The sequence below is a fragment of the Pithys albifrons genome, chromosome Z, assembly GCF_047495875.1.
Source record: "Pithys albifrons albifrons isolate INPA30051 chromosome Z, PitAlb_v1, whole genome shotgun sequence".
NCBI lineage: Eukaryota > Metazoa > Chordata > Aves > Passeriformes > Thamnophilidae > Pithys > Pithys albifrons.
The window spans coordinates 79,119,787-79,247,509 of NC_092497.1; the positions used below are offsets into that span (position 1 = coordinate 79,119,787).

General features: G+C 40.2%; 1 protein-coding gene across 1 annotated transcript; it reads right to left on the reverse strand.

The window, feature by feature from the left end:
• Nucleotides 1-3,842: 3,842 nt before the first annotated feature.
• On the reverse strand, nucleotides 3,843-95,725 carry LRRC2 (leucine rich repeat containing 2). The gene is made up of 9 exons (XM_071580885.1): nucleotides 95,683-95,725; nucleotides 75,158-75,303; nucleotides 62,790-63,000; nucleotides 50,581-50,737; nucleotides 36,057-36,193; nucleotides 9,402-9,547; nucleotides 7,213-7,368; nucleotides 5,362-5,498; nucleotides 3,843-3,944 (listed from the first exon to the last, which is right to left on the reverse strand). The coding sequence occupies exons 2-9, from the start codon at nucleotides 75,280-75,282 to the stop codon at nucleotides 3,895-3,897; spliced, it is 1,119 nt and encodes a 372-aa protein (XP_071436986.1). The 5' UTR covers nucleotides 75,283-75,303; nucleotides 95,683-95,725; the 3' UTR covers nucleotides 3,843-3,894.
• Nucleotides 95,726-127,723: the final 31,998 nt, after the last annotated feature.

The following is a 127,723-nucleotide window of genomic DNA, read 5'->3' on the forward strand; positions in this document are numbered from 1 at the left end:
TGGCTGGAGAGCAGCCAGGCAGAAAAGGACCTTGGAGTACTAATTGACAGGAAGCTCAACATGAGTCAACAGTGTGCCCAGGTGGCCAAGAAGGCCAATGGGATCCTGTCCTGTATCAAAAATAGCGTGGCTAGCAGGACCAGGGAAGTGATCCTTCCCCTGTACTCTGCATTGGTGAGGCCACACCTTGAGTACTGTGTTCAGTTCTGGGCCCCTCAGTCCAGGAAGGATATTGAGGTGCTGGAGTGGGTCCAGAGAAGAGCGATGAGGCTGGTAGAGGCACTGGAGCAAATGTCCTGTGGGGAGAGGCTGAGGGAGCTGGAATTGTTCAACCTGGAGGTGAGGAGGCTCAGGGGTGTCCTCATCATTCTCTACAACTATCTGAAAGGGGGTTGTTCTCTTCTGCCAGACAACCAGCAGCAGAACAAGAGGGCATGGGCTTAAGCTGTGCCATGGAGGTTTAGGTAGGATATTACAAAGAAATTTTTTATGGAGAGAGTAATCAGGAATTGGAATAGGCTGCCCAGGGAGGTGGTGGATTCACCATCCCTGGAAGATGTGGCACTTAGTGCCATGGTCTAGTAAGCACAATGGTTGGATCAATGGTTGGAGTTGGTGATCTCAAAGGTCTTTTCCAATGTGGTTAATTCTATGATTCTATGGCATACAGATTTTTTTACTGCAATGGATGACACTAATAAAGTTGTGTTGAAAATCATGTGCTAAGTATGTTCTTATTGTATTTTTACTGTAAAGGAAATAGGAGAACTCAAATGCAGGTATGTTGCAGGTAGGACTTTAATAGCTGTCATTACCCACTGGTTGTCTTACTCATAATGGAGACAGTTCATCTTCCCCTTAAACAGAAGTATTTAACAAATTCTGTGATAAAAAATAATCCTTTCTTTCTGTAGATAAGATTTGAGGAAGTAATGTTCTACAAGAGCTAGGAATAAAAGCTCTCAGCCCTATGGAGAAGGACTTTGAAATACTAACAGACAAAAAATAGGACATGAGCTGGCCTATAGGTGTTCTTGCAGCCCAGAAAGTAAGCCCTATTCTGTACCAAAGGAACATGGCTAGCAGGTTGAAGGAGGTGCTTCTCTTCCTCTGCTCTGCTCTCCTGAGACTCTCCCTGTAGTACTGCATCATTCCTAGCAGAAGAAAGATATGGCCCTGTTAGAGTACGGCCAGAGGACGGCCACAAAAATGATCAGAGAGCTGGAACACTTTTCCTTTGAAGAAAGGCTGTGAGAATTGAGGTTGTTCAGATTGGAGGAGTCATGACTTATTGCAGTTATTCAATATAAATAGGTGTATGAGAAAGATGGAGAAAGATTTTTTTATGAGGGCTTGTAGTGATAGGACAAAGGGTAACAGTTTGAAACTGAAATAGGGTAGACTTAGTTTTAGATTGGATCTAAGGAAGAAGTTCTTTACAGCAAGTTTGGTGAGCTGTGGATTCCTCATCATGGAAAGTATTCATGAACAGCTTGGACTGGACTTTGAAACACCTGATCTAGTGACAGGTGTTCCTGCCTGTGACAGAGTGGCTGGGGTAGATCTTTGAATGTCTCTTCAAACTGAAAACAAACTGTGATTCCATGAAAATTAGATTCACAGATGTCCAAAGTCAAGCTGGAGAACACCAGCTGGATCTCCTCTGTGTACCATGGCCTTGCATTTTACATGACTTAAGTAATACAAGATTTCTTTTAAGTCAAGTGCTAACTTGAACTTAAAGATTGCTACTGACTGAGAATCTATGAGTCTTTTCTAAGTTGCCTCATGCTAACTTTTAATGAAAAACAGACCTTTGTTTCTAGTTCAGATATGTGAGTTCGTGCTAGCCTTCTACTTATGTTTGCCACTGCGTTTAAAAATCTTGGATCTAGACTGGGATTTTGCAATGATAAATATTGACAAGCAAATAGACTTGTGAACTACACTGTCCAATGAACTTAAAAATGCATGGGTTTTATTTATGCTATTTGTTTTTTTCTAACTCTCCCACATTTTATTGTGCCACACCTACCTGTGAAGAGCAAAAATCTCTTGAGTAAGATTAGCCACAATGCTAAATAAGTACTAAGACAATTTCTCTATTCTAGTACTTTCCAATTAAATAGACAGCAATTCTGATAGCAGAATTTGCACTAGAATTTTTGATTTGTTAACTAAGTTTGTAACCCTAGTTTTTTGTAAAGTTAAAACTCCAATAATGGCCATATGAATTCTATAAATACAGACCTTATGATTTCCATTGCTGTAATTTTCAGTGGATATTAGACTATGACAGAATTCTAGAAATAGAATTTCAAGCAATGTCAAAACGGATGTCTTACAGAAGTTTATTATACCTATATCGATACTTAATCAACTAAATTTATAATTTCAGTAACAGAAATTTGTAGGGAAGTTTCACATAGTCTGATTTCTCTAAGCACACTTTTATCCTATTTCAATATTTAATGATAATTTAAAAATTGTCTTCCATTATTCAGATAAATGTCACTTATTCCTTAGATTATTTTTAACCTTCCCTTTAATCAGAACATGCTTAAGATCTTCATTAACACCTAGAGATCAGCTGGAGTGAGTGGAGTGTGTTTCATTTTGATAGCAATATAGTTGCAGAAGCTTGTAATTGCAATAAAAAATACACTTATTTTTTAAAAAATTCTCTTCTTTTAAAAGATTAAATGTTAGAATGTTAAAAAGAAAACATCAAAAGCAGAATTTTTTTTCTGTATGGAAGTCTCAGAAGCATATCTTTCATTGCTTTGCTTTTTAAATACGATGGACTTAAGTGGCAGTCTACTGCACAAAACTGAAAATAGTTCATCTATAACAAAAAATCAATGTGCAAATATCATCTCAGTTAACTGCACTCATAAGTTTAGGACCACTAAAATTCTGTAATTTGACTCTTATTAGAGTTTAAATTCTCAAAAGCTAAATATTTTCAGATTAAAAATTATTAATTTAATAAACAAAAAGTGCATGTAAAACAATGTTTCTGAATCTCTACACTATATACCCTTAGATAATTACATATAAATAAATTATTAAATAGCAAGCAACATAACTTTTTTCCAGCAAACTTATACAACCATTAATAGAAGACTTTTATCATCACTTTGCTGGCAGCATTAGCTCACACTGTTAGTACTTAAAATCTTATTTAATACACTACTATATTATAAGACTGCTTAGCACAGAAGTTTCAATCACATTGGCACTTGAATTTGCAAACAGGTAAAAGCTTATAATATGCTGGGGAAAAGGCAGGAAAACCGCTACAACCCTCTATATAGAAAGTTGCTGAAACTTTAAAAAAATAAACTGAAAATCCCAAGGAGAACAATTTTCTCGCAGAACAGAAAGTAAATGAAAATAACTATGAGTGTGTTCTAACTCTGAATACTGTAAATAACTAAATGTGTTATTTGGTCTTAAGAAAATAGCAGGTTCCATGTATTTTCTAAATTAGTTTATCCCCTCCTATAAAATAAAATAAAATCTCTCTTTAAGATCATGCTTTAAGTTCCACTCTTTCGACTACAACATACAATGTCTTCATCCTTCATCTATGCCTGTATATAATTTATTGCAGTGAATATTTACATTTAGCAGGTCTATATGAAAATTAGTGTTTATTGTTGTGAACTTCAAAATACATATGGTGACTTAAAAGGTGAAAAAGTATCTTATGAAGGCTCTACTGCTCCTTGTTTTTATGTGTAGTTACTGGCAACAACTGCGGTATTAAATAAATAATTCATTGTGGTTTTGATGTGATTCTGGCCGTCTGTGGTTTTCAGTGTTTACTATTCAGGTGGACAAAAAGAGAGTTATTCAGATATTCACTGGTGATTTTGAGGTTTTTGATCTTTAGAGCTGAAGACTGAGTAATACTTTCGTCGTATAGGAAGGAGTCAATTCTGTGAAAAAAGAAAGAAGAAATACATCTCACTTTTTATCTATGTAACCCAAAACAGCTAAGTGGAACTTTTTGATAGAAATAGCTGGGTTTGGTTTTATTTCAAAGGTACTCTATAAATAATGTCTGTGCTGTCTTCCTGAAAATCTGATGGTTTGTATTTTACAGAAGCTATTCCTTCTACGGTCTGTTTTTCAAAAGCAGGTATTGGCATAACCTATAGCAGAAAATTTCAGAAGCATGAAACACAAGAGTGATTCATGATCCAAACTGATCATAAAAAGCATAGAGGCAGGTTTTGTCTTGGAAGGCAGAGAAGGGTATCCTTGAGCTTCTTTGCCCTAAAGGAGCATAAAGCTGCTGTATTCTCTACAGGGACAAAAGAAAGTTTCAGGCAACCTGGCAGACTCCAAATTTCATAAGCATATAGATACAACTCCATCATTACACATTTTATTATTATATATGAAGCCAAATCATGACCTCAGTTTTTCATGCATTCCTTTCTTCTCTCCATTTTAATCACCATTGTAACCATTATTAGAATCTGGTATTTTTATAGCAGATTTCACATTAGAAATAGACAGCATGAATACTCAAGTACTCAGATTGTGGGTATTAAGGAACAGAAGTCCAGTATCTGAACATGAAAACTATTCTGAAGCCACATCCTTCCTTACATTTTTCTTTTACCAGGTCTTGTAGGACCACTACATAGATCTCTTAAATTAAATGCAAGGAATGAAAATATACCAAAAGATTCATTCCACCAGAAGTCATTTCTACATACAAACTTTCAAAGAGTCTATAGGGTATTACAGACCCTATAGGATATTCTGGCTAACAGGAAAATTTTCCTGTTTTCTAGCATTTTCCTAAAGTCTCAAGAGATCACCTATTGCTTATTAATGGTAAATATAAGACAGAGTTGCAAAATAAAGTAATACGTAAAGCCTCGGGTGTTATGTAATGAAGACAAAAGCAAAGATTTTACTACAACTGTACAGTTAATACCTTGATACAGATAATATTGTTGAAGAGTGTTCTACGAGTACAGAGAGCCTTTCACATACACACTGTGTTTCTTTTTGAGCAGCATAAGCACTTCAGGAATTCAAAATCACTAATGTTAATACCAAGAGAGGTAAGTAAATCTGGAGAATGAAAATAGTCTTTGTACACATTATTAATGATTAAGGTTAATGCATGTACAAACACACAATTAACTTTGTATACATTTGTTCAATATCAGGTGTCCTAGTTAGAGCCTAAAATACATTTTACATTTTCTCAATTAGTCTTATTCAATACCATAAAGTTTAAGGGTATCTTACGGTACTCTTAAAAATCAGTGTTCCCAAGGTATCTCTGTATTTATATCTGAGACAGGAGGATGCTTACAGCAAGTTAATACATACCCCTTTCCCTTAGGTCTTCAATGTATCCCTTCATAAACTCTTTCTCAACTTGTTCACGTTCACGTTCACTTTCTATAATTTCTTCAGTGTCTTCACATACAATAGTTTCAACTGGACTGTTCTTGAGACTTATGAATCTAGACAGGGATTAACATAAGAATATATGCTACAGGCTGCTGATCATCACTGGCCAATATGAACAACATTGTTGAAATTGCTAGACCCAGAAGGAGAAATGGAAAGAACTACATAAGTTCAATTTTGTATTATGGCATTGTTAGGATACATCTCTGATTAGAGATAAAGATTTCAAATGGCACATTCTCTATACTACACTTTCCATAAAGATATGATCACATTTATCTCTTTCTGTCTATCTACATAAACCATTCTTTGTAACAATAGGTATATTTCTTTGTTATGGAACTTCTGACAGACTGCAATGTAATTTCCCAGCTGTTAATAACCAATATGAACTCCATCGTAACAACATTGCCTAGCAATCTGAAATTTCACCAGTGTCACTTAGGTGTCAAAAAATACCTCAATTTTTTGGCAGTTACTACATTACTCCTCTTTTACAATGAATGACTAAACTTGCATTCCATTGCATTAGCAAGTTTCCTAAAGCTGTACGTTGTAAGTGAAAAACTAGGTGGTCACATTAAAAACTTGCATAAATGTGCAAATTAAATACACAGAATTCTGAAAATTCCTGATTTTCACTCCAAGAAAGAAAAGAAAAAATAACAATAAAATTGTTACTTTCAAAAGAATAAATGTTTCAAGAAACCATATGGCTTTCTAAAATCTCTTTAATTGCTGTAAGTCTGTGACCAGTTGACTTTTGCTGGCCAGGTGTCCATCAAGCGGCTCTCGCTCTCCCACCCCTCAGCAAGACAAGGGGAAAAGAGCAGATGTAAAAATTATAGGTTGAGACAGCTTAATGAGGAAAGTGAAATCCATACATAGAAGCAAAGCAAAGCAAAGCAAAACAAAGCAAAAAACATTCTTTACTTCTCAACAGGTGGTATCTATCCAGTTCCTGGGAAGCAGAGACTCAGTACATGTTGCTGGTTTCTTTGGAAGACAAAAGTCTTAATAACAAATGGTCCACTTCCCTTCTTCTTTCTCTTAGCTTTATATGCTGAGCATGAGACCATATATGAAACATCCCTTTGATCAATTGAGTCAACTGTTCCAGCTGTGTCCCCTTCCAAGCTCATGCTGAACCTCAGCTTAGAGTGCTTTGTAGGGGTGGGTTGGAGAGGCTGCCTTGATATTGTGTCAGCACAACTCAGCAGTAGCCAAAACCACTGGTGTGTTATCAACAACTTTCTAGCAAAGAACAGCACTATGAGGACAGGTATGGCAAAAGTTAACTCCCAAACCAGACCCCATATAGGGTCTAAAATGATTCTTTAATCAAAGACCTGGACATTCCTTGCAGAATACAGCAATGAGGTGGTGTTTCACAGCAAGGAACTACTAAAATTAATTGATATTATTTAGCCTTTTACTAGCCATATGTCTGCCTCCCAGAAAGATGCTTTTAGCAGCACTGCTAGGCTACTGGTCCTGCTCTGAGGTGTGGCTTTGCTACTCCAAAGTTAAAGCTGCTATGACCAAGTCTACCCACGAATAGCAGGAACACAACGTGGGTAACCGGCACAGAAAAATCAGAAAGCTGCAAATCCTTTGTAATTTCCAGTTTTTGTAATGCCTCCCTTATTGCTCTGATATAAACTGGGTCAGAATTTGCAGAAACTAGTGCTTGTGAGAGTATTTCTCTTGGTTACCCCTATCTTATCTTCTCAAGAACATTATCCTTTGTCTCTCACTTTTACTTACTTTAAGCCTGTGGTTGACTCACAGATGGCTGTCGGTACCTCAACTAGGTCATCACCACTGACAACTAGCAAACTGAGCTTTGGCATATTGATGAGAGCTCGTGGAAGGTAAGTCAACTTGTTTTTCTGTAATAGAAGCGTCTGCAACTGATCCAACCTGTAAAGATATAAAAGACAAAGAAGACTTTAAATACTTATTTCAGACGGGAACATCTATCCAAAACAGCAATGCTGACTTAATCTTCTATATAATAGGATCAATTACATGCAAGTTCAAAAAATCACTCTAACCTCATTTGCACAAATTTTCATCAACTTTAATGGAAATCTCCAGTCATGGTTCAATATTATAGATAATAATAGCATACCTCTGACAAGTAATCAAAAGCATGCTCAAGATAAAAGGTTACAAAATTTACTGTACTTCCTTACAGTAGATGTTGTCAGAAAATGATATAAAGCCTCCTCATGTGCATCCTGGAACACCTTTGCCCATATGCTGGTTTCTGTGAACAAGGTATGTCTGTTCTAGGCAATATGTCCCCATCTATTGTTTTTCACTAGTAATTAGTACTGTGGGGAGCAAAAGATCAGCTTCTAGTCATAAGACTCTTGCGAGCTGTCCCACTGAAATCAATTTAATAACAGTGTTTTGTGGAGGAACTTTTGCCTTATTTCTCCTGTCTTTTCCTAATGCAATAGAAATTTGTGGCTGTGCACTTATTCCTTGGAGTAGATAGAAGATAAAAAGCATGGCATATTGATGAAACAAGTTTGTCCTTTATGACTAGAATAGTTCATTCCTAAAATACTGTTTCAGGCTATTGCTTATCCAATCCATGTGGTCTGTTTGCATTCAGGGGAAGATGTCACACAAGGTGTCATCCTTAGAAATCACAGACCGTATTGTAATTCACTGAGATTCTTTGACAATACAGGCATTGAAGTCATAAGTCTGAATAAGAATATCAGTTTACTGGAACAGGGATTATCATGACATTTTGTAGTCTTCAGAATGCACATAAGCCCAAGGAATCTCAAAAATCAAAATCAGAACACAAACAAAGAAAATATTTTTTTGATGTCTGATTATGATATTTTCATATCAAGTCTAGGTACTCAGGGAAAAAATTATCCTTAGATTGAGTGGGTATCCTTCATAACACAAAAATACTCTCTTAGTTGGTCTTTGAAGTTAATCAAATCCCTGGTCAGTTCCCCTGGGAAAAAAAATGGCAGATTTATTTTTTTTTGTAGCTAACACATGTGAATTACTGACAAAATTAAGACTTCAATCCTGCTGTCAAAATAATCTGAGATTACACCATGTCCCTGAAAAGTCCTTTTGCCCAGCCACAAAGGCCTTGAGAAAGTTAAGACTGATATTTCTGTGAAGTTTCTTCTGCCTCAAGGATTTCTAGTCCTAGATCAATAAAAAGCCCAGAATATTTTGTTTTAATAAATTATAATTTATACATTTTTTGCTTTACTTATGGCTATGTAAAGTTTTGTGAACCAAGTCACCACAGGACTCAAGAGTGATTAAGTAGACCCAGGAATAAGAAGAGTGCTTTCTCAGGCTAACAAGACTCTTTAAAAGGATCAGCATGATTTTTTTAAAAAACTAGTTCTAGTGGGTATGTAAACTGGAAAAGTGAGTATATGTGTGCACAGGCACACATATCAGAACAGAAAGGGAGGCTTGTCAGTGGTTATTTTAATCTAACCAATATTTTTCTGCTTTACTAGCAACATTTGTCAGGTTCTTTCAGTACCTTCAATGTGCTTTAGTTCATCTTTTCCTCCTCCACATCTAGCCCCAGTTACTGCTGGCAGCTCCATATGGTGAGGAATTCCCTTTGCTGGAACTGGGACAGAGTATACCCTCTGGACTTCCCAAAAACCAATGCCCAGATATAATGACAAGTTATCATGAAAGCAGCAGAGAATGTATTTAGCTGACTAAATTGAGTTGACTTCCATCAATGAGCTAAAAAATATAGTTTCTGTTCTTCAACCTAGTCTATCAATAATAATGGGTATGTTTATAGCAGAAATATCTGATATATTTCAAAAAGTGGGTTTTTTTCATGTGATTTTTTTTCAATAATAGCATTCCCTGGAAGGTTGTAACTTTCTAAATTGATTTAATAGTTCATAAACCTGTCAAGGAATTAAAACATAAACTACCTGTCTATGTCTTCCGGGAGATCTTTCAGTTTGTTGCTGCTAATATCCAACCACTGCAAATTAGACATCCGGAGTACACAAATTGGAATAGAATGGAACTTGTTTGCTGACACATCCACAACTGTGACTTGTTTCAGGTTACTTAGCTAAGGAGAAGTAGTGCTTTATTTTAGTTACATTTTGCAAATACATGAAGACATTTTATTCATCAACAATTTTTATTCCCCTCAAATCACTTAAGAAGATAAGAATTTTTTTTTACTCAACTTTTTGGCAGCCTTATCGCTTACTCATCATTTTATAGTAAAAAGTAATTCAGAAATAGCTACTTACTGAACTGTTTATCACCTTCCTGACATCAGCAGGGGATTGGATGAAACCTTCATTCTTTAAAACCTTACAGTTTCAGATTAAAAGTCTGGAACTCAGAAAATTACTTGGTTCTGAACTAGCAAAACACAATTAGTATAACTAACAGATACCAGGCTGCCATTCTCAAAATCAGAGATTTGATACATCCTACCAAAATTACATAGATTCCCTATGCTATAACTCTATTATGCAGAGAGTGCATTGCTAGGACAGCATTAGAAGATGAAACTATCAATTTAAGCCAAGAGAAAATTTGGTCCAATACATTTTCAAAGATATTTAAAAATAAAACTTCCATACCACAAACTAAACATATAATAAGGAACATTAGAAGCTTTCATTTGAATATTTTTCAAAGGAATTACATTTTTAAGTAGTAAGCCTTGAGTGCAATAAAGGTTAACTCCAAATATAAAATATACCTGTTAAAGAAATTAATGTTTTAAATGAAGCTCTCTCTGTATTGAATCAATTATTCACATCACCAGTGTTCATAAAACCATGCAGACAGCTAAAGTGAATGTCAAAGGAGTATAAATGTTAACAGAAAAAAAAGTAGTTTAGAATGGAAATTATATTTCTGAACCTCTGATCATATGTCACCATCACAATCTAGCTCTACGTGTCCTGACACAGTAAAAACTGTAGCAAAAATATAAATCCTTGGCCTTTGCTGAAGATATTTTAGAATGTAAAAAATAAGTAGGAACAAAAACCCCACACCAAATACATTTTCCACTTCTAAGGTAAGCAGAATGCATGCAATGGCATAAATTATGAAAAAAATACAAAGTAATAAAACACATCCTGAATAATTGAGAATTATTTTTTATAAATATTTATTAAAAATTGAGAGTTGGGCTTTATATTTTTTGTTCATACTCCTTCTTACTGTAATATTGCTAGACTTTCCTCTTAATTTGAACCTTGCTATTTAAAATGTTCACATTCACAGCTTGTGTTGTGATACTTTGGGGTGGGCAGGGGTGGGGAGGGGGAAAAGGGAGGGGTTTGTGTTATGTAAGTTATTTGATTGATTAGGTTTCTCTGGGCCTTATTTGCTTATTTGTTTTAATCTCATATAGCTGTAAAATCCTAACATTTGGAGAAATATTTTCAGGGACATTTACTGAAGCTGTTCTATTACAAGTGACTACAGAATTAAGTTTATCTTTTGCAAACTGTTATGGGTTCACCCAGGTGGGCCTAGATTTGGGCTCTGAAGTGTGGACTAGGCCGAAGCTGTCAGCTGACTTGAGCTGGGCTGAGCTAACAGCTGACCTCTTCTAGCCAGTAATTTTGTATTCCATACCACATTATGACATCATCTCCAGGGAAGTAGGAACCAGTGTGGGAGTGGTTAAGGCAGTCGCTTCTCAGCCCTCCTCTTGGGAGGACGCACGATGCTGTCCCAGGGGGGATGGAGAGGACCAGGCCCACCACTGGCTCACAGGGTACCTCAGGAAAGTAAAATGTGTTGTTCTGGGTCTCTCCTTTCTGCTTGGGTTTGTCTCCCTGGGGAATAAGCTTCTTCTTAAGTAATGTGTAGTTAGGACAGTAGAATTTGTGTGTTCGTTAAGAAGTTGAGGTGGGGAACTTGTTGCTGCAGACTTGTGTGAGTGTATATTTGTACTCTCTTCTAATTGTCTCTTTCTTTCTGTGAAAAATATATGTAGATTTAGTATAAATGCAGTTTGAAGTGTTTTTTTTTCTTTCTCCTCTCTTTTCCTCACTTTCCCTGGTGTTAGGAGGGAGGCTTTTCTCTCTGTGCTTGGGGAGGTTGGCAGTTGCTTATCTCAAACCAAGACACAAACATAATAGACATTCAGTGTTTCTCAAGTCAGCTAAAGTTTCAAGATCTCCCCCCACTGTCTTAAAACAGCCTTAGTGAGGCATTACTGTGAACATGTCTCACTACAGATTCAGAGCAGGCACTCTTCTCACTTCCAAACCATTTTGTCATTTTAAAGTCTGACTACTAGCAAGGTACACTTACTCCTATACAGTAAATCTTCCAGATACTGACTCTTTCCAACAAAACAAAACCTCCTTTTGAACAAGGACATCACAGTGACCATTCTAGACCATAGCAGTGAGAGAACTTCGAAAATAACTGGCACTGTCTTTATACTGCATTTACTTTATGATTTCAAATTATCATCATAATTTCAAATTCCAAGCAAATATTTGAAGTTTTTCTGAACAATTTGAACTCAGAACAATTTGCTAAAACTGCTGATGCATTTCTTTCAACAAACTCTTCACACAAAAAATTTTGCAGGCACAGAAATAAAGCAATATCCTAGAGGATTAAATTCCAAAATGTTCTCAAGCATTCCCAAAGAAGAAAAGCCACAGTCTCCAGACACAAAGCAACAGATATACATTAAAATAAACTGACATTACTGATCACTCAAGTCCTAAACACCTTGTTTCCACCTGCAGTCTCCTCTCATGCTGAAACTACTCAATAACATTAACACAGGATGGTAAAATCATATTTCTTTAGCAGCAGTAAATAGTCTTATATGTTCTCCTGAAAGTGCTTTATTGAATTAAATATTATAAGAAATATTTTCATAGCAGTATTATTTTTTAAAGAAAATAAATTATTTTTTCCCTATTTCATACAATATGGATAATCAATCATTTTAATCATTTCTTACTTGATTAGATTAGAGCATATATTTTTCAGGAGCTTTTATTCCCATAAAAATGTTCTCACAAAATATAAGGCCATGGACTCTATTGATACAACTTTTGGTCCAACATGCCACAGAAGATATGGAGCCATGATTATGTTGTGTATGCTCAACCACTTGTTCTTTTAGGGTAATGTTTAATATAAAACCTGTCTGTCTTTTAGAGTATGTCAAAATCTAAGAGAGTTCTTAATTTAATCTGTTTCTAATATGCTACCAGCAAATGCCTATGCGAGACGATGCGCTGGAAATCATGGCAGCTGTGTATTACATTTTCTAAAGAAAACCCTGTGTACTCTGTGTGTTCTTGAAGAACTGATGGATTTTTGAACCTTTTATAGCATTTCATTTTCAAACAAGGATAGCTCCCTTATCATTTTTATGTTATCATTTATTTTTGCTTGATGTTGATTTTTGCTATTTTCCTCTATTATATGACTTTGAATCAATCAGCACATAGGCTTTAAGTACTTTCCATTTTTTAAAAAAAGCTATACTTAAAAGTCTACCTACCTGGGCACATTTATTGTTGTACTTATGTTTAATCATTTTTGTCAATTTTACCTGACAAATTGCCCAGTTTTACCTATCTATATAATTTTGTATATAGAAATAATCCAGATAAGTTGTAGAGCTCCACTGCTTTTCTTTTCCTCCAGCAGTTAAACTTTCAGTTAAAAGAAAAGGACACAATGTTGTGCGTTAAACAATTATTTGATTAATGGGTGTGGTTTTATTTTTGTTCTGCTGTGAAAGGGATTTACTGATAACATTGCATGTAAATTTCTCATGAGTTGCCAACTACTTAGCACCAGCAAATTAAAAGGTATAAACTTGTGTCAAAGTACCATATTTTCAGTTACACTTAATTATTCTGTAACAAAACCATCAATCCATCAAAGTAAATATATGACAAGATATACAAAGGATTAACCCAGAAATGTCTATCCATGCATTAGAAATGCACTTTTGCCCAGAAATTTCAGACTCCATGAAGTCAAAGAAAATTTGTAGCACTTCAGTAGTATAGGTTATCACATATGTTGCCTCACAAAACACATAGATTGGCTCTCAGCATCTCATTAACTTACCAAACGCAGTGGGGCATATACAACAATGGAACACCCTAGGAGTAAAGTGCACAGTTGCCCACTCAGGTCTCATACATTCAAACCAAATTCCTAGCTTTTCTTTCATTAATTTGTAGGTGTAACTTCCTCTATAATCTTCCTGCCATTCATAGAGAAAAGCACCAATTACAGAAACAGAGTACAAGGACCTTTAGAGGCAGAAGACACCTTTCATGAAGATACTTTTATAGCCCAGCCCACCCTCAGACTTCCAAACTGGACTCTTAAACTTGATGAAAAATGTCATTTGACAATAAACCCCATACCATAAAAACAAGGTACTAATTCATGTATTTTATGACAAAATACTCTGAAGGCCAAAAATACATGATATCAAACAGCACTTCATTTAGTGATATCTTGGTACACTAAATCCAAGAAATATAAGTGGAAGAAAGCATTCAACCAAATGACATCATACTAATTTTGCAATGCTAAAATTCTAAATCTTCTGTAGAGTTAATCCACAAACAGGAGCTGTTATTCTTATGCCAGACTGTTTACTGGGAAGCTTAACATTGCCCCCTTTCACTATTCATTATTTCATCATTCAAATATTTTCTGTCATGTTAATGTTTAATGTCTAATAGAGTAATTACAGCTATGATGATGTAAGCATAAGAAGTTCATAGAAAGTGGACTTTCCTTATTATTAAAGCAGGTTTTTTTGTACACACAAACCTTTCATCAGGTCTACAAGAATGAGAAAACTGGCTTCACTCAATATTCGCAACATGCAATACATGTCACATGTGCAATATTCACAAAAGTGTCAGGTATTCATCACTCACAGGTAGGTGAAGGTGACCACACACAACGTGATCCCAGATGATCACATGGCAGTAAGAGCAGGACTATTGTTATGTAGATAAAATCCCTAAAAATGTGGATCGCAGCTTTAAGTACAGGAGCTGCTCCAAGCCAATAGATAAGGCATGTGCATGAAGTTAAGTACCCAATTAATGATTTCCTGGGCTGAAGCCAAAACAAGTCTGCTGTATCAAAAAATAAATTTATGTTGATTAGTTGCATTAAATTTTCATAGCATTACTGCTGCAGCTACACACAGTCTGCATGTTATTGCACTTTGCCATCATAAAGTCATCTCATCTTCAAATCTCCAAAACTTGTAAATTAAGGACACATATTAGAAGGGTAAACTAGGCTCCAACAGAAGTCAGTTACAGATTTCTCATCCATGTAAATAGGTCCAGTAGCTCACTTTGGGAATATATTCTTCATATGTTTTAATTAAAACCACTAGACGAGGAAGAGCAACAATGTCAGTAGCATATGGGCACTAACTGACTTCTCCAGCATGTCTGGAGACAAACTGCCCTAAAATCTATCACAAAACCCTTTGAAGATATACTCTATTCCTTCATCAGTTCTCCAGGGACACCCCCTTGTAGTGGGGGAGAAGCTTGCGTGCCCTCATGAGGTTGAGAGCTATGCTGGCGGTGGTTTGTGCCACTGGTAGGGTCTCCCATGCCAGACAGGTCTCCGCTGAAGTGTCAGACAAAGTGTGTCCAGGGGCAGGATGGGCTCGCTAGCCGTCTGGCAACCACCCTAGGAGAAAGACAACTCTAACTCCAAACCCAGGCAGATGGAGCTCACTTAGCCCTGTAAGGCTATCCATCAAAGAAAAGGATACTCTAACCAAACCTACATCCTGAGGTATTCGCTGTCACCGTCCAAGCTCGCTAGGCCGTGGCAGATGAACGTCAGGAGTAAAGGGTGGGGCCAGTTCCGTGCACGCTGTGCCTCACCTAAAAAATCCATTGCACAGGCTTGAAGGGTTCACCCACATTGCAAAGCCCTGTAGCGACAGGTGAGGGTCGAAAACAGCAGGTGATAGGAAGCAGCTGGAAGCCGCAGACCCAACCCTGCATGCAGGCGGTTCAGGATATGGGTCATTAGAGACTTGACCCCGGAGATGACAGTCTCTTGCGGCAGCATCCTGAATGACCAAGCAGCCTTTTCTAGGGACAGCACTGCTTGCTCCACACGGAGAGGGGCCTAGCAGAGGTGGCCTAAACAAAGCTCATCTCCACACCCGGTTGGATAACCGCAGCCAACCGGCATCTTCTGATGCAGTCAAACAAGAACAAAGAGTTTTCAAAGGCATACACCTGCCTGCAAAGGTGTGCTCAAACTAACACTCGCATCTTGGAACATCAGAACCATGCTTGATACTGTGGATAGTGGACATCCTGAATGTCATTATCCGCTAATTGCCCATGAACTGTCACAACTCAACATTGACATTGCTGCTCTCAGTGAAGTTCGTCTTCATGAGGAAGGCAGCCTTAAAGAACATGGTGCTGTCTACACACTCTACTGGTCAGGCACACTCAAAACTAAAAGACACCTTTCAGGAGTTGGCTTCATGATTAAAAACTCCATTGCCTTCAAACTTGACCTGCCAACAGGTCATTCCGATCGCATTATGTCCTTACGCCTCCCACTACACAACAAGCAACATGTTGTTCTTTTTAGCGTATATGCCCCAATGTCTTGGTTTGATGGGAAAAAACCAAAATGTTTACCCACAAGCGAGGAAGGGGGCCTTCTCCACAATAATCATGCCACTCTTTATCAAATTTAAGACAAGGAATTTTAATACAAGAAGGATAACTGTTCCTAACTGCTATAAATATATATATATGTATGTATGTATAGGTATAACTATAAACAGACCAGAGTAAACCACTTCCCCAACACCACAGAGAAAAAACAAACAAAACAACAACCCCCACAACAACAAGTTTCCTTTGGGAGAAGAGTTATACTTATGGCAGTATCAGTGTCACAGCCCGGCTGGCAGCAGGGTGAGTTCCCAGATGAACTCTGTGTCTCTTATCCCAAATGAAGAAAAGGAAGTTGAAAGTGGGGAACCGCCACGTGTCCTGGAAAGTAGCTGCAAACCTCTCTCTCCCGGGTCACTGCCCCAGCTGGGGCGGGCAGGCCATGACGCTGCAGGCGGTGGTGAGACTGGAGCAGAGGCCCAGACCCCAGATGCAGGAACCAGGAGAACAACCGTGGTGAGGAGAAAAGCAGCAGCTCAGCAAGAAGCCCCAGCAGTAGCCAGCAGCAGGAGCAGGAGAAAAAAAAAAACAGCCTCCCTCCTCAGCAGCACACACCCCGCTCCTGAGTGCCACCGAGCTAAGAATGGAAAAATGTCCCCAAAAACAAAAGAGACAACCTGCCCCCACCCAAGCGAACAGCAGTTAACTATTTCTTTTTGTTAACTGCTGGCATGGGCAGTTAGTGGCAGGGGAGAGAATTTACATAATAATTTCAAACTACAACACCCAACTATCCAAGCTGACCCAGTGAAAAAAGACAAATTCTACACAGACCTCCACTGCCTCACCCAAAAGATTCCTGCAGATGACAAGATCATAATCCTTGGTGCCAGAGTAGGAAAGAATTCTGAAGCCTGGAAAGGAGTCCTGGGCAAGCATGGTGTTGGAAACTGCAATGACAAAGGACGTCTCCTGCTAGAGTTTTGTGCAGAACAGCAGCTCACCACCACCAACACTGTCTTTCAACAGAAAGACACCCTGAAGACAACCTGGATGCATCCTCGATCCAAGCACTGGCACCTCATTGACTATGTCTTAGTGCAACAGAGAATTGTTGGTGATGTCCATCATATCCAAGTGATGCTGAGTGCAGAACGTCAAACACACCACCGCCTTCTACATTGCAAACTTAACCTCCACTTCAAGCCCAAACCAAAGAGAGACGGCATTCCAAGGAGGAGGCTCCAAGTTAACAATCTTCAAACAGCTACAGTGAGAGACAGCTTTCATGTAAAGCTTCAAACTAGACTTGAAGATAATCCCTTAGATCCCTCTCCTAAAGCATTTTGGCAACATATTTAAAATTGCTTCCTGCAGTCCTCTGAAGAGTCCTTAGGGTTCTCCTCTGAGAAAAACAAAGACTGATTTGATGAAAATAATCAAGAGATCCAGGAAGTGTTGAAGAAGAAAACTGCTCACCAAGCACACCTTGCTCAGCCATCTTGCCATATAAGAAAATCTGCCTTTTGTCTGGCAGGCAGTGAGCTCCAACAGAAACTTCAGGACATCCAGAACAAATGGTGGCTCAACCTAGCAGAGAAGACACAACTATGCCCAAATTTGGGCGACCAAAGAAGATTCTATGAGGCCCTGAAAGCAGTGTACGGACCCACACACCAGGTTCGAAGCCCCCTACTCAGTGCAGATGGCCAAATGCTTCTAACAGATAAAACCTCCATCCTGAACCAATGGTCTGAACATTTTCAGACTCTCTTCAGTGCCAACCATGTAGTCCAAGGCTCAGCAATTCATCACATTACACAACAACTGGTGAAACATGAATTGGATGCAGCCCCTACTATGGGAGAGATACTCAAGGCCATACAACAGGTGAAAACTGGCAAGGCAGCTGAGGTTGATGGAATTCCACTTGAAATCTGGAAGCATGGAGGTCAAGCTCTCCATGCCAAATTTCACGAGCTTGTTGTGCATTGCTCGGAAAAAGGCAACAATCAGATCTCTGTGACGCAGTCATCATCACTCTGTACAAGAAGACAGGAATAAAATCAGACTGCTCAAATTACTGAGGTATTACTTTGCTCTCCATTGCTGGTAAAATCCTTGCAAGAATACTTCTGAACAGATTAGTACCCACTATTGCAGAAGAACTACTACCTAAAAGCCAGTGTGGTTTCAGAGCCAATAGGAGCACCACAGATATGGTGTTTGTTCTCAGACAACTGCAAGAAAAGTGTAGGGAACAGAACAAAGGACTCTACGTAACTTTCATTGACCTCACCAAAGCTTTTGACACTGTGAACAGAAAAGGCCTGTGGCAGATCTTGGAACATTTCGGATGTCCCCCCAAGTTCCTCAAAATGATCATCCTGCTACGTGAGGATCAGCTTGGACAAGTCAGATATGGCGATGCACTCTCTGAGCCCTTTCCAGTAACCAATGGTGTGAAACAAGGTTGCGTTCTTGCACCAACTCCATTCACAATCTTCTTCAGCATGATGCTCCAAAGAGCCATGGCAGACCTCGATGAAGAAAATGGCATCTACATCCGATATCGTACCGATGGAAGCCTATTCAACCTAAGGCGACTGAAGGCCCACACCAAGACCCTGAATCACCTTGTCCGTGAGCTGCTTTTTGCTGATGATGCCGCCCTCGTTGCTCACACAGAAGCAGCTCTGCAGCGCTTCACATCCTGCTTTGCAGAGGCTGCTGAGCTTTTTGGGCTGGAAGTCAGCCTGAAGAAGACAGAAGTTCTCTACCAACCTGCACCTCAAGAAGTCTTCCATCATCCTCACATCACCATAGGCAATTCAGAGCTTAAGTCAGTCCAGCAGTTCACCTATCTGGGAAGTATCATTTCCTCAGATGGTAAGATCGACAAAGAGATAGACAACAGGCTGGCAAAGGCATACAGAGCCTTCGGAAAACTCCATAAAAGAGTCTGGTCCAGTAAACACCTGAAGAAAAGTACAACGATCAGTGTCTACACAGCCATTGTACTGTCTACCCTTTTACATGGGTCTCAATCACGGGTCATCTATCGCCACCACCTGCGACTCCTCGAACGCTTCCATCAGCGCTGCCTCCATTCAATCCTAAATATCCACTGGTCTGATTATGTGACCAATGTGTCTGCTTTTGAACAGGCAGGGATCACCAGTATGGAGGCCACGCTGATGAGAATGCGCTGGGCAGGGCACGTCTCCAGGATGGAGGATCACCGCCTTCCAAAGATTGTGCTCTATGGTGAACTCGCCACCGGCTGCCGCAAGAGAGGAGCCCCGAAGAAGAGATACAAGGACTCCCTGAAACAACACCTCAGCCTTGGCCATATTGACTGCCACCACTGATCCACTCTGGCCTCCAATCGGGATTCATGGAGACACACCATTCACGATGCTGCTGCTTCCTTTGAGAACGCACGCAGAGTCAGTCTCAAGGAAAAAAGACAACGGAGATAGAACCGTTCTTCACCACTATTGCCAAAGGAGACTTTTTGCTGTGCCTTTTGTGACTGGACTTCACCCATTCTGTATTGGCCTTTTTAGCCACCAGCACACTTGCAGCAAGCGTGGGTAGAGCCCTTCCCAAATCTTCGTTTGTGAAGCCTAGCCATGATGATGATTCCTTCACCAAAAGATGAACAAGAAAGCTTGGATGAGAAAGCTGAAGAATGACAGATATAAACTTCTGGCTACTTTCTAAGATCCTGTTGGTACAATTAAGAGCATAAGGTTATGAATTCCTACCATTTTTAGTGGGTTTTTGCCATTTTTCACTACTCTATCTGGTCTGTGACCATTAAGCCATTAAATTATTGTTGTTCTTATTATGCCTGCTAATAAAAATATAACTGAAGACTTATTCATGCACCTACTTTAGAAAGCTTGCAATGAAGCTGGGCTTCCAAGACACATTTTAAAGGAAGAATTTCCTTACCATGAAATTTACAGAGATCTGGCACAGGCTCTGGACACATTGCAGCCCTCTAGTAATACCACCCAGCTGTGTGATCTCTGGTACTCCGCCACGGATAAGAATACACCAAGCCTACAAATGTCATTTGGATTTTTCTTGGAAAGTCCCCAGATTTTCTTTTTCTCTGGTTTTTTTGTGGTTTTTTTTTTGTTTTGGTGTTTTTTGGTTTTTTGTTTTGTTTTGTTTTTTTTTTGTTGTTCTTTGGCTGTTTTTTCCCCCTCTGTATACTAATGAAGCACTTGCTGAAATGGTCTTTTTAAGAAAACAATGAAAAACGCCTGCATAGAAAATATCTAGCCAGGTCTTCAGTGTAACCAAGAGGCTCTAATATTTCCGGGAAGCTTCTAGGTTTAAATTTATCAGGAGATCTTCCATCAACTCAGATTACTCAAGGAAGAGGTAGGCTCAGATTTCCATAACGCTCCTTGGAATGCTAATTGTTGTCTGGTGTCTCTTAAATAACAAGAAAAAGAAGTCTAACAAAAACAGTCATCTGGACTGTCCCTTCTCAGATGATAAATTGTGTAGAATCAGGTTTCATGATACTGAAATAGTATAAGCTCAGACACTTTTACCTCTATGCCCTGTATTAAAATAAACAGATTACAAAGAGCTGTTTTGCTATTCAATTCCCTTCAGATTGCATCCAAGTAACTTATATTTCCTTGCCTGTATACTGCTGCTGGAGATGTATGTTGCCATAGTAATATTTTAATAGTAAATACAAAACTTCTGCATATTTGTGTACATCATGTGCAATGTCAGGCAATAATTTCTGTGACTGTGTTATTTTACAAATACCTATGTAATGTGTTGAGCATATAAAAACATGAATATGACAAAGAAAAATATGACTACTGAACAAATACAGAGAAGGAGTAACAAAAATTATTATTAACAGCATGCATCTATAACTGTGAAGATTTTCATAACTACAAATAAAACTTAATACGGAGAAGTACAAGCTAATACAAGAACAGTCAACTACATGCATTTCTTAAACTGATTGAAACCTGGGAAAAGATGGAAAGATGAAACAAGTAATTCCATGAAGTCTTGTGTTCAGGAAGTCTTGTGTTCAGGATGCACTAATGATTAAAAAAGCAAATAAATAGTTCTATAAATGTGATATATAATAATTAGTCCAAATTACTTGGTGCTAAATAAAACAATTGCTCACTACATATAAAACACCATACTTGTCAATTTTTCTCAAGGTAAATCCTAACAGTACATGGGATTCAGACATACGCAATAGAAAATAACATAGTGGAAAGACTTCATTATTTTTGTTATGAGTTTGTTTGGCTTTGGTTTTGTTGGGGTTTTTTTCCCAGTACTTCTGAAAGACCTAAATCAAGATTAAGAAAAAATGGACAGATTAACAGCTTATCAAGAAATGGTAAATTCATGATGCAGTCTTCCTTCACAATGTTGTTCACAAAAGCAACATAACCAAAAAGCACTGTACCTCTTCATACAGCAAAACTTCTACACAATTAGACTACAGAATCTGCAACAACAATATGTTTTTTCAGTTTAAGAATTTTGAAGAATTCTGAGGGAACTGACATTTACACAAATAATGAAAATCTTTCTTTCTATGTCCCAAGTCAAACAAGCAGAGCTGAAAATTTTTCAACCAAGAATATGGCCTAAACACCCCATTGGCGTTCTAGTAGAATAATACTGAACATTATGTTCAGCTTGCTTGTTGATATTTCAGATGTGAAAACTTCTAAAAGTCAAAATTTTTATAAAGGAGATCTGCAATTTATCAGTGTGTTACTGTACTAACATCATCTAACCAGAGCACATAGTGTTGAAACAAACCTCTGTGATGCTATGCTGTAAGAAACCCATTAAGAGAGTTCTGCTGTGCAGTTTCAATACCATTATAGTCATCACAAGCAAATGGGAGAAACTGAACAGAAAACAGTGGCAGGAAATCACCTACTAAGGTGAATATGTATGTCCGAGAAAGTATAACAAAGGTTACCTGATTTCTAGTTGTGAGAGATGCTGGGGACCATCTGTATTATAACAAGTTTATCAAGACTTAAGTTATGGCAACAAAATTAGTGGAGATTTAAGATTGCCTATATTTTTATAACCTCCTGATTTTTTTTATTTTTTTTTTAAATATACTTCAGCATTCTACAATTCTGAAGCATCACATTAGGTCTTCAAGCCTAACCAACTTTTTTTGCCTTTAACTAGCATTTCAAAGAGTACTTTTGTATCAGTAACCTGCAGACTTATACCCAGTTTATGATAATGAAAAATATTTCAACTATACTAAAACCAGTTTGGAGTAGCCTGGCCTCTTCTTACTCATATCCCTGCACTGCAAGGAATGCATTCAAAGCAAAATCATAAAGGCAGAAAAGAACAGCGAAACACAAAATGGTGACGCCCACATGTCATGCAGACATGTATCATCTAATTCATTGCATCCCCTCTGCTACCAGAGTTCAGACATAACTTTTAATAGACCAACTCTCTATTTCAGGATGAGACAAAATAACTGCCTCAAGACAGCACGGCAGCCAGCATATATCCCCTCACATGACTGAAGCTGGGAGTCAGAGCTCTCAGTAGTAGGCTATCATTCATACACTTCTTCATCATGCAGCCTTGTATGCATACATCACATAACCAGACACAGTCATACCCATTCTTCACACAAACTCTACACAAAGGCAAGCATTGGCCACATATACCCAACATCCACACTGCACCAGTAAACTGATGCATGGAGTCTCAAATTTTGAGTCTCAGATTCTGGCAGACCAGGATTAATGGTATCACCTCAGGCTAGTCCAGAAAGCAATGGACTGATGTGGTTAGAGTAATGCAGATGATGGAGAATCAAATAAAACATAGCCTAACTAAAAATGGATAGGAAGAAAAAGACCAGGATCAATTTTGAATAGTAAAAGATAAGGCAAATCTGGAAATCTTATTCTTGCAAATTTGTGTTTACACCATAAAACATGAAGTTACTTTAACCTTTCCATAACCTTTGTAGATTTTGTTTTTATTACTGTTTATTGTATAATTACACATCTCCTTCTAAACTCCATCAGTAGTAAACAACTCTAAGGCAAGTCATAGTAGTGAATTAGGTAACTAGTCTCTTTTTATTTGTTCTGTTTTCCAGGCATTGACTTCTTAATCTGCAACTCATCATGCTTTGTATTGAAGTTTAGAGGAATGACAGAGGTACAGATCTGTGAGCTGGCATCTCTTCAATAGGAAAAGCAGGAACTACTGGGATATATCCTTCTTTGAATTCCCTTGTATCCTCAACATCACTTCCACATCACATTGGGTATAATTCTATGCTTTTTTGCCCAGTACTAGTAAGGCAGAGAACTTAGCTGAGTTCTATGTGAGACAAAAAAATGGGATGATGTCTGCTTTCAACTGATAGGTCTGTCTCTTGTCTTTATGTCTTTTCCACCAATCAGTGATGAGGAATAAAAATCACAGCCAGCCTTACCAAGGGTTTTTTACAGCAAGGAAGAGTTCATCAATCATGTAACTAACTATAATGAGTTAATAACTGATAGGAATATGTTCAGTAATAAATTAAATGCATTAACTTCAATTATAGTCTCCAACTTGATTCTTCTTACAGAACAAATAATACCTCTCGCTATCTGCAATTTATGAAAAAAACAAATAACATGCCTTTCCCTTCACCTACAACCCCCTTTTGACACTCAATGTACGTTGGTACCAGTGACATTTTTCTACAAAATAAAGCAGGCAAATGTGGTAGTGCTATATATTCGTTCTCCTCTCTGCTTCTATTCAGTAGTTACATAAAATCTGACTCAGATTATCTTGTTGATGGAGGATGTATAAACAGAATTATGAAAGCCTCCTTCACTATTAAACTTAGAGAGATTTCTAACTGCTTTGAGAAAAAGCAGGGATGGAACAGTACCAAATACTCTTTCCTACCACTGAATTACAAATTAGAGTCATGCTTTTTGAAACAACACAGCCATGTTGTAGTGTTCATTTTATGCCTCTTTGGTCATTGTTAAGCCTTTCCTTGTGCCATAAAACTGCTTCTCTGTCATTTCCTATTATGAAAAAAACCCAGATTGTGAAAGCTGATATTTCTTTTATTGAACTAATGTGGAAAGTAAATGAAAGGTCACTGGTACCACAGTGCAGAGGTAGCATGGGTCAGATCTCCAGTCAAGCAGACTGTTATTATTAGTTGCTGACTTGTTCTGGTAGTGAAGAGGTTTTGAAATGATGCTATATTAATTAGTAAGCTTTGGAAGCACAGTGTCAAAAGCAGGATCAACTGACACACTTTCCTGTGCCTAACTGCATAATCCTGTTTCCAACATGGATCTATGTCCTTCTTTAGCCCCTTGTCTATTAAAACATTTATGAGAGCTCCTGCAGCAGTAAGGCCTCCATGAATCTCCTCTGACACCTAACATCTTTGCACCTGCTGTTTTGGGTTTCACACTTCTCCTGCTAATGCTTGATGTTATATCTTATGCCAATTCCATAAAGCAGCTGTTGCTTAGCATGGATTGACATTTTGGCTGGCTGGATCGGAAAGAAACTCATCATGAGTGTTAAGCATATTCAAAGAGAATACAAAACCTGAGCAAAGAAAGGCAAGATGAAGCCTTGTCTAATGGAGATGCAACCAAGCCAAGCTATTGGAAAACCCCTTCTGAGCCTGAAAAAATGTATTCACAGAAATATTGGTCTAATTAAAATGAGCTGGACTTTTCCCAGTGATTTAAAATGAAAAATTTCACCAGACGTTTGTTTAATGCTCTTCACTTCCCAGTACCAGCTTAAGCCCTTTATTACACCACTCCTCTCTGCTTCGTGGTCCTGAAAAATGCCCAAAAAATAAAATTCCATTTTTGACAAATCTGATACATGACTCTGTTGCAACTTACAAAAACTACAGAAGTAAAGATTTTTACAGATTCTTTGCAGTCCCATTGAACAAGATAGGGCGGAGCTAAGGGCGAGTTCTTCCAGTACCTGACTGGATAGTGAAACCCTTGGGAAATTAATGTCCCTGTACATGCTCTTCATTGTATTTTTCATTTTGTAATTGTCACACACATTAAAAAAAATTGTAAGGGAGAGAAAGAGGATTAATGTGCTGACAAAACAACTTGCTATTTTACATTTCTGTTGAGACTGCTGGTGTTCTGCCTACCAGATAATGGCTTTTGAACATCATGGTCATGGGTCACAAAGACAAGAAGTTACATGAAAATGCCCAGTGGGGATTTACTTGAAGTCTCCCTACACATGCATAGAGCTTGTGTGTCTGTTTTCCCTGCTAAATATTTTGCTTTAATGAATAGGATAGGACAGAGAAACAGAAACAAAACAAAAGAGCATGGGAATTTTACAGCTGTTAAACCTCAGTATTAAAATATCTGTTGAGATTGTATTAATGTATAAAAAGTTATTTATGTATATGTGGGATTCTGCTGTGTTTGAAAACACAGGAGACTAATGTTAGTGCTTAATGAATCTCTAATCATATCCACTCTTTTTTAGGGCCACAGCTGATAGCATTATTGAAAGATTTTAGAGACAAACACTTACTTATATTTTTCAGGTAAACAAGACAGAGAAATAGCACCATCTCATGTGACCCTAGAAAGCCTTTCCAGAGAGGACACATTCCTGGATCTGTTGGTCATCAATGCAAGTAAAGTAATTCGTTACATAAAGATTAGAGACAGCCTGGTCTTCAGCAATCCCACTGGAATTCACAACCCTGAGGCATAAAGGTCAGTTGAAGAGTAAAGTCAGGATCCTTAACTTTAGGAAACCAAGCTTCCATCTCTTCAAGGAGTTATTGAAGATCTGGGAAACTGACCTCAAGGACAAGAGAGTAAAACAGAGCTGGCAGATTTTTAAGGATGCCTTCTGCAGAGTATAAGAGCTATGTAACCAGGTGTTAGTGACCAGACAAGGAAGGTAAGGGACTAGCATGATTCAATAGGGAACTGCTATCAACCTAAAGGGAAAAAAAGCAAATGCACAGGCAGTGGAAGCAGGGACAGGTAACCTGGAGAAAGTGTATGAACACAGTGCAGTTGTAGAGGGATGAAGTGAGGAAGGCCAAGGTGAAGCTGGAGCTGAAGTTAGCAAGGAATACAAAGAATAACACGAAAGGTTTCTGTAGGTATTTCAGCTAGAAAAGAAAGGGCAAAGAAAGCATGTACCCCAATGAAGAGGAAGGCTGGCAAACTGGTAACAGTGGATGAGAAGATGGTTGAGGTACTCCACAACTTTTTTGCCTCAGTCTTCAATGATGACCTCTCTTCCCACACCTCTCAAGTGAATGGAACTCAAGGCAGGGACTGGGGAAGCAAAGTCCCTCCCACTGCAAGTAAAGGTCCAGTTCATGATCACCTGAGTAATCCAAATACAGTTATGTCTATGGGACCCAGTGAGATGCACCCCAAAGTCCTGAGGGAACTGACTGATGTAATTGCCAAGTCACTCTCCATGATATTCAAAAAGTCATGGCAGTTAGGGGAAGTCCCAGGTGAATTGAAGAAAGGAAATATTGCACCTATTTTTAAGCAAGGTAGAAAGGAAGACCCTGGGTTTTTCTGAGCTGTCAGCCTCATTTCGCTGTCTGGGAAGTTAATGAAACTGCTCCTTCCAGGAGCTATGTGTAGTGGGTTAACCCTGGCTGCATGCCAGGCACTCATCAAAGCTGTTCTATCAATCCCCTGTGCAACTAGGCAGGGGAGAGGAAAATAAATAGAGGGTTCATAAGTTGGTATAAGGACAGGGAGAGATCATTCACCAATTATTGTCATGTGAAAAACAGACTCGCTTTAGGGATATTAACTGCGTTTATTACTAACTCAGTCAGAACAGAAAAATGAGAAGTAAAATAAATCTTAAAAACACCTTATCCCCATCCCTCCCTCCTTCTCAAACTCTACCTTCTCCCTCCCAGTGGTGTAGGGAGACAGAGGATAGAGGTTAGTCAGTTCATCAGACTTGTTCCTGACACTGCTCAGGAATAAGAGTCCTTCCACTGCTGCAATGTGGGGTCCATGCCATGGGATACAGTCTTCCAAGAAATTCTCCAATGTGAGTCCATTCCATGGGCAACAGTTTTCCATGAACTGTGCTCCAATATGAGTCACTGTTCTACAGGGTGGAGTCCTGCAGGCACAGTCTGCTCCAGTATCTGTCCCTCCCAGATGACAAGTCCTACCAGGAAACCTGCTGCCACATGGGCTTCTCTCTGCGTGGGTATACAGGTCCCCGTTACAGCACAGGTTTCCCAGAGGTTCACATTCCTGTTTCAGGCATTCACCTGTTCCAGTATGAGTCTTCTCCACAGGTTGCAGGAGTATCTCTACATCCCTGAGGTCCATGGGGTGCAGGGAGACAGCTGCTTCACAGGAACAGTTTCACCATGGTCTGCACCATAAGCTGCAGGGCAATTTCAGCTTCAGTGCCTAGAGCATCTTCTCCCTCTCCTTCTTCACTGGCTTCAGTGTCTGCAAAGTTTTTCGTCTCACATATTCTCACTCCACTCTTCTCTGGCCAAAATGACATCTGCACAAAAACTTTTTTCCTTCTTAAATATGTTATTACAGAGGCATTACCACCATTTCCAATTGGCTCAGCCTCGGCCAGCGATGGATCTCTCCTGGAGCCAGCTGGCATGGCTCTGCCAGACATAGAGGAAGCTTATGACAACTTCCACAGAAGCCACCCCACGGCCTCCCCACTACCAATTTCCCACAAACACAAAATGTTATGCTAATGCACATGGACGACAGGGAGGTGATTTGAGATAGCCAGCACAGCTTCACCACAGGCAAGTACTGCCTGAAAAACTTAGTGACCTTCTACAATGAATTGACTACATCAGTGAACAAGGGAAGTGCTACCCATGTCATCTATTTGGACTTCTGTAAGGCCATTGACATGACCCCCCACAACTTCCTTCTTGCTAAAGTTGAGAGACATGGATTGATGATTGGAGTTTTCAGTGGATGAGGAATTGGGTGGATGGTCTTATCCAGAGAGTACTGGTCAGCAACTCAGTTCCTGGGTGAACACTGGTGAGAAGTGCTGTCCCTTAGGGGCTCATGTTGGGACCACTGTTATTCCATGTCTGCTTCATCAGTGATGCAGACAGTAGGATCGAGTGGTGTGCACCCTCAGCACCTTTGCAGATGACACCAAGCTGAGTGTTGATGTGTCTGATGCAATGCCATCCAGAGGAACCTGAACAAGCTCAGGAATCAGGCCCACATGAATCTTCCGAGGTTTAACAAGACCAAGTGCAAGGTGTTGTACTTGGGGAGAGAGCAAATTCAGGTATCAGTGCAGCCTGGGGGATGAATGGATGGAGAGCAGCACTGCTGAGAAGGACTTGTGGATGCTGCTGGATGAGAGGCTGGACATGAGCTGGCAGTGTGCACTTGCAGGCTAGAAAGGCCAGGCTTGCCATGAGCTGCATCTAAAGCACTATGGCCAGCAGGCTGAGGGAGGAGACTCTCTCCCTCTACTCTGTTGAGACACAACTTGGAATACTGAGTCCATGTGCTAGTTACAGCAGCCAGGACCAGATTATGACTATGCGGGTGTAATGGTTTTGATCCATGGCTTCCTCAGTAACTAGGTGTAACTAAGGAAGCAGACGTCACAAGTATTCCACACGTGTTTTCCATGTAACAGAGGAGGAGTTTAGTTTTCCTTCTTCCGGGGAGCTGGGTGTGGGAGAAGCCTGGATGGTCTGTTCTGTTCTTGCGGTGTTCCTGGCCCGGGACATGGGTGAGATCGTTTCATGCCTGTTCTCCTTTAATTGCATTTGTCTGTTTCATGTGTTTTGGTTTGGTTTTGTTTCTTCCTCTTTTCTGGTTAACAAGTGTTTGATTTTTTCCCCTTTTTTCCCTTTTCCCTTTCCCCTGGGGGTGGGGCCTTACGTAGTGTGTACACATTTCATATATGTGGTTGCAAATGTCAGGAAAAATAGAATGTCTTTTAATTCAGTTCAGTTTCTTTTGAGTTCTCTTTTCAGTTTTTTTTCAGGTTTTTTTTTCCCTTTGCCGGGAGGACTCAGGGGGGAGGGAGAGGGCAGTCCAGGGTTGGTAAGAAGCTAGGCCAAACCTGAGACAGTGCGTGCAACCAAAATTGTGTATTCTACACCCTCTGAGTAACTTCTGATAATAACGGTTGGTTTGCAGCAGCTGCCCAGGGCACACTTGACACCTCAGGCTACAAGATGGATGTTTAAGAACTCTGTTTATAGGGTAGTGTTCCTGTCTTCACACCAACGACTGAGCCCTGATAACTCCCCACCAGGGAGTCAATAGCACCTTCACACTCAGCCTGAGGTAGTGTCTGCTAATGGGCCATCAAGGATTCCAAAAATATCCCATGACTCACAGAGTTAAGTCACCTGCTGTGAAATACCTCACCCTGGGGGAGGTACTGGGCATTCACACCTAAACCTGAGCATATATAATCTTGGGGTTTGGGGGCTTCTGGTACCACTCGTTGGTTCCACAAGGGGACCAGAACTCTTGACAAGACTGTGATTATCATTCTCATCAACAGGTTTTCCTTTCCTTTTACTCTGCACTCAAGGGGATCACGTGGTGCTCAGCGCCGGGGCCAATGAACACCATTTTGTTCATGCCCCAGGATGCTGGATTATACCTCTGGTTTTCGTGGGTTAAAACCAATTTTTTTTTCTATCATTGTATTTATTGTAATCTTTTTAGTAAATTGTGACTCTGACTTGTAATCTCCCTTGAGTCAGGTTCATTTCTCCTGCTGGTTTGCCTTGAAATGAGCACATCTTTTAGCACCCAAGGCACGGTATGAGAAAAGTCAGAATTACAATTTCATTTTAACTATTTGTGTATTTGGATATAGAAACTCCCTGATCACTATGTTGCTTGATGCATTCACATGGATGTTGTATCTGAGCCTCTACGTATTACCACATATGGGGAAATATTTGCCTATTTTGATGCTCTCTTTAAGACCAGGGAGAGGGATCAAAATTGATTTGTTAATATACTAAGTTTATGTCATCATAACATCAAAAGCAGTGAATTTCATTGTGAATGTATATTAAGCCTGGTTTCCTATCCTGGTTTGGGTTTCTACCTCTTGAGCCTCATTAAAAATCGCACCTAGCCTGTAGCCGCCCCTGTCCAGAAAAGAAAATGCAACAATAAGTTAGTTCATAGAGTGAATGATGAGGAAGAAGCAGGATCTTCCCATCCAGCAGAAGAAATGGAGCCAAAAATAATCACTCAGTCCCTATCCCTGGGACAGCTGCTTGAGCTGAGGAGAGAATTCACACAATAGGCAAATGAGTCCATCTTGACCTAGCTGCTCTGCATCTGGGATGCTGTGGCCAATGATACAATTGTAGATGGGAGTGAGGCAAGGCAGCTGGGGTTCCTGTCTCAAGATGTGGTCATTGATCAGGGGATTGGAAAGAGGCAGAAAACTCTCAGTATCTGGTGGCAACTGTTGTCAAGTGTGAGGCAGAGATATCTTTGTAAGGAGTACCTCCATGTACAATAAGGACAGTGGAACACGATGGAACAAGGTATCTGGTGTTTAAAGGAATCAGCCATTCTGGAGATAATCTTTTCAGAGCACAAAAGATTCCCTAAAAGTCCAGCCAGTGTACAGTGCACATCTCAGATGTGATTAAATTTTACATGGATCAGGCCAGAAATGTATTCCCACTACCTAGCAATATAGCAATGGAGAGAGGGAGAGGACAAGGTGGGAACACTGGTTAGCAAACTCAGGATTTATATGAAGACACTGTCACTGTCCCATTACAAGCCCACATCTCATCTGTGGAAATAAAATGGGATGAACATGTCCAAAGCCTGGAAGTGAAGATTAAAGAGGCCACCAGAAGCTAAGAGAGGAAATTAAGGAAGGAATGTTCTATATTTCACCAGGACAAATGAGAGTGTCTGCCATCAGTAGCAGGTGTCCTCCAGCTAAGGAGAAAGGGTAGTCTCCACAGGACAATCTATGGTTTTACCTCCAGGAGCATGGAGAAGATATGAGGAAGTGGGATGGAAAACCCACCTCTTCCTTAGCACCATAGGTACGTGAATTGAAAAAAGGCACAACTATGACAAGAAACTCTTCAAGGTTAAATGCTGCTTCAGCCTGTAGTGGACACGACTCCAGATGGTATAGAAATGATGATGTCATGTCCGATCCTCTTGAAGGGACCTCCAGGTCATATTTACAAGAAGAGCACAGTGAGTACCATGATCAGAACTAGGGGGTCCATGCCTCTAGCCAGACAGAAGAGAGGGACCATCGAGTCTATTGGACTGTGTGGATTCAGTGGCCTGGCACATCAGACCCACAAAGATACAAGGCTCTAGTTGACACTGGCACACAATGTACTTTGATGCCATCGAGGTACATAGGGGCAGCATTCATCTCTACTTCTGGAGTGACAGGAAGATGACTGTACTGGAATCTGAAGTGAGCCTGACCAGGAAGACATGGCATAGACACCCCATCATGGCTGGTCCAGAGGCCCCGTGTATCCTTGGCATAGATTACTTGAGGAGTGGGTATTTCAAAGACCCAAAAGGACTTTATTGGACTTTTGGCATGGTCATTGTGGAGACAGAGGCAATCAGACAGTTGCCTGACTGTTGCACTTAGGGGAACCGCATGGCATTCAGCATCGGAGCTAACAAACACCATCTTGTTTGTGCCCCAGGATGCTGGATTACACCTCTGGGTTTTGTGGGTTAAAACCAATTTTTCTTTCTGTCATTGTATTCATTGTAGTAAATTGTAACACTGACTTGTAATCTTTCTTAAGTTGGGATCAAGTCTCCCGCTGGTTTACCTTTAAGCCAGCACAGTCCAGCTCTGGAGTTCTCAGCACAGGAAAGAGAAGAACATGTTAGAGTGAATCCAGAAGAGCGCCACAGATATTACCAGAGTAATGGAACACTTCTGCTGGGAGGACAGGCTGAGAGACTTGGGGTTGTTTAATCTGGAGAAAAGAAGACTCCAGGAGAGGTCTCATTGTGGCCATTCATTACTTAAATCAGGCTTACAATAAAGATGGAGACACTTTTTAGTGCAGCCCTTTGTGATGGGATGAGGGCTAATGTTTTTAAACTAATAGAGGATAGATTTAGACTTGTTATAAGGAAGACATTTTTTATAATGAGGGTAGTGAAACACTGGTGCAAGTTGCCCAGAAAAGTGATGGATTCCCCACCCCTAAAAATGCTCCAGGTCAGATTGCACAGGGCTCTCAGCAATCTGATCTAGTTGAAGATGTCCCTGCCCATGGCAGGGAGGTTGTACTACATGATCTTTACAGATCCTTTCCAACCCAAAGCATTCTATGATTCTATGATTTTGAAAGGTCCTCAACTCTGTAGTTCCTTATATCAGGACCTGGCTGAAACTTTCTATGCATCAGAAACACAAAACAAGATTTAATTTGATATTTTGGAAACAGAGTGTTCTAAAACAGCCAGAAAGCATAACCTTGTAATTTCTCTGAACTTCAAAGATCAGTTTATACAGGATTGATGTGAGAATGCATGTATATATACTTTAACAAAGTATTCATATGTTGTAACAGTCTGTAATTCCTTCACTTTAAACTACTCAGACCTCAAAAATTATATAGAAAACATTCAGATCACTTACTGAGATGGCTCAGATATAGTATTGAACACTATTCAAAGGGGAATAACTCCAAAAAAAACCATTTTAATTTATTTTCTGTATCAGAACCTCTACTGTAAGCATTTCTGTCTTGTTGCTGGTACTCTAGAATGACTTGTCTGTCCTGACTGACAGCATGTGCCACACCAGATGGTACAGATGGAAGAAATGAAAACTACTTTATCTTCCCTCTCTTCTCATTCAGGTTCCTTTGGGTCAGTCACATCTATAGATACTCTTGGCTGCAGCAACAGTATTGCTAGATTAAAAATAAAAAAAAAAAAAACAGAGCAAAACTGTCTCTTTGAAACGTTATGCACAGGAAAATTTAATTGGGTGATTCAGCAAATAACTGTACAAAGTAATACTTTCTAAAGAAAGCACACCTAAAAAGCACAGACCAAGGAGAACTCCCACACTGGAGAAGAGCAAAAGTATGAGGAGGAAGGGGCAACATCTAGAAACAACTGTGTACGGGCTGTAGCTTCCCCTGCCTCCCAGCATTGCTCAAGAATGGGAGAGGAATCTCAAGTGGAATGGAGCTGACCTTGACAGAAAGGGAAGGAAAGATGTGTTTTTAGTGTATTTGTTTCTCACTATTCAAATATGTATTGACAAATATTAAATTAATGTTCCAAAAGTACAGTCTGTTTTGCCTACAAATGTAAATGACAAACAATTTCCCTTTATTTTATCTCAAACCACAAGCTTCCTTAACCTGTTTTCTTCCAATACCATACAGAGAATGGAGTGAGCTTAGTGGGCGTTTGGTTATTAGCCAAAGTTAGCCTACCATTGTCTTTCTGTTTTCCCTCTTTAGACTGTTCAAACTAATTACATATTTTAATTCATTAAATAGTTCCTTGCCAATTACTACAACAATTTGTCCCTCTGAGATTCAAACATCAGACATCTATTACATTAGCAAGGATACTGAGGCAATTGTTCGGGATAACATAGGCCAGCCATATTGAGTACACTCAAGGCCAAACACTGTGCAGCATTTTAAATCATTTGACAAGTGTTCCTTTAATTGCATGTTCAGCTTCCAAAGCTGCCCTTGCAATGCTGATTCTGGGAAACTAATTTTATAAACTGAATCAGAAGAGCTTGTGTAGCCTACTTCCCAGATCACTGCAAATATAAACTGAGTTTCAGAGAAACATGGAAACACAATAGATAATGCCAAGGTTTTTCTTCTTGACTTTTTATACTATGCTAACATGACATTGCTTCCAGTATGTGCTGTTATACAAAGTTATTTGCACAACTCCAAATGTTTTCCACAGGTTTTAAGTGAACCATTACCCAGTAACCTACACTCAATTTCAGTTACTTTCAATCTCTTTGAACAGCAGATAGAAATGAACAAAATTTTTGAGCTTCCCAAAAGAAACACTGGTTTCGTAGGACTAAGCCCTGGAAAGACCTATATGTGCAGTTAAGTTTACATGCAAACGTTAGCCATGATGCATAAACATGGGTAAATCTTTGCACTACAAGACCTGTAAAGGCAACTGGAAAAATACTCATTGATTTTAACATGCCAGTGGCTGGGGGTAAATTCATTGTTCTAATCCACAGGTGTGAATATGCCCACTTTTCCAAGATAATTTTATCTAATTCCTTTGCCTGCTCAGGACATAAGTTTTTTCTGATTCTGGTTTCTTTTTACCAGTTAAGTTCTATCTCTTTTGTTCCTTGTTTTTGTTATCCAAGGAAGGAGGAGAGAAAGGAACTCTATACTGCTTATTCTATTACTAGCATTTCCATGCCATGTTCACTTCTGATGTAAAGTTTAGTTTCAGTCTTTGTTTCTGTTTTGTTCTCATGATTTTTTAACAACACTTTTCAGATAAACTACCTAACAATAAAAGTCAGAGGAGAAAGTTAATTACTATTTGCATTTCCTCAGAAGAGAATATAAGCATGCCTAAATCAGATCTCACATGAGTTTAATCCACCCCACTTCTCTGTGAACAGTAAGTCTCAGACCAGCTGTGGCAGAAAGCAGTTACGCAGTCAACACAAAAATTAATGTTTGTGCATGTCTGGAAGTCCTTTTCTTGATCTTTTTTATATTTTCATGTGTGCTGGTTTAAAGGTGAACCAGCAGGGGAAATGAACTCACCACGAGAGAGATTATAAGTCAGAGCTAAAATTTAATAATAATATTACAATAACAACACTGACACAAAAGGGAAATTGCTTTCAACTCACAATACCCCAGCAGTATAACCCAGTGTCCTGGGGCACAAACCCAAGGGGGTTTGTTTGCCCTTGTGCTGAGACCCCTGTGGTTCCCCAAGTCCAGAGCAAAAGGAAAAGAAAAACCTGTTGGTGCAGGCAAGGGCTGTGGTCTGGGCGAGAGCGGTGATCTCCTCCTGTCGAGGTCCTGCTGCTCCTCTGGATCCGACGAGAAGTTACCAAAGTCTTCTTAACCACCACTTATGTACCCTCAGGGAGCACCCAGTCCCTCCCCCTGGGCGGGGACTCACACAATGGGTGATTAACTCTGGAGCCAGGGGGTGTTGAGCTGTTGATGGCCCATTAGCAGCTCCGCCCCCCTCAGGCTGGGTGTGAAGGTGATAATGGCTCCCTGGGCAGCTGCTGCTAATGGCCCATTGTCCTTGGGGAATGAATAGAGGGGGTAGAATACACAGCTTTGATCACCCCCACACAGGGTTAGCTGGTCCCGCCTGCTGAACTAGGACATCATGTCACACCTCATATGTAATATCTTTTCAGACAGACATTTGTGCTCATAGCAACTGCAGTGCTTTTTATGGAACTCTCCATAATGTTTTTAAAAAGAGAACAGACACTGGCAACAAGCTAAGTTTGGTATGTGAATTTGACTGTCAAGATGCACTTCGCTTTACAGAAAATTTTCAGCCTTCTGCTTATTCCACTAGGCAAATCCTCTTTAGGATCATGTCCTCCTTCATATATCAGAACACATAGAAGCAAAATTTAGTCACTTGAAAGCCAAAACAAAGTAGCATGGTTTCATTTAACTGCTGCTAAGGCATTTTCAGTGATATTAGCACTAAAACATACAGCTAAACACTGCAGGAGATGTGATTTAATCTGTCAAGAATAGTTTTGAGGACTGTAAAAAAATACCTTGTAACCCAAACAAAAAAGATGGAAAAAAACCATAGATTGTTATCTTACTTCAAATGGGAGCTCTGTTATTTCCATATTTCCAGACAAATCCAGTTTTTCTAGATTCTCACAATCACCCAATTCTGGAGGGACAGACTTCAAATTATTGAAACTCACATTGAGCACTTTGAGGTTTTTTAAGCAGCCTGTGAGGGTAAGATAATTCAAATCAGTGCATTAAAAAGAAAAGAAATCACACCAAACCCAAACCAAACTGAAACAAAACAAAAACAAACAACAAACCCATGTAGTTTAGCTAAGAAAAAAATTATTATTGTGATGATGAGTAAGATTAATAAGTATTTTCTGCAGTGATCTCTTAGTTGTTGCTAACAACGGTGCCTCTTAATCAGCAAAGGTTTCAGAGAGAGATTGAAAGGCAGCAGCAAAGTCTGCAAAGATCTTGATTCTTCCAATAATGAGATGGCTATTAACCTCCATTGAAACTATAGAAGTTGGCTTTTGCTTTGGCCACTGTGGAAAACATGTCTGCTAACTGAAAAATATCTTAGCAATTTTTATAGAACTTGTTCATTAAGAACAACCACTCCTACTAAACTTCCTATATGAAGAATTGTGTCTTTTGTATCCAGCATTGCATACTTTTGATTTTAAAAGATTAAGGATGTGTGCATTTGTTTAACTATTCCCTTTATTGCTATTTATCATCCCTGTTGGCTCAATTTTAAGGCCATGATGATATTCTAGGCTACATTTAGTCACAAAGTACTTTGTTTCTTCAAATGATAGCATTACACAATCTTCAGTAAAAATAGGCTTAGAAAAAGCAATAAAATGCAAAACGTATTATCCTGAAAAAATGCAAATTATACGGTGATAGAATCAAAAGGGAGGGAATTTGAGTGTATCAAATAGCTGATGTGTTAGAAAAGGAACCATGAATTACATAACAAAATTATAACATTTTATGGAAAGACCTGCTGTTCTATTACAAGGATGTTCACAGAACTGCAGAATCACAAAATGGTTTCAGTTGGAAGGAGGCTTCAAAGGTCATCTAGTCCATCTAGTCCAAAGCCCCTGACTTTGAACACTTCCCATGATGAATCATCCACAATTTGTATGGGCATACTATTCCACTCTCTCACCACCTTCATCATAAAAAACTTACGTCCAGTCTACATCTACTCTCTTTCAGTTTAAAACCATTGTTCTTTGTCCTGTCACTACAGGCCCTGGGAGAAAGCCTCTCTCCATTTTTCTCCAAAGCCTGCTCCGTATATTGAAAGGTGACAATAAGGTTCCAACAGAACTTTCTCTTCTCCAGTCTAAACAATACCAACTGTCTCAGCCTTTTCTCACAGGAGAAGTGTTCCAAATATTTGCCAAATTTCATGGCCTTCCACTGAAGCCGCTCCAACAGGTCTACATCTTTCTTGTGTTGGAGACCCTAACACTGGATAAAGTATTCCAAGTGGAGACTCATAAGTGTGGAGTATAGGGGGAATACCCATCCCTTGAACCTGCTGGTCACATTTCTTTTGTTGCAGCTCAGGATACTGTTGGCTTTCTGGACTGCAAATGCACTTTGATATATCCAGTTTCTCATCCAAAAGTACCCTCAAGTCCTTCTCTATGGAGCTGCTCTTAATCCATTCATCTCCCAATCTGCACTGATATTGGGAATTGTCCTAGCCCATATGCAGGATCTTGCACTTGTCCTTGTCAGCACTCATGAAGTTCTGATGAACCCACATCTCAAGCCTGTCAAGGTTTTCCTTGATGGCCTCCCTTCCTGTAAGGATGTCAACTGTATATACTCAGTTTGTTATCTGCAACATCACCCTTTGGTCAATTATATTCCCATGGTATTCCCTTCTACTTAATGTTAGAGCACAGTTCTCAGGAGGAGAAGCAAAAGTAAGAAATATAAATGCAATTCAGCAGTTGGAAACTGGGAGAGAACAGCATCACATGTCAAGAGGTTCTCAAAGAAGACTAGATGCTTGTAAACCAAGACTAGACATACAAGATTCACAATCTTATATTATACCAAAGTCCTGGGTCTGGCCAGGACAGGGTTAATTTTTGCAGTAGCCAGGAGGGGCATGGGCAGGATCCAGAGGTTATTCTACATCAACTCACAGCCTTGTCAGAAATTAGGGAAAGGGAGTTTCTTCCAGGGAGAAGGGGTTCTCATACAGTTAAATAAACATGGTAGAGAGAGACATCTGATACTGTCTATTATTGGGGTGGGTTTTGCTCATAAATCATTTCTTTTCTTGTACTCTCTGTCATTAGTATTGTTGCTTCTACTATTCAGTTTTTTATCTTGTTGCTGTTTCCACAAAATCATTCTTCTCTCAACCAATTTTCGTCATGTGCCTCCAGTTCTGCTCTCCATGCTGCTCTAGGGAGGGGAAGGAGGAAAGCTGGGGAGCAAGTTAGAGCAGCATGTGGTTCAGAGAGTCTTGGTGGAGCCACTTAATTGGGAAGTACCATCTCTAAACCACAACAATCAGTCTTCTATTTATAATCCATTTTTTTTTAAATAATTTGGTGTTTCATGGGACTTGAATGATATTGGAGAGGTCTCTCTACAACACAGGTCCTCAGGCCAGTGTCATAATAGTGAGATTATCCTTGAGACACTAACGCTTAGTTAAACTCCTTCCAAAGCAAAAGCTAGTTTATAGTTGCTCACCTTTTGCAATGTGTGGAAATCCTAACCAGAGGCTACAGGATATTTCCATGGAAAAGGATAGAGAAGAAATATAAGGAACTGAAAACTCCACATTTTTCCCCAAGAAATTGCAGTTGTCAAAGTCAGAGGCATGCAGTTCAATGGCCAAAACTAGCAGCCACCAGACCACACAGAGTTTTACATAAACCCCATATTTTGCCTAGAACATAACATTGTCTTCAAATGATGGCTGGACCACACAAATCTTCTCACATGTGACAGACAAGGTATATATTATGAGAACTCAGTAGTATTAATATCTACAGGCTACAACAGAGAAAAATGTAGAGTCTTCCATCTAGCTGCCTCCCAGTTTTACCTCTGCCAGAAACAGAAACTGAGGTGTATTTCAAAGTTTAGCTCTCGTTTTAGGAAAATAACCTTGTCTGTCCTATTCACTTTTAACTGTTGTTTTAGTTCAAATAGTAGAAGCAAAAATGTCCGGCAGACCACAACAGACATTGTTTTACCAGCACACTCCTGTCTGACAAGGGTTGTTGGAGCAGGTGCAAGAGACTAATAAAGCTAACTTAATGCTATCAATGTGTGAACTGCCTTATTTCTATATTTTTAAGCACCTAAAAATAAGAGAAGTTTAGCCTAACCATGAGGAAGCCTCACCAGGTTTAGTATCATGATGTAGATAAAGGTATTCTAGCACATGTTAAGTGTCATAACCATCAATTTACCATCTCATTGCAACAAAATAATCACTGAAAAAGAAACGCCTTGAAATATAATAGAGAATTAGTGAATTGGAATTTATCTCCTCAATTAATCCCTTGCTAATTGAGAGCAAATCCCATCGGAATGAAAATTAGACTATTTATTCAGTACCACTGGAAAGTTTTGTCTTTTAGCACTGGGGTATTGTACTGTTTCTATCTGGAATGGAGTGAATGTTTTTCAAAGCAACTTGAATGGTGCTAAGTTTTGAATTTGAGAGCAAACAACATTAATAAGCAGGGCTTACACAGCATAAAGATCATCTTTTGTTTCTCACTCTGCTGCACCAATGAGTCAGCCAGGTGTGGGCTAGAAGTTGACAGGGGACAGAGCTGACACACTGAATGCAAATTAACCTATATACTATAGCATATAACATCACATTCAGCAGTAAATGTTGAGGAAGGAGAAGGATTGGAAGGGAGATTTCCAAGGTGCCTACTGCTCAGGGTCTGGCTGAACATGGATCAGCTGGTGGTGAATGAGTGGTTTTGCATCAGTGGTTTGTTTTCTTGTTTATTTTTCTTCACTTATCAAACTGTCTTTATCCTGATGTATGAGTTTTCTCACTTCTGCCTTTCCATTTCTCTCCCCTTCCTGCTGTGGGAGACTGAATTGCAGGGGGCTGTGCAAGCTCCATAAGGCTTAGCTGCCTGAGAGTTAACCCTCATGATATGTTGCTAACTTCTTGCTTACTGAAATTTCTACTTTTCTAGTAGCTGGAGAACTAATGTAGGCAAGGCACCTAATGTTACCAACATACTAGTCATCCTCTTGTCTAATTCTGCTCAGATGGTGTATCTCTGATGCATAAGAAACATGGAGTAGAACCACTTAAGGAAAAAAATCACAAAAATGTAGCAGACTTCCTGGGCAGCCTGATGGAAACAAGCACAGTTTCTCTGAGTTTCACAGTGTCTAACCTGTATGTCATTGTTCACAGTATAGTTTATCTCAACTTGCAGGTATAAGAAAACAAGTAGAAAATGCAACACATTTTTTCTTGTGATATGTAATCTCTCTCTGACTTGATAGAAGTTCACTATGGAACCTACAGTCAGTTTACACTTTACCCCTGTTCCCCATTCTTGTCTTGCTGGCGGAGTGTGTTAAACAACAGAAACTGGTGTGCCACAGTGTTTTTATCTTTACTGTTGGCTGTGTGGTCCAGGGGGAGGGGGAAGCCTTTCCACCATCTCATCTTTGCCCTCAGGGAGACACATGGCACGCAGGATAAGGACAGGAGCCATTTTGTTTTGTTTGTCCTACTAGTGGAGGGCCTTTGTTGTTCAAACTGTTTTCCTCTGTATCATTGTAGTTATTGCTATTTCCTTTGGTAAAATGTTATTTTTATTTATATTCCTCCATATTGCCCCTTCATTACTGGAGAAGGCAGAGGGAGGAAAAAAGGGGAGTCACTTATTGGAGTTCTAGTTCTCTGGTGGTTGTCCAAATCATCACAACTTATCTAATGTTTTCATAGGTTATAGATATACCAGATTTATTTTACTAGCCTGAAAAAGCCATTTCTTCTCATCTCTCCTCTCAAATTAAAAATGTCCATCCTTCTATTGTCCTAAAAGATTTCTTTTGCATCTGTTCTCATCTAAAATTAATGGATAGTTCTCCCGTGACTGTTAGAGTTGCAATTTCATTTCATCTGTTACTTGCATTTAGTGATCTCTGACTTGCTGGAGAAAATCTACTGAATACATGACTTCAAACTCTGCAATTCTGAATTTTCTCTCTGTTTTTTGAAAGCCTATCTGCTTGACAGGCTTTCCATATTTCTACCTGTCTTGAAGTGACAAAAACAGCCAAACTGTGTCAGCTAAAAAATGTCAGTAGCCCAGTACTTCAAAACAATCACGAAATATAGTCAAGTTTGACCCCTGAGAAACTCCAAAAATTATCTTCCTCATGGCCACTACCTTCTCTTTTCAAATAAGTGATTTCTTGCCTCTGGTTTAACAAAACTTTTGCTCATTTTTACAATTATTGCATCAAAGTCCATTTCCTTAGATTCTAACATTCATTTTCCATAGTTCTCTTTATCAAATACTTTACACACAAGATCTACTACTTGAAACTAAATCATCTCAAAAGGAAGATGGAAACCAAATGAGTTTGGAACAGCTTTCTTTTCCCTTATATTTTTTTTTATTTTAACATAATTTCCATTCAGCACCACATCTTTAATTACTCCTTCCTGTAAATAACTCTTTAAAATTCTTACAAGCAACAATCTACACAGGAGTAGAATTAGGCTGTATGGGCTGCCAGAAGGGTTATCCAGGTTACAGACTGAGATCTGTTAATTTCTCATACAAAAGGAGTATGGCTGTCTATCTCCTTTCCCCCTAAACCTGTCTTCAAGGTTAATTTTGTCAGAGAAAGAGCAAAAATGTATCACTGTAAGACAGCATTCATGAAAACTGAAGATTATCTAATCTCAATAAAGTGCTTTGATTGCAGGAGTGAAAAACTGGGGATCAATGAATCCTGAAATACTCTTCAAATGCCACAGACATTGTCAGTGGGAGGAGGAGAGATAAGAAGGGTGGAAAGGCACAATGTATGACTTTCACAACCCTGAAATCTGTATTTAGGGGTTTATTTATATCTTCTTAGTGCAGGATTTCTCTACTGTCTTCAGTTTGCAGCCCAGTCACCACCAGGCATAATGAGCATGTAATACAGCAATTGAGGCAGCTCTAGGAAGTGACAGAAGAGGTGAGACCCACTCCATGATTGCACAAATGTAGAGTAGGATTTGAAGCCCCCACCCACTACATACACATTCAAAGAATATTCAATCACAGCTTCTCAATTGAAAGTAATAATAGTAAAATCACTGCTACCACCGTAGTGTTGTTAACTATACTTAATGACTCTGAATTTTCATTTCTATAAAATATGCAAATTCAGGAGTGAAACAGCTAACATCACTGTGTTTTCCATGGAGAGGCAGTAAAAGCCATAATGAATTGCATGGCTTCTCTGGCAGATTCACAATTTTTTTTTTTTTTTAACAATGGGCACTGTAATGCTTTAGTTGTTGCCTAAGATTGCATCTATTCAAAATTTAAAGTTTTAATCTCTTTAGAAAAACTAAACTAGTAATTAAATGCTGTAATTTCTTACAGCAATGCAGCATAGTAGTAATGGTAATACAACTTCACCTTTTACAAAAGCCTACATTAGTGATCCTAACAAGCCTAGACGAAATACAGATTATATAAAATGCCTTTATTATCTAAGAGTACAATTCAATGCAAATGCAGATCTACTTCTGTAAGCTAGAGTAAAACACTAGGCAAATTTTTACATTGATCTTCACTCATAGAATCATTGAATTATGGAATGGTTTGGGTTGGAAAGGCCTTTAAAGACCATTCAGTTCCAACACCCCTGCCATGGGCAAGGACACCTTTCATTTAGACCAGGTTGCTTAAAGTCCCATCCAACCTAGCCTTGAACAATTCCAGGGAGGGGCATCTACATATTCTCTGGGCAACCTGTTCCAGTGCCTCACCACACTTATAGTGAAGAATTTCTACCTAATATCTAACCTAGACCTACCCTCCTTATGTTTTTGGCCACTTGTCTTGTTACTATACACACTTGTAAGAAGTTCCTCCCTAGCTTTCTTACAGGTCCCCTTCAGGTACTGAAAGGCCACAATAAGGTTACCTCAGAGCCTTCTTTGTTACAAGGTGAACAATTCCATTTCGCTCCACCTGTCCTCACAGGGGAGATGTTCCATCCCTCTAATTGTCCTTGTGTCTCTCCTCTGGACTTGCTCCACGAGGTCATCACCTTTCATATGCTGGGGGCCCCAGTGCTGGATGCAGCATTCTAGGAGGTGTCTCACAAGAGCAGTGGGGCAGAATCACTTCTCTCAGCCTGCTGGCCATAGTGCTTTAGATGCAGCTCATGGCAAGGCTGGCCTTTCTGGGCTGCAAGTGCACACTGCCAGCTCATGTCCAGCCTCTCATCCAGCAGCATCCACAAGTCCTTCTCAGCATTGCTGCTCTCCATCCATTCATCCCCCAGGCTGCACTGATACCTGAATTTGCTCTCTCCCCAAGTACAACACCTTGCACTTGGTCTTGTTAAACCTCGGAAGATTCATGTGGGCCTGATTCCTGAGCTTGTTCAGGTTCCTCTGGATGGCATTGCATCAGACAGATCAACACTCAGCTTGGTGTCATCTGCAAAGGTGCTGAGGGTGCACACCACTCGATCCTACTGTCTGCATCACTGATGAAGCAGACATGGAATAACAGTGGTCCCAACATGAGCCCCTAAGGGACAGCACTTCTCACCGGTGTTCACCCAGGAACTGAGTTGCTGACCATTACTCTCTGGGTAAGACCATCCACCCAATTCCTCATCCACTGAAAACTCTGACCATGTCTCTCAACTTTAGCAAGAAGGATGTTGTGGGGGTCATGTCAATGGCCTCACAGAAGTCCAGATAGATGACACAGGTAGCCCTTCCCATGTTCACTGATGTAGTCAATTCATTGTAGAAGGTCACTAAGTTTTTCAGGCAGGACTTGCCTGTGGTGAAGCTGTGCTGGCTATCTCAAATCACCTCCCTGTTGTCCATGTGCATTAGCATAGCTTGTAGAAGGATGTGTTCCCAGGCACAAAGGTAAGGCTGACAGTTTGGTAACTCCCAGGGTAAGGCTGACATTTTGGTAATTCCCAGGGTACTCCTTTCTACCTTGTTTCAAAAAAGGTATAATATTTCTCTTCTTCCAGTCACCTGGGACTTCATCTGACTGCCATGACTTTTTGAATATCATGGAGAGTGACTTGGCAATTACATCAGTAAGTTCCCTCAGGAGTCTCAGATGCATGTCATCAGGTCCCATACATGTACCTATATTCACGTTCCTCAAGTGCATATCAACCTGATCTTTACTTACAGTAGGAGGGACTTTTCTCCCCCAGTCCCTGCCTCCAGTTTCAGCCACTTGAGAGGTGTGAGAAGAGAGGTTACTGTTAAAGACTGAGTCAAAAAAGTCCACATAAAAAGGGTGTGTACAACACCAGTGTTTAATACTGCCTCTTCAAATGTGGGATATAAACAAAATTTTCCTCAGTTGTATACAAGACTGAGCTGTTGGACAAATAACATTTAATACTGGAAAAATGGCAAAGATTTGCAATTCCTCAGAATTAGACTGCATTTAGACTAAGAATACATATTTTCTTCTAAGAAACTCACACATTAGAACATTGGGAATCTTAATAATGGAAAAAGTTATTTTAGGTATCTAGAAGTCATTTAGTAGTTTTCCCTGCTGAGTTGTTGAAAATTGGATTAATGAAATTTTACACTGTAAGGTAGGGAGGAGGCAAAAAAATCCCTGTGATTTCTTACTAAATCATGTCTCAGAAGCAAAATTGTTTTTAATCTTAAATATTTGGCAAAACAAAAATGTGAGAGAACATAATGAGGTACAAATATTTTATTAACGGCTCTTTGAGATGTTTCATGAATATTTTGTAGGACAAAAAAAAATCCTGGTATAGCCTCATAACTCCATTCCAGCACAAAAGCTTTGGGGCTACATGAAAATGCAGTTCACTACTTCCTGTGTGAATATGAGAACATATTCTGTTGGATATTTGCACTTATAGCAATTACTAATGTACTGGCACTAATTTAGATACAGCAACTGCACTGCAGACATGCAGTCAGAGTCAGAACTGCAATCTCACAGAAGAAAAAGTAAATTTCCTGGCTACACCCCTGTTCATGACTTTTTTCTGTTTTTCCTGTGTAAAAAAGACCTTGACCATTTTAATACAATCAGCTACACTCTGCTGTTTCCTCCATTTCTTTTTTTTAATGCTTCCAATTGAAATAATTGGTATTACACAGAAAGAATGAGATCAAAAGTATTCTTATCTCTCTTTTGATACAAATTTAGTCTGTTCAAGTACATAACTGACTCTAACTGTCACTGTGATTTGAAAAATCTGAGAAGGGATTTGTGTCTTTTTTCTCCCTGATTCAGAATGGAGCATTGTGTAAATCTAGTAAAACAGGAACATGAACTTCAGTTCCTGCAGACATTTTTATCCAGAGACTGCTATTGCAACAATACTTTTTTTCAGGAAAAATATTCTGGACCCTCTGGAGAGAATCAAAAGTAGGCCTAACATGGCTCACCAGGTTAGCCTCTGCTGGGTGATTTATCAAGCTAAATTTGGCTTCAATTCTGTCTGAAGATTAAAGAACCAACAAGATCCGTGTCACTGCCAACATCAATTATCTGTCATTACTCTCAAATACATTTTAACTCTGATATTTATCTACTTGCTGCTGTTTTGTAAAAAGAACACATAATCATGAATACCTTAGCACTTAACCTTTCCAGACACCTTACCTTTTGATTTAGCATCAAGTCTTCAGTACTTGTTCAGGTAGAGTTCCCAAATCAAACCCACATCAATTATTTTCCTTCTGCTAATTTAGTAGCTAAGTTGACTGAAGTATGAAGGGTTTCATTTTGAAGCAGTATCCAAAAGCTTCAAACTACCCAAGGCCTTTCATAATAATGTCTTACAAAAATAATTAGCATTTCCAACACACATTAGAGTCAGTCTCTATATGCATTTAAAATACTTGAAATAAAAGAATAGACATTTGCAAGAATATCCTCTTACATGGCTACAAACAGAGCATTACCCAAATTGAGAGAAAACCTCTCTGTAATTTATGCTATAACAACAACGGCAGTTCCACTGCATTGCCAATAGGTGGTCTATCTATCAACACAGGACATTCAGTAAGACTGAAAATCATTAGTGCCTTTTTTGTATTATTTGGTTTTAAACTACATCAGTGAATATGTGTCTTTGTTGGGATAGGTTAGAATCACTGCTATGATGTATTACTGTATAAATAGCACCTACAACTTAGAAAATTTGTTAATTTGGTTATGCAGTGTCTAATCTTCAAATCTATATTTGTACAGATGGGTGCTTGGATTTCATTAATTCTGAAAAAAAAAATCTGAATTCATATTCACAGCTGTAGAAAACTGATAACGAGAAAAAATGCTACAAAAAATGCTCTGCCATTGTGTCTGGTTTTGTTATCCCTTTGAACACCTGAAGGCTACATGCAAAATGAATGATAGCAAAAAGGTCTTGAACTCTGTATGAAGTGAAGCAAAAACTATGCAAAACCAAGAGAAGAGGGAAGGAGAGGCATCCTATCTGCAAGTCTCTCTGCCTGGGAAGGTTGGAGCTGGCCAGTCTTACCCCTGCACTTCTCCTCACCATCAGCTGCAAAGCCTACGACTGGGAGCTGAGATCTTGCCAGCCTAGGGAGAACAGAAACTAATCATATTACATGCGTGACTTCTGAAAAACCCTGTTCCTGCATCCCTACCATATTCCTGACAAGACGGGAACTGTGACTTTGCTCTGCTTAGCAGCTGCCCAACTGAAACACAGCTAAGACATGAGCAGCAGGGACCACACATCATGGCTGCATTCCAGAAGGCTGAAATCTAACAAGCTGCCAGCCCCTCTGGGCCAGAAGATAACCATTACAAGTGGCAGAAGAAAGGTAGAAATTGCTTCGTTCTCCCCATCTCAGCAGAAAGGTAGAAAGTGGTGGTAAAACTGTCCTAGCCTTTTAAACTAACCTTGTCTTTTCCCAGCTTTTCTCTATTTTTCCTTTCCTTTCTCACTTTTACAATTAATAAAATTAAAATATCAGGTTTTGGTATCAAAATATAACTTTGAGTCTTATCTCATTTGGGGGAATATTCAAACTCAAAGTTCTTTCTGCACTCTACAGAGAGCTCTCTTTGTTCCTCTGTGATTATCAGACTGTGGCAACAGTTTAGAGGAGGATGGTGAATACTATAATGCTGTGTCTGAGGAAGAACTTAGAGCAAACAGTTTTCTAACATTCTCTGCCTCTTCCAGGAGAGCACTTATATTTAAAAAAAAAAAAAGAAAAAAAGAAGGAACAAAAACATTGAAAGGAAGAAAGCAACATCCTGGGTATAAGCTAACAGGATAAGCATGTTGTAGGGAAATTGAATAAATGGGAATAACATAAAAGCTACTGATAAGCAGAAATCACACTTTAATGCAATTGAAAGAATAGTGCTTGCTACTAGAAACTCTGAAATTTTCTTCCTTGTTTCCCGACAAAGGTCTGATACAGCCTCTACATTACCCTCTATGGTGAATTGGTCATGCTAGAACAATATTCTTGACCACCAGTGGGGTTCCTCAGGGTTCAGTGTTGGAGCCAGTTCTGTTTAAAATCTTTATTGTTGATGTGGATGAGGGGATGGAGTGCACCCTCAGTCAGTTTGTAGATGACACTAAGTTGGGTGGGAGTGTTGATCTGCCAAAGGGAAGGAAGAATATTCAGAGGGATCTGAACAATCTGGATCAATGAGCTGAGGTTTATTGTATGAGGTTTAATAACATGAAGAGACAGGTCCTGCTCTTGGGTCACAACAGCCCCATGAAGCACTGCAGCCATGAGGAAGACTGGACAGAAAGCTGCCCAGAAGAAAGGGGCATGGGGGTGCTGAACACGAATCAGCAGTGTGTCCAGGTGGCCAAGAAGGCAAATGGCATTCTGGCCTATATCAGCAATAGTGTGATCAGGGACCAGGGAAGTGATTGTCCCCCTCTACCTGGTGAGGCACTGGTGAGACCACAGCTCAAATCTTGTGTCCAGTTCTGGGCCCTTGTCCTGGTTCTGGACAGAAGAATGTTCATTTTTGCAGTACCCAGGAGGGGCCATGGCTAGGACCCAGGTCACATTTCAAGGATAGCAAACATGGTGTGAAGTGAGTGGTTTGGTAGCACCAGTCTCCTCTGTTACTGATATTGTAGCTGTTTCCAGTAAACTGTACTTTTAAAGGTAAAGCTCAACTTGTCATCTTTACTTTTTGTGCCTTCAATTCCCCTCTCCATCTGCCCAGAGGTAGTGGGGAAAGAGGAGTGGGGGAGTGAGTGAGCAGTGCATGGTTTGGAGTGCTTCAGTGGGATCACTAAATTGGGGAATATCATTCCTAAACCACAGCAGCTCCTCTTAACAAGAAAGACATTGAGGCCCCTGAGGGAGCTGGGATTGTTCAGCCTGGAGAAAAGGAATCTCAGGGGTGACCTTTATCACTCTCTACAACTTTATGAATCAAGGTTGTATTCAGGTCAGGGTTGATCTCTTCTCCCAGTTAACAAGTAACATAGTGAAAGGAAACAACCTCAAGTTGTGCAAGAGGAGATCTAGATTAGATATCAGCAAAAAATTCTTCACTGAACAGTTGGTCAGGCACTGGGACAGGCTGCCCAAGAAAATGATGGAATTACCATCCCTGAAATTTTAAAAAAGTTCTGTATGTGACAGGGACATGGTTTAGAGATGAACTCAGTGGGGCTACAGGTCAATGGTTGCACTTGATCTTAGACATTTTTCCTAATCTTAACAATTCTATGATTCTGTGATCTGTGGTTTAGCCTTTATTGTGAAAATAGACTTTAATAGGATCATTTTTTTTTCTTGGGGATCATTTTCATTAACAGCGCATAATATTGCAAGAAGAAAGAAAAAACTTTGCCTCTAACTGCCTCAATGAGGGTTAAGGGCAGCCTCTGGCAGGAAACTAGTATCCTTTCTCCTTTCTTCCATACTATATCCACTTTCTTCCAAACTACCTCTTAGAAGGTATTTGTTCACTATAACCCCTGGCCTATCTATCCAAGTTCCATAGTCAAAGCACTGACAAAACGGTGCTCATTTTATGTGCATTATGTCCTGTTTGTGACTTGTTCATGACCCTTTAGTGTGTTCAGATGCCAAGCTGAAACCGTAAAATCTACTTCAATGCCTGTATAGAATTCTCTTTCTAAAATATAGTGTGAGTAAATAAATCAAAATCACAAGCACTACTGTAATAGAGTAGAAAAAGAGTAGAAAAGAGTAGAAAATTCTAGAACTGATTTCTGTGTTCCGGGATGCTCTCCCTCTTCTAGTTTTTCTCAGTTAAAACTGATAACAAGGGAGGTGGAGGGTTTAGTCCTTAAGTTGTTATCTCTTAGTGTACATAAGGAATGCCAATCATGGGAAAAGCCCAGGACTTCAGCAAATGTTGAGGTATTAGTACACTTGGGTCATGGGCTCAACAATGGTGAACTCATAGTGGAACCAGTTTCTTCAACTCCACCCGTTACAATAACATTTTTTCTAGTAGGAGCTGAAAATCTCTTTCAATACCAACACAATCTGTCAAATAACTTTATATATTGTCAGATCCAAAAACCACAGGAGGGCCAAACATTACAACTCTTGTATGTAGCTTAAAATAGCAAACGCCAAAGTGTGTAAGCAATAGGAATTTGTTTCTCTAAAATATCTGATACCATGTTGGGTAGATTTAGATTAGATTCAACAAGGAAATTCTTCACTGTAAGGCTGGTGAGCCACTGGAACAGATTGCAGAGATTTGTGGATACCCCATTCCTGGAAGTGTTCAAGGCTAGATTGGATGGGGCTTTGAGCAACCTGACCTATGAAAGGTGTCCTGGTCCATGGCAGAGTGGTTGGAACTAGATGATTTTTAAAGTGCCTCCCAATCCAAATTATTCTATGATTAGATCACTCTATGACATATTACTTTATTAAATGAAGATGATCACTGAAGTCTTTAAAAGACAGATTTTATATGTTTTATTCTGTTTTACCACAGTCTTATGTTACAATTCATCTTGTTTGAGGCTTACAGCTCTGTAATAATTCTATTTTTCTTAACCTGTAAGGAACATAAAACACCACCAGTTCTCAGGAAGAAATCTTCATCTACTTGAATACATGCAATAACTACCTTATAGTGTGATAACAAAAATGTGTTAGCTTTTTCCTGTGTTTGAACAATTTGGCAAGTATAATTAAAGCCAGAGAGCTGTAAAATTGTAGAAGGGACTGTTAACTCTAAACAAGGAAGACAATTATCAGTACATTAATAAGAATATCCACAGATTCTCATTTCCTTACAGTGGAGCTAAATGATGTGAATATAAATATCTGAATATCTTGAACCAACTTACCAATCTCTACTGGGAGATGGGTGATTTGATTTTTTGACAATTCCAATACTCTCAGATCTTGAAATAATGCAATGTAGGCTGGAATGGTTTGAATCAATGTATTGTACACATGCCATTCTTTCAGATAGATCTGATCTTTCAGAGAATCCGGGAGTTCCTGTAAGTGAAATAAGGACAAATAAATAGAAAGTATGAAATTTGAATTTTGTTCTATCATGTTTCTAAATATAGAGGGCAAAATGCTACAGCCCAACCTCAACACTTTGCCTTAATTATCTTGATATAGAACAGCAGTTTGCCAAAGCCTCACAGGAGCTGTCTGCTTTTGAAGAGCATTGCAGCTGTCTTCACCACATATTCATTTTAGAACTCCTAATGCAATCATTTGCTCTAAAACAGAAACCTATCCAAAGCACTCAATCTGTTTGGTGTCTCACACATTATCTCTTTTTTCCAGATGGAGGATTTTTTTTAAAAACACTTTTCAGTACTTTAATTCACACATCAAGATGTAGTAAAACCAAACACAGAACAGAAAAGTGAGTGTATAGGAAATATTTAAATAGGGTTTGCCAGCAGGGGAAAAAAAAGCAACAACAACAAAAAGGTGTGACTATGTTCTGACTACTTGTCAATGTTTCAAAATTTGTTTGCCAAGATGCAACAGAACCATCTCAGCCAAGATACATGTATATCAACTTTTGAAAGTCTTAACCTCTTGTTACAGCAATGTTCAAAAAAATGTATTAGATTTCTTTAGAGATAATAGAAAGACTTTATCTTTCAAATCAGTCCACAATTGCAAGTAATTCTTGATTTAGTAACACAGAATCCTTTGCTTTCAGAATTCCAGTATTTTCCAAATACGCAGGAAAAACTTGTTTCTGAGTAATTTTCAGGCTATTCTATTTGTCAAAAATCTTCAATGTATAACTGAAACTAAAAGTCATAAAGCCTTTAATGCTTACAAAATTGTTTTAGTTAATTGGTATTCACTCCAGATGTACACATATTTGTTTAAATTATGTTGCCAAAATCCTTGAACTTGAAACAGACAAAAATCAATTCCTAAACTTGAAGGTCAGATCATTTAAACTCCACTTCCTTAAGCACCATATAATTTACCAGTCTGTCCCGGGTTTTATGACACTGTGCACTGGTAACATCTGTAACAATCTAGAAGAGGTTCTACCATTAACTTTGTTTAATAAGAAGAGATGTAAGAGTTTCAGCCTTTGATTTCTTTATGACTTCCAGGTTTGTTTCCTGTCCATGAAAAACATGACACAGTAGGAATTACTGGTTTTTATACAAAGGATATTGCCCTCTCTCTTTTTTTCTTCTAGACTTCATAGATCCCCCAAGACATTAACATGAGTGATGCATTTTAATGGATTCTTTATTAATGCTGAACTTCTGAGCTAGGAATAGTGCCAATTAACTCTTATGTAAATTCAAATATCCAGTCATAATTAAAGGTATACCAGACTGTTCATCAGAAGGTGTTCTTTGGTGGTTGCTGCCTCTCTTTTCAGTTCTTTCTAAATTTACACATGCAGACCCTTACCCTATGTTAATGTAGTTCTGTCTTGCTACCTGCCCCTCCACATTTGATACATATAATTTCATTTTTTGCTTCGTTTTCCAATTAAGTGTATATTGCATTGTGATCCATATTCTATATTTGTCAGTTTATGGCAATTAAAAAATAAAATGCCTGAAATGCTCCAGGACTGACAATGAGAAATCTCTCAAACTTTCTAGACTTAGTTTCCATTTCTCCACTTCCATTGCTGGACATTTTTCTGCAGCAAAATGAAATAAAGATACCAACTGCAAATTTAATTAGTTTAATTAATTTATTGTTAGTCCCACCTGTAAAGAATGGAAAATTTAGCTTATGGGGAATTTAGCTGGAGTGTCATAGATGTCTCTGTGGGGAAGAACTCTGATTTGGAGAGAAAGCAGAATAATCATACTGGAGAGAAAAAGATATCTGTGTTAACAGTCTTTTTTTCCCCACTTGGTTTCTTCACAATATAGGTCTTCTTGTCGTTTTACTGACCTACTGGTTTTTTGCACCTTATTGTCACAGCACACCATCTCCAGCTCCTTGTTGGCAAATACAGCAGGGATCAAAGGGGAACGTTTTTCCCTGTGAATCAGCAATGCTGTTCTTCCAGGGGAGAACTCCATCACCTTCTCCTTCATAGCTTTGAAAACAGTGTAGCTCACAAGGTTCTCTCTCAGATGAAGATCAAGCTCATTCATCTCAGAGAAATTAAGCCAAAATATGAAAAAAGTTCTTTATTATTACTATATAAAAAAATTTATAACATTTATGTCTGCAGTAAGGGTTGTTTAAAGCACCAAGATATTCCAGTACAGCAACTGCAGTACATTTAGACACAATTTTGAAAGAATGGAAGGAGATTCCATTCTTCTACCAACTGCCAACTTACTTTTCACTCTTGAGATTATTTATTTCTATTCTATGATCATATTTACAATTTGCAAATGCAAGCAAGCAAATACTTTGCTATTATATGGTTTTTAACATTTTCCATTTTACAAGACATTTATATTTCTTTGCTGAAACATAAATTGATGTGATATTTTGCTTCATTTACAAACTAGATAGGGCTGGGAACAGAAATTTGCACATGCTTTACGTTTGCTTTACTCTCTGATTCCCTTGTGGTTTTTTTTTAATCTTCTGCTGCCACGCTAAAGCTGGCAGCCTGCTGATAAATTGCAGCATGAAGACTGACACTTGGAGGATAGCCAGTCTTTTGCCTTTAACAGCAAAACAAGACTCTCAAACTTGTTTGATTTTTCCTAGAGGAAATAAAAGGTTTAAAGAGAAATAAATAGCAAACCTACAACAATTTCTGATTATAATATTTCTAATTAGGAGAGAATTTACAGGAGCCTGAAATAAAACTGTGATCAAAGTTCTTAGAAGTTTCAATTCTCTTTCTTTTCTAGCTCTGTAGTTTTATCTGTCATGGTTTGCATCAAAATCTCCCACATCTTTAACAAAGTTTGACACTCATTCCAGGAGCTCTCTGCTTCAGGCCCCCAGCAGGGCACTGGCATGTCTCTCCTGTTCTCTCAAAATAGGTTCTTTCATCCAGTGTGCAAGAGGCTGATCCACACAGAGGCCAATCAAATAACATAAAGTTATTTGATTTTTTACAGTTCTGCATTGAAGGGGACCCTAGGGGGCAAGCCTCAAACATTCACATTGCAACTCTATCAACAAGTAATTTATCCTCCTAACATGCGGACATCACCTCTACATCACTGGCTGCCCACAGTGACAGTAGCCCAAGCTCCAGAATGCAGACAGGGCTGAGCTCTGCAGGGACCACAGGTGATGGGACCATGCAGAAAGTGACAGCTTGGGCCAGCTGGGGCCTCTGTCAGGGACTGTCTCTTGCTGGGCGTTACTGGTACTAACTGGTTCCATCCAATTTCGGCTGGTTCTGCACACACCCCCCACTATTATACTGGTGCCAGGGCATGGCGCATTGTCACCTTTGTGATGCAGGGGCATCATGGTGTCCAGAGGCCACAGTGACATGTGGCCCTGTCCTGACTGCTAGGTTATTTATTTATTTATTAAGAGCGCTGAGCCCTGAGGTGCCCAGTCCCAGGAGAGCACCTCCCTCAGGAAACAGTATCTCTCCTGGCTGCCTCAGCAGAAGAGAATGCCAAACAAACCTACTGGCAGAGGTGCCTAGACTGCCTCCTCCTCTTCCTTCTCCTCCTTCTCCAGCACGAAGCTGGACCACAGGCAGCTGGAGACAGCATCACAGGATGAGGAGCACTGCACATCTCTTGCTGCCAAGGCACAAGAGGTGGCAAAGGCAACAGCTTCTCCTGCCTTCAACAAGCAGGTGACAGCAGCAGGGTCAGAAAGCCAGGGAGCTGCCTGGCACAGCCCCTGCTGCCCACTCAGCCCCTCGCCTGGCTAGCTGAAAGCACACACCCTCAGTGGGCCCTGGGCAGGGGCAGCAGTAGGGACAGTCCTGGAAGTGCCAGAGACCAACACAGGACCTTGTCTGAGGAGGGCGAACACTGGGAAGCTGACAATCCCCAAGAGCTATTCCAAAAGGAACACAATGACAACCAAAGCTGGAGTACTAGACAAGAGAGGCTCCCCATGCCGTTCACACGACAGGTATGAGTAGAGCACTGGAATCTACAACTACATGTACACTCACACCACAGCCCACATCTAAAGCATCACAGGAAAGGCTTCTGTTGTACAGATGTGCACGATGGCAGGCAGCACGACAGGGCCCGGGTCAAATTGAAACAGCGCAAGACCCAAAACCTGAAGAGTTACCCCCCACAAAGAAGTATGGCTAGCATGATTAAGTTAGGGAAACATTTAACATTTAGACAGGCCAGAAACATAAATGTATAGCTAGTATAATTAAGTTACAGGAGCATGGAGCATTTAACATTCACAAGGCAAGAGGAATCGTCCAAGGGGATAGGGAAGCTTGCTCAAGAACAAAGTAAAAATGTGCACACCTAGGCAACGTAGACATGAAGCGGAACAAACTGACCTGGAGGGGTGAGACAAGAAGTCCCAGGTGCAACCTTTGGCAGAATCAACCCTAGAAGCCAGCCAAAAACTGCAGGAGTTGAAAAGTTCACCGAGGAAGAGGAGCTAGATACGACTACCACCAGATGAAGTAACAGGATCTCCCACCATAATATTCCTCAAATAGACAACTCCACCCATGACGCTGCCTAGACCCTGCCTGCTATGAATATTATAATCAAGTGTTGCAATCATATGAATATTTATGCATGTATATTGTAATCACTTATTGGCAATGTATAAATACTGCAGCTTTACACTGATGATTTTGGAACTCTATTGTCCGACACTAGTCGGAGAGTTCCCCAATGTTGTACCAATAAATACCTTGACTGTTTTCTGACTAAAATTATGTCTCTAAACAGTTTTATTTTGCCTTTTTGGGCTTCAAAATCATGGATGTGGCAGTGGCAACAACATCCACAGCAGCAGGGGCAGACAGACAGGCACCTGTCTCCTACACCCCCTGCTACCTGCCCCTGTGCCTCCTGCCCCCCAACCCTTCATCAAGTCAGCCAGTAGCTGCTGCCCTGGCTGGAGCTCCTGAGAAAGACGAGGGTCACATGACTTGCCACCAAGACACAAGAGCTGGCAAAGGCATTACCTTCTCCTGTCCTCAGCAAGCCGTGGTGCAAGGGTGAAGAACTCTGAGACCTCCGTGCCTCAGAGACCTGGCCCCAGAATAAAACAAAGACCAAAGTTGGCATACTGGGAAAGAGTGTCTCCCTGTGCCTTGCCTGCACTAAACCTGGGCAGAGCACTTGAACCCTCAAACCACACACACCCACAGCTGATGAACTGGCTCTCAGGGGCAGTCCAGAACAAGTTTCTTGATTACTTGAACCTGCTGGTGTTTTATTTGGGCACAGGCATGGAGTCAGAGTAATAATGTTTCTACCAAATTGGAGAAGATGTGGAAAGGGAAATTAGGGAAGTGGAGGCTTTCGCAAATGCCATTTGCTGGGAGGACAACTTGCTGACATGGGACAGGAAATTGTTTGAGTCCTCACCTACAGCAGTCTCTGTGAAAAGGTTCTGCCTCTTCAGGAGCAGGCTCAGGGTTCCAGACAGGGTGTTCAAATGCCCCTGCATCATGGGACAACCAGAGAGGTGGTGCACTGCTGCCAGCACCAGGTGGGTCCCTGGAGAAGGCAGCTGGCCCTAAGCTTGCATAGTGTCCCTGTAGAATCCCAGAAGATAAGGGACTGATGTTGTTAACTGGATTTATTTTCTTAAAGATTGGAATGGCAATTGTTTGATGCAGGATTTCTCACATCATCTCTTCTGCTTTGCTCCTCCTTTCTCCCTCTGTTCACGTATGTGCACATCACGATCATGGATGAAGACAACAATTTCGTGTAATGACCACAGATCAATGTTTAAGTCTTGGAGTGGTGTAAAGAAAGAGTTAATAACATTTGCAGCATAAATATTAAGCAAGTGCTCAGTGGTGAGTATCTTCTGCTTGCACTATCTCTCTCCTTCCCTCTCTCTCTCCTCCTCACTCTCTTTTCCCTATACACTTATTCTATAAATAAAGTCGGTTCTGTTGAATTGACATTTGGTCTCATTTGCACCTTAATGTGGGCAGAGGACTTTAACATTGAAGTGTAACAGTAATGTACTAATAAAGCATTGTGACTTTAATGGTTCCTTCTAACCACAAGCATTTATGAATCTTGGGGTGCTTCCTTCCCCATAAGGGTAGGATGTCAGTCCTCAGGCAGGGACATGGGGTGGCTTTCTTGTGGACACCTTAATAAAACAGGATGATTTTTAACTGTGCTCACCTGTGCCTGGTCCTTCTTGGGTGAAAGAAAGGTGTGGTTCAGGCAAAGCCTGTACCAGCAGACAGAGAGGGAGAGCCCCCATATCCCTTGCTTTGGCCTCTCCCATGCCTCTGGTGCTCCAGCACCTGACCACCTGGGTCCCAGCAGCACAGAAGAACCCCTTCCCTGTGCTGCCACCAGGATAAACAACCCTCAGACACCTAGGGTCATGGTTTACTGTGGACTTGACAGTGTTAACAGCTGGAGTCAGTGATCTTAGAGGTCTTTTTCAACCTAAATGATTCTATGATTCTGTGAAATGTATTTAGTAATAAAGGTAGTCCTGACTGGGTCAGGAATTTTATACTTTTTTGAGGAGAAAAAAATCTCTGGAAGTTATATAAGCACCAGAGAGATTTTCTCTGTCCATTCAGTGTACCAATCCTACTTGACCCTCTGTAGGAAATAAGTATGTCACTGTCACAAACAGTTAGAAATAACAGATGGAAATTCTGTTCTCTGTGAAAATACATATTATCTCAGAAAATAAAACTGGGAGAATAAATACAAATATAGTAATTTACTGCTTTTTTCTCTGAAGAAATGACATGCCAGAAGACCATGATTTGTGAAAAAAGAATTTTACCATTCCTCCCTTACTTGTGCACATTTGACATTAAAATTCTTTAAAGTAGGTAGGTATCCAGATTCTACTTAGGGAAAGCCATTCAGCCATGAACAGTCCTGCTCTCTATTTGAGGAGCATCATGAGTTTTCCTCTGCCAATATTGATATCACACATTAAAAAACCTGTTTATCCTAAATATTTTTGGAAAAACATTTAAAATTCACTGATTCACTAGAGAATAAACATTCATTAGTTACTAGCAGAAAGTAAATATTCAGAGGGGAAAAACAGAGGCAAAGTGATTTAATTTAAAAATTCATATGAATATTCATGGTATTATTTTGCCTCAGTTTCTAATGCTAATAGCAGTGCTGTTTCTCTGAAGAACTAATTTAATTGATTAGACATGTTTACGTGTACAAAGGTTCTCAATTAAGTGTTTCATCATTCTCTCTGAGGCATCTGATTTGAAAACACAATTCAAAGGTCCATAGCCCTTCTACAGCTTTTTCACAGTGGATTTGCCTGGAAAACTCTCAAATAAATAATTTTTTTTCAGAAATATACCTTGGAAACATGAAATTATTTATGGCATGTTACACCACTCTCATGCTGTCAAATCCCAAGTGTTTTGCAAACACAGGAGGATTTAGAGTCCCTACGGGGGCACTACAACTGAGTTCCGACCACTTTTTATAAAAAGAGACACAGAAAAGAAAAGCCTGCCTGATTTCATTCACAATACCAGAATTCTAAGATTATAAGACTAGCCTATTTGTTATTTTATACCCTTTTCTTTTCTAACTGCAGGTATTAATTCATTACTGTTCCCAGCTGACAGAAATGCACCCCCCAGGGAAGCACACACTTCAGTCATAAATATTTGTCTGATAGGTAAAAGGGAGGCAAGGACCCCTGAACCTTAGGGATGTTGTCACACAGCACTATCCTGATGGAGCTCTGGCAGACAAAGGTAAGGCTAAGTTAGCAACCATTCCCACAGGCAGAAGCTAAACACACAGATGGTCATGGTTAAACCAGTATCCAAGTTACAGAAGGACTTTTCAGATTCAGAGGGACTTGTTGAGTACTAGTTCTTCAAGCACAAGTGCTTGATACTAATTCTACATACAGTGCTCTTGATCTATAATATGGATATGCATAAACAGAATACAATTCCTCAGAATTCATATACTGTAAAATTAAGCCCCAGTCTCTTTAGATACTACCCTGTGCCTATTTGTCTAGCCTCATATTTATTGCATGAGCTTTGAACTTTTGTGTGAACTACACAGAACATTTTAGTGTATAGTTCATTGTTGCAATCAAACATTTTATCCTTTTTCTTTTCTGGATCAAGATCATTTTAACTTCCATATTCATCACTTCCAAGATGTGCTCAGTGCTAACTATATCTTGTTTAAGACTGTTATTAACTTCTAAGACAACCTGATTTGTACTTGCTTCTTCTTATTTCCAGTCTCTTTTCACTGATCTCCCTGCCACTGTAGCTCTTTTAAAAGCCCAAACTAACTGGTCCTTGCCTCCTTCAACATGGTGCCATAATTCCTAGGGTTTTAATCCTTAAATCATTCCCTATTCATCCTTATCACTTTTACACATACCTCTAAGGAGGGCTATAATGACTAACAAATCTATACACTTAAAAATAAAATGCCTACCAAAAAGTGTTTAAGGCTAATAATTATGAAATTATTACCCTTTCTTTCCCCCACTATTTTATTTCTCATGAAGAGCTTTATTTTTCCTCAGGTATGTTAAAATAATTACTTTACAAGTACAAGGAACAGTGAGTCCCACCTAACAAAAATACATTATCATTTCAATGACATTTGAAAGATGGTGAAAAAGCGGCATGAAGTCTTGAAGGAAGAAATTTCTACTAGGAATTCAAAATACTTGATCTGCTATGATTTTCTCCCTTATAAATGTTCTCAGAAGGAGGCCTTAGAGGACAATATTTTCAAAAGTGCATTATCTTGATTATTTTTAAAATATTTCTCAAAGCTATCCCAAGCTGTTTCAGTTGACTGAACATTGTAACCTGCTCACAACTGCTCTGGCCATGCAAGATATCCTCTGAGACAGAAAGACCATGTTCTCTATATGCCAGCGAGCCACACAGTTCTTCTGCTGAGGCATGCCCAAAGGCAGTGTACATCCCTCAGCTGCTAGGTTGATGGTTAGTGTCAATGAACTTAAAGGTCTTTTCTAGCCTAAAAGGTCCTATGATTCTATCATGGAGTGTGTTACAAGACCCTTTTTTAACCTAATCAGTGCAGAAACAGCGAGCCAGATGCACTGCTATGCTATATGGACATGGACTATGAAGCAGTAGCTTACTACTACATTTTTACCATCTGGACAGCCCAGGCACTCTCACATGGAGACCTGTGGGACGAATGTGGTAAAGCCACTTACTTTGATCTTTAAAAAGGCCTCTGCTGGGAATTTCTCCTCTGTGAGACTTAGCTTCACCGCACCCCAAAAAAAGAAATTGTATAGTCTACAAACAAGCCTAGTTCTCAAAATTAAATCTGTAAGTCATACCATCAATTTAATCAGACTAAACTATCCAGCTATTAACTGTCTAGAGGCTGTATTACGGCTTCCTGGACAAGAGGAAAGGAGTAACATAATAGAAATACCAGTGCAAAACAAGGTAGAGGATTCAGCAGCTAGTCCCCAAATGGACACTTTACATGGCTCTGCTGTTGCTGCTGCTAAAGGTAAGTGACCAGTCAAAAGCAAATTCAGCTGGTCATGTGCCCCTAAATTTGCACAAGCTATCCCAATTCTGATTTCCCCCAGTCTCTGAATGCTTAATCACCCAGCCTTTCAACTCATAGATGTATTTGTGTGCAAAACACATCAAAAAACTAAACCCCAAATGACCCCACAGCTACCACCTACATAACATACAGACTTCTCTGAGGAATCTGTCATATGTCCATAGATTTTTTTTTCACATGTAGATCACCAGCACTGGTTTTATAATCCAAAAAGTCATTTTGCCAAAATGTACATTTTTGTGAGAAAGTAATAGGGGAAAAGGGACTAATGTCTCAGTCTGTCTTTGGTTTAGAAGTAGCAGTTGAGATTTTAAAAAGCAAAGTAAGTGCTATGGTTTGTATAACAGATATAAATTTTACCAAATTTCTGCAATAAGGGGACATATACTTCTTTCAGACCTTTTTCAAGTGAATTTTCACAATTTTTAAATCATTTTCTACTGTTACAGAGTTGACATTGTTCTTTGATTTGAAGGAACATTGATCTCTAAATAAAGCAGCTTTGATTTTATCTTTGTCTACAGACACTTGAACTATGACACAGTATCTTGTTCAAACAGAAAACACACATTAACAAGGCTAGAACTGGATAATGAGATGTGATGACTCCCTGATCTGGCCACATTGAGCATATCAAAGTGTACTGCTCGAGATGACATAATGTACATAACAGTACACCAGTTTTCTTAAATGTCATTTTTCAGAATGTCAAATTAAAACTAAATGCTTTGGAAAACAGAACAAAATACATATGTTTGATTTTGCTTCCTAAAGTAAAACCTTGTTTATGGTGACAAAGCAAAATTTTAATTGGTTGCCAAAAGTGAATAAACAACAGAAAATTTTAGCTATACAGCTCTCTGCTCCCTGATGCATGGAAAATATTTGCAGTTGCTACTATATCAGTGTCTAAGGAGCTATAAGCTCTCTACTTTTTCTCCTAAGATTTACAACACATGAAAGTGTGCAATATTAGACCACACACCTTTAATATCATTTTGAAAGTCCAAAGTTCTTGAATGAAGAGATGTGATAGCTTTCAAGCCACCAGTCCTACCATGTCAATGGTGGGCATCAGCTGAAGAGAAAGTCTCTGTACTAGACCTGAATGGAACCCAAGGTTTTCACAGAATAATAGAATATGCTAGACTGGAGGGACCCAAAAGAATCATCAAGTCCAACTCCTCACCCTGCACAGGACCATCCCCAAGAGTCACACCATGTGCCCGAGAGTATCATCCAAACACTTCTTGAACCCTGTCAGGCTTACTGCTGTGACCACTTCACAGGGGGAGCCTGTTCAATTGTTCAACCATCCTCCTGGTGAAGAACCTCTTCCTAATATCCAACTTAAACCTTCCCTGACACAACTTCAGGCCATTTGCTTGGGTGCTGTTACTGGTCACCACACAGAAGAGATCAGTGCCTGGCCCTCCTTTTTCCCTCACGAGAAAGTTGCAGACTGTGATGACGTCTCTCCTCAGTCTCCTCCTCTCCTTTTCTATATTTGAGAAATTTCAAGTATTCTGTTTATTCAAAAGGAAATTTAAGCCCCCCTTAAAACAATGAAAACACTTTTATATTCAAGATCAAGTCTAGGATAAAGTTACTTTTCAGGTCAATCAAAAAAATATATAGTTCTAGTAAAATGTAGTCATTTTATCTATTAACTCTTTAACTTACATATTTTGTAATGAAAATTTCAAAATTAAATTTCAAAAGTATAAACTACACAAAAGTCAAAACTATAATTGAACTTTATTATCAATACAGTAGTTTTCCTCCAAATTACATTTCAACTGAAGTTTTTACAACTCTAGAAATCTTCAGACCAACTCTAATACACCATTTGTTCAATTTCAAACTAGCACTAATTCAGAGCTTTTTTGTGAATATCTAGTTCACATCAAACAAAACTGCAAGTAAAAACTGCTTTTTTCAGCAAGACCACTGTGGACTGATGCCAATATTGGTTTTGAATTGAGCAGAGCTTGAGAAAATGTTATCACAGCATTAGAGCAAGAATACAGAACTCTGATCAGTAGAAGACATCAACAAGCCCACAAAACTGAATATTATTTTCATCTCTTTCCACCCACTTGGGAATTTCAGAGAAAGAGACCTTAATGCTATATGATTGCTCATACTAAAATTTTTTGGAGGGATAAATAACATGCATCAGTAGGGAACTTGAAATACACATATCTGAAAACTAAAGCACTAGTTCAGGCTAAGATAGGAAATGCTTTTGTCACTGCTAACACTGTGAAAAAGTATCAACTTCATATGCTTTGACAAAAAAATATGGGGTGGTTTAAAAGATACGGTGCTAAGCTACCCAAATTCTTTAACAATAGAAACATATTTTCCATTATATTTACCATCCACTGCTCTCCAGAAAGATGAAAAATAAACTTGTTTCTCTCCTTCTTTCCTTCATCTAACAAAGTGTGCCTCTTCTGGAGCTGAAAATTCTCTCCATAAGTGCCCAGGTTGTTCTCACTGGTGTCTACAAAGCCATTTTTGAGGTATTTTGATTGAGGAATACCTTTCTTACGGCACTCAAGTATCAAATTCCATTCCTGTTTTATCCTGAAATAGACCCAAAAAGGATTTATGTGAATTCACTGAAAAAATAAGACAGATAAGTGTTAAAGCCTGATCTTCATTTGCACAAGTACTTAACAAAATATACTTATTCCACTAAAACATTGACCATTTTAAAACATAAATAAATAAAAAGCGGTATATTTCTGTCTACATTTTGTAGACAAACACATAGATTTTAAATGAAGGATTCAATTCACTGACTATAAAACTGTGAGACCTAGAGAATAACAGAAAAGTGGAGACTGAGTACACTGCCATGGAAAAGAACATGAATCATGCCCTTTATTTTGATAGGATAGGAAATATATTCTCATGGAACAAGTTATATACATAAACAAAATCAAACATCTGGTGATGTACGGAAAAATTTTATTGGGGAAAAAATAGTCCTTTCAGAAAGTAAGATATGCCTTTTTCCCTGCCCTTTTTTGTTCAAGTATAATGATTTATTTTCATTTTTACACCAACATCTTCTTAGAAGGTAAATTTCAATGTTATCACATAGCAACTAATTTCAGATTAACTTCCAGTATGACTCAAAGGCAAACTTTTTTCTCATATAACTGTACATGCAAATTCAATTTGACATAATTAAGCACTGTCAAAAGCACCTGCTTTTAGTTAGGAGACATTTATTTCAGCTTAGTCAATTAAAGAACATGTTGATTAACTGAAGTAAACCTTCCCTACACCCAAATAAGACTCTGCAGAGCCTCTTGCATCATTAACCTCTCTCACACTCTAAATGATAGATCCTTGCGGTACATGAGACTCTCATGTGATCTCCACCTTCTGGCAGAAATTTTAAGCTAAAGAATTGAAGAAAACTGACTTTTGGAGAAGGACATAAAGTTCAGGATTAAGTGCTCTGAAATAAGGTAAAAAATGACAAGTCCTGGAAAGAGAATCACGTGCAAGTTTGTAAAGTTAAAATAGGAAATAACAAAAATTGTGTACATATTCCCAGCTAATCATGAGATTTTTTGCAGCCATGCTGTTAAAAAATATCACATGAAACAGAATGGTTTGGGTTGCTGTTATGAGGTCTCTGCGGAACTTTCTCTCCTCCTGGCTGAACCATACCAACTTTCTCAGTCTTTTTTCATAGAAGAGGTGTTCCAGTCCTCTTATCAACTTTGTAGCCTCCTCTGGACTTGTTCCAATAGTTCTATGTTATTTTTATGTTGGGGTACCAGAGCTGAATACAGTACTTCAGGTGGGGTCTCACAAGAGCAGAGCAGAGGAGCAGAATAACCTCCCTTGACCTGCCAATAACGCTGCTTTTGATGTAGCCCAGGATGCAGTTGCCTTTCTGGGCACTGAGCACACACTGCCAGGTCATGTTGAGCTTTTCATCAACCAACACCCCTAGGCCTTTCACCACAGTGCTACTTTCAATCACTTCTCTACCCAACCTGTTGGTATGCCTGGGATTTCCCTGGTCCAGATGTAGGACCTTGCTATTTGCTCTGTTTAACTATGAACTGAGGTTCATGCAGGCCCATCTCTCAAGCGTTCGAAGGTCCCTCTGCGTGGCATCCCTTTCCTCCAAGGTGTTGGCTGCATCACACAGTTTGGTGTCATCAGTAAATTTGCTGAGGATGCACTCAATCTCATTGACCATGCCACTGACAAAGATGTTGAACAGTATTGGCCACAACACCAACCCTCGAGAGACATCACTCATCACCAGTCTCCACTTTGATATTGAGCCATTGACCACAACCCTTTGCACACAAGCATCCAGCCAATTCTTTTTTCCACTGGGTGGTTCATCCATCAAATCCATGACCACTATTTAGAGACAAGGTTGTTTTACAGAAGAGTGTTGTCTTGGTTTGAGATAAGCAACTGCCAACCCCCCCCAAGCACAGAGAGAAAAGCCTCCCTCCTAACACCAGGGAAAGGGAGGAAAAGAGAGGGGAAAGAAAAAACCACTTCAAACTGCATTTATACTAAATCTACATATATTTTTCACAGAAAGAAAGAGACAATTAGAAGAGAGTACAAATATACACTCACACAAGTCTGCAACAACAACAAAGTCCAGTTTCCCACCTCAACTTCTGAACGAACACACAAATTCTACTATCTTAACTACACATTACTTAAGAAGAAGCTTATTCCCCAGGGAGACAAACCCAAGCAAAAAGGAGAGACCCAGAACAACACATTTTACTTTCCTGAGGTGCCCTGTGAGCCAGTGGTGGGCCTGGTCCTCTCCATCCCCCCTGGGACAGCATCGTGAGTCCTCCCAAGAGGAGGGCTGAGAAGCGACTGCCTTAACCACTCCCACACTGGTTCCTACTTCCCTGGAGATGATGTCATAATGTGGTATGGAATACAAAGTTACTGGCTAGAAGAGGTCAGCTGTTAGCTCAGCCCAGCTCAAGTCAGCTGACAGCTTCGGACTAGTCCACACTTCAGAGCCCAAATCTAGGCCCACCTGGGTGAACCCATAACAAGTGTTCAATGCTTTGCACATGTCCAGGTCAATTGCTTTTCCCCTGTCCACCAATGCTGTAGACCCATCACCAAATTTTTCAGGCCTGAAACCAAAATGGCTGGTTTTAAGTCAGATACAAGAAATCAGTTACAAACAGGTACAAGAACCATCTCCAAAACTTTTGTGGAAATAATTTTTAAACACTTATAACAAGGAATGAGATAGAAACTGCACAGCAGAGCATACATACAGGATAGCATGGATTAAAAGTCATATTTGTCTCAGTCCTATAAAAAAAATCTTATGAGATCAAAACTTCATGCCTAAATAGGAAAGGTGTTACTGAGACAGTTTTATACATTGTGGCACGTAGAGAAACCTCAGGGAATGATAGGCAGACTTGAAAGCAGAGAGCACAGCAACAGCAGAGAAATACACACAGCACAGGGATATATTGCAGACACTTTGTGCAGTTTTGGAAAATACATATGACGATTTGTCAGAGAAATGAGCTTGAGAGACCACTGAAGGACAGTTTCAAGAAGCAACACACTACACATGAGACATCAGAGAGCTGCAAAAAACCCCTTCAGTAGTAATGACTGCAATGTATTCCCAAATGACACCTTTATAAAGAGAAAATACAGAAAAGCACCTTTTACAAATATTTCAGAAGGTGAATTAACAGTGAGTTAAAAGTGTAGCTTACTGGATAAAATCCTGGCAGACTAAATGAGAACAGCACAAATTCAAAGTACATTCTAATGAAGAGACAGTAAGGATCTCTTACTCTCCTAATTGCAATCAATCAATCAATCAATCAATCAATGGATAAGTGGCTAGATAGAGAAATAAATAAAACAAATAAACAAGAAAACAAACAAACAAACAAATAAATAAAAGGTATTTGTTTTCAAATGAAGAAATTAGAAGGCAGTATTAAGCTCTGATAAACACACACACAAAAAGGCAAGTGAAGTTACTCTGCTGCAGGTATACAAACAAATAAAAAAGTATTTCTAGCATATCAAAAGCAGGAATCCTCTCAGAGAGATTATGGGAATAATCTATCAAAGTATGAAAGGAGCTGTGAAGGAACAGTTAGAGGAGTTATTGAGAGCTGCAGAATTGGCTTCAGTTTTCAATAGAGAGATGAGACTGAACTCCCCTCCAGTTGCAGTCTATAAGTGCTCAGATGACGCAATTTTTGATATCAGCAGACGTGAAATTTCAAACATCTCTTTCAGATGCTTTGACATATGAGCCAATTCAGTTTTTAGTGTTGATCTTGTCTATTCAATCTGTCATTCAAACGACATAAACCACAACCACAGAAGAGGGCAGATATTGTACAAGCCAGATATCACTAGAAAACACTACAAAATAACACGTTCATATACTATAAGAAAAAAAAACAGTTCTAAAACACCTACTCATATTTTTTTCCAAGAGTTGCCTACCAGTGAGGATAGCTAAGTAGCCATAAAAGCTCTGTATTGCTGCATGGGAGGTGAACTGGCACAGGGGCACGTTAATTGAATCTCAAGGAAGAGAACAACAAAATTACCTGAACAATTAAGAGGCAGAAGTCAAGAGGACCACAGGACCTTCGAATTCTTTTTTTCCTAGAGTGTTCTAAGTAATCTTCATTTTACCTACCACCACTGTACTGCTGTTGCTGTTATTGTCTTCCTGTACTCCACATACAGCTTTTCTGTCTCTCTGTGAAAAAAAGCTTAATTCTGTATTACTATTATCTCATTTCCTTGGCATTCCTTCATTTTCTATCAGAGCAATAAAAATTTGATTGCAGTGCACAGCTTAATGCACTGAAAAAACCTGCCCACAAAATGCTGGGGTTTTTTTATTCACTGCTCTTCACTAAAGAAAAAAAATGGCTGACTCATTCCTGGTAGTATAAATTCTAAGAATGTGAAAAATTTTTAAAATCTGACCAACTAAAAAAAGCATCCAGAAAACAACAACAACAAACAGATAAAAGAGGTCAAAAGGTCTACTTCAATAAAAGGTAAGGCACTGAGCTGCACTACACCTCTCTTCAGTGCCAACTGTGTAGTCCAAGGCTCAGCAATTCAGCACATTACACAACAACTGGTGAAAAACCGATTGGATACAGCCCCTACTGTGGGAGAGACACTTAAAGGCCATTCAGCAGGTGAAAATTCGCAAAGCAGCTGGGGTTGATGGAATTCCACCCAAAATCTGGAAGCATGGAGGTCAAACACTCTATTCTAAATTTTACAAGCTCATTGTGTGTTGCTGGGAACAAGGGGAACTACCACCCACCAGATCTCCATGATGAAGTCAACATCACCCTGTACAAGACAGGAGAAAAATCAGCTTGCCCAAATTACCAAGGTATTATTTTGCTCTCCATTGCTGGTAAAATCCTTGCAAGAATACTTCTGAACAGATTAGTACCCGCTATCACAGAAGAACTTCTACCTGAAAGCCAGTGTGGTTTCAGAGCCAACAGGAGCACCACAGACATGGTGTTTGTTCTCAGACGACTGCAAGAGAAGTGCAGGGAACAGAACACAGGACTCTACGTAACTTTCATTGACCTCACCAAAGCTTTTGATGCTGTGAACAGAAAAGACAGATCATGGAACATTTAGGATGTCCCCCCAGGTTCCTCAAAATGATCATCCTGCTACATGAGGATCAGCGTGGACAAGTCAGATATGGCGATGCACTCTCTGAGCTCTTTCCAATAACCACTGGTGTGAAACAAGGTTGTGTTCTTGCACCAACTCTATTCACAGTCTTCTTCAGCATGATGCTCCAAAGAGCCACAGCAGACCTCAATGAAGGAAACAGCATCTACATCCGATATCGTACCGATGGAAGCCTATTCAACCTATGGTGATTGAAGGACCACACTAAGACCCTGCCACCAATGGTCCACTCTGGCCTCCAATTGGGATTCATGGACACACCATTCACAATGCTGCTGCTTCCTTTGAGAATGCATGCAGAGTCAGTCTTGAGGAGAAAAGACAACGCAGAAAGAACCGTTCCTCGCCAATATCACCAAAGGAGACTTTCTATTATGCCTTTTGCAACTGGACTTGCCTATCCCGCATCGGCCCTTTTAGGCATCGGCATCCTTGCAGCAAGTGTGGTTAGTGCCCTTCTCAAATCTTCATTTGTGAAGACTATCCATGATGATGATGATGATATTGCAGAAACACATTTTCACGTAACACAAATGAGTTGGTTACAAAATTACAGGGCTCCTACAGTTTATGTCTTTTAATACTATTAAACAGTAATAAATGTTGGTCTCCCTTTAGAACTTGATCAAACATTTGCAGTCAGATTAAAGAAGCAACAAGTATTTTCACTATTTAAAAAGTTGGAGTCAGTCAAGCATAATTTAAGTGGGAGTATGAATATAGAAAAATAATTTTTCAGGGCAAAAGACCCAGATTAGATCTAAGGTTCCAACTCAGCTGATTACCCCAGTATTTCCACTTCAAACATAAAAATAGTGCAAGTCATTTTAAAAAAGGCTGGTTGCATGCTGCTTATGTTTGTTTAAAAAAAAATTAGTGTTCATACCCATATATCTGCAACACAAAAGCACACCTGTTACTGAGGCAAATCATATGTGGTATAGAGGAAATCTTACTCTGGCAAGTTGTTTCCCAATACACTGGCTTTTTCCCATAAGCTTTCAAGACCATACACAATAGATAAGAAATGGGATAGGCTGGGAAATGGAAGATTAGAGTATTTCCATTTTGATTAGTGCTAAATTTCTCAGCAGGAGATGATTCCCCAAATGCTAGTTGACTATTGCAGTAGACCTGCACAAAAGAGATTTCACTACGTGTAACTTTATTATTATTATTATTATTATTATTATTGTTGTTGTTGTTATTCATATTTGTTGTCAATAAAATGGGAGTTTCTTGCTTGACATTTTAGTTTCTCCAACAAAATAATTAATCTAATCAACTTGATGCAAAGAGTTGCTACGCAATAGATTCAGGGACTGGACCCTCCAAGAAGCAACTAGCTTGGAAAACCAGAAGTGTGCATTGGTAAGGATACCAGAGCTATCAAAACAAACTAGGAGTAATTAGGTTTCTTTCAATTGCTCTACCTTCTACAGCTATCTGCTGCTCAATGTCTGATTAGGAGGTCTTGAGGAAGAGCTATGGCTCTTGGGTAAAGAAAGGAAGTTTCAAGAGATGCCACTATTTACTCTAAATCAGAATGAAAGGATTGACCACAACACTACATGGTGACACCAGTTTAGTATTCCTGGGTGATATTTAAATTAGAATCACTAGCCACACAGGATCATTAAATAATCCTATGGAATTTTTATAAGAGCATTGCAGTTAAACTGGAGCTCTGCCCAAAATAATAGTCTTGATGGATGAGTAACATTTGCTTCAAATTCAATTGGATTTATTTAATTTCATTCTCACTGTCACACTTTTCCATGAGTTATAAAGGGTTGTGGATGAACAACAGCTTTTATATTACAACACTACTGTGCATTATTTCAGGTGCAAGGTCTGTATGCAGAAGTGCCTAATAACAAAGGCAAATAATATAATTGTTGTCCTGGGTTGAGCTGGCAAAATGCCAGCTGTTCAAGACAGAGTGAAAAGGGTTCCTCCTCCCCCCAGCTAGCTAAGGGGAAAAGAAGAGAGAGAGAGGAAAAAAAAACTTCCAAAGCCAGGTCTATGCTGAAACTAACTACATGTATTTATACAGAAAAGAGAAAATTAAGAGGAAACTACAATATAACACACACTTACACAAGTCATGTATAACAAGAAATAACTTCCCACTTCCCAGTAAACACAAATTCTACCATTTTAACTACAAATCATTCTAGAGAAGTTGGTTCTTCAGAGACAGACTTAAGCAGAGAGAAAAGCTAAGAACAAACACTTTACTTCCCTCAGATAAACTGATGTTAAGCTGGTGCTCTGGGCTTGGGCCTCCCCATCCCTCCTGGGACAGCAGAGTGTCTTGCTGGCACCACAGCTGTGAAGCAACAGCCCAAGCCACTACCACACACCAGCTCTTACCCCTTTAGAGATGATGCAATATGGTATGGAATACAATATTATTGGCCAGAAGAAGTCAGCTGTTAGCTAGCTCAGCCCAGCTCAAGTCAGCTGACAATTCCCAGGCCTAGCTGAACTTTTAAAACCTAAATTTAGGCCCATCTGGCCAAACCCATAACATATTCCACCCCTTATTCTATACCATATTACATTACTCATATCTTAAATCTATCTATTCCCGCGCTTAAACAGTCTTTGTTCTTTCTTATTAGTGCTGCAGATCTAATCCCAACCTTTTGTCCATAACTCGTGTTTGGGGCCAAGGGACTCCCAGCTTGAGTTTTAGACTTGCTTGGGAAAAGTTCTGAATTGGGTAGGAGAATAAAGATAAACATCACAAAATCTCATTTCAGGTACAAATAGAGTTAAATGCTGAATTTTGGCAGAGAGAAACACACACAAAACTTTTTTATTAAACAAACTTGTAACCTCTCAGGTGAAAAAGTCACTATCTGCCTGTAAAGTCTGGTTTGCTTTTTGCTTTTTATATTTTGCTTTTTACTTTTAACACTCAGGAAATGCATAAGTCATAAAAATAATACTTGCACATTTAGCTAGTCAGAAGTTGTGAGGAAACTTTTGGAGAAGAGACACACTGAAAGCGGCAACTGAACAACTTTTATTTTTGTTGCATATTTATTGGTGAACAGAGAAGGCTGTGCCATTTCACAGCAAAGATTTAGATAGCTAATCTGGGCAAACACTTCTGGCATTTCCTCACGAATGCTTAATTTGTTAGCCTTCAGTTTTATCTCACCTGCTTTTCAGACAGAAGACAAACATGTCACTATCCTTCAAAAAAAATCTAACTGTAAACTTTCACTCTCGTTCCCTTAAAACAAATGAACAAACAATGAAACAAAAGAAACAAAAAAAAAAAAGGTAAAAAGGAAAAATTAGTGAGGAAAATCATCATATGATATCAAGTTAACCTGACAGCATTCAGTATTTCAGGGTACAATATAAGATTGTTCCTCACTATAGAATACTAAATATAAAACACTGCTATAAACACAAACTTCCTTCCATAGTATGCACTTTCATAAACACTTGGATAACCTCAGTACACTGCACACTTTTTGTAACAGTTTATGCTTCGTTTCCTGGGGGAGATTTAGAAAGGGCTGCTGTGATGGATCAAGAATATGAAGTAAAATTAAACTAAACCTATACAACCCTATTCTATTTCTTTTTCTTTTACACTGATTTGCTGGTTTGTTTGTTCTCTTTAATCAGTCATACTTCCATAGTTCCAAGACCAAAGGTGAAACAGAAGACTGAATTAATTCCACATATAAGCTGGTATCAGTACCTCAGAAGGCCAGACATGAACTTCTCACAGTATTCTCAGTAGCTGATTCTCCAGAATCAGCTTTCACTAGCCAGTTGCTTAAATCTGCTCTAGAACTGTAAATTCCCAAAACCTTTACAAGAGTTCAGTGTTAATGCATACAGAGTTTAAGCTTTTTATGCCTTTGTGAGATTTTCCTCTGAAGAAAATCTTCAGTCAGAAAATTTCTTACATGTGACTGTTTACTGATGCTACATGAATTAAATTACATTGCCCCAAAGTTCCTAGAGGTTAACTGGGAGTTTGTCCTCGAATAATACATACCAATTTCACTATGTATTATCAGGTTGTTTTACATAGCAACACAATTATAGAAGAACCACATGATCTTAAGGGCATTAGTAAATTGTAGCTTCTTAATGGAAAACTTTGTTTGTTTGTTTGCTTTTTAAAAAGGAAAAGGAAAACAAAGCAGCCTCAGAAGGCCAGATTCCAAACTCATCCATTACATGAGGGTATTTGCAGAGAAAGTATATTAATTTCAGTCCTACTTAATTTCAGCCCTACTTTTACTCTGGCTGCTGGTGAAAGTAAATATCTAGAACCTTAAATGCTAGAATGCTATCCTCACTTGGGGAAACTGCCTCCTCTGAATGTCTATTTTGAATTATCATTTTGGATCAAAATCCTTTACAAAATAATATCTTACTGTGACAGAGTATGGAACAGCACGGATTTCAGTGGACCTACCTGAAAATAGTAAAATTTTAATCTCTGAAAGGCATCTAAGAAATATCTTGTGATCTGACATTTAGGACCTAAATGCCAGCAGTCACTGCACACCTCATAAAACAATGAGGATTTTCTTTTAATTGAATTTAGCATTTTATTACTAATATTCTTATTACTTTTGACCATTATTCTACCAGCTTTGTCCTTTCTATGAGGCCTTCCTCAAGAGAGTGAATATGAATTTTGCCATTCATTACAGTGCATGAAATACTGATCACTCACATTCAGGAGACAAAGCCCAGTGTACTTTCTTCTTTTTTCCAGGAGCTCTATAAGTAGACTTAACTGGAAAGCAGTTTGAGAGCATGAAGATGCATAACTATGCAAAGTACAGCATGCAAATTGCAACTTAAAGGAAGAAACAAAAATTCTTTGTGCCACTTCTGTACATCATATCTCAAATTCCCCATCTCCAGGAGCTAGCAGGAGATAACAGAATGACTTTGGACCTCGTTAGTGGAAAAGATCAGAACAAGTGGTCAAGCAAGGATAGCTACAGACAAATAACCACAGGCAGAAACGGCAGGGAGAATGTATTGCTTTTGTGGAAAAGACAAGTCACAGTAAGAAATTAATCTTAACCTATGATATGGACAAAAAACATGGGAGCTCAAATCAGCTACCCCAGAGCAGAGAGAGGAGTTGCCCATTCCTGGATCCTGATTTGCTTTTGTACTGGAGAACTCAGAAGTTATCTTCTGTATCACAGAAAAGTAAAACAAAAAAATAATGTCTCAGGGGGATATTGACATGTTGTCCACACTGGAACAGAAATAAGGTTTGAACAAGTTTCATCCCAAATCCTTTCAATTGCCTTTTCCACCATAAGGGACACAGCAAACATCTGTCTCTCAGCTGTCATGATTTAACCACAGATGGTAACCAAGCACAACACAGACTCTCCCTAGCCCCTTGGTGGGATGGGGAGAAGAATCAGAAGGAAAAAAAAAAAAAGAAAAACCAAAGTAAAAGTTGTAGAAATGAGAACAATTTAATACAAAACCAAAGTAAAATATAATACTACTAGTAATTATAACAATGGCAATAATAATGAGGAGAGAGAGAAAAATATAATCCAAGAAAAACAAGTAATACCCAGTGCAACTGCTCACAACCTGTAGAACAATTCCCAACCCAACTTCAAGAAAAAATCAGTCACTACAGACAACTTCACCAGTTTATATACTAAGCTAATGTTCTATGGTATGGAATATCTAGTTTGAGTCAGCTGTCCTGGATGTTCTCTCTGTTTTGTGCCGCTTCTCACTGGCAGACAATGAGACATTGGAAAGTCCTTGACATAGCATAAGCACTACTTAGCAACAACAACCAAAACATCAGTATGTTATCAACATTATTCTCATACTACATCCAAAACACAATGCTGTAACAGTTACTAAGAAGAAAACAAACTCTATCCTAGCTGAAACCAGGACACAGCTTGCCAGAGAAGCCAGTCTGAAAGACAAACTTATTTTTAATTTTTTTCTTTCTTTCTTTTTTCTTGTTCTTTCTTTTTTCTTGTTCTTTCTATTTTCTATTTTTATTTTTCTTTTCTTGTTAGGATTATGGGTTTTAATGCAGGCTTTGGTAGAGATGGGAGAATCAAGACTGCTACTATGGACATTTTGAAGAGAAAGGTCCTGCAGAAAAGACAGTCAAACCTTGTAATACCCTGGTCTCCTCTTAGACCAGCCACACTCTTGTCAGTGTAGCTGCACTCTCAGTGAGAAACTATGAGTAGGGATCTGCTAAGATTGGCAAAACACCACAAAATGTTCAGTGCTATGATGCTCTTAAAAAAGGGCACAGTTTAACCCTGTGTATTTTATTTTTAAAGTAGAAAGTTATTTTTATTCTTTTTTCTCTTCTCAGGGGGAGGAAAATGATGTCATGAATTTCCAACATTGCCAATACAGTATAAGATATAACATTATCTTTTGAGAAGCAAAATAATTCTTAAATAAATAAAACCAACAAAATTATTCATGGATGTAAGCATTATAATCAAAGCCCTCTTTAATACCTCAACAAAAAAACATAATCTAACAATTTGTTTATTCTATTCTTTATCTCCTATTCAGAAGCAATTGAATGTGTCCCTTAATTTAATTCCCTTTGTTTCTTCTGTCAACTCAACAAAAAGATTTTAGGTATTTCTTAGTTCTGAAATTAAGAACATATTTTCATGAATTCCATCATTAATAAGCCATACTTTTATAAAGCATATAAGAAATAGAAAAGTGCAAACTGTCTTATGTTTGAAATACACCATTAGTAAATCACAATCTACATAGGAAAGAACAGGGAGTGTGTAATACAAGCACAATTTGTTCTGCGTTTCTCTTACAATCATCTGAGGAAAGGACATGAAAAATCATTGAAATCAAACCCAAAAGCAAAACTTTATTAATCAAATAATGCTTAGTGTATTATAGTGTTAGTGGATAATAAGAACAGGTTCAGTTAAAACAAGCAGCACAAAAGTTGGCTTACTTCTCCAATGCACTTTTTTCTAATCTTTCTTTCTCCTTCCTCTGACGTTCTTTGTTCTTCTTAACTCGAGTTTCCCACAGTCCTCTTATGACAGAAAAGTCAAATATTATCACCTGATGCCCCATACTGCCAACATTGAGCTTCTCCTGCAAAAACAAGCAAACACTTCAGGAAAAAATAATGAGAAAATAAGGAACTAAACTATAATGTTTCATTAAAATTGTCTGGGGAAAAGAGCTGAAGTCATAAGAAATATTTACATAGTATGCTTTCCATCTTACCCAGTTTGTCTAGGGGCTTTGCATTGGCAGTAATCAATGTAGCTTACAATTGAAATCTACATAAAATCCATGGCAACGGCTACAAGTTGAATTTTTTATAATCTGTATACTTTTTCCTTTCCAAGATAAAGACAGAAATGCAAAGGTGCACTAGTTTGATTAAGTAACACTGATGAAAATAACTTTAGTGACTGCATTTTTAACATTTTCTGTGAATAATATTAAAATGACAGCTTATATAGAATTTATTTGTTTTAAATCATGCAAATTCATCTTGAGTTCTTGTGTATTGGTCTTTATGACTCCAAGCTATCCTGTTCCAGTGGAATTTGGGAAATTCCATCATTCACATAAGTATCTGTGAAAGGCATTGAAAGATCAACCCTGTAACACACAATGAAAACTTACCTAAGCCAGAGATATGGGTAAGGTTTTGTGAGCACATCATGATCCCCATGTATTAACATGTTATCCTGGTTCCAGTCAGGACAGAACGAACTTTTGCAGCAGCCAGGAGGGGCATGGCCAGGACCCTGGGATTATTCTATTCCACCTCATGGCTATGGGCAGGGGATCATGTCTTTTCCAGTTTGCTGGAGCGTGCAGTCAGATAATGCCAGGTTCCACGTGATGAGCAATCACATGTAACTTATTCACCTACTTTGTACACTCTGTTATTAGTATCATTGTTCCTGTTTATTATTTCATTGCTGTTTCCAGTAAATTGTTCTTATCTCAACCCGTGATCTTTATCTTTTTATGCCTCCCATTTTCTTCTCCATCCTGTTGCAGTGGGGTAGTAGGGAGTGAGCAGGCAGCACATTGTCTGGAGCGTTTTCAGAAGGAACAGTAAAGTGTGGAATACCATTCCTAAACTATGACCCATTATAGAAACACATTCCAACAGTCGAAGGCTTGGTATCAGTATATCAGGTCCCATGCAGTTAAGAATTGGGCTGAACCAGACCCTAACTCACCAAGCTTTCTATATTCAGTTAAAGGTACAGAAATTGCTTTAGGAACCTTGTTCCTAATTACATATATGACAAAATTCTCATTCCCTCTGGCAAGCATGATTCTTGAGCTTCTTCCAATGTAAACTTTCTTTTCACATGAGATAGAGAACACACTGTAGTATCTTTAGCAAGCCCAAGAGATGAAGACCTAAGATAGGTCCCTACCTATGCCAGAGGGATTGGAACTAGGTAATCTTTAAGGTCCCTTTCAACCCAAACCTTGCCTAAGCCTTTCACTGGATTGTAGCAGATATAGCAGTTGTGTCAGACATGACCAAGTGGATGACTTGCTCAGGTTGGTACAAAGTTATGGGGTGATGTAGAAAGATTAAGGCCTATAAGAGAATCAGAAAAGGAGACAGTTTGGTGGAATTAAGCTCTGCCCTCCCTGAGACAGAAGCAGTCACCAGAAATAATTCAAGATGGCAAATGGCATACCCTATCTATTCCCCAGCAAGGAAAAGGTAGCATTTGTAAAGAAAGGAGTGAATGGAGGATAGGGGAGGCATGCTTGGGGAGGCAAGCAAAATTCTTTGTTGTCCTCCAACATCCCTCAGATATGAGGCTTTGTAAGTGAAAAGCCAGCTAAAGGATGAGAGTGACAGAGATCCAGTTATACCAGAGGTGTCACGACAATCAGAAAGGCCAACCCCCCATACTACAACCTAGCCATCGTGAGGTCTGCTGCCACCCTGGGACCTGACTAAAGGACATCACCAGGAAATTCCCTGGCCTGGTGCAACCCTCAGACTAATACCCATTACTGATCTTCCATGTCAGAGGGGATAAAGTGGCAATATGTGCTCTGAGGGAAACCAAAAAGGATTTCAGGGCTTTGAGACATTTGGTAAAGGAGTCTGGGACACAAGTTATATTCTCCTCTATACTTCCAGTTGAAGGCATCAACATTGGAAAAATAGGTGGGCCGAGTTGATAAATACATGGCTCTGCAGCTGGTGTCACTAAAATTTTTGGGGTTTTGACAATGGAATGGCCTACACAGCATCAGGCATGCTGGCATCAGACAGGACTCCCCTTTCTGGGTGAGGCAGGAGAGTCTGTGCTCAGAAGCTAGTAGTGTTCATTGAGAGACTTTTAAAATAGATGTCATGGGAGAGCGAGGCAATATCAGGCAGTTGTGGGATGATACACCAAGGTTAGATGGACAAGGTGATAGCAACAGCCCTCTGCAGTGACTCTTAAATGTTCTGGTCACACTGGAGCACACTTGCAGTCCTATGGAGATGAGCCAGGGACTCCTGGCATAATGGAAGTCAACAGGGAATCTCCAAGGGAACACCTTAAAGGAACTGAGGAGTGTTCCCCTAGGAAGGTGACCCAGCTGACAGCCTAGCTGAGGTGCCTTTACACCGAAGTGTGCAGCATGGGTAACAAACAGGAGACTCTGGAAGCCACTGTTCTGCTAGCAAATTATTACCTTGTTGCCATTACTGAAACTTGGTGGGACGAATCCCATGACTGGAGTGTGAGTATCAATGGATACAGTCTGTTCAGAAGAATCGTGGGGTGAAGAAGAGGCAGAGGCATTGCAGTCTACATCAAGAAATGAATTGACTGAAGAGCCACCAGCAGGTCAAAAGTCTGTCAGAGAATCAGAGACTGAGTCAACAAAAGGAACCCTGTGGTTGGTGTCTGCTACAGGCTGCCTGATCAAGGAGAGCCTATAGATGAAAGGTTCTTGCTTCAGCTACAGGAGGCATCGTGCCTGCAGGCTTTTGTCTTGCCGAACTTCACCACAAAATCTACTGGGAAAGTAGCACAGTGATCTGTAGGCAGTCTGGGAGACTCCTGGGAGGCATGAACGATAAGTTCTTGGGACATACAATAGGCAGCCTTATCAGAGGTGATGTCATACTGGACCTGATGATCACCAAGGTAAGAAAGTCAAATGGGGACATCAAAACTGGAGAAGGCCTGGACTGTAGTGATCATGCACTGGTGAAGTTTGCAGTCCTAAGGGATATGAGTCAGGAAAAGAGTAAAGTTAGGACCCTGAACTCTAACAAAGCAAAAATTCAGCACTTCAAGGAGGTAGTCAATAGGATCTCTGAGAGACTGTCCTCAGGGACAAGTGAACAGAGCAGAGCTGGCAGATCTTTACAGAAGTCTTACAGATAGTGTAATAGCTAGACATACTCAGGAGCAAGAAATCAGGCAAGGAAGCTGAGAGACCAGCATGGTTGAGTAGAGACCTTCTGGTCAAACTAAAAGGCAAGAAGAAAATGAATAGGCAGTGAAAAGACGCAACATGCACAGGGATAAGGTGAGGAAGGTCAAGGCAAAGCTGGAGCTGAACATGGCAAGGGACACAAAGAATAACAAGAAGGACTTCTACACATACGTCAACCAGAAAAGAAAGGTCAGATAAAGTGTACCCTCTCTGACAAACAATACTGGAAAACTGATAAAAATGGATGAGAAGAAGGCTGAGGTACTCAGCAACTTCTATGATTCAGTCTTTGATGGCAAACTCTCTTCCCACACTACTCAAGTAGATGGACAAGATGTGGACTGGAGGAGAAAATCCCTCTGTAAATAAATAAAGATGAGGTTCATGACTACTGGAGGAAGCTGAATGTACACAAGTCCCTGGGACCTGATGAGAAGCATCTCAGAGTCCAGAGGGAATTGTATGGTGTAGTTGTCAAGCTACTCTCTATGATGTTCCAAAAGTCAAGGCAGTCAGAGGAAGTCCCTGGTGAGCAGAAAAAGGGAAACATTATACCCATCTTTAAAAATGTAGAAAGGAGGACTTGGAAAACTCTTAGCCTCACCTCTGTGCCTGGGTACAGCATGAAACAGATTCCTCTAGAATTTATGCTAAAGCACATGGAGGACAGGGAGGTGATTTGAGACTGCCAGCACAGCTTCATTAAGGGTAAGTCCTGCCTGATCAACTTGGTAGCCTTCTACAATGACTGACTACATCAGTGAATGAGGGAGGTGCTACACATGACATCTATCTGAACTTTTTTAAAGCCTTTGACACGGTCCCCCACAACACCCTTTTCTCTAGTTTGAACTGTTGGATTGATAAGGAATTGGCTGGACAGTCACAGCTAGAGGGTAGTGGTCAATAGCTCACAGTCCCAATGGATTTTGGTGATAAGTGAAATCCCTCAGAGGACCATAGTGGGACCAGTGTTATTTAATATCTTTGTTTATAACACACACAAAGGGATCAAGTGTACCCTCAGCAAATTTGTAAGTGACACCAAGCTGAGTGGTGAAGTTGTCACATCTAAAGTATGAGATGCCATCCAGAAGGACATGGACAAGGTTGAGAACTGAGCCCATGGGAATTTCATAACATTTAACAAGGCCAAGTGCAAGGTGCACTTGGTTACCTGGGTCAGGGCAAGGCCTGGTATCAATACAGGCTGAGGGATGAACAGATCAAGAGCAGCCCTGCTGAGAACAACTTGGGTGTGCTGGTGGATGAGAGGCTGGACATGACCCAGCAATGTGCACTTGCAGTCCAGAAAGCCAATTTTATTCTGGTCTGCATCAAAAGCAGTGTGGCCAGCAGGGCGAGGGAGCAATTCTGCCTTTCTATTTGCCTTCATGAGACTCCGCCTGAAGTGTTGCATCCAATACTGGGGTCCTCGTCACAGGAAGGACATTTATCTGTTGGAGGAAGTCCAGAGGAGGGGACACCAAGATGATTGAAACACCTTTCCTATGAGAAAAATCTGAGAGAACTGGGATTGTTCGACCTCAAAAAAGGAGGGCCTGGGGATGACCTAAATGTGGTCTTCTAGTACTGGAGGCAGCCTGCAAGAAACATGGAGAGGCTATTTAAAAGAGCATGTAATGATAGGACAAGGGGGAACATCTTCAAATTAAAAGGTGTCTCGGTTTGAGGGGAAAAACCAAAATGTTTTACCCACAAGCAGGGGAGGGGCCTCCTCCTCAATAATCACACCACTCTTTATCAAATTTAAGAAAAGGAATTTTAATACAAGAAGGATAACTGCTATATATATATATATATATGTAAACAGACTAGTGCAACCCACTTCCCCAACACCATAAGAGGAAAAAAAAAACAACAACAACAAAAACCCAGCAGGTTTTCCTCCGGGAGAAAAGGTTATACTTAAGTGTCCTTGTCACAGCCCGCTGGCTGCAGAGTGAGTTTCAGTCCCTCTCCAGCGAAACAGACGAGCAGTGGGCTTTCAGATGGACTCAGTCTCTTCCCCCTGTGTTCCCCGTCCAAGAAGCCGAAAGGTACGAGCAACCAGCAGCAAATCCAAGGCAGGTAGCAGCACGGCAGGAAAAAGTAATCCGAAGTAGGCAGCGGCAAGACAGCCAGGGAAAACCCCAGCAGTAACCAGCAGGGCAGCCTGCCTCCTTGGAGCCCCCACTCCCCCCTTCCGCCGAGCCAAGACTGAGGAGAATATCCAAAGAAAAACCAAAAGAGACAAACCTGCCCCCACCCCAGCGATCAACAGCAGTTAACTGCTTCTTTTGTTAACCGCTGGCCTGGGCAGTTAAGTGGCAGGGGAGAGAATTTACATAATAATCCCAAACTACAACATTATCCACCCCTAAATTCTCTTCCATGCCGATACTCTACATTAAACTTAAATTTTCTTTCAAATAATTAAGTGTTTACAAATACAGTAATATGAGTCGTTTACCCAGAGATAAGTTCCCCTTGAGGTATACATCGTGTCTCTCCATCTTCCTGCATCACCCACCAGGTGGAACCAGATCCTTGAGCAAAGACAACCCCACGAATGGGTTTGCCTTTGCCTGAGGCAGGGTTGATCCAGACTGTTTTCCCTAGCATACCTCTCAGGTGTATTACAGGGACTTTGTCTCCATCTACAGTGTGAAGGGGTTCTGATTGGGCAGGGCCGGCTCGATTGACAGAGCCTCTAGTGTTGACTAGCCATGTAGCCTTTGCTAAGTGTTGATCCCAGTGTTTGAAAGTCCCTCCACCCAACGCCTTCAAAGTGGTTTTCAACAGTCCATTACACCGCTCAACTTTCCCGGCAGCTGGTGCATGGTAGGGGATATGATACACCCACTCTATGCCGTGCTCTCTCGCCCAGGTAGCAACTAAGCTGTTTTTGAAATGAGTTCCATTATCTGACTCAATTCGTTCTGGGGTGCCATGTCGCCACAGCACTTGTTTTTCCAGGCCTAGGATGGTGTTCCGAGCAGTGGCGTGAGGCACTGGGTGTGTCTCCAGCCACCCTGTGGTTGCTTCCACCATGGTGAGCACATAGCGCTTGCCTTGGCGGGTCTGTGGCAGTGTGATGTAGTCAACCTGCCAGGCCTCCCCGTACTTATACTTATCCCAGCGCCCACCATACCACAGGGGCTTCACTCTCTTAGCCTGCTTAATGGCAGCACATGTCTCGCAGTCGTGGATAACCTGAGAGATAATGTCCATGGTTAAATCCACCCCTCGGTCTCGTGCCCATTTATAAGTGGCATCTCTGCCCTGATGGCCCGAGGCATCATGGGCCCATCGAGCCAAGAACAGCTCTCCCTTGTGCTGCCAGTCCAGATCTGTCTGTGATACTTTCACTTGCGCAGCTCGGTCTGCCTGTTGGTTGTTGAGATGTTCCTCATTGGCCCGATTTTTGGGCACGTGTGCGTCTACGTGGCGGACTCTCACAATCAGCTTCTCTACTCGGGTGGCAATATCTTGCCATATATCGGCAGCCCAGATGGGTTTCCCTCTGCGTTTCCAATTGGTTTTCTTCCATCGGTCTAACCATCCCCAGAGAGCATTGGCCACCATCCATGAGTCGGTGTAGAGGTAAAGCTTTGGCCATTTCTCTCGTTCAGCAATGTCCAGGGCCAACTGCACGGCTTTAAGCTCTGCAAACTGACTCGACCCACCTTCTCCTTCAGTAGCTTCTGCAACTTGTCGTGTGGGACTCCATACAGCTGCTTTCCATTTGCGATTAGTCCCTACGATGCGACAGGAGCCATCGGTGAAGAGGGCGTAGCGTATTTCCTCTTTTGGCAATTGATTGTATGGTGGAGCTTCTTCCGCACGTGTCACCTGCTCTTCCTCTTCATCTGCTAGACCAAAATTTTCACCTTCAGGCCAGTTTGTGATGATTTCCAGGATCCCAGGGCGATTTGATTTTCCTATACGGGCGCGCTGCGTAATCAGGGCAATCCACTTGCTCCAGGTAGCATCAGTGGCGTGATGTGTAGAGGCAGCCTGTCCTGACAACATCCACTTCAGCACTGGTAGTCGAGGTGCCAGAAACAGCTGTGCTTCTGTGCCAATCACCTCTGAGGCGGCTTGGACTCCTTCATAGGCGGCTAGGATCTCTTTCTCTGTGGGGGTATAGTTGGCTTCAGATCCTCTGTAGCCTCGGCTCCAGAATCCAAGTGGTCGGCCTCGAGTCTCACCAGGCACCTTCTGCCAAAGGCTCCAAGACAGGCCATTATTCCCGGCGGCGGAGTAGAGCATGTTCTGTACGTCTGGTCCTGTCCTGACTGGTCCAAGGGCTACAGCCTGAGCAATCTCATGCTTGATCTGGTCAAAGGCTTGTTGCTGCTCAGGGCCCCAGTGGAAATCATTCTTCTTACGGGTTACCAAGTAGAGAGGGCTTACGATCTGACTGTATGCTGGGATATGCATCCTCCAGAACCCTATGGCACCCAGGAAGGCTTGTGTTTCCTTTTTGCTGGTAGGTGGAGACATTGCTGTGATCTTATTGATGACTTCTGTTGGAATCTGACGGCGTCCATCCTGCCACTTCACTCCCAGGAACTGGATCTCTTGGGCTGGTCCCTTAACCTTACTCCGTTTGATGGCAAAGCCAGCTCCCAAAAGGATCTGGATGATTTTCTCTCCTTTCTGAAAAACCTCTTCTGCTGTGTCCCCCCACACAATGATGTCATCAATGTATTGCAGGTGTTCTGGAGCCTCACCCTTCTCCAGTGCAGTCTGGATCAGTCCATGACAGATGGTGGGACTGTGTTTCCACCCCTGGGGTAGTCGGTTCCAGGTGTACTGCACGCCCCTCCAGGTGAAAGCAAACTGTGGCCTGCACTCTGGTGCCAGAGGAATGGAGAAGAACGCATTAGCAATGTCAATAGTGGCATACCACTTTGCTGCCCTGGACTCCAGTTCATACTGGAGCTCCAGCATGTCCGGCACAGCGGCACTCAGCGGTGGGGTAACTTCATTCAAGCCACGATAGTCCACAGTCAATCTCCATTCTCCATCAGACTTATGCACAGGCCAGATGGGGCTGTTGAAGGGTGAGTGGGTTTTGCTGACCACCCCTTGGCTCTCCAGTTCACGGATCATCTTATGGATGGGGATCACAGCATCACGGTTCGTTCGGTATTGCCGACGGTGCACTGTCGTGGTGGCAATTGGCACTTGCTGTTCCTCAACTTTCAACAGTCCAACAGCAGAAGGACTTTCTGAGAGACCTGGCAATGAGTTCAATTGTTCAATCCCTTCTGTCTGTACAGTGGCTATTCCAAAAGCCCATCTATGCCCCTTTGGGTCCTTAAAATATCCATTCCTGAGGTAGTCAATGCCCAGGATACATGGGGCGGCTGGACCAGTCACAATGGGGTGTTTCTGCCAATCTCTCCCTGTCAAGCTCACTTCAGCTTCTAGCACAGTCAACTCTTGAGATCCCCCTGTCACCCCAGAAATAGAAATAGTTTCTGAGCCCACATGTCCTGATGGCATTAATGTGCATTGAGCGCCAGTATCAACCAAAGCCTTATACTTTTGTGGGTCTGATGTACCAGGCCATCGAATCCACACAGTCCAATAGACACGGTTGTCCCGTGCCTCTACCTGGCTAGAGGCAGGGCCCCTCTAACACTGATCCTGGTCATAGCGGTCAGAACCTTTTCTCGATGAGTACACCTGGGAGGTGCCCTCCTGTGGGTCAGATTCTTGCCCGTGGGAAACTGGGACTGCACTTACTCTCACTGACCTTCTTCCATTCTCCTTCAGTTCTTGTACTCGGGCTGCAAGGGCACGGGTGGGTTTCCCATCCCACCGTCCCATGTCTTCTCCATGTTTGGCCAGGAAGTACCACATCTCAGTTCGTGAGGTCTGTCCACTTCCTCTGGCTGGGGGGCGTCTGGCTCTGACTTCAGAGGTTCTCATTCGCACTGGTGCCACTTGGAGACTTTCCCTAATTTCCTCTCTGATCGCTTTTACCTCTGCAGGCAGCGTCTTGAGACTCTCAACCAATGTCTCTACAGCAGAAATACGGGCCTGCGTTGGGCTGTGGGTCATGCTTTCATATATCCGGAGCTTATTTGCTACTGCGCCCACTGTTTCATGGTTCTCTTCCCTATACATGGATGCCAGGAAATCGGTGTATTCAGCTGGCCCCGAGCGTGAAAGGTCCCACCACATATGTGGTGTGCATCTGACCTTGTCAGGGTCATTATTGGCTTGCCCACCTCTTCCAAAAAGCACGTCCATCATTGCCATCTCCCTCAGACGTAAAATTCCTTCTTCCATCGTCTTCCAAGTCTTCCTAATATGATGTTCCTGCAGGATTTCTCTATAAACAAACTTCTCTCTTACACTCGTTAGAAGTCGTGCCCAGAGTGAAAGGGGCTTTGATTCCCTCACGAACACCTGTTCAATAGCCACGTCCTGGGCCAGAGCCCCCAAAAACCTGGCTTCAGCACCATCCAGTTGTAAGGTTTCACCCATAAGGTCCCAAACTCGGATCAACCAAGTCAGGATGGGCTCACCCGGGTGTCGAGCAATGTCTTTCCGCAAACTACGGAGATTATCAAATGACAATGACTCAGTGATAATCTCAGGCTCTGGGTCTGCTTGCTGTGGAGGTGCAGCAGCCCCCTCATCGTCTGCTGGATGGTCTAATTTGGTCTTATATTTCCTTTTCTGAATAGGGGCAACTTCCATAGGCTTGGCCTGTCCTCCTGGTTTAGCCTCATCCTTTTCTCCCTTCACTGTGGCATCAGGGGTTTTATTCTCTCGCTTTTCCCCCTTCACTGGGCTAGGTTTCTGAATGCATTCTGGAAAAACCCTGGCCCTACCTTCAAACATTCTGTAAGCTGCAGGGATACAACCCTGCAGAAAAACCATAAAGAGCAAGATATCTCTGGCATCCAGGGAGAATTTAAACATCTCAAAAGCTGTTGTAGCAGACTTGAATGGGGAATGGACAAAGGGTTGGGAGAAGAGATTCCCCTTTGTTCCTTCCCAAGGGTCCGTACTATTATCACTGAATCCCCAGAGGTAGCAGCTTAGGTTGCGGCAGGAAAACAGCCTGGAGAGCACCACCCACATGACATCCAAAGGCATCGAATTCATGGCACCATAAATCCAGAGTAAGAACTCAATAATAATTGCGGCTATTTGAGTTTTGCTCATTGATTTGTTGATAAGACTTAAACCTGCCGCTCCTTTTGGCATGAATTTGTACCAACAAAAAGCCAATATATTATACAGGATGGTCCTGATGAACTCTAAGCTCAAGACCCACATGGTGCCACAAAATAGCAGTTATCCTTCTTTGTTTACAAGCCCCACACGTTGGGCGCCAAGAAATGTCTCGGTTTGAGGGGAAAAACCAAAATGTTTTACCCACAAGCAGGGGAGGGGCCTCCTCCTCAATAATCACACCACTCTTTATCAAATTTAAGAAAAGGAATTTTAATACAAGAAGGATAACTGCTATATATATATATATATATGTAAACAGACTAGTGCAACCCACTTCCCCAACACCATAAGAGGAAAAAAAAAACAACAACAACAAAAACCCAGCAGGTTTTCCTCCGGGAGAAAAGGTTATACTTAAGTGTCCTTGTCACAGCCCGCTGGCTGCAGAGTGAGTTTCAGTCCCTCTCCAGCGAAACAGACGAGCAGTGGGCTTTCAGATGGACTCAGTCTCTTCCCCCTGTGTTCCCCGTCCAAGAAGCCGAAAGGTACGAGCAACCAGCAGCAAATCCAAGGCAGGTAGCAGCACGGCAGGAAAAAGTAATCCGAAGTAGGCAGCGGCAAGACAGCCAGGGAAAACCCCAGCAGTAACCAGCAGGGCAGCCTGCCTCCTTGGAGCCCCCACTCCCCCCTTCCGCCGAGCCAAGACTGAGGAGAATATCCAAAGAAAAACCAAAAGAGACAAACCTGCCCCCACCCCAGCGATCAACAGCAGTTAACTGCTTCTTTTGTTAACCGCTGGCCTGGGCAGTTAAGTGGCAGGGGAGAGAATTTACATAATAATCCCAAACTACAACAAAGGGTAGGTTTAGACTACATATTCAGAAAAATTCTTTCCTGTGATGGTGATGAGGCACTGGAACAGTTTGTCCAGAGAAGTTACAGATGCCCTATCCCTGGCAGTGTCCAACGCCAGTTTTGATGGAGCTCTGAGCAACCTGGTCTAGTGGAAGATTTATGGCAGGGAGTTGGAACTGGATGTTTGAAGTCCCTTCCAACTCAAGCCATTCTATGATTATGTATATGAAACACAGCATGACTTTACAATATGGTGTCCCTTACTAAACTGTAGCAATGGTTTAGTACCAACACAAGAAACAAATCCCCCACTAAATCTCTAAAGCAAGTGCACATACAAATCTTGATACTTTTTTGTTTGGAGTCACTGGTAGGGGGTACTGGCTTTCATGTAATGTAGCTAGATTATCTATGGAGAAAAGTCAGTTATTTAAACTTTGTGTGAGGTTTTATTAGAGAACACATTTATTATATGATTTATAAGCTTATTTAAAAATAAAGAAAAGAAGGAAGGAAACTCTGCTGCATCATCTGCTGATCAGTTAAAGTGCAATCTGCCCATCCCTTCCCTGGGTGTTTTCACCAGACCTTCTTTTTACCCCAGACCTTGTTATGATCATTTTTTAAAACACCTACATTCTTCAGCTGGGACTATTTATTATTTGTCCTTCTGTTATATTTCTGAGGAAGAAGGAAAAATTATTCTCCTCTTTGTATTTTTTCCTCTTGTAGCTTTGAAAATGTCCCTTTTCTCTTTCACCCTCTTTCACCTATACTTCTCCCCGTAATATGTAACACATAAAGGATCATTTCCTGAGCCAGCAAAACTCCTTCATGTCCTCTGGAAAATGCACCACATGGACTCAAAAGGATTATGCATAGGTACACCCAGAGGAAACTTTCCTACCTGTTTGCCTTACTATTTATCTCAGTAAGAAAGGCCACTACAAATACCTATAGGTACTGGCACAGAGACTGGTCCTATTTACATAGCCTTCTGTATCTTAGGATGTTTATATAAAATGTTATCTTTGATGTTCATAAAGCTGCTTCCATTGCTTGTTTATCTTTGCAAGCACTAACAATGACATAAAAATAGTTTCCAACCTATCTGGAACCAAATGCTGACAACAGCAGAGACAAAACCCCATTATGGCAGTGTAATTAGAACAATGACCTTATTCTCTGTGAAAAGGTTTATCTATTAACAGCTTCACCTTTCTAAAACATATTCACTAATAATTTACAGGAACTCTTTACTACATAAAATAAAACATTCACCTATGCTTGCCAGAGAAAAAAAACCCAGTGACAAGGACTTCCCCCCTCACAATAACTGCAAACCAGCAGTCAATCTGCAGGGTGTAATTCATTCTAATAGACCAGGTCATAGCAGTGTGTTTTGGTAGAAAACTATTGCAGGAACTGATTTGTTGCAAGACAGTGAAGTTGCAGCTGGACACTTGACCTCTATTGGAAGTAGATGGCCTTAATCAACACAAAGTCTGAGTAGACTGTGAAAGTGCTCTTTTTCCTTGAATTGTTCTCCACCTTCCTGTCTCACAGGTTAAGTCATCTGTTCTTTATTGAGACACTGATTTATTAGACACTCAGATTGGAAAAGCTCATACTGCTTTTATCCACATATTGCACTAGGATGTAATGCATTAGGGGGGTTTCTTCAATGGTCAAACAAGCAGAGGAGGATCTTGGGTGGGAGGTGAGAGGTGTCCATCATAAATCCTCAGGACTAATCTCTTCAGAAGGAGCAAATCCACAAATCCTGATCAGATTACAGGGTGGCAGTCTTTAGAAATATTCATCAGGACAAACACAGAATGCTTTTTGCCATCTACAACTCTGAAAAGGTCATCTAACAATCTTCATACAGCTGTTGCCTTACCCCCTATCCTTGCCTAAAAACTGGGTATGAATTATCAAGCATGATGGCAGAATATGTACTTGCCGAAATTCAGACACTATCATTTACCTGATGATGAGGTATTGCCCAGAAAAGAGAACCTGGAAAAGTGGCAAAAACTAGATTAATCCTATACTAAGTATAGAGTCCTCAGGGTACCTACTCATGCATGGCAAGAATTTGTAACAGAAAAAGCAACTACCAATAATGATTTTCGTTTATAAAAATATATGGGGCTGTATAGGATCAAGTTCACATACAGTAGTTGCTTTCTTCCAAATATCAGGTTAGGCCTGCAGAAGAAAACCCAAAGCTATCATCTACGTTATTACTGTTGTTGTTGCTACTGCTGTTGTTGTTGTTGCTGCTGTTGTTGATGATGATGTTGTTGTTCATGTTGCTGTTGTTATTATTATTATTTTAAATTGGGGTAGTGAAATGTCTTGTTATACACTTCTTTCTAGCTTGTTCCCTTCAAGTGGAAACACAGCTGTGTTTTCTCACACTCTTAAGGCTCTTCACAGGTAATCACTATTATAATTTTATCAATTGTCAGAAAACACGGAAGCACTGAAGTTAGAAAGGGCCTGTGGTGGTCACCTGGCCCAACTGCTCTGTTGAAAGCAGTGATAAGGCTATTCACCCAAATCTACACATACTGCAGTCCCCTTCCTCTGACAATTTCCCCATCCTTTTGTTATTCAACATTGCTCCTTTCACGTCCCATATGACATGCTTATAAATAACAACCTTTGGTCATACCTGTGAGGATAACCTGACCCACTGACATGGCAGTGAAAAACAAAATACACATTCACACTATCTCACCCAAAACCAGGTGAACCTTGCTTTCATTAAGGGCAAGTTCTGACCACAAAAGCAACCATTACCTGCATCTGCAAGGCCCTACTTCATAGATAGACCGAGTTTGCAGCTAAACGCCATCTTCCTTCAGGGATATCTACATCTCAATTATGCCACAGGTCACCAATATAACTTTCTTAGATGATGCATGGTTATAACATTTATCAGTCTTTTGAGTTATCAGTGAGATAAATCACAAAAGCAAGGCTATTCAGTAATGTATTCAATTAGTGTACAGTGCTTTCCAGGAGAAAAGGGATTCAGGAACATAAAAAGAAGGCAAAGATGTCATTTACAAGAGAATCATACGTGGAGAAACTAGTTACCTGTGTTTGTCTGTGGAAGCAAACAATCTTATCTCTAACCACTCACACCTCCCAAGAAGTAATCCACAAGGCCTTAATCAATATCCTTAAAAGGCAACATACTGTGAAGTCAAACTTCCTTATTACGGGCTCAGAAACAAAGCTAGCCATTGAGGATACATTTACTTTTTTGAAATTATTGCAAGATTTTCCCTTTATAAGCATCGACATGCTACATTTAAGTAACTATTTTAAAGTAATATATAATTTAAATCATTGATTTTATAATTTTATAATTTTAGAATATATAATTTAAATCATTAATTTTATAATTTTAGAAATAGCCTTTTTTAATAAATATTGCATTTGACAAAGTGATAAGAGAATTTGTAACCAGAGAATCTTGTACTAGTCGCAGAGGCAAGAAACTTCCCTTTGATTCACTCCTTTCCAGTCTTTATGCTTTTTTTTTAAGAGGGAGAAGAAAAATTCCCATTGAACACCATGGCCTTTGCAACATCCTCTCTTCCTCAACCAGCTGGCTGTGTCATCTGCAGCCTTGTCACAGGTTTCATCAATAAGGATCTCCCAGGAATCTTTATAACTAGCATTTTCCCTCTCTATATTCTAAATCACAAACTGATCTTTCTCTGCCCAGGGCTGTACTTTCAGTCCAAGATACTAAAACCAACAATATTTTCTCAATTTCAACATTCCAGAGTCCTGTGCATTCGGTGGAGCACTTCACACATCCCTCTCCTAGCAATCAGTTTTCTCAGACTTGCCCTACTACAGGCCCCATCTCAACACTGAGACCCTTCTTCTTACACAGTGAATTTAATAATCTGCCACCTCTCAGGCCATCCAAGGTGAGAAGTACTTTTACACATAAAAGAACTCCTGTGCAGTCAACATTTGGGGTCAGGTACCTGATTGCCATGAGAGATCCCCAAATGCATGAAATAGAAAAAAACTACCTTTAAAGACACTTCCATGAGATTTCTGGTTTTAGAGAAAAAAAGGAAAACACACCTTCCCTTAATAATCTTGCAGAAACTTTATTCATTTATATAAATGATACTTTATTTAAATGATGTAAGATTCATGCCAAATGTTATTGCTACTAAAAGCACCTGCCTAAGTATCTGCATGGATTTTTTTATTTTACCATTTATTTTAATATCTATTTTATTTTATTGCATATTTTCTCTTGAAGGTATGCAGACTGTTCTACATCATCTACTTCAGACTTTCCTTTTTAAATAGTGGCAGTACTCAGGAGGCTTAAACCAGAATATCTTCAGAGAGGTATTGAAAATATACAGGATGGAAAGACAGTATCTGCCTTGTAATGTCTGTAAACTTTTTTATTATTTATTTATTGTTATTTATGTTGTTGCTACAAATATATGTGTACTTCAGATGTCAACCCATCAGTAAAGCCAGAGAGATTTAGTGTGCTATGACTTAAATTCTCTTACTCCATTCAGCTAATGTCTCCCACTCTTCTTTAGATTTCTGCCACAGATCAGCCAGATTCTTCCACAGCCATCTTTGATAGCAACCAGTGATCTCATAACCACTTGTATTTCTTACCCCCTGACCTCTGAACCCTGAGTTGGCAGTTGATTACTTTTTTTTTTCTTCTTCCTGGGCTTAACAAAAAGCAAAGAAATGATGACTTGCAGTACATTTGGAAGTGTAATCAACCTAGGATATAGAGAACTCAGGCAACTGGGTTCCAAAATGGGGATGCCTTTTGGTAGATCCTAGTGTTTAATGCTGAAGGAGTTTCATCTCAGTCACCTGTAGATGCAATGCAAGGTGCCATGGTCTACCTGATCTTCAAAAGCAAACTACTTACAGGTACATAAGCTAAAAGCAACACTGAATTCTGGACAGAAGGTCTTCCACAAAGAAGTGCTTTTCACATCAGCAGCTTCATTGAAAGAACAGTTTCCAGCCTTTCTACTCTCAGCACCTGACATATATCAATGTGTAGAGGCACCAAGGAACATACTAGGGAAAAAAAGGACAAGGCAATGTCATCTTTGGACAGAAAAGTCATGGAGCACAAGAGATTCACATTCTTAGATATGATGACTGTGTGGCCTGCCAGGATTAACTGTACTGTCTCCTCTATGGCTTCTCCCTGTTTACCAACATTATCTGTCTTACCTGCAGTTGGTTGAATACAGCCAGTCATAAAATTACACTGACTTTATTAAACTACATTTTAACCTCTCTGAACATAGCTGGCATAGATGCTAATGATGACCAATTTGTCTGTGCACAGTGCATTCTGTAGAATAAACCTCCCTCTTCTCTTGAGTCTGGAAAGGCTCCAGCAGAGTTTTGATACTATAGATATGGTCAATATTAGTTTCTGTTAACAGCTCTCCTGATTTCATATGATGCCTGGTTGCCCCAACAACAGCACGATGTGTACTTTTTTTTGCTACTTTACATGAGTTACTAAATTATTAATGGTTTGGTTTCTTCAATTTGATTAAAAGCCTCGTTCATTTTGACACTTTTTTCTTTCAGAGAATCACGGTGGGAGTTCTGCTGAAAACTAATGAATATTACTGGCAGGATTACATTGGGGGAAATGTGAGCAAAATATTTCCTACCAATCCTGCAAATAATTTCTTAGGAAATAAGCTTACACTGTGCTTTCAAACGATCAAGTCATTTATCTCACAAATCTTTAAGTAATGCAAAGGACACCCGACATTTGGATAGCAACTGAACACATTTTTTGTGTTATCAAGAAAAGATTAAATTAAGAAACATGCTGTGATAGAAAGAGCAACAGAGGTTGTGACAATGTTCATCATATACAAGTATATTGTGCTAACTGGGCACAGCTTGTAAGTGGGGTAGAGCTTCGCTGGGGAGTGGGAGAAGACTGCAAGAGGAAGCTGCTCTTTCCTGCCTAGTCTTGCTGCTAATAGCAGTGTCTAACTGTTCTACACCATCAGGGAATTATGCTTCTTGCTAATTTGGATGGTTCATCTGTCACTAGGCTTGCCAAATGTGCAGATTTGACAGTCAGAGTTTCAGGTCAGGGATCCAAGATAGATTGTGCTTCAGACCATATATGCATGCATGCCTTTGATGGCTGGGTCCTGGGGAACACAAGGCACACAGGGCAATGCAGCAGATCACAGTGGGAGTCCCCCCAAAGGCCTGAGTTTACAGAGATCCAAAACTGTAGCTACACCACAGAATAAATAGAAGATGAAAGGAACAAGGTGCCTCAGGGCTGGAGAAAGCAGTCCTGACACCTGGATGTGAGCCCAGATGATCTGGGAGATTGAAATATTCCCTCTTGCTCTCTCAAGAGCACAACCTCATCCAGCTGGCTCCTAGATAAACAAACACAGAAAGACAGTGATGCTTTCAAACTGTTAATTAGTCCAACTTTTACTAAAGTTAATTTCAGAAATTAGTGTCTTTGCATATCATGGAACTTAATCCTGAATGCTCTGATGAATCAAGATCCTTTTTTTTTCTGTTTTCTGCCTCAAGAGGCATTTAAGACCAAAGCCTGACATTAGCCTCGGTCATAGACAAATAAATAATATTTGCATAGTTTACATGCCACAACTTAGAGCAAATATGTCTTTTCTTGAGCTACTCCTTATATTTCTCATAGAAATAACTGTAATCACCATAACATTAAAAACAGGTAGACAAAGGATAATCTTGGTTTCCACACATTTTTATGTGCATATTTCTCTGTCCAGTGCTGCAGCACAATGTTTTACTGACAGGCTTCATAAATTAGTTGCTATTCTAGATGTAAATTAACCAGTCTCACAAACAAAATTCCTCTTTATCACTGCAGTCTTCACATCTTAATTATTAGACAATTTTTCACAGGGTTATTCATTAATTAGGTCTTTAATTATGGATTAATTAGCATCTGAATTACAATATTCCTCACACTTTATCAACTCTTGTAGTACTAATATGTTTACTATCAAGCATGATAGATGTTACATATGCAAGGGGATTTATTACAGTTGTATTCCCCTAGCACTTTGGTGGGCTGCCTAATTATTCTTCCACTGACAATAAAGGTAATGAAACACTGGACTGATACCTGTGACATAAATCCATTCCTTTTTTTTTTTTTTGAGGGGGGGGGTTTACTGAGTATTAATGAAGAGAGGTTTAATTCTCTTAAGACAGAGAGAAAAATTATGTATTTGCAATGAGTATGTATTTTAAGGCTGTTTCTTATCAAACAAAATAGTAAGCTCGAAGGTGTATTACATATTTCTTAAGGTGTTAAATGTTTGAATGCAGCTGTAATCAGCAGGTCTGAACAACTGTCTTACAGTCCTGGGAAATGCAGACCATGTGCTGAAAACTAATTCGAGACTCCACTGAACTACTGATAAACAGACCCATGGCAAATAAATTTGCACTCATTGCTACTGAACAAAACATGGAGGCTTTCATATCCAGTTGGATGGTATTGTTTTAACACAATGTTTTATTGACTTTTATTATTTGTCTTAAGCTTACTGAACCATCCCCAGAAAGCAAGGCTGCACTACTGCTACCTTTTGTGTGCATTCAGAGAGTCCAGTCTCTGAAGTTATTTATGGGGATGACAGCATCATAATTTGAGGCTCCCTGTCCTAATTGTGACTAATCAAAGACACTCAAAATTTTGATCATTTCCTTTTGTTACCAGGGGGCAATTTCCCCTGTATTGGTCTAGTAATCAAACCCTGTCATCTTCGTCTACTGCAGAAGGAAAGCAAAACCTATGTCTGATCTATGGCAGTCCTCTTTCCAGTGTTAGATACAAGATCATTATTTGTGTATAGAGTAAAATGCTCACAGCCAGTTTCCAAGCTGTTAAGTTCTGTGATTTAAGAAGATATAGCTGTTAATTTAGATAAGCAAGAGATAGTGCTGCTTTCAACTATTCCTGCAGCCAAGCTGTTTTAGCTCAAACGGTCCAAACCTCACCATACAGTCATGAAGTGGCAGCTGCATTTTATTAACTGCCTTCTCTCACCACAACTCTGTCTTCAGTCTTTCCCACAAAACATTCCCATGCCTATGGATAGAAGAACATAGGTGGCATGGACAGCTTCCTTTGGAAAAATTCTCCACCTTCACCTTCTATCTGAGAAGACCAAAGTGAATGAAACTCTTGGGTAAGATTTAGCTATTTGGTTAATAAAGATTGTCATGCATTCTTGATCCTTAAAATGGTGCTCTGTTAACTATTATTGAGAGGAAGAGCAATGGTCAGTAGTTTTTAGCCTACAGAAAGTAGCAAGTCAGTGATAGCACACAAAACTGACGGGAGCAACAACAATGACAATATTTGATTTTAAATTATATGCTTTGCTCACAAAAAATTTAGCAGGCTATACTTCCTGTGGCAGTTAGATTAGCTCTAAGTAGCCTACAAAACTGAAGTTCTATTAATGTCTTTAAATTCCACTGTAAATTTTGACAGACAGCAAAGATAAACGACCAACCTCATGGTAGTTTTTTTATGGAAAATCATTCTCACACCAGCATATGTCTTTGAGATATAACTGCAAGGTTTTATTATAACTGAATCACAGAGTCTTGAAAGCTTTCCTAAATTATAAAGTTTGGATTTGTCACAAGTATAAATCTAGTTAGAGAATCTAGGTATGTGGTGAATCTTACTGTCTTTAAAGGTAGCCACCAAATATATTACCTCAGACTAAATGTTCCATGTTCCAGTTATTTCGCCATTTACATTAGCATGTAAAAATCCACAGCTCAGAAGCAGCAACAAAGACATGATAGCTACATTCCCTGCTATTTTCCACCTGGAGCACACACACCTGAAGCACAATAATCAGCAAAACTGTCACTTACCTACTACTAAAGAACACAAGTGACCAGAGCTCCTGAGTGTGCTCTGTGGTTATTCAATCTGGGACACTGAGGTTGTTTATAGCAGTAGCATAGCTCATGGCCAGCCAGACCTCTTTGAATCCAACAGCGTGACTAGCCTTCCAGATGTACTAATATGCTATATTTGTAAAGTGATAACATGATCTGTGGTCTTAGAGCAGAGGCATGGGCAGGATAAAGTGTCTGCATGACTCAACACAGGACAAGAAACAACACTGCTAGGGAAACATCTCATTTGTTCCAAGGGAAGTGTGAGAGAATTAATGTTGCTCACACTCACATATTTTCTTTAGAAAAGGAGCAAGTAGAATTTAAAAAAAATACATCTATAGTCTGCATTCCTCTGGTAGAGACTACCTCTTCCTTCCCGTATCCATGCAATTCCAGGATAAATATATAAAACATGCATGCAGAGAATCACTATGCAGTTCCCGTGAGTGACTGATTTACAGCAAATTCTGCTTTTTCTTATTGATGGTAGGCACAATTTTATGTCCACTGTTTGGCATTGATGGAAATATTCTGCATATTATTAGTGGACCAGCAGGGCAGGGCCAACTCTTCTGCTGAATTGGCATTGCCATGGCCTTGGGACTGATGGAGAGTCCTGAGCCATGGGCAGATGGGGAGGTTCCCAGGGGGGTGCAGCAGGGAAGATGCAGACACAGACAGAGAGGCCCATCAGTGCCCATATGGCCCTCCTTCATAATTCAGCAAAAATGGTTGTAATTTTCTGATAGTGCTTTTGATGAAATAAGCACATTCATTTAAAAAAATCAAAATCTTTCTTTGTCAAAAAATAACTGATTTACACCTAACCAGAGAGAGCAAGTACTTAGTGAAGGACCTGGGTCTGATGTTTTCAAAAAATAATACTTTTCATCAGAAACATTTCCAAAAACTACTTTTAATTTCCTTTTAAATTCAGCTTTTCAATTAAAATACTATTTATTTTTCTGAATTGTTTACTCTTCATCACTGCCAGTAATACTAAGCATTAATTACTGCAGCTGGTTTTGTCTGAAACTTCACATACCAGTTTTACATTGCTGCATTTTCAGTGTGTCACTGAAATCACATCACACTGGTACCAATGGAATGGGAAAATCAAGGAAAGTCATGAACTGTGGATTTAAACATTCAGTTTTGTCTTCAAGTCTGAAGGAGATATCAGGATTTATGCTGATCTTTTTTAATGCAGTGTGCTTCAAAGTATGATGACATACCTGAAGGATCTGCACAAGTCCAGCTGAGCTAAAAATGGAATGTCCCCAAAAACAAAAGAGACAGCCTGCCCCCCAAACAAATGATCAAGAAGGAGCCAGTAGTAGTTAACTACTTCTTTTGTTAACTAAGGGAATGGGCAGTTAGTGGCAGGGAGGGAATTTACATTATAATTCCAAACTACATTATGCTTATTTTTCTGCTCTATCTTCATTGTTCATTCAACTGAGGATAATATTATGCAATGAAATTAAGGTCAGTAGAAAACTGGACATTGAGGTCAGTGTCTGGGTAACACAGAATCCAGCCAAGACCTAGCACAGGTAGAAGTGGAAAGAGTATTTAATGTAGACAAGGCACCTTCACTGCAATACTTCAGACCTAAAAGACTGACAACAGAAGTGGTTTTATCATCAAAACACCTACTAGAAGGAAACAGATGACATTTAACAGTTTTTTAGGGATGCATTTCCTATAAATACGTAACAAAACAAAATCTATGTGAGGATTTACACGAAGTCTGGCTGAAAGAGGATAGCCCTTGCTAGGCTAATTTATCATGTATTGAACAAAACTGTTCAGCAAAAATAAAACATTTTTGCTTGCTGCTTTATTTTGACATTATCCATATGGCCTTCAGTCTTCAGCTGTCAGAACTGAAGAATAACTGTGACACTACTGCAGAATCCATAAGTCACATTATGTGGGAGACAACAGAAATCACTTCAGCAGGTCAGATTCTTATGTCCATGACCTTTCAGACTTGAAGGATCAGATCTTTCTGATACAATATACATATGAATGTACCAAAGAAAGATCCAGTTTATAACTCCTGACAGAGCTACAGCTGATATCTACAGATGACTGTTCCGAAATGTGCCTGGAGCATTAGTATGATGAGCAGTCTCGGGCAAGGTTTGTAATTTGGGCTCTGAGTCACACTGTTTTGCTGTCCTAGCTATGCTGTGAGGCCTTTTGTGCAGGCTTCACTCTGTCATCACACAAGTGCTTTGGCAGACTTGGCTTATGGCTGATCTTGTATTTTTGGGGGTGACATTGCACAGTTCTGCTGAAAACAAACCCTTCTTCTGTTGCTATTTAGAGACTTAAATTGGAGACCCTGTTGATTTAATACATAAGTCCTCAAGTCAGACCTCTCAAGAAATCTGAGAATAAACAACTCTCAAAGAACCACAAGATACCTATATATTTGCCCTCAGTACTTCATAAATGTCTTTAAAATAATTTCAAGGCATTGAGACTGATTGTCCAGAGGGGAGTCAACCTCCAGTAAACGTGCAAGAACTTTCAAATCCTGATAGAAAGAATGTCTGAGAGTTCATGAAGGATTGCACAGGCACTGTGAGGAAGGAAATATAGTACTTAAAGTCAGGAGTTGTACAAGACACCACAGACTTTGAGTAGACAACAAGGCTATGACTAGTAGAATTCCTCCTAGGAAGTTGTTAACAAGGTTATAAGGGTTCCCAAAAAGAAAATATGCCAGCACTTATATTAGAATTAGCATTTGATGATCAGCCCTCCATGTGAAAGACGCACACATTTGTAAGTGAAAGCACAGTTTTACTCAACCTCAGGCTCCTTTAAGAGCTACTTACACTTGTACCTGATCGGAACTGAATCACCTCATTTAAGAAGCATTTTCTGAACTAAATAATGGGTAGGTTATCTATTGATCTCTCTCATTACATTTAATTGTGCCACAAATTCAAGGCATAAGACCCACTGGTGTGAATGAACTGAAATGAGATGTGTGTTACGTTTTATTGACCAGCTATTGCTGAGAACAGCAGGCTTTTTGGTAGGAGCCAGGCTTAGCAGACAGCCTCATTAGATGTGTCATTAAAGGGAGCCAGCCATAGCTTTTCCTTCACCCTGGCCAAGTCAGTGAAGCAGCACAAGCTCTTTCCAGGGGTTCATATCTTCATCAGGTAATAAGGCAATATCCAGGGACAAAAGGAAAGGAAACAGAAAAAGTCAGTTTCCTTTATAGTCACTTTTGCCTGCCTGAAGCTCAGGAGCAAACAGACCACTGGGCTTTTAAATGCGACATGCTGCCTAGGCAATCTATTAATGTAATATGTCTGAAAGGACAAGGCAACTCTTCACCCTGTGAAAACTGCAGCACACCACAGATTTATGGCTCATGCCCCATTGCACTGTGCTGTGGTGCACTAAAGAAAACAGGGAAATGTTCCCACTTTGAGCCAGCTATGAAGCAGCACACTCACTTTTGTCACCCCGGTCCTACAGACCTGCAGCTTTGGAAACCCAGTGCAGAAGAGGACATTTTTAAGAGTGAAACAAAGGGTATTACCTATTGTCCAAACTATAGGGATATTCAAATTCTCACATCTGCAGCATTGAACCCTGAGGTTTTTCTGCCTTTGACTGTACTCCTAGGGAGAGATAATTATAAATATCTGCCTTTTCCTTTATGCCTTTGTGTCATATGGAGCCTTAGAGATAAATCTGCTTTGGCAGTCTATTTTACAGAGTGCAAGTACATGCAAGAATATGTTACTAGAACATGTAATGCTCTGGCATGACTGTCTCATCCCAGTAGTCCCACTGTAGTGGCATCCATATGCAGTATGCAGTTCCCAAGGGTTTCTATCTCTACTAGTAAGATACAGACAGTACTTTTCCTAGATGAACAGCATGTAGGAATACTAGTTACAGAGAGAAAAGAGAGAAAGGAGAAGCTTTCTCTGTCTACTAATCCATAAGTGGTTTTGTTTTTATTTTTAACTTAAGACCTGCTGCTAGTAAGTTAAAAAGGTCACCAATAAGCAATCTTTTTTTTTTTGTAATCCCCATGCCTAATAAGCCTTCCTTAAATATCTCATGCTTAGAACTAGTTGCCACAAGAAAACATGAATGAAAATACGAAAATAGGAATGGACTTTTCAGACCTTCTGTTCTAAAGTCAATGAACTTGAATTTAGAGACATCAAAGTATTAAAAAAAAAAAAGAAGCAGCAAACAAAAGATCAATCATGAGGCTGTCATATGGATCAGGCCAGCAAGAGAGGAATAACTGTGACATTAGAAAACAAATTTGGCTTGCAATACCAGTTGCCTACTCCTGTCTTTAGAGGGAAGAAGGTGTAAACTGACCTCATATCACCATTCTGAACATGGTTAGTCAAGGAAGCTAACTAAAAGATCACAGGAACTTTGGGATTCTGACTCATGACCAGAGATTGCCTACCAGAATAACAAACACCCTTACACTGCCCATTGCCTGCTTCCTATCAGCTGTGTCGATGTAAGAGTAAACTATAAAGGGTCTCTGAAGAGTGTTTGCAGACAGTATTTAGAGATTTGCTGGCACTGGTTTCAATTTTACCTTAAAACACCAGGTAGTTTTAATGTTTTGCTGACTCAGGAAACATGTCTTGAAGGGCACATGACCCAAAAGAACAAGTTAATTTCAAAAAAGGTGTAAACCAGGTGACTTAAAGAGAAAATTTGTCTTGAGAGTTTTTAAAACTTGTATCTTGCTCGTGTGCTGCCTGCCACCTCTTCTGCCCCTATCAGCTCAATATTTTTCATCTTTTGCCAAATTTTTATCATAATTTTACAGTGTAAGACAGAGCCATGGGGAAAAGGAGTTTTAGTCCATACCTACCTACAAACTCTGAGAAGAGGAAGTGTAACTATGGACATGACTCTCCTCATGAGAAGCAACTTTGAGACAAAAACATAAAAAAAAAAAAATACTGCGTGACTTCTCAACTCAGTACCATGCTACTGATTATAGATTAAATTTAGGTCACACTGGCATGACCTAAGTACTAGAATAGTTCAAGTGAATTTCTTATAATTTCAACCCAGATTTGTGAGCCATCAGATGAGGATAATTTCTAGTTTCAAAGTGACATATAAGAAGCTAGCTCAAACTAGGGCACCAAACCTCAGTCTAGGATAGTAATGAAAAGTTTATGGTCGCTGCAGATCTTGTCCCATCAGAGTTAAACCAGTTTTGTAGTGCTCCTCTACATGATTTAGTTCATTCTCTATAATGCAAACAGCTGCAAGAAATTACATTAAATAAAAGCTCAACCTCAAAAGACAGCATTTTAACACTGCAGTTGTAAAGACTTCAAGAAGACCCCTGAAATGAAGAGAAATAACTTCAATTATGTTCTAATGGGCTGTTAATGATTTTCATTCTGTGCCAGTTTAAAGCTAAACTGGCAGGAGAAAGGAAACCAACACAAAAAAGATTATAAGTCAGAGTCACAATTTAATAAAAATATTACAATAAACACAATGACACAAAGAGAAATTGAGTTTAACCCACAAAACCCAGAAGTAAAACCCAGTATCCTCAGGCACAAACAGAATGGTGTTCGTTGGCTCCTGTGCTGAGACCCACATGGCTTCTCTGAGTCCAAAGTAAAAGGAAGGGGAAAAAACCTGTTGGTACAGATGGTGGTCACAGTCCTGTCAAGGTTCTGGTCCTCCTCTGGTTCCAACGAGTGGTTCCAGAACTCCCCAAACCCCAAGATTATATACCCTCAGGTTCAAGTGGGAACACCCAGTACCTCCCCCAGGGTGGGGAGTTCCAAAATGGGAGATCTAACTCTGTGAGTCATGGGGTATTCTTGGAATCATTGATGGACCATTAGCAGACACGCCCCCTCAGACTGGGTGTGGAGGAGCTAACTCCTCGGAGGGGAGTTATCACAGCTCCTATCTCACAGGCTTCTTTAACACCCAGCTTAAATCCTGAGGGGTCAGATGTGCCCTGGGCACCTGCTGCAAATGGTCCATTGTTAACAGTTCGTTAGAAGTGACACAGAGAGTGGAGAACACACAGCTTTGGCCACACCCACACAATGATAAACTGGTCCCAGCTGCCGAACTAGGACACATTCACACAGAGTACAAGGTTTTAACTTAATAGGACAGAAATACAAAGACCAAGAATAATAATGGTCTCCTGAAGGTGGATAAGGTGAAGTTTTAATTCTATGAACATTCTTAGCACACATTAATACTGATAAGGTAATTCACACAGAAACAATCCGGCATCTCCTCTACACATGACTCATGGGGCTAGTTATCAGGAGGTGGATGCCACTGAATCAAATATTTAGCTGGAGTAGAATACAGGGTCTTTGCAAAAGAACATTTATACTGCAGGGACAAGACACCAAGTTTGCTTACCTTGCAACCAATAAATCTTCGTATTGGCAAAGGCCACAAAATACACATTCCCATGCCATGGAGAGCTTGAGGGCCTGGGGAGCTCTGTGAATAGTACACAGGATGGAGTTGACTCCCAGCCCCAGAAGTCTCACCACTCACTACAGAAGAACCAGGTCTGGGTTTGGCAGTTGCTTTGTTTCAAGGATTACTACAGACCCTGGCTCTAGCAGCCCTTTCTGGATCCCACAGCCCAGTCAGAGACGTTAATCATTTCTGTGACATACAGACCTACCATCATGTCTTGTGTGCTATAGTCTTCAGACAGAAGACACACTTGAAGGTCTTGCCAACCTTTGCAGATAAAAAGCAACACACTAACCAGTTCTGTAATAGCAGCAAAATAGCAACAGTGTTATCCATTACCAGTACAGCTTTATGAAGCTGAGTTTTCTATTGTCAACAACTGCATATATTAAAGGTGCTACAACAATTAAATATACATTACTTTTCAGTCTGTCATGCAAACACTACACGAGAGGGCAGTGGCAATTACAGAAGGCAATTACAGGTGAAGACAAAGCAGTTTATCACAGCAGATGATGAATTGCAAGAAAGGATGGAGAACTCTTGTTCTGTCTGGGAAATTCATACAGATTAAACAATAACTGTAAAATAATTAACCTTGTAGAACGTAAGGATTTTTTAAAGAGTTTAAATGGTGTTTAATTTGTTTAAATTAACTATCCCATTAGGAGACAAATTCATCATTTTGATTTGGAAGGGAAGCTTTAATAAGCCCAACCTTTAGTTCAGCTTTAATAATAGTATTGCCAATTTATAGACAAATGTTGGAGGTGGAAGAGATCCTAATACAATAAACTGATAAGCAGGATGGGTAGATATTTCTCAGAAAGTTTAAAATCAGAGACATAGAGATGATTTTTGATGAAAATATTTTGCTACATTTCTAACTATTTCCAACAACAGATAAATATACATCTATACTAGGGCACAGGTTTCTAACGGATTCATAAAATCATATAAAGTGCTTAGGTACCATAATGGGAATAAGAAAATACTCCCAAAAGAAGAGTCATTATTAAAATAGCATTGTATATATAGTCATGTGGTGAAAACATCTTTTAAGAAGGCCCTTTCAACTTCAGAGTCTTTTGAATTATGTACCCTACTACTACAGGCACTAGTCAGACAGTGGTTTTCAAAAGCTGATCAAACTCCTCTAGTGCTATCAAAAAAGAGGCTCCTGCACCTCTTTCATTTGGAGGTGAATAGTCCTTTCCTTTGGTCCTACCCATAATTACTCACAGACAGTTTGGGCTGGTTGTGCAAAGGTTTGCACAGCCTTCACTCACAATACCACAGGAGATGAACAAAGGATACCTCAGTCAGGTTTCTTGCCTCTGCAAGAAATGACTAAATGCCACTAAATGCCAGGACTAAAAGAGCTAGGGAAAACACACACTGTGTTAAAAACATAGCAATTAAAACCTGTGTTTCTCATTAGACAAGAAAAAAATAATTTAAGCACACTTCATTCAGTATCCAAAAGCAGCAGGTGACCCAAAAAAATGGGAGATGATAAGTTATTTTCTGACTGTCATTGTGTTAAAGGTTCAAACAAAAAAAGAGGGGATGTAGGGGAGGAATTTTTCTCTCCCTACCAGCACAAGGGTTTGGGGATTTGAAGTGCCAGGACTGAGAACAAAGGAGTGCTTGATGACTCTAGATTCCAACTTATTCGTGGGGTGGAGGTGAGGAACAGACCCCCCCGCACCTGGGAAAGGGAGATGCTTTTCCTGTGTGCTGGCTTCAGTTTGTTTCTGGTGGCTGCAGTGACTGGAAACCACCATTTGCTGAGCTGGTGAGTGCACCTTAGAGATCCTGTCTAGTTTGGATCTTCCTGCTTTCCCCCTTGAACTTTGTGCACCCTGGGTTTCAGAGGGAGAAGGAGCTTTTGGATTTGCTGTGCACTTCCTGAAGACCAATTTCAGCTCCAAGGGATTGCTGAGAACCACCATCCCACTCACTCCCAACTCCCAGCACCTTCTTCAGACAAAGGAGGAGAAACTACTCTGCACAAACGCACACACACACACACACCCACACACACACCCCCAAGAACATGTTCCATCCTGCCCTGTGTGAGTGGCATTACCACTATAGTGAGTCATAAGGCCGACAACTCCTTCCTGTTGGTATTTTTTGTTTGTTTTTTGTTTTTTTTTTGTCTCTGCTTTGCTGAAAACAAAGACTGGGAACAGATGTCACAGCCAGCCAAGTTGCGACACTGCCACCTGCTGCCCCTAAATATACTTGCACTGATAGAGAGACGTTTGGAGGTTGTTTTTGCTGTGGGGAGAGGAGGCTCGGCTTTTGGTCTGTTTTATAGTTACAGATATATATATCTAGTAGTTAAGAACTGTTATCCTCTTCTACACATTTCCTAATTAAAGTTCATTTTCTTTTCCTTAAATTTAAAAGGGATGTGGTGTTGGTTATCAAGAAGTTCCCTTCTCTAGTTTAAATATACACTTTGGTTTCCTTTAAACTAGGATACATTGATTCTCAGGTGGTTTGCATTTTAAATGGTTTTTCATCTGATGTGACAAAGCTAGCTGCAAGACAGTATTTCAGAGTTTTGAGACCTGCATTATAAGCAATTAATGAAGGAGCTTGGAAAATAAGGTATATACCCTTTAAAAAGCAAAAAGACACTTTGTGACTGATTCAGGTTTGGAGAGCCTTTTTGTAATCTATTGGAGGGGTACATGAGGTCCCCGATAGGAGGCAGAAGAAGCTGGTATATAACCTGCCAGAAAAAGAAGAAAAGATACCAGACTTTCCTTAGTCATTTCACCTTTTTCTCAGCCCTGGATACATCCATCTCTTCTTTTGCCACTGGGAGGTGCATTGTTCCAGACAGAGCAGACTTGGGGAGCTAAAGCATAAGAGGAAAACATCCCATCTCTTTTTGCGCCTTAGTTGCTGTCTGGTGAACTCCTCACCTGGCAGACCTCAGCAGGTCAGGAGGTGTGAACCAGCAAAGGGAGGTGTCCCACACAAGCACAGCTCTAGGTAAGCAGGACTATGACAAAACCAAATTAGCTCAGCTCTTGGGAAACTGAAGTCTCAGCCCAGTTTAGGAAAACCAAGTACAAGATTTTTGAACTGCTGGCAAGAAAGTTAATAACTGTACTGCTACTGAACAGATTTTGAGACTTAAGGGTCTTCAAAATAGTCCCAGGGACCTCAAAGACCTTTCTGTCTTCTATCAAGAGATTGTATACAGATATTTGAAATTTTGCATTTTTAATTTGAATCTTGACTACAAATACTGATAGGTTTGACTCAAGTGTGGATGACAGAGTTTTTAATAAATTCCAGTAGAGTGAGAAGCACCTACTGCACTGTGCTTGTTCTCTGCACTGGTGTAGTGGTTTTAGCTAAGCCTCAAATTAGCAGGCTCAGAGAATCTATGTGGATTGGGAGACAGCTCTCACCTGACTGGGTAACCAAGGAAGTATTTCACACCAGATGACGCAAACCTAAGATATGAGTGCAGCAGTGGGAGGTGTTAGGGCAGTTCTACCATGGCCGAAGTACAACCAAGACGTGCTAGAGTTGTTTTGCTGTGCTAGGCCCTGCTCCTGCTGCTGCCGCTACTTGCCTTTTGTTTGAGTTCAGGGAAGTAGAAATATTTTGTTGTTACTATTTTTGTTTCTTGCTGGGTGTCTTTTGGGATGCTTATAGATCCAGAGTTATGGAACCTGTTTTAGTGGGAAGTAGAAAATTTTTGTTGTACCTAACTCGTGTAAGTGTGTGTTATATTGTAATTTTCTCTTAATTTTCTCTGTTCTGTATTGATACATATAGTTAGTTTCAACATAAACCTAGTTTGAGAGGGTTTTTTTCCCTTTCTCCCTTTTCTCAGTGAGGGGAGAGAGGCTCAACCCACCGAAATGACTGGTGGTGTAGAGGAAAACCCATCTGGGCTGCTGATTTGTGGCAAGACATTGCTGTCAGAGTAAAGAAACTGAATGTGAGAGTCCACCATGTAGATGCTCATGTGCCTAAAGGTCAAGCTAATGAGGAACATGATAATAACAGAGAGGCAGACCGAGCTGCACAGCTAAACAGTGGGCAATGAATGCATCAGACCTTTCCTCTGCTTTAAATGGTTTCTGACCAAAGTATGCATAGCATCTCTTAGGAACTACTATTTCTCTGTTTGTATCTGGTCCATAAAGACAGTAATTTGCTGGTATGGGATTTTGGAAGCCAAAACCAAAAGCAAAATTTTCCCTGTGTGTTCAATGGCTTGTTCTAGAAGAGAACAATGTTCACCATAGCAGTTTTTGCCTACAGACCTAAGATATGAATAGCATATACAGATGTCTGCAGGCCTTATTTATTTGAAATGGCATGTAGTCCAAGCCTGAAAGTAGCATTTAAGGCATGATTTCATGACACAGGGTAATCTGAGCCCAATTTCATTAAAAAGGAGATTTTTATGTTCCTTTTTACCTTACATGTTCAGAGACAAATTAATGGATGGAAAGAGGCAAACTTCAGTCTGGAGACTCCTTGGTAGAAGAACATGGCAAACTATACAAAAATCCCACGGAAGTCCTCATTTCTTTCATGCTCTCAGCTGAATACTTCTGTCCTTTACCTTGTTACAGCTCTGCCAATGATCAGCTCCTTTCTCTGAACTTACTAACTCAGAAGAAACTGTTCCAGCAAAATATATTAGGAGCTTTCTGAAAAAGAAATTAGTTTTGAATAGGATTTCTGGATCTAACAAGTACCATTGCAAGTGAGTTGCCCAGAAAGAAGTCAAAAGAAAAAAAGTAGAGGGGCAGATAGAATAGAATGACTATAATAGAACAGAATGGAACAGAACAGAACAGAGTCATGGAATAGCCAGAGTTGGAAGAAACCCACAAGAGTGATCAAGTCTAACTTCTGGCCCTGTAGAGGACAACACCAAGAATCACACCATGTGATTTCCTACCAGTGGAAGCAAGTTTTTATATTCAGTTCATCAGGAACTAGTTTAAAATAAGGGAAGGAGTTGGAGAATGATAAGTGAGGGGTCAAGGTGTGAAGTGAGAAATAATCTCATAGCACTATTAGTTTTGTCTTTATTCATAAATGCTGGAGACATTCTTGAAAGAAAGGGTACTTGGTTTCTCTTCTAGAGTCATGTTACTTCACTACCTAACTCAGCTTCATTTAACACTCCATGTAGACATCATTTCCCAGGATTTAAATGTATTTACAGGTACATAAGGGGAAAACTCCCAGTACATTTACTGACACAGGTCATTTTGCTTGGATTTGCATCCTGCCAATTGCAACCTGGCAATTGCAAATACAACCATGGCTAAGAGAAGAAATAAATTTGCAGGATCTGTAATTTTCTGCTGACGTTTGATACATTCATGGCACCCTATCTAATCTTCTTCCTGAAGAATAGAAGAATGATGTAGAAAAAAACATAGTTTATTATATTCCAGGTTACATAGCTGGGAACTTAATTTATGTAGTCCCATCAATCTCAGCACATATCCAGTCTATATTGTCTAACCAGTCTAATGCAAAATGGTAATACATCTTGGCAAATACAATCCACAAAAAAGCATTGTTGTCCTGATGGCCAGTCCTTCTACCAACATATTCAAATGGAAGTCTTATTAATTTTGTGTTCTTATCACATTGCAGATGAGAGAGGTTGTGGTGTTTCTGACTCAGTTTTTATGATCCAGCACTTTATCTTGAAATATTTAGTTCATTTGATTCCCAAAGTTAATTTCAGTGGAATTGCTGAGCTGGTGGTAAGCTGGCAAAATAAGTCATGGTTTCTATGTCTTCTTTCCAAAATCCTCCTCCCACTGCTGCTTTTGACCAAGAAACATCTAATCAGATATCAGATGAGCCTATTTAAGTCACAAACCAAAAAAAGAAAAAATATTTTGTCTTGTTTTCTCTCTGAAGGGCAGAGAGGATGTTATCAGCCAATGGTTAGGAGCAGTTCCCTGGAGGAGCTCATATATTCCCTATAGAAGAGCATGACCTGCTCTCCCTAAACCAGGAAGAACTGTATCACATCAATAGTGAGGAATGTGTGTGGCTCAGCTTCGCCAGCGAAGATTTGGGCAGGGCTGTCCTGACATGGGTGTGCCCTTCCAGCCTGCACAGTGGATTTTAGGTGAGGCTCAGCGTGCGCAGAACTGGCCCCACTGTTTTAAGTCCTGAGGTTCATCTGCCACGGCCGAGCGAGCTTGGACAGTGCCAGTGAAGTCCTCAGGACTAGAACCTACAGCACCCGGCATTTCCCAGGAGGTCTCCCATTCAAGTACTAAAGCGGGGCTGACCCTGCTTAGCTTCCGAGATCTGACGGGATCGGATGTCAGGGAGGCATTTAACTGCCTAAAAGGTTTGGGAAGGGCTGTCCCCCCACGTGGGTGTGCCCTTCCAGCCTGCGCAGTGGATTTTTAGGTGAGGCACAGTGTGCGCAGAACTGGCCCCACCGTTTAAGTCCTGAGGGTCATCTTTAAGTCCTGAGGTTCATCTGCCACCACGACCGAGCGAGCTTGGGACAGTGCCCAGTGAAGTCCTCAGGACTAGAACCTACAGCACCCGACATTTCCCAGGAGGTCTCCCATCCAAGTACTAATCCGGGGCTGACCCTGCTTAGCTTCCGAGATCTAACGGGATCGGATGTCAGGGAGGCATTTAACTGCCTAGTGGGGAATACAAAGGGGAGAAAGAACATCTCTGCCCTCACTCACACATGAGGAACCTCATTTATTTTCAGCACGATAGGAATGATGTCATAGCTACATTGACTTCACTGTTGAAGGCACAGCCTCTTCCATTTCTAGATCGAAATGATGCAAAATTGGGAAGGCTCACACAGCTGGAAAACTCAGGACATTCGCGTGGAGGAGCTGATAACTGCTATCACTGCATCCTCATTTACTCTTCATTGGCAGTTTCACACTTCTTGTTGTTCTGCAAGCATCAATTTAAAATGGTCTGCAACACTAACAGCTCAATTTAACACCCAGAAGTTGAATCTAGTGAAAAATAAGGCATGGAACACACTATGCAAGTGCTGCAAGGTAGTCTCTGCCTTTAAGATAGTTCTCAGTACATCCTGGAAGACACATTGTTGCTCCCTTTCTGTAGATTTCTCTTTTTGCATTATATCCATATGTCTCTTAAATACATAAATACATATATTACATATATATATATATATGTGCTTATATGCATAAGCATCCACAGAATGTTGGTAACCCAGAGTAAAATATTTGGCCTTTAAGAATCATTTCCCTAAGTTACCGAGCAAATCATTACATATTTTTCTCACATAGCTTTGCACACAATAAAAAGATTTTTTTTTCCCAAAGACTGCAGTACAATCATTCTGTTGTAGGAAACTGCACAAATTCTGTGAGATCCATCTCAAAGAGCTGCAGATGATGGTGTAGACAAAGAACAGGCAATGGTTACCCAAGGGCCACCACTAATTTCAACAGTAGTGGAACTGACTGATTATTAGCCCCCAGTTGAAATTTCCTTTAATGTAATGTAGGTATGGCTTCCAATTCTTTATTCTCTATTGCCTTGACCTTGTATTTTGCCCTTGTGTCGCAAAGTGAGTGCACAAATCCATATTGTCAAACTATTTTTTCCAAAGTGCTGGGCCCTTTGACATGACAATTTACATATAATTTACAATGCCCACAAAACCTTGTTTGTGTTAAAGAGCCTTGACCACTTGTCTGACCATTCACCTGATGATTTGTTCAGATTTAAACTTTACAGGTGAAAATTTCCTTTAGGCAGACACCATCTGCATAAAAGGCAAGGATAGCATACAAGACTTTCTGCTTTGTATTGGCTTGGCAGATTCTTAAGCCTACCTAGAGATCCTGTGATTTCATGAGGCGCTGACAGGACTAAAGATTTATTTTGTTGCAGCTTTCAATTTCATGCCAAAGTAATGGCTAAGGCCCCTGTCTGAAAAGGGAGGGATTGGATCAAAATTGTCTTCTACTGCATGATTCAACCCTTTTGGATACTCTAGATTTAATGTAATTAGGAATTCTTTCAAATATGAGAAATCATTCAACTAATTATTGTAGTGTTCCGGTTTTCAATTAGATATTTCTTTGAATGAGGTAGAGATGTGGGGTTTTTTCATTCACAAAAATCTTTCTGCAATACCTGCTGGCATTCCAAAATATTCCTGGGGCAACTATGCCTGTGTAGGTATAAATAAATCTTCAACCCACGGATATCAGTGAAAATACATCTGCTTCTGACACCTGCCGCAAATTGTGTGCAGTACTAGGGCAGTTATGTGCCAGAAACATTAGCAGCCTGTATCTGCTGTGGCATATGTTCAGTGAGCTGAAATGTAATCCAGATATCCATACTGGGAGTGGAGGATCATCGTGGCCAGGCTTCGCGAACGAAGATTTGAGAAGGGCACTAACCACACTTGCTGCAAGCGTGCTGGTGGCGAAAAAGGCCGACACGGGATAGGCAGGTCCAGTCACAGAAGGCACAGCGGAACATCTCCCTGGGTGACATTGGCAAGGAACGGTTGTTTTTAATCCTCCAGACTGACTCTCCGTGCATTCTCAAAGGAAGCAGCAGCATCATGAATGGTGTGTCTCCATGAATCCCGATTGGAGGCCAGAGTGGAGCATTGGTGGCAGTCAATATGGCCAAGGCTGAGGTGTTGTTTCAGGGAGTCCTTGTATCTCTTCTTCGGGGCTCCTCTCTTGTGGCAGCCGGTGCCGAGTTCACCATAGAGCACAATCTTTGGAAGGCGGTGATCCTCCATCCTGGAGACGTGCCCTGCCCAGCGCAGCTGCGTTCTCATCAGCATGGCCTCCATACTGGTGACCCCTGCCTGTTCAAGAACAGACACATTGGTCACGTAATCAGACCAGTGGATGTTTAGGATTGAACGGAGGCAGCGCTGATGGAAGCGTTCGAGAAGCCGCAGGTGGTGGCAGTAGATGACCCAGGATTCAGACCCACATAAAAGAGTAGACAGTACAATGGCTCTGTAGACACTAATCTTTGTACTTTTCTTCAGGTGTTTATTGGACCAGACTCTTTTATGGAGTTTTCTGAAGGCTTTGTATGCCTTTGCTAGCCTGTTGTCCATCTCTTTGTCAATCTTACCGTCTGAGGAAATGATACTTCCCAGATAGGTGAACTTAAGCTCTGAATTGCCTATGGTGATGTGAGGATGATGGAAGACTTCTTGAGGTGCAGGTTGGTAGAGAACTTCTGTCTTCCTCAGGCTGATTTCCAGCCCAAAAAGCTCAGCAGCCTCTGCAAAGCAGGATGTGAAGCGCTGCAGAGCTGCTTCTGTGTGAGCAACGAGGGCGGCATCATCAGCAAAAAGCAGCTCACGGACAAGATGATTCAGGGTCTTGGTGTGGGCCTTCAGTTGCCTTAGGCTGAATGGGCTTCCATCGGTACGATATCGGATGTAGATGCCATTTTCTTCATCGAGGTCTGCCATGGCTCTTTGGAGCATCATGCTGAAGAAGATTGTGAATAGAGTTGGTGCAAGAACACAACCTTGTTTCACACCATTGATTATTGGAAAGGGCTCAGAGAGTGCATCGCCATATCTGACTTGTCCACGCTGATCCTCATGTAGCAGGATGATCATTTTGAGGAACCTGGGGGGACATCCTAAATGTTCTAAGATCTGCCACAGGCCTTTTCTGCTCACAGTGTCGAAAGCTTTGGTGAGGTCAACGAAGGTTACATAGAGACCTTTGTTCTGTTCCCTACACTTCTCTTGCAGTTGTCTGAGAACAAACACCATGTCTGTGGTGCTCCTATTGGCTCTGAAACCACACTGGCTTTCAGGTAGAAGATCTTCTGCAATAGTGGGTACTAGTCTGTTCAGAAGTATTCTTGCAAGGATTTTACCAGCAATGGAGAGCAAAGTAATACCTCGGTAATTTGAGCAGTCTGATTTTTCTCCTTTCTTCTTGTACAGGGTGATAATGACTGCATCACGGAGATCTGGTGGTAGTTCCCCTTGTTCCCAGCAAAGCACAACAAGCTTGTGGAATTTGGCATGGAGTGCTTGACCTCCATGCTTCCAGATTTCAAGTGGAATTCCATCAACCCCAGCTGCCTTGCCAGTTTTCACCTGTTGTATGGTCTTGAGTATCTCTCCCATAGTAGGGGCTGCATCCAATTCATGTTTCACCGGTTGTTGTGTAATGTGCTGAATTGCTGAGCCTTGGACTACACGGTTGGCACTGAAGAGAGTCTGAAAGTTCTCAGACCATCGGTTCAGGATGGAGGTTTTATCTATTAGAAGCAGTTGACCATCTGCACTGAGTAGGGGGCTTTGAACCTGGTGTGTGGGTCCGTACACTGCTTTCAGGGCCTCATAGAATCCTCTTTGGTCACCCAAATCTGTGCATAGTTGTGTCTTTTCTGCTAGGTCGAGCCACCATTTGTTCTGGATGTCTCAAAGTTTCTGTTGGAGCTTACTGCATGCAAGACGAAAGGCGGCTTTTTTTATATGGCAAGATGGCTGAGCAAGGTGTGCTTGGTGAGCAGTTCTCTTCTTCTTCAGCAATTCCTGGATCTCTTGATTGTTCTCATCAAACCAGTCTTTGTTTTTCTTGGAGGAGAACCCTAGGGACTCTTCAGAGGACTGCAGGATGCAATTTTTAATATGTTGCCAAAGCGCTTCAGGAGAGGGATCTATGGGATTATCTTTAAGTCTAGTTTGAAGGTTTACCTGGAAGCTGTGTCTCACTGTGGCTGTTTGAAGATTGCTGACTTTGAGCCTCCTCCTTGGAATGCCGCCTCTCTTAGGTTTGGGCTTGAAGTGGAGGTTAAGTTTGCAGCGCACAAGGCTGTGGTCTGTTTGACATTCTGCACTCTGCATCACTCGAGTATGACGGACATCACTGACATTTCTCTGTTGTACTAAGACATAGTCAATGAGGTGCCAGTGCTTGGATCGAGGATGCATCTAGGTTGTCTTCAGGCTGTCTTTCTGTTGAAAGACAGTGTTGGTGATGCTGAGCTGCCGTTCTGTGCAAAACTCTAGCAGGAGGCGTCCATTGTCGTTGCAGTTTCCAACGCCATGCTTGCCCAGGACTCCTTTCCAGGCTTCAGAATTCTTACCTACACTGGCGTTGAAGTCACCAAGGATTATGATCTTATCATCTGCAGGAACATATTGGGTGAGGCGGCGCAGGTCTGTGTAGAATTTGTCTTTTTCTACTGGGTCAGCTTGGAGAGTTGGGGCATATACACTAAAAAGAACAACATGTTGCTTGTTGTGTAGTGGGAGGCGTAAGGACATAATGTGATCGGAATGACCTGTCAGCAGATTTTCAAGTTTGGAGGCAATGGAGTTTTTAATCATGAAGCCAACTCCTGAAAGGTGTCTTTTGGTTTTGGGTTTGCCTGACCAGTAGAGTGTGTAGCCAGCACCATGTTCTTTAAGGCTGCCTTCCTCATGAAGACGAACTTCACTGAGAGCAGCGATGTCGATGTTGAGCCGTGACAGTTTGTGGGCAATTAGAGCAGAATGATGCTCAGGATGTCCACTATCCCCAGTATCAAGCACGGTTCTGATGTTCCAACATGCGAGTGTTAGTTTGAGCACACCTTTGCAGGCTGGTGTATGCCTTTGAAATCTCTTTGATTTTGTTTGACCACATGGAAGATGCCGATTGGCCGCGGTTATCCAACCGGGTGTGGAGATGAGCTTTGTTTAGGCCACCTTTGCTAGGCCCCTCTCCATGTGGAGCAAGCAGTGCTGTCCCTAGAAAAGGCTGCTTGGTCATTTCAGGATGCTGCCGCAAGAGACTGTCATCTCTGGGGTCAGTCTCTAATGACCCATATCCTGCCCCGCCTGCATGCAGGGTTGGGGCTGCGGCTTCCAGCTGCTTCCTATCACCTGCTGTTTCGACCCTCACCTGTCGCTACAGGGCTTTGCAATGTGGGTGAACCCTTCAAGCCTGTGCAATGGATTTTTTAGGTGAGGCACAGCGTGCACGGAACTGGCCCCACCCTTTACTCCTGAGGTTCATCTGCCACGGCCTAGCGAGCTTGGACGGTGACAGCGAATACCTCAGGACATAGGTTTGGTTAGAGTATCCTTCTCTTAGATGGATGGCCTTACAGGGCTAAACGAGCTCCATCTGCCCGGGTTTGGGGTTGGAGTTGTCCTTCTCCTAGGATGGTTGCCAGACAGCTAGCAAGCCCATCCTGCCCGTGGACACACTTTGTCTGACCCTTCAGCTGAGACCTGTCTGGCATGGGAGACCCTACCGGTGGCACAAACCACCTCCAGCATAGCTCTCAACCTCATGAGGGCACGCAAGCTTCTCCCCTGGGACAAGGGGGTGTCCCTGGAGAAGTAGGAGTGGGGGATAGACATATGATAATTGCCTTTCAATTGCTTATTGACTAACATGCTAGGCAGCAAAGTGGAGGTAGCTGCATTTAACCCTTACATGACATAACTTGGAAAGCTGCTTCAAGTTCTCACAGTGAGCTATTCTTCAAACAGACGCTCGTAAGCAACAGCCAGGGGACTTGACAATAAAATACGTGTTACTTCTTCTTTGCTTTTGAAAGTCATCATCCTGGCTCAGCTTCATGAACAAAGATTTGGGAAGGGCTCTACCCACGTGGTGTGTCCTTCGAGCCTGCACAGTGGACTTTTTTAGATGAGGAACAGTGTGCGCAGAACTGGCCCCATTTGCTCCAAAGGTTGATCTGCAATAGAAGGAAAATGAGTAAAGAACCTCCCTACTAGGCTGGAAAGGTCAAGACCCTCTTTACAGGTGTTAGTACTCTTGACTGATTTTTTTAGTAACTGAAGGGAAAAGATTTCTCTGCTTTTTCAGATGATTGAATTTAGTTTAAGTGAACAATTGCTACTTTTCTAAAGTCATATATACCACTTTTGAGGGATTCCTCCACCTTTCTCACCTATGCTGCAACATAGACTTCTCCTTCATGCCTCTGCTGAGCTCTGTTTAGTGTCTTGGATTCATTTGTTTTCTGCTTCTGTTCTCTGACACAGTGAAGATGGGACTGCTGTTTTATATGAGCCTTTCCACTGACAGTACGCTCGGGAAGATTTGTAAATATCTTCTGGCTTTTTTTAATTATACAATATTTTCAGTTTTTAAAATTAAGACCACAAGAGAAGACATCCACAGAAACAGACAGACATCTGTGCTAGGACACAATCACACCAGAGTAATGCTGGATTCTCTCTACAGTCAATTAGTAGAACAAATATATTTTCAACTACCTGTCCTTGGGCTCACAGACAGTAAGTTCCCATGCCACCCTATAACTAAAAATTATGCACTGGAGCAATCTTTCTGCTACAAGAATTGTGGCAACATGGCTGAATAATTCACGCTAACTACCTTAATGACTGTTCCTCTCCCTCTTCTCTTGATAATTGTCTGTGAACAGCTTTCATTACTTCAACTAGTTATTAAAAACCGAGCTCTCCACCTCTAATTAATTTCTAAAGTTTTGTTTGAGTACTATAATTCTCTGTGTGTTCCTAGTCCTTGATTTAGATTACTTCCTGTTATTTTAAGACAATTCTAACACAAATCCTCAGATTTTCTGGGATCATTCTTGCAGGAAAGTATTTCTGCTGACAGTAAGTATTCTCTCTTTAGAAAGCTTACAATAAAGGAAGACAATTATGGCAATTCAAATTCAAAGTATTTCATGCTGGAAGCCAGGTAGAACTTGCTGTTTCCAAAGAAGCTCTTTTCTAAACTCTTGAAGAAAGTATTTTTTAAAAAAGAGAAGTCATTTGGGAAATTAAATATACCTGCTGTGTTTTGAAAAAAATATCCTTTTCTGTATTGAAAGAGACTTGGTCTCGATAGGAAAAAGCCAGTAATGGGTGAGGAAATCAACTTAGCCTTTTATGATCCTATGTTGAAATTTTGGCAATAGCCCAAATCCCTTAAAATAATTTTTTAGGCTCACTCTTACTTGAAAAAAGACTCACGAGTTTTCTCTATATCCTTGCCAAAGTATTGCTGGTTATAAATTAATGCAGCTCCCCAACCACTGCAGACAGGTGATTTTTTACTAAGAAAAGGGTGTTAAAGAACCATTTCCTCCTGCCACCCTGACTTCAGCCTATGTGAGACAATAACATGAGGAAAATAGAGTACTGAAGGACAATCCTGTTTCTCAGTTTCTGCTGAAAGAACATCAAGTAATTACAGAGCCACAAAAAAAAAAGCAGAGAAGGCAAGAGGTTATCTTATCATCCTGCCCTGTGGTCCAAGACAGGATAAAAAATACCCGAAAGCAATGAAGTCCTTGTAAGGGACGACCTTTTCAATATTTCTGTATTTTAAAACATTTTTTCCTTTACTTTTTTCCCTTTTTTTCAATATGGTTGAAGGAACTTCAGTATTTATAACTCTCAGGAGATGAAACACAAAATCACATGCATGTGAGGAGGTAAATTTAGCAGCAGAGCACTGTTTAATGGAATTTCACAGGCAACTTGTTAAATTTGTTGAACTTAGCTGCAAAAATGAGGAACTTGTACCTTGAGGAGGTTTTTTGTTTGTTTTTAGGGTTTCTTAAATGTCTTAAACACTTCCGTGGTTGGTACTGTGACTGATGGACTAAAATCGTAAAGGAAATTTTTAAAAGAAATGTGTATTGTCCTGGTTTACCAATAGGCTCGTTTTAAAATCAACACTGTGTTTTTCTGTGCTTAACAGACTGTGGTGCTGTTATCCTTGCTAGAAAGGAATTGGTTCCGCTCCATACAGGTTCGTTTGTAGAACTCTGCATAGTATAGCACATATTTCAGAATTACTGTGGTAAATAAATTACGTTCAGAAGCTAAGACAGCAGATATATACCGTGCATTTTCTCACTAAGCAGGAATCTAAACTTGTGGGTTGCAGGGGTTGCTGATCAACATTACAACTAGGACAAGAAAAATGCCAAAAAGCATTATTTTAGAAATCTGACACCACAGGATAATTGTCTAGTTAAGGAAAATGCTAAATCAAAGGTCTGTGTTAATAAAATAACCCAAACGGGGAAATCTAGGTTTGTAAAAAGACTATTTTAGAAAGATACCTAGAAATCCAAGAATCTGACTTCTGCCTACTAGGTGAGAATCAAACTGCTGCTCTAGCTTTTCTAACTTCCACTATCTTCTGTCTTCTGAATGCAACTGTTAACAGCTATTCACAGCTCCTTTCAAATTTCCTGTGCTCCTGAGTGCCCGCCAGAAATGCATTCCAATGCCTCAAAAAGGTTTTTTGAATAGAAGAAAATGTGCATGTTCACTGGTGAAAGAATTCCTTCTTTTGAGTTAGGCTTGCCTAGAAAAGTAAGGATGAAAAGGAGACTCTCGAAATACTTTCCCAGTGTGTTACCATCAGAAACTATGTATGTATGTATGGCTAGGCTTCGCAGACGAAGATTTGGGAATGGCAGAAAACATCTGTGGTTATTTTCACACTACTTGTATTCTGCCTTTGAATATAGAAGCAGAACAGATATTTCCCATTTGTCTTTGGGCTTAAAAGTGTGATTTCAGAGTAGGGTTTTCTTTTACAAGTCTACGTTTTGTAGTACCTAACTAGCAATATCGGCTTCTCACGAGTGTTTTAGCAGCCTTGAGAAATTGATGGAAATATTTCTTCTAAAGTTGCGGTTTTCTGTACCTGTAGGGATCTGCTTCTAATCACCGTGTAAAGTGTAACAGAGGAATCAAGCCGACTGCCAGTATACCTCAAGTCACTATCCGGGGATCTTCACACTCTTTTGTGAGGGCGGAGGGTGGATGGGGAGAGGAAGAGGGGTCGGAGGGGGGAAGATTTACAAATAAAGATTTTTACACAGGATGTCATTTTCTACAATTGTGTAGAGAAGATATTTGTTTCCTTAACTATCTGTAGTTTTTTCAAAGACATCTGACAAGTCTGTTAGTGTGTCTCTAATTCGCCAAATTATCTTGCTTTAGAGGAATGGAATTTTTTTAAGTAGTGTTTCTTCTTCCCAAGTAGCACAAGGTAATGGAGAATATATTTTCTTTATACGAAATATAAAATGGCAAAATAAATAACGCAGTATCAACTTAAGAGTTCAGATAACTACTTATTAGGCCTTTTTTTCCTAGGAAACGAGATGTCTTTTCTTACGACTTTGCATCCGATTATGACTATTTCTCACCTTGGAAATTTTGCTTTTCCTGCCTCATCAAGAAGATTAATTTGAATGCTTACTTTAGACTTTTATGTGTATAAATGTCTCCTTCTATGGTTAGAAACGTTTCTGCCCATACATGCGCAAATGTGGTAGAAGAATTACAAATCTAATTGTGTTGTAACCTGCTCTATCTCAATGTCTGTACTTCAATCACAGCAAAATAAACGAAGCTCAAACAGTGTCCCAGGGCCTCCCTCAAATAATTTACCTCTTATTAGAAGCTTACAGTTTTAATATAAAAAGTCTTAGCACTTTTAGAGTCTTAAGTTTCTCTTGTTACTCCTTGTCCTGCTTACAGTTTTCAAACTTCACGTTTGTCTACAGTTGATACCTTCTTTGTGCTTTAAGGATATCCTTGTGCTTAAAGAATATCTTCTTTGTATTAGTATTTTTACAGCATAACACTTGCTGGACTTTTCGCTATGCAGCAGATTTTTAAATGCAGTTGATTTTGATCTCAGTGCGGCCATTCTTTGATTTGCGACTTGTATAGTCCAATGAATCAGAATTTTCCATGTGTGTACACAGGCATCTCTTCTAAGAATGGCTATAATGGGCAATAGCTTGTGCTCACAACTGCTAATAGGCTGTGGTTTTCCATGAAAAAACAAATTCCCTCCTATTGCAGGACTGTGGAATGGTCGTCCTTTGTTTCAATCAAAGCAGTGGCAAAATATACCTACAAAGACCTATTCTAAAAGCACTCTGATCCTCAGCCTCCAGTAAGGTCCCAAACTGCTGACCTGAAGGAATTCCCTGCAAAGCAGCAACTACAAATTTCACATATATGCTTTGCAATAGCATCTCCTTTGCTTACAGTCATTAAGATGTCACAAAGATGAGTCCAGTGCAAAGAGAGGGAGAAGCAGATGCTACGATTGTGAAGAAGACAGCTTTTATTGGGCAAAACAGATACATTAGGAATGAATTAAAATTCAGTGATGTTTTACAGACGTAAAACTTAGATCCAGAGACAATACAGCTCTGAAATAAAAGGTACTTTTGCAGAAAGTAGCACTAGACTTTCTGAAGCCCAGAACAGTGGCTCTGCCCTAGAGCAATGGCTGTCAAATGAGGAGCCTGATGGAAATTCAATTGCTGAAACAAGTTTACACTTAATGTGCTCAGTGAAAGTTTGGAAAGTTCAGCTTTCAGATCTTTGTAATTGAGAAAAACTAGTTTTACTGCAACCACAGTTCTCCCTAGAGCTTCAGTTAGCCTGTGAGCAGATGTCACTGGGGAGAAATGCATAACATCTTCTAATAGTTTTGTGTCATCTTGGCACTAGCCTTTTTTAGAATCCAGCTAGTGCATGACTGTCTTAAAAGGATTACCTCATATCAGCTGGCCAGACTCACTTTGGGACAATTTGACCCTTATTTCTGGTGTTTTCATCAAAAAAAGTAACAAAATTTTTACTGCTTTTGGGTTTCTTTATTTAGTCTTTCCCCATTTTTCTTTCTAGTTTCTAATCTCATTACTACCTTAGATACCTTCTAAATAGGTTAATAGACTGCTGCTGTGGAGCACTGAAAATCTGTATAGGTAATCAGTCTTCTGTTTAAGGCAGTCAAGTGAAACTTTAAATTAAAGATGGAGCCTGATTCAAAATGTTAGGTCTAAGCAGCTTTGCCCAGCAGGACAGGTTGGATACAGGGTCATGCTTTGTGGCCCTTTTCTGAGCTGTTCAGTTATTCTGCCTCACATACAACCAGCAATAGGGGTTCCTCATTTGCTGCTCAAGTGTTTCTAACAGAAAGAAATAAGTATTCATGTAGAGGTATATTAAACAGAAATGACCACTGCTAATTAATTAATGTCAGACCTAATCTTTTCAGTAGGTGAACTGAAAGGTTCAACAACCTATCTGTGCATGATATTGATACAGGTCCATATTCCCTTTGGTGGTTAGGCATTGGTTCAGGAGGCAAAGTAAGACATGCATATGCCTTTGGGTGACCCTACAAATTATGTGAAAGAATACAGGAGGCCAAACAATGTGAAAGCAGAAGGGGCTTTGCATCCCTGGTTGTGCCTGGATAGCCCTGTTTATGGTGCGCATTCCTGAAAAAGGAGCAGACACACTGACACAAAGGCATTCAAATATCACTGTGTCTTTAGACTTAGCTTCCAGATGTCCAACAGATGGAAGAGGAACACTGCAACACTATTATCCAGGCAGCTTTGCACTGAATATTAAGGATGCAAACCCCTTATCAGAAATGACCCAATAATTAACAACATCCCTGATTTAAACTAAAACAAAGAACCTTCCATGGGCAGAGGAATAGTAAGCTTTTCTTCAACAGTTACTTCCAGGAGACAGCTGTAGCAGGAGATTTTGGCTATGATGTGCCTCCTAGAAGTCTTCATTAGGTTGTGATGAAGTAGAAGAAAATATGGAGAAGCGCAAACAAATAGTCCACACTCAATCTACCTTTTATGAGTCCCAAACCTGAACAGTACAAAAATGATTTAAAGCTAAAGTCTGGGCCAAAACATACCCATTCTCTTTGTGGTTCTCCAAAAAGTATCACTGACACGCATAGTATCAAGAAATTTCTAGAATCAGCAAGAAAAACACCAGCAGCATCACTATGAACATGAACAGTGACTGCAAAGACATCTAAAAGTAACACAAAGCTGACCCTAAGGGATTTTGGTAGTACAGGTCTAGCTGAAGAAACTCTTTCAGACATTTCTTGTTCTGACCTATGAGTTTTGCTGCCTGACAAAATTACCTTCAGCAGTATCTATCAGCTTTTTCACTGCAACTCTGACCACAATATGGATTCTGTATTGCTTCATCTCCCTCAGAGGTAGCTGAAAATACAAGCATGGATTTTACTGACTCTCAAGAGGAAAAAAAAATAGAGTATTTTGCTGGTGTAATTACACCTACAGTAAATTTTTCTTTTTTCCACAGTTCTAAGAAAAATCTCCGCATCAGCCCAACTTTTACCCATACAGAAAGAAAGACAAAAAGACAGGGAAAATCTTTATGGTGCTTTGATTACTTCTGTTGTGCTCACTCGAATTTCTGGAGTGAGCTTTTTTGCTAGCAAAATTCAGTAAACAGCATCTTTAATACTGAATCTATGTCTATATTGCTGCTTATATCCGCTTTTTCCAGTCCCATTTCAGGATGAGTCTATATCCTCTTGACAAAGCCAGAGGTAATACCTGTTCCTTAAAGAGGGATCAGGAGAAATTCTGATCCTCTTTAGTGTCTTGGAGTATATGCTCTAGTTTGGAGGGGAAATGCCTGCTGTGCTCAGCAGGAGCTGGTGCCAGGCTGCAAGCTCACAGGATATTTTGTGACAAAGTTTGGGTTTTTCCCACATGTTTAAAATTAACCCACTCCCTGCAGAACCTTGACAACTAGCTCCATCATTTTCAATTTTTCGTTTTAACTGAATGATATGCTGTTGTAATAATTTGTTGCCTGATTGGGGTAATTTTTCTTTCTATTGCTCAGTTATGATTTTGTTGTTTTGTTAGTGAGTGGCATATTTTTTCAGGATCAACATACAGACAATATCATCCATCTTATGAGTTGATTGTCTCTCTGAAAAGACAGAGTGATCATCTTGACTGCTGATGCTGGTGTAAAGACTTAACATAAATTGCTTGTTTGACCTATTTGAGACTGAAATCTTTTTCTTTTTTTAGCTCGTATCTATGTACTTATTTTGTAAGAAGACACTTCCACTCACCCTTTGCTTCAGAAGGAGAAAAAAGGGTATATGCTGAGATTTTGTAAGTTATATCACTGTAAATACCTCTTTATGAATTGATTTAGGCTTTCTAGAAATACAGTCCTTCTTATGGAAGTCATTATAATTTATCCTCCAGTTTTGAATGAGGTGACAAGGTGTCATATTAATATTTATGCATTACCTAGTCTCCTAGGCTAAAGCAGTAACAATGACTTAAAGCAGATCAAGTTACAGCAGTAAAAATATATTTTTAATTATTCCTGAAGAATTCTATAGGGTGAATATCTTCACTCCACTAAAAGTACACAAGCACACAAGGATTTATATGAGGCATTCACACTCCTCTCATAGAGGCTGATAGAAGCTGCATTTTTTTTTCCATAAGGTCTTTCACAAAGCTTAGGCTTGGTGAAAGGGAAAGTGGATGCACCTATTCTCTCTTTCAGAGCAATAAATTTTATGTTATTTTACTAGACCCAGAGTTTATGTCAGGTTTCGATTCAGGAAGAACACTTCAACTTACCAGGAATACCTCATCTGTTCTTAGACTAGGAAAAATATTGTGTAAAGCCATATTGGTAGTCTTGTTGCTCATCCACATTTTATTTTGTTCTGCTCAGTAATGGGGTTTAAAAGTTTGAATAGGGAAAGGTCAAGGGTCAAAGTCCTTCCATCTAAAAAATTATCTGCTCTTAAATACCTGCTTCTACCAGTACTTTTATGTCAATATGACTCAAACAGTATCTTCAGGGACTGAAAAAATAATTTCCATCAGTTTTGATCATCTGGATAAAATATTTATGTGTCAAAGCTTGCTAACAGATCTGTGGGAATATTTGGTTTTTAATGAATGAGTCTGGATCTATGAGCAGATACAATCTCTTGGGGGGATGTGCCGAACAGAATAGAGTACAATACAGTATTTCATTATGAAGGGATCTACAATAATCATCTGGTCCAACTTATCCTAGGGACCTGACCACTTGACCCAACGAAAGCCATTGTCTAAATGCCTCTCCTTAAAGCACTGACAGGCATAGGGCATTGATCACCTTTCTAGGAAGCCTATGTCAGTGTTTCCTCTCAGAAAAGAAATGATTCCTAATGTCTAATCTGAACCTCCCCTGTTGCAGTTTTGAACCGTTCCCACACATTCTGTCTCTGGATCTGAGAGGAGAGATCAGCACCTCCCTTTTCACTTTCCCTCCTCAGGAAACTGTAAAGAGCAATGGGGTCATCCCTCAACCTCTTTCTCTTCAAGCTAGTCAAACCCAGAGCCCTTAGCCACTTCTTACAGGACATGTCTTCCAGCCTTTCTACCAGTATTGTTGCCCTTCTATGGGCAACCTTCACGTGCATCTCAAACTGTGGGGCCCAGCTCTGCACACAGGACTCAGGATGAGGCTGCACCACAGCTGACTACAGCTGAATGATCCCCTCTTTTGGCAGCTGGTGATGCCATGTCTGATGTTCTCTAGGATGGGGTTTGCCCTCCTGACTGCACAGGCACTCTGCTGCCTCACACTCAGCTGCTGCCAGTGCCCCCAGATCCCTCTGTAGGGCTGCTCTCCAGACACTCCTCTTCCAGTTTATACTTGTGACCAGCAGTACTCCATCCCAGAGGCAGAATCCAGAATTTCTTTTTACTGAATTTCATGCCTCTGATCATTGCACAATGTTCCAATCTATCCAGATCCCCTTGCACGGTTCTTGTCCCTCAAGAGAGTCAACAGCACCTTCCAGTTTGGTATCAACAGCACACTTGATAGTAGTGCATTCAGTTCCTGCATCCAAATCATGGATAAACATGTTGAACACAACTGGCCTTAGAATTGAGTTCTGAGGACCACCACTGGTGACTGCTCATCTAGAACACTCTGTACCTGATCATCTCACAGCTGAACAACTTGTCCAGAAGGGTGCTGTGAGGGACAGTATCAAAAACCTTACTAAAACAATAAAAATCTACATCCATTGCCTTCTTTTCACCCCTTCTGTGAGTGACCTTACTGTAGAAGGATATCAGATTATTTAGGCAGGACTTTTCCTTTGTGAACCTGTGCTGGCTGTGGCTGGTGATTGCATTGTCCTTGAAATTACTTTCAAGTATTGTCACAGTTTCATAGCAATGTATCTTAAGTTTCTAAAAATAATTACTATTTAAATACTTATAATTTTTGGCTCAATCTGCCTTTTCTTCCTTTGTCTCTCCTGAATTTTGTAACTATAATTCACATCATAATTAATTCAGTCCTTCTCCCTGTTAGGCAATGAACTGAAAATGGGAAAGACTCAAATGCTGAATTTTACTCCCAACTAAAAACCTTTCCTATAGAGCGTATAAATTTGAGGTAGTTATAAATAACAAACTGGTTAACTATTTCACCCTTCCAATTACTTTTTCAGAGATCTGAGCTATGACACCAAAATAATAAATCTAGATGGATGTCATTAATTTCAGCACTTAGGCTGGAAATCCAAAAAAGGAAGAAGATTTTGGGTCTTTAAATATGCAGAATTTACACTGATTGCAGTCTTAAGTCTTTGACCTTTTGAACCACTCAACACTGACACCCACAGAATTAACCAGTGTGTCATAAATTTCTAGTTCCTGTGGTATTTTTTCATATTTCAAGGACAGCCCAAGAGTTTGCTTCCATAAAAAAATTATACTTATTTTCAAAAAGCAAGTACTAAGTGAGATTCTCAAAAAACTTAAATCCATCAAAATGGATAAATGAGAAATTGAATTTTCTGAGTCAGGATAAGGGCAACGCAATACAGAAATTGGTGCTGCCAGTATCCACTTACAGATTTTATTCTCATTTTTGTAGAGACAGTTGAGACAAAAATACATACATTTGTCACTGAACAAGAAGTACTGATTTATGCCCAGTTCTCTATAGACCACAGGATTTTTGGTACATAGGAACATACCTTCAAAATATTGGTTTACAAGTACAAGCCCATTCTCTGCTATGAGTTTAGCTAGGTACGAAGGTCATTCTCACCAGATCTAGGAGACATGAGTTTAAATTGCCTTGGGATAGAGTACATGTCTCCAGCCACTTACTGTCTAAAATTCTGGTATAATTCTTAGCAATAAAACTTTATGAAAGGAGGTGCACAGAGGTCCCACACATCAAGTATGTTGAATCTGACAGCTCATGAGGCACAAGCAGAGTTAGGTTAGGAAAGCACTCTGAACCCTAAGTGTCACTTAAAAGAGCAAATTAAGTAGAGAAATATTAAAAGTCCCGCAGCACCAGCTGCTATTTAAAAGAGCCAGGTACTTGTCTTTTTGTCTTACAGTAGTACAGTGTCTCATCTTATACCTAGAGAAATAAAAAGAATCCAATCAGTGCCTTAAGACTTGCCAGATATAAAAGTTAAAAACAGATATTTTGCTTTTCTGTGGTTTTAAATAATGTTACTACAGCTTCTTATCCTTGTTATTGTCCTGGCATATCCCAGATCTGGTGATTTTTTTTGCACTGTCAGCACAGATTTTGTTATTTGTGTAGGCATTTAACAGAATTAACTCTTTTACTGCATCAAATGTTTGACTAGGCACAGCAGCAGTTCAGGCTCTGGCAGGAGCTACCTTGGTAGCCCCAATAGATGAGATACTGAGGGAATGTTGGACAGAAGAGATATTCAAGCACTTCATTTGCCTATGAAGGACAAATCAGTGTCACAATCTTTGAGCATTTTGTCACATGCTTAATAATTACCTCAGCTGAAGCAGTGGCATTGACTTGGTTCCATGAGATCTGGAAATCCTGGACCTGTACACAATCAATTCCCCATTTTCCTTTATCAATATTTTATACAGGGAATTTCTATTTTCTATACCTTCTACTCATCACGCAGACTGATGAACATGTCCCAAGCATTTTATCCTCACTGTGCATACATTTTGGCTAGTAATTTCCCACTTTAGGTGGTCAGAGTCCTGAAAGCCATGTAATAAGTATTCACATGGTAGATCTTTCATAGTAATTGAACAGATACTTGTTCTGATTTTGCAGTAAATATGAAATCCACTGCCCTCTGATGAAAAAAGAGAAAATTTCAATTCCATGAGGTAATTAGTTTTTGTGTGACCCTGTCTATACCTCACAAAAAATAATAGGTTATCCAAGGCAATGTTCATTTTATATCCATCTAATTTAACTCATTTAGGAAAAGAAGTTACTATTAATCAACACTGAAGGTTTTTGTGTCCCTACTTTCAGAGAAACTATGCCTTTATAACGCTTTGCCTGTGTTGAGCTGCATGGGTGGAAAATCTGACAACCTGGTGAATTCTGGTTATTAAACTTAGTGTGAAGATCATTACAATAAAAGGGAAGTTCTACAGGCAAGATTTGGCAGGACAGATCAGGCTCAAGGTCTAAGGAAAGCATTTACAAGATGTATAAAGGTCAGCAGCTCTCTTGCTTTCCTACTTTGTGTTCATAACAGGGTCCTTTTCAACTCAGATTGTCACTTATGGGAAATGGCCTCAGAGCTGAAAGAGCAAGGAGAAATGCCCACTACAAACTACAACCCTCTTTGTCCTGGAGTTTGTCCTTACTTTTTGCAAACAGGGTTGCCTAGAAAACAGCAGTCTGGTTTCAAAGAAGTCCCAGGACTTTGCAATTTGTTTCTGTTGCACTCTTCATTTCCCTGATGGGAAAAAAAATATCCCTGGACACATCCAAGTAATTTATACACTGTGAAAGTAGTGTTTCATGACTGGACTCAAATATAAGCTTTTCCATTTTCTAACAAGATCCTTAAATTTTCTTCTTCTCTCGAGTGTCCTCATGATATTTGTCTTTTTTTTTTGTCCAAACAACATTTTCTAAAGAAAAAATTCGGAAATTAAAAGTGCTAACTTCAAGAAAGCCTTTTTTCCCCCTCCACTCTCTTCCAAATGTCTAGATGCAAAAATGAGCTGAAGCTGGATTTCAAAAATATATTTTGCTGTCAGTAAAGGAAACTCAGTTAGCATATATGCAAGAACATTCACCAAACGGCACAACTGACAAATCTTTCATGATGGGATTGAAGAAGCAGATGCCTGGTGGTTCCAAAATAAACAAACTAATTAGCAAGCATTAGTTCTAAAATTCCATCTTTAGAAAGCACTATGATGTTAACAGAGATTACACTCTAATCCAGAGGTCCTGCAGAGAGAGAAACACATGAGGTGTTGTTTCATCCCCTGAAGGCTTTCCTTTAAGCCTTTTTTTGTCTAAACTTCCAAACAAACATCATCCCATTTTCCCTCTGGCAGCTTCTGTAGGTTTTCATTATTCTTTCACCCTATATTTATCATGTGGTTTCAGAAAAATGACATTTCTGAACTCCAAAAGTTCAGAGCCTTATTTGTTTTTACAGTTTGTCACGTCCTGGTACAGCGAGTAAAAACTTGAGCTGTACTGATTACAGACACACACTGGACCTGTGGCCTGTGACTGCCACAGTTCCCACAGCTGAGGTACCATTCTTGTGTTTCTCCAAAAACACTGCCTAATATGACTTCAAGGCCAGATGCAGTC

Excerpts from the sequence above, each read along its gene's own strand:
- LRRC2 (XM_071580885.1), bottom strand. The coding sequence starts at position 75,282 with ATGGGGCATCAGGTGATAATATTTGACTTTTCTGTCATAAGAGGACTG. Across the intron at positions 36,194-50,580 it reads CCATCTCCCAGTAGAGATTG|GCTGCTTAAAAAACCTCAAA; the intron begins GTAAGTTGGTTC and ends TTACCCTCACAG. Across the intron at positions 9,548-36,056 it reads TAACAGAGCTCCCATTTGAA|CTAAGTAACCTGAAACAAGT; the intron begins GTAAGATAACAA and ends ACTTCTCCTTAG.